Consider the following 102,616-nt stretch of genomic DNA (forward strand, 5'->3'; position numbering starts at 1 on the left):
TAGCTGCTATAATTTTCAGGTGCTTGTGACCACTTTAGTCACAAACTCAAAGGAATAAAAATCATAGAAATGCAGGCAAAAGTGGGGAGGAGAGAGGCCGGGGGCCCATATGTGCAGGGGTGGGGTGTGGGGAAAGGAGAGGGAGGGAGCAGCAGAAAAATGATGGACACTCCAAAAACGGATCTTAAATGAAAACAAGGGTCCCCGACCACCCGCTGACCGAAACAGAGTGATTGAGGGTTTGGCTGATGAGACATGATGCAGCCACCCACCCCCCTCTAGGAGAGGAACTGATTTCTCGTTCGAGATGTCGTTGATTAAATGGGACACATGGGCCAGGGCCAGGGCCAGGAAGATGGGGTTTTGTTTTGCAAATAGGAGGAAAGAGAAAGGACATATTTCCTAGTTTACTAGGTGTCTGTTCCTCTTAACCCAGGGGTAGGCAACCTAAGGTCTGTGGGCCGGATGCGGCCCAATGGCCTTCTCAATCCGGCCCGCGGATGGTCCGGGAATCAGCGTGTTTTTACACGAGTAGAATGTGTCCTTTTATTTAAAATGCATCCGTTCATCCCCCCCCAAAAAAAATAGTCCAGCCCACCACATGCTCTGAGGGATGGTGGACCGGCCACGGCTGAAAAGGGTTGCTGACTCTTGCTCTAACCTAAAAGGTTGCTACTTTAGGAAAGGGCTTATGAAGAACTGTGAGAACAAACTCCCCCCGATTAAGGGGAGCTATAGCTACGAAGAACTGGCTGGAGGGTGGGTTTTCTCTCACTAGCACAGAAAAGTTGGCCCTGTGTTTTAATGTAGCAGCAGGAGAAACGCAAGCACTCCATCCCTAGCAAAACTACCCATCATTTGCTGCGTGTAGGTAGGGATTTTTTTTATCATGAGATAAGCACTGCACTCACCTGTGGGGTTCTTGGGGGTGATGGCTGGGCATCCAACGTCAGGGGTGGACGGCAGACTTTGCTTCCTCTGAAGGGCATCCGCACAACGGAGAAACAAGTGTGTTTCTAACTGCATAGCACTGGTTCTGTTTTCTGCCTAGGTAAAACATGGCCTCTCTTGGGCTCACAGTACATGCAGGCCTAGCCATCGTGTTTCTGGGCACCAACTCACACCCCTAGTCTGTTCAGGGCGCTGAGAGTTGCTAGATATTCCCTTCACTGAGGTACGGTTCCCAGAGCGGTAGAACCATAAATACCTCTTCCCCAGGGAGCTCTGGGAATTGTAGCTTTGTGAGGGGAATGAGGATCACCCCACGGCTCTCAGCACCCATGAACTACAGCTCACAAGGCTCTTTGGGGGAAGCCATGCCTAGGGAAAGTTGTATTGTAGTGCTTTAAATGTCTGGTGGGGATGTGGCCATGGTAAACGTGGAGAGAGAAGTACAGTGGTGCCTCGCTGGACGAATTTAATTCGTTCCACGGGTCTTTTCTTATAACGAAAAATTCGTCTAGCGAATCCCATAGGAATGCATTGAATTTTTTTAAAAAAATTGCCCATAGGAACGCATTAATTAAATTTCAATGCATTCCTATGGGAAACCGCGTTTCGCTAGACGAATTTTTCATAAAATGAATTCATCTAGCGAGGCAACCTCCGCTCAAAAAAAACTTTCGTTAAGCAGGGCATTCGTTAAGCGAGGCACCACTGTATCTTAATTTGGTTCATCAATTAGCTTGTGGGTAGGGATTGAACAATTTAAGGTGTTTATATCATCATCACCATCATCATTAAATTCAGATCCCGCCCTTCCTCACAAAGGAGCCCAGAGTAGCAAACCAGAAGAAGAAGAAGAAGAAGAAGAAGAAGAAGAAGAAGAAGAAGAAGAAGAAGAAGAAGAAGAAGAAGAAGAATAGTAGTAGTAGTTTGGATTTTATATCCCGCTTTATCACTACCCTAAGGAGTCTCAAAGTGGCTAACATTCTCCTTTCCCGTCCTCCCCCACAACAAACACTCTGTGAGGTGAGTGGGGCTGAGAGTGTGTGACTAGCCCAAGGTCACCCAGCAGCTGCATGTGGAGGAGCGGAGACGTGAACCCGGTTCCCCAGATTAGAGTCTACCACTCTTAACCACTACACCACACTGGCTCTCACACTCACACTGGGGATAAAACAATCAAAGCATCTAAAAAACAATTGCAGGGAAAAAAAGCAGACTGGGAGAGCTATCTCCTTCAAATATGGTTCACACATATTGTAGGTGTGAGTTGCTTTTAAGTGTATGAGCCAGCCACAAGCTAAAAGGTTTAGGGACCTGTGAAATCTTGCAAACTTTCTTCTTACAGTACAACTGCCAAGTTCTGCTGCCACCTAGTGGAGACACTCTGGTAAAACCACCAATAATATTGCCAAACCAATTGCAGGGATGGGCAAAAAAGGTACTGTAGATTGGGATCTACCGCGGGGGATTGCAGTAGATCTGCAGGAGTTTCTGACTCCCAGATACCTACCACCGAAAGCCACCACATCCTAAATTAGGCTTCGGAAACAAGGAATGCGGGGGGGGGGTGTCCAGGAGTGGAGCTGTTTCCAGGGCTGAGCATATGCTCAGAGGCACCCTGTCCTTAATTCTTAGTATGATGCCCTCTCTTCAAAGCCACTTGTGATAGGGAAGAAATAGGCCAACTTGCAGCAGGGAGTAGGCGGGGTCAGTTAAAGCCCAGGAGGTTAAAGGGCTGTTTATTGGAGGCAACCAAGGAACAATATATATATATATATTCACTTGGTGGCAGCAGTGAAGCTAAAATGATGGAGGGCTTGATTTGGCTGGATGTCCATCTTGACTAATTTCTCTCTCACGACAGCAAAGTCATATTCACCTCATTTAGTCAAGTGTTTTTCTACCTCACAGGGTTATTGTGGGGTCAGGTCAGTACAGGATAAGCTGCCCTAAGCCCTTGAACTATGGCAAGCAGAGCTTGCTTCTAAGATACAGTAGAACCTCGGTTTATGTTACCCTCGGGTAACGTAAGCTTCGGGTTGCGAAAGCGGCAAACACAGAAGTATTTTTTCCAGGTTTCGCTGCTTGCACATGTGCAGAAGTGCTCTATCGTGCCGCGGGCATTCGCAGAAGAGGCACCTCCGGTTGCGGAAACCTCGGGATCCGACTGCAGCTCCAGAACGGATCCCGTCCATAACCGGAGGTACCACTGTACTGCGAAAAACTGCATTCACATTAGAAAATAGTTTTACTGTGTGTCAAATAAACCACTGTGCACAATAACAAGGTACAATGAAAGGACTTTTATTTGCACATTTCAATTACATTTGGATGTGTTTTAACCGCAGGACAGCTGAAATCCGGAATCCAATCTTTTCTATTTTTTTTACACTGATCATTTCTGAAAAGTCATGCATTTTTACATTCATATCAATTTACAACCTCCAGAGAAATCTTCCAAGGCATGAAGGAATTTTGAAGCAAAAATGCACACAAGATCACATGTAACAAAATGAGCTTCAAAATAACTTGGGTTGTTCATTCTGTAGAGAACATGAGGAGGCGAGAAGCAGCCCTCCACCCCATCCCTTGAAGTCACTATCATGTCAGAGCTGTCTCTTGCATTTATCCTAATAAACACAGTCCATATCAGAGAAATACAAGTCTGAACGGCATTGCTTCTTGTGTTCAAGCTGTATACAGTATTTCACGAAGTTACAGGATAGGATCACACCACAGCAACCATAATAAATGGCTCAAAAGGTTAACACTATTACTACGTGAGAAATGTTATAGAGCTACTCCTACCACTGAATTCAGAGAGAATTAGGAGAGCCTGCAAAAAGGAAGAAGGGGAGTAAAAGGTTAATAACTCTTCGTTCTCCCAGGCCTGCCAAAGATACCACTCTCCTGTACGGGTAAGGAAGGCATATAAGTGGAATGGTTAAATCATATATCCCCCCGTTTTCTGCAATGAACATTGTTCCTAAAAAGAAGGAAACCTGTAAAGAAAAAGATTAGTTGCACCTCGGAAGCAGCTAAAGCACCTGCAAACATGAAAATGATATTTTAATATCAGTAGTGGCCCCTGCCCTGTAGAACGCCCTCCCATCAGATGTCAGGGAAATAAACAACTATCTGACTTTTAGAAGACATCTGAAGGCAGCCCTGTTTAGGGAAGTTTTTAATGTTTGATGTTTTATCGTGTTTTTAATATTCTGTTGGGAGCCGCCCAGAGTTGCTGGGGAAACCCAGCCAGATGGGTGGGGTATAAATAATAAATATAATAATAATAATTATTATTATTATTCAAAGGGATGTGGAAACGCCTCTTTTCCATCTATTGCTACAAAGTGCCTTGTTAGTGAATTGGCCAAATGGATTCAAAAATAGTGGCTCAGCAATGGCTGGAGGGGCCTGAGAATCTTGTGCTTGGGGTTCCTGAAGCCAAGAGGACTCTTGGGGTTCAATGAAGTTCACTTCCATGGCAGAGGAAGGCCCAAAGATGGGGATCCTCCAGAGCGGAGAACCTGTGGGCCCTGCAGATGTTGTTGCACTACAGCTCCAATCAACCCTGACCAGAATCCATGTTTGTTGGGGCTGATGGGAGCTGGACTCCAAGAACTGGGGCCAATAGTTCCCCAGCAGTGCCCTAAGCAGAGAGCAGAACACCGCTGGCCCTTCTCCAATTTAAGCTTTTGATTTAGGTGGAGTTCTATTTGTTCCGTATGTTGCAAGCTGGGTGTGGAATGCCTCTCCTGTTCTCCTTGCAAAAGGCAATGTGCAAGGCTGCCATGTTGGAAACAGGAATACCAACCAACAGGCACAATACTTCAACATGAGGCGTAGGAGAACCTTTGTCTTGAGCTGAATGGTATGGCTATAGGATAGTCATAGCAACTGGCAGGGGTCTGTGTGTGTGTGTGTCAGGAGAATTACACTGACACCTTCCCGAATCACTCCACACCCTGTGCTCTCACACAAGCAGGTGTTCCAAGAACTTAAATAAGTTTCTTGGATCTGCAATGGTCCAGGAGGAGGAAAACTAATTGTGTTCAACTTATTGGCCACCTAACGAGGAAGAAGAGCCGTGGAACTAGACGACAGCAAAGAGGGATGTAGTTATCTTCTTAAGTAGCTATATGGGAACGTAGTAAATCAGCGTTGGACAGTGGAATGTCATGGCCCAAAAGGATGACACCCTCCTTTTAAAATTTTTCTGTAGTTTAACATATTTTTTATTAAAGAGTTCTTGGTTTACAAAAGTATGTGCAATGTCTCTTTTTTCAAGTTACATTTTCTACATTTGAGATGACACCCCCTTATGAGATTTAGCTAACTGGATGGCCTTGGGCACATGTCTAATATTTCCAAATGTTATATTTAAGGTGCTACAAGCCTCTTTGTTACTTTCTACAGCAGATTAACACTACTACCTCTGTGGAAATAGCCTCACAAAGGCCGCTTTATTGCTTGGGGTATTATTATTGAGGGTCAATGAGTTAAGAACTATAAAGCATTTTGTGAATTGGAATTGAAAAGTGCTACAGTATAAAAAGTCAACCCAGGCATGGACCAAAATCTAAACTATTATAATGTTTTTTAAAAAGCTTAAGACAGCATAAGATACATTAGCCCAAAGGTTTGCTGTGAATGAAAAGTGTTTAATGCATCAGTTGTATCTGTAAAAAGAAATATATTTATTTCCAGGTCAAGCTCGGGGGTGGGGGGCAGGAATCAACTCCCCAGTGCCCTATCCCTGTGAAGAAAGTAATCTGGTTATTTAAAACAAAAGTTGTATTTATTTGTAGTTACGCAGAAATCAGAGAAAGAAAAATTGCTACGCCAGAGTTAAGAGGCACAAATAATCAGATAAATCTGATACAATTTAAGAGTTAACAGATAAATATGATACAATTTGAGAGTTAACAGTGATCCTCACCGAATGAACAGATAACATTCCTACTTTAACTCATTATTAAAAAAAACCCTGCTAGATGCTCCATTTAATTGGGTTTTATGGATTTAGCTTCCCAGTTTGTCAGTATGTGCTAATAACCTCTAACAATGACCTTCTGAAAAACCAGCAAGTGTTCACAGGTTGCCTTCTTTTTATCGGATCTACATCCAACCCACTGAGGAAGAGAGGCAATTCATTATTATTGTTATTTCTTTAAAAAGTTGACCTTCTACACAAAACTTTCGTGTAACATGAAAAGTGACACTTCTCCCAAAGGTGAGCATGGAATAAACCCGCTGAATATCCCCCACCCCAAGGAAAATTCTCCCCAAACAGAAGTATAAATACCAGAAGCTGGTATACATGAGATTCAATGTGAATCAGTGGTATGTAAATAAGCCCTCCAGGCTTATACAGGTAGCTAAACGAGCTCGTTTTTTTTTAAAAAAAGATTAAATAGGTTATTAAAAAAACCTTACGTAAAATCCTTAGGATTTAATACTACTGCAATAATCCTCTTACAGTATTGGGATTATAAATCCATCCTGATATATAAAGAGCGACGCTAACGTGACATTCCACAGGTAAGCCCTCAACAAGTCAGGAGTCTAGAGGTACCCTATGGCTTAAAAACCTAATTGTAACCCTCGGTTGTCTCTTAAAGCAATCTTCATTTTGTCCAAAATTGCTGCTGCAAAATAAAGCTAAGAAGACAGTAAGACAGGTTATATAAGCAAGTGATCAAAGAAAGACACAAGAAAGGGTTGCCCATCAGTGAGGTACGAGAGGCCAGTAACTTAAAAGACTTTGCGTAAGAGCTCATGTAATGGAAGGCCAATGGAACAGGGCAATACGGGCGTCTCCCCACTTATGCTCATCGGACTCACGTGCGACTGGGTATATGCGCAACACTGGGAAATAAGAAACTAAACTGATTTAAACTGGAAAAAAGGCGCAGAAGCTGCCCCCAAAGACAGTGGAAACTGCAAAAATGGCGCACAAAGAGTGGGGAAAACAGCTAGCTATTCCAGGAGCCTTTGCGCTGACCTTTGAGGCCTGTGGGGAGTTGGAATTTGAGAAAGGACGGAGCGACTGTGGTAGGGTTTGCAGGTCTTTGGCAGAGTTTTCGCTATGTGCTGCTGGTTTTCTAAAGGGGTTTCCAGAGGTTTAGAGGATGTTTACAGGCTTTATAGGTGGTGTTCCCCCCCCCCCAACCATACACGATTTCACATATACACACAGTACCTGGGGACGTAACCCCTGCATTAAGTGGGGAGACGCCTGTATAACATCCATGGGACTATGAACCTACCCAGGAAAGACGAGGGTTAAGGAAGCACATCTCATTCCCTTTCCACATGCTAGCGAAAAGATTCTTGGGAAGTGCTGGCAAGTTACAAGGTTCTCCAGATGAAGAATATAATGGTGGAATTTGGAAAGGAAGCGTAGCAAAAAAATAATGACGCTAAAGTATTTAGTACTGAGCTAGTATCTAAAGTGTACCCCATGGGTCTACTGACTGCCATCTGATGCCAGCTAAAAATGTCAGGCTAGATCTTTGGGAAACTGGCTGTCAATGCTGTTTAAGTTGCAGCTAAAAGCCACAAGTAAAATGTGGTGAAACTAGAAAGAGCAAGTTTTCAGTATCAATTCTTACCGGGAAAATTATCACCACAAGGTGACATTAATTCTTCATTTCTTTAGCGTTGGCCGCTTTGGGTACATGTTCCCATGGTAATGACACATAGTACCATGAAAGATCAGCTGCAAACAATGTGCTCCCTCCTGATTTCCCCATGTGGGGCTCATGATAGGAACAACCAACCAACAAAGAATGAAGGGGAAATGTCATCTCATGCCAACATTTCTCCATATAAATGATCATATAAACTCACCCTAATTCTCTTCATTAGTGATTGAGACTTGCCATATCTTTTGTGGTATTATACCACCAAGGGCAAGGATTGGGACCCTGGGGCCTGCCAGATGTTGTTTGACTCCAACTCCCATTGGCCTCAGCCAGCATGGCTAATGGTGAGGGATGATGGGAGTTGTAGTCCAGCAACATATGGAGAAACAAAGATTCCTCATCTCTGACCAAGGGAATGGAAGTCAGAGGCAAGTTATTCCTCCTCCTTCTTTTTGGTCCGTGGGACATTAGAACTATTCAAAAAATCTATTGTGATGTGGGTTGTAGATCGCAGAAACATATATTTTATATATTGTTCCCTAGCTAATGAAACTTTGTTTAGCCTCTATAGTTCAAGGTCCTAGCACTAGGGGGGGGGGGGGCGCTATTTATAAACTCACTTAAGTTGAGCACCTCTCCTTTATGCTCAACATTATAACAAAAACTCTTTTGATAGTTTGAAGGCGTGTTAAACCACAATACTGATACAGGGAGGATTGGTGCGAGTTCCCATGACTCGTCTGCATCATGAGAATGAAGTAAACAACCTCCATTTCACAGTCTTGATAGAAACACTATTATCCAGCAGGTAAATATATTTCATAAATTAAGGTTACCAAACCTAAAAAGCTCCCTTGCCCAAATTAAAAACACACAAACCCCTATAAAAATGACAGATACTCTATTTCCCATTTAGCTTATTTGCCGTATTGTTCATTGCTATAAAACCATAATTTCTATTCCTGTATTACATGTAAGTTGGCTGCACCTTTTTGCTAAAAAGGACATGAGTTGAAGTATACAAGGAAATGTTGCAAACTTAAGTGAAAAGAAAAAAAACGAGGGGGAAAAAATATTCCACTGATCGTATTCACTGGCTAAATATCCATTCCAGGTTTCTGAAAGTTTATGGACAAATAATACACAGGTCAGGATATATGTATTGACTTACTAGCATCTTTATAAAAAAAAGTTGAAGAGTTACACCAAAAAAAGAACATTTATGGAACTTCTTCCACTCAACTTCAATAAGACAACAACACTCCCGGCCCACCAAATAAGCTTTGATGTGGCTGAATTTGCAAGCGCAGGAAGAGCTTCATTTACAATTTGTTTAAAAGTCCCTTATTTACATAATACATTAAATGCAATTGTTGCATTTCACATCTTATTTCAAATGCATGATACAGAAAGAACAAGATAATGGTTGCAACAGATCTTCTACAAAAAAAAACTGGGGAAACTTTGTACAAAGGGCAGGGCCTCCTGTTCTTAACTGTGATTTTGCTTTTGTGGATAGCACGTCAAAAAACAGAAAAGGAAAGGGGGAAAAAAGAAAAGAAAAGCCACACTGTGATCCTGCCAATACATCTGGTTCCAAGTGAGCATTAACCAATCTAGATATATTATTATACAGTACTATCTTAATGATAATTCAACCCAGAGGCTGGGTGCCTGCCACCCAGATCACAGGTTTTCCGCTGCTAGGGGAAAGAATTGCACGCGTCTCCCTCTTTCTAAAACCAAACAGGAACATTCCTGTGTTGAAATGCTGTGTGCGCGTACGTACACACACACACACACACACACACACACACACACACAGCATACACAGCCTGTAACAGATGAGGTCAGACAAATGTGTCTACACTTTACTCAGACAAAAGCACAAACCACATTAAATGCCATACCACAGTCTATTTCCCATGGACAGAGAGGTCTGAAACCTGTAAACAGTCGAAGAACAACAAAACCTCAGAATTCCCTTAAGCGCAAGTCCCACTGACACCAGCAGATCTGAACTGTAAGCTTGCTCCTTAGGCACCATGAAATCCGCACATATACAAAGCCAAACCAACGAAGTCTTGCTCACTACAGAGCTCGGCTCATTAAAGTTGCCCACATTCCATGCAGTTCAACCATCACCTTGACTATTATTCGTTACTGAGAAGCTGTAGCTGCACAGTGCAATGAAGATCCAAGCTTTGTGAATAGTTTTTAAATCATCCCTAAAAGGCAGGCTTAGCATCTGCACAAGGACCAGCGCTGACTTGGGAGGTAAGTACAGACCGTTCAGTTATGAACAATGCTTGATACTTGTAAACCTTTGAAGGGCTCTTGAGCAGAGGGGAACTAAGCCATCCATCATGAACTAAGACTAAGAAGCAAAAATGAAAAGCATAAGACAGGAAAGGACAACAAAACTCACCCCCACAGCATGGCTCTATGGAGCAGGAGGGTGCTTACTAGCTAGTCATTAAAAACACAATTAAAATGATCAAACTTTTACTACTACAGCACCCTAATTAAGCTACTCCTGCAATATTTCCAGAGGGGAAAGAAAGCAATTTTGCCTTTAAACGACATGACAATATTTATAGCTTAATTGCTTCATCTTAATTCGGAATTCAGTTTTTATAACCCTACCTGTATATATAGAGTTTGGTTTTTTTAAAAACAAACCATTCATAATTTCACATAAAATGCAAGCCTTAAATAATATTTTTAAATGGTAATTCTTTCTCCTGCTCTAACGTTTTTATTCTAGCCAACACGCACGCACGCACGCACGCACACACACACACAAAATGCTTGTAGTTGCTTTCTAATTACAGATTATTATCTGTAATTTTGCCATTCCGGCAGTTGCCTAATATATTAGCACTGAAAAATATTTCTAAAATTAAGGAAGCTCTCTCTCTCTCCCCAAACGATATCTGGGTACAAAGGAGCTTTCGGTAACAAAAAGATCCCTTCCTTTGGAAGAAACAAGCAGGATACAATGCAAAGCTTTACTTCCTACATAAAACACAGTTTCCTTGAAGTCTGCACATAATTTTTAGACCATCCTGGCATCCCATGGAATAAAAAGTCTTTGTAAGTTCAGCTTGTACAATTTGACAGCCTCTGCCATTATGCAGTCTTTGCTGAAAATTATTATACCAAGAAAATCTCAAGGAAAGATGCTAATCAAAATAATGGTACTATTCGTAACAACCTGCCAGGAATTAATCTTGTTTCATTGAATACTACTACTAGTGTTACTGTATATTGAATGTAAACATGTACAGGTTCCCACCCCCACCCTGACATCCTGCAATCGCCTTTGAAGGCAATCTAAGATATAATAAAAGAATGCTAATAGCCCTGCCTTTCAGATACTCTGGGAAGGAGAGACTTGTTAAGCCAGGAGAAGAAAAGAGGAAGGTTATTCCTACAAGGTGATGTTGGGAAAGGGAAAAGGTTGAGAGCATGCACAGTACTTCATATTGTTGGCTTCACCTCACTGGGAATAAGAACTTTCAAGAATGAACTCTTGGAAAAATACCAACAAATTACACAGCCCCTGTTTTATTCTATCTACTTAGCTAAAAAAAAATTCAGATAGGTATGGACACCATCTCATTCCAACACCCCACATTGGAAGATAAGAGCAACCATTATCAAATATTCTTTGCTATGAAGAAGCATAAATTTTTTCAAAGTTAGTGTTCTTTCAATCTGAGTCACTGTGATCACATAGTACATTTCTTGAAAAAAACACCCGTGTACACACATTTGTGCACAAGGACACGAGACCTATAGCTCCATGTGTCGACACGGTAAAAGAAAGCCAATACAAAACTCTCCATTTCTGGATCCTTGTTAACTCTAGCTTCCACTGCAGTAAAGCTGCTGCTGTCTGTAGTGTCATAGAGTAGTCTGAAGTTTCAGGGGGGCACTGCAAAGCTGGCATGGGAGATCACGAGGAGATCCTGCCTTGCGACTTCCTTCAAAGGAAGCTACACGTAGAAGAACAGACCTGTTGCGTTCAGCAGGTCACTCCACTATCAGTGCCACGTTGATGTGCGACAAATCTATCATATGCCTAAGAAGAAGGTCAACAGACAATGGTCAAGGAACACGTTTTCTACAAAGAGCACAATAGCTTATACCATTAAGTGAAACTAAGGAACCTTACTTTCTGCACATTTTTATCACAAGTCCAAGACATGTTTCAAACATAACCATGTCAGTCTAATAATGCATGGTTTACTGAATGACATGCAAGCCAGGTCCTCCCTCCTTGCCCCCCATTTAGGCGCCTGACTTCAGGGCTTGTTAATCAAGTTTCCTGTGACATCCAAATAGGGAAAGTGTGGTTTAAGTGCTGCTTGCACTATAGGTTTCCAGGCCAGACATCATGGGAAACTGGTTTAGCTGTGTGGAAGGCCCACAAAGAGGAGAAGAAACAGGGGATTAAATATTTGTGTATGATCATAAATGTAACATTAGAACAGCCCTACTGGATCAGACTAAAGACTTACCTAATTCAGTATCTTGCGTCTCTCAATGGCCTGTTGGAAGTCCCAAAGGAGGACATGGCTTAAGAGAAACAATTCTCATCTCTTTAAGAAGACAAAAGGCTCTTGTATAGTGACAGGTAGGTAGCCGTGTTGGTCTGACGTAGTCGAAACAAAATAAAAAAATTCCTTCCAGCAGCACCTTAAAGACCAACTAAGTTTTTATTTTGGTATGAGCTTTCGTGTGCATGCACACTTCTTCAGATACCTTATCTTCAGATACTTATTCTTCAGATACTTATCTGAAGAAGTGTGCATGCACACGAAAGCTCATACCAAAATAAAAACTTAGTTGGTCTTTAAGGTGCTGCTGGAAGGAATTTTTTTATATCTTGTATAGTGGTTTGAGTAGAATGCGTCTAGGATATTTTAGATATGACAAAATTAGAATTAGAATTAATATTTACCTGTGAAACTTCTGTTGAAATTTCAAAGCATCAGAGGGCTCTTTAAATTTTGCTATGGCCTTCCGCTGTTGAGGAAGCATCTGTAAACTCTATGGAAGACAAGAAGAGAACCACCTTATATTGCTTGCCTTTTAAAAGAACATCAGAGCTTTGAGTTATTTCTCTTCTCTACAAGGTGGAATCAGGCTGCTGCAGAGAATCAGAACATCATGGCTGGAATCTCACCACCATTGCCTCCAGCCTCTGCAACTTGTAAGCCAACAAGCTCACCAGCCATGCACTCTCGGGCTTGCTGGTTGATTGAGAAATCCCATCCCTTATTCCTCTGGCCTGCCCCCAGCAGTACTAACATGCAGCAAAAATAGGCAATTTATTGAGGCCTTTTGGCCTGAATGATCATATAAAGCAGGGGTAGATATGTCAAAGGCACTGGTAGTCTCTAAAAATCTGATGCTGGAACTTAAGACCAGAGTCCCAACAAGAGCATGTTTGCACATACCCAGATTTCTTGCACATACATACGCAACAGCTTCTCATGCTAAGTTTAAAGGGTGTTCCTGAAGTTGTCCTGAATTTTGGTGACCTGTTGTGTTGCACAGGGCACTTGCAAAGAGGCAACTTTGGAAACCTTTGGATGCGGGTCTAAGGAATTGTACATTTTATGAGCTTTGCCCAGACTTGGATTCTAATCATTTGAAATACTTATGCAGTCTCTATATAAAGCCACCCTCAATCAAGCTTCTGGGATGGGGAGGGGACAGCTGTTTCAGAGAGAATCAGGGTAGATTCACACTATCCTACCCCAAACTTGCAGAACCAGTTTAAATATATTATATAAAAACAATAAAATCAATGAATATAAAACAAACAAGGCCCAACAGTAACATTTTATCTTCTGTTCTTGAAATGAATAAACATACAGTTCTCCCCAAAGATGGACAGTTGGTGGCTTCCTTCAATGAACCTAAACTCTGTGGGTTTATTTAGGTGTTATGAGAATAGCCCTGATTCTGTGGTACCAAATCAAAAAGTGGCTGGAAATTTTTGTGGTGTGACAGATACAGTAATCCAAGTGCATCCCAAATCTGTGAATGGCTGTATTTAGAGTAGGCTGGATCTAAATACAGGTACTAACCCCTCTCCTTTACAATAGAGTAAACAGGCTTAAGAAACCTCACATTTTCCCAAACTGGAGAAACACAGATACACCATAGCGGAGGTTCAATTTTGGTTGAACCCCTACACCAGAGGTTTCCAAACTGTGTGTTGCGACACTTTAATGCAGGCATCCCCAAACTGCGGCCCTCCAGATGTTTTGGCCTACAACTCCCATGATCCCTAGCTAACAGGACCAGTGGCCGGGGAAGATGGGATTTGTAGTCCAAAACATCTGGAGGGCCGAAGTTTGGGGATGCCTGCTTTAATGTGTCACCTGCAGTGTGTAGGTGTGTCGTGCAAACGCTCCCCGTGCTCCTCCCAGGACTGGAAAGGGGTTAGTTTAACCTCCAGTTTTGCTAGTAAAACTGAATTACCGTGTCGCGAAATGATGCAGGTCTAAAAAATGTGTCACCAACATGAAAAGTTTGGAAAGCTCCGCCCTACACCACAGAATAATTAGCCTTATAATTAATCCTCCGCTACTCAAATCATTCTAGACACCAGCTCTCCATCTTTCTGTGGAAAGTCGAAAGAGAGCTACTGCAGAATTCTGCTAGTTTTGAAATCTGAACTATCCATCTTGTAAGAATAGTCCTGTTTTCAGAAGGCTACTTGTAGGTCCTCCTAATTATTATTATATTGTAAGTAGCAGACACAATACTGCTTGCATTAGTCCTATGTCTTTGGAGGATGCACAATGCCACTGTTTCAACCTTTTCCTTTGCTAATTTCAAGTTCTCAGAGGACACTGACAACCCATCAAAGTGAGGTAACCAATGGCTGCTTAGTTAACATGTTTAGAAGCAGGCTAGTTGAACCCAAGACCAATTACTATAAGTACAGTTTCTTTGCTATGGACTTAAAACAGAGAGTGTACACCCTGGCTTTAATACACAATGGCCAAAGCTGGACTACAAAAGGGGGGGGGGAGGCAGAAATCTTTAACATCTCTAACACCCATCTTGAATACCAGTCTGGAAAGCAGCTATTTATTAACAGGACTACCAGCCATCAGTTGATTACAAGTTTATTACAAGAACCAAACTATGACTCATAAAGTATCAGCAAAAAACTTACTTAAGTATTTGCATTTAAAAATAACTACCCTTTTTTTTTAAAAAAAATCAGGGCTTACAGAAATTATTACAGAAATATTCTGTACAGAAACACATTTGTTCCTTCAAATGGTGTGATTAATCATTGAGCATAATTTCTCTTTGCTACTCAGAAATAATGAGGAATACTGGGCTAATGAAATTCCACTTTCAATTAACTTTCTTTGAAGTGGGCTTACACCCATCAAAATCAAGTAAGCAATTATTTGTCAGGCCCCAAGACTAGTTGCAAATGTTCTACACATCCATGTAAAAGTAGATTTACAGGATTACTTTATGAAATAGCACACTGCAACTTGGTGTTTGAATGATCAGCTGGCCACTTGAATATTTGAAAACCACCACCACATTTCTAATATCATGTGAAATAATCTTGCATGTCCATTTATTGTTAAATAATGGTAGACAAACAGGGATGAAAACAATGGCTTTAGACATTCTAGTATTCAAACGACAATTCAGGAAAACAGTGCAGCATACAACCAGTTAGACATATTAAATAAAAACAATTGAATTTGCTTCTGTTCTTTTGTACAGAAAAGTGTCAAGAAAACTAGCTGAAGGCAATTGTTTTGGTAATGTGTGAATTTTGCACTGCTATCTTTAAACAAGTTCTGAACAATGACTATGTTCAGGTGTAACAATAAACCATAACATAACATGACATACATTGACTGCTTCCCTCATCCCTCTTTCATTTGCAACTAACCAAGGTTTGTGCTATGTCCAAATTGGGAACTGTGATTAGTTTTAAATGCAGCTTATCTGAACAAGCCAGGATTTTGAACCACAGTTTGGAAGTTGAATTGTTTCGTAAAACCATGGTTAAACAAACCACAGTTCTGTTCTGAACATAACAATAAACTGCAGGTACTGGAAAATGGAAGGAAATGCTTCCAATCTCCTCACAGCCACCTTGCTGAAGGAGAAGGGATTGCATGAGAACCGTTCATGTGGCAATAAACCATAGTTTAGTGTTATGTCAAAACACATCCATTCTTTCAAAATATGCATTTCTGCTGAGTTCAGAGAGCAAGTGACAGCATTATGGAGTGAAAGGAAACCAGTCAATTAGTTGTTCATTTTGCAACACCGTTATCTGAAATATCTGCTCCCAATGGGCAAAATTCCTACAGGATAAACTGATGTTCCAGAAGGTGAATGACATGTAAAGATATTTCAGTTCACACTGCAGCTATATCAACTTCTAAAGCTCCTCCGAAACGGTTCTAACAGCTCTTCCTGGTGCTGGCTACGGAGTGCTTGTTTTAACTCTTAACATGATACAGAAATGTTTATTTCCCCCATTGCAAGTAACCTGTAAATTGGTCCTGAGAGACAAGGTGTGTTTTTGTTATTTTACACAACCAACACTCATTTCTACCTGAACACTTCTGGAATGAATACAAGTTTCTTTATGAACCCATTCATAAACAAATGACCACACATTTTCATGGGAATCAAAAACATGGAAATCACTATCCAGAATGAGTGTCTGAAAAGAACATGTAATCTGTGAGCTAAATACATATCATAAGAAAAATTAAAAAATTAAACACCAATACCAGCAGTATCCATTGGTCTTCATAGATAAATGAAAAATGCCTTTCATCTTATTGTGATTTTTTAAAAGCTCTTAAGTAATAAATTTAACAAAGGCCAACAAAGCTTCAACTTTATATCTGAATAAGGCTTCTGAAGCTTGCCATGAAACCTCACAGTTTAATGAACACAAAACAAACTGAAACCTACTTTTTAAAAAACTCTTAAACACCCACTTTAGCTTAGCAACTCTGGTAGAGGGGTTCTCTTAACATCCTTATAAAATGTATTGATGATCCTTGTTTTACTTTATGTAACAAAAAATAGACTGCAGCTTAAACACTGCAACAAAGGGCATTAGCTTATTCTTATTTAAATGAATACTTTTATAGCAAACACTGTTTAATCTTAAAGTTTTACAACAGGAACCTGAGTAAACAAAGTTGTGGTGTTCGGCATCGTGACTTAAGCTGGGCAGGAAATCTCAGCAATAACTTGTGGAAAACAGATCGTGGGGGGCAAAAGATCTTTCCTCAAGTCTGCGCTCTCTCATCCCCTTACCCTTTCCCCCCCAGGTACGTGCCCCATATTTACCAGCAGGAACACTATTCAGTCTGCTAGGTCATTTCCCCATCGCCAACATATAACTAGATGAATGAAATTCTTTGTAAAGTCAATGCTCGCCACTGGACACTGAGTTAAAGAACATGCTTACAAAAACAGAAACCATTTGCATTTAGTCAAAGTATCTAGGTTAGGATTTTGTCTCCCACAGAACAGTCACTTATGGTGGATAATTCCTTCTTCTCCCTGAAGGGAATGGCATGCTTAAAGGTCCACATAAGTCAACAGGAGGGACAAGTAACCATAGGAGGTCATTTCCCCGTCAACGACATGCAGCAATTCCTCCTGTGTCAACTGGTGCTCTCCTGAAACTTCTTCGGCCCTGCTGCTAATAACTGATTCTCACAACCAAGTTAGGTGTCTCTCTCTCAACTACCGCAGGACATCCTCCCAATGCTTTAGCCTCCAGCCTCCTGTGACAGCCAATTGAGGGGGGAAAGAAGAAGCTATATTTAGCTGTTGCGCCATTTTTCAAGTCAACATTCTATATAAAACTCTCTGTGCAGACAGAGCTGGTAATATTATGGATTAAACCAGGGGTGAAGAATCTCCAATTGGGGCAGGCCAAATGCGGTGGTCAAACCTATCTGGCCACTGGGGCTGTCCTCCAATGCACTGCATTAATTCATAGTCAACCCAGGGCCACTTTGCACAAAACCACCCCAAAATGAGAGAGCCAAGCTGAGTGTACAGTGGCACATGTTTTGAGTGCCTGGGTTCTCAGGAGAGGGAAAGATAAGTCCTAGCCTTGGGGCTGCTGGAGGGCATGGGGAGCCAAGTATGTAAGCTGGCCATCCCACTCAACTCTGGATCTGTTTTGTTCAACTATGGTATCCAAACACTTTCAGGGGAGCTGCCAGTAAATTTTCACTTTGGGCTCCGTGCCTGTTCCAACTCATGATCCTTGCACCATACTGCCCATTGTGTTAATTATTTGGCGTTTTTAATTAACTTTGCCAAGTTTCTCAATGACATTAGCTAACAAGACTTAGAATGGTTTCCAAGTCACAGGCTGAAGTGTTTAGTGTAAAGCTCATTCACTGTTAAGTGAACATTTGATTCCTTCCACAGATTCTCTCTCATTTACCTCTTGCTGCCTGAAGAAACATTCTCTTTCCTAGGCATTTTGAGCTTTGTTTTAAACAGTGCAACTTGCACAAACAATGTTTATTTTCTTTATTTTAACTCAAGTCTCCTTGTGATTTAAAACAGGGGTCAGCAAACTACGGTCCGCAAGCCTGATCTGGCCCAATTGCCCTCAGGATCCTGCCCACGGACGTTCTGTGGATCAGCATTTGTTTTATTTTTTTCCGTTAATTTTTCCCCAGCGCCATTTCCCTCCCACCCCCTCACACACCACGGCGCCTCCTCCCTCCCTCCTCCTGGCTTCTCCCCATCCTTCTCCCTGCCCTGTGTAGTGGAGGAAGGGGGCTGGGCTCAGCACCATTTTGGGCAGTGCCTCTCCAGAGCCAGCCAGCCCTTTTGGGCTGCTCGTCCCTCTGCCACTGACAGCCTCTACTGCTCGCAAGGGCAGGCACAGGAGCCGCAGTTGGCAGAGCGCAGCGCAGCGCAGCGCAGCGCAGCACAGCACCTTCCAACTGCAGCTCCTGTGCCTGCCCTTGCGAGTGGCAGAGGCCGGTGGCAGCAGCGAGATGAGCAACCCAAAAGCAGCCCTCGCAGGGGCAGGCACAGGAGCCGCGGTTGGGAAAGCATAGCGCCGATGTCAGCAGCATAGGTAGGCAGGGGAAGGGGAGGGGCTGGGGAAGAGAGAGAAGCCCCCCTCCGCCATGTGTGCTCACATGCCCGGTCTGGCCCACCACAAGGTCTGGGAGACAGTGAACGGGCCCCCTCCAAAAAAGCTTGCTGACCTCTGACTTAAAGGAAGAGTATACCATATCAATTTCTTTTTAACACTCATTTATTACTTTCTTTTCCAGGAGACTCTGCTGTGAGTTCCTGTGGTCATAAGCCTGACAAATTCAAAAAGGAAAATTAGCAATGTTTTGAGAAAAATGCTTTGTTTTGGATGATGAAGAAATTAAGATAAAGTTCTTTTCCCAAGTAACTTGACCCAACTATTAGCTAATAACTTACTGTACCAGCGTCTGCTTTGGGGCTTCCAAATACAGGTGCTAGGAAAACATATAAAATGGAGTTAAGTCTGCATAGCTTGGTTACATTATTATAGACTGTTCAAATTCCACTTGTGGAATACTGTACAAGAAGCATCATTTTAACCTTCAAACACTAACCAAAATAGTTGTTCTTCTAACATTCCACAGAATACAGAGATGTATATGTATGTATGGTATATGTATGTATTATATATATATATATATATATATATATATATATATATATATATATATATATGGACAGCACTGTGTTTCAAAATGACTTCACAAGAGTTACAGGTGTTGGTTTCAACCACCTGTAAATTGCACACTTCCCTTCAAAGTGTTCTTTCCTAAAGTTTCTTTTCAGCTTTAAGTATTTGTGTGCACCTTTTTAGCAGAAACCTCAATCTATAAAGCCAGTTTCAAACATTCATTCACAAACTAGCACGGCCAACCAACTTTGGCTATCAGCTGCTTGGGGTCATCACGGGCATGGAGCTGGTCAGCCCTATTCTGTTGGCAACCGTCTGCCTCAGGAGACTTTAGGCATAAAGTCAACTAGCTGGAGAGTTGCAGTGCCTGCTGTGGCTATAGAGACCAATGCAGGAGAGACATGTTTTATTGCAGGTGGCACAAATGATATAGGATTGCCTGACCCTGACTGAGAAGGATCCTGCAATGGGCCTGTGAGCAGACCCAGAAATTTCTGCATTGTAAAGTCTTATATCCACAGAATAATGAAGAATATCCTACTGCAGTGTGACAGAATGGAAGGGCAGAGCAATGCAGATAGGAGCTGGCTTGAGTCTCAAAGCAGGCAACACCCATGGTTTCTATGGTTTCCCCTACACCAGCCACACTTGAAGAAGGTTGGTTGTTGGCAGCATGTCTAGTGGGGGGCTGCACTCCAGAAACTATAGTAGGCATCCAGAAAAGGCTGGAGTGGATATCTGGGGAAAGATGCCCCCTGTTAAGCCAAGAAAATTGGTGGCCATATTCTCTCCCCAGTCCTCTGACTGTTAGTCCTGCCCACACCTGCTGTCGCTTTCCACCTTGGTAGATCTACCATTCTTCCAAAGCCCCACTCTGTCCTTTTTTTTAAATAATGATAATAATAATAACAATTTATTAATTTTCAAAAAGCAAAATTTTAAAAAACCACAATATAAAAACAGTATAAAACAAATCAATTATAGCAATCCAGATCATAAATCTTAACTCAGTTGACTACCCTCCACTCCTCCTCTTAGTTCCATTGTATTAGCTTATTCATGCACGTTCCTGGAGCCTTATATTCTTAATAATCCAATCTTGAAACCTTAAAAGCCCCACTCTGTCCTGCTCTTCTGCTGAAGACCAAGAACAAGCTATCGCTTCTCCTCACCCCCAAAAAAGCTTCTGTACAAGAATACAAAACAAAAGTTCCACACACCAAATTATCCCCTGTCATTCTATCATATTCAGGAGCTGATTTCAAAGAAAGGCAGAGGGAGAGTTCTTGTAAGGACTGGAATGGACTTCTGTGGAAGGTTGGATTTTGCTTACTGGTCTTTTGTTCAGGTACTGAATATTTCTGCTGGGCTGAGCACAAACCTTGTGTAGGAGTGGGGCAAAAATACAGAGTCCACCAACACATGGGAATTGTGTTTTTATCTTGTATTTTCATACCATGAACCACCCAGAGATCTGCAGATGAAGGGTGGTATACAAATTTAATTAATTAATTAATTAATTAATTAACTAACTAACAATGCTTTTTTGGGGGGGGGGAGATGAGGCAATCTGTGTTTTAAGTTGGTTCCAGGCAACCTACAAGGGAGCTGGGAACAGTTTTCCCATTTCTAAAAAGTAAGGTGTAAAGAATCAGGTTTGTAGGGATGCCAGGCCACTTGTTGTGTAGCCCCTTTTTCACTTGGGTAGGAGGTGTCAGGCTACACTTCCTCAATGGAGGACAAAAGCACTCTGCATGTAGTCAGAAGCACTTTTTGTATATTCCACTTGGACAGGACCAGCTGGGTCATTTGTGGATTGCACTCTCAACTGCAACCAGTTTACTCCTAGCTCAATGCATTCTGGAAACCAAATGATAAAATGCAGGGCATGCCAAGGCACTCGGCATCATCAGAATTCACCACCCCAAACTTCTGGCCCATCTTAATTCCTGCAATAGACTTATTTATCTGAAGCATTTTTACTAAGCACTTGCACCAAGAAAAGGCTTTCAGGGCGGATATGATACTCCCCACCGTTGAGTTTAGAATCTAGAAGCCACTACCCAAAAGGAAAAAGGATTTGGAGGGAGTAGGGTAAAAAAGTCAAGTACTAGTTTTTAGTTACAAAGTTCGTTAACGACCAACTGGAATGGGAACAGTTAGGAACAGAGGTTGAGAGGCTAACACAGGCATCCCCAAACTTCGGCCCTTCAGATGTTTTGGACTACAATTCCCATCATCCCTGACCACTGGTCCTGTTAGCTAGGGATCATGGGAGTTGTAGGCCAAAACATCTGGAGGGCCGCAGTTTGGGGATGCCTGGGCTAACATAAAGCTGATGTGGAAAGCAGCTATAAAAACATGGCTACACCAACTCAGGATGAAAATCTGTCTCTTTGGCAAAATAGGAAAGGCAGAAACACACAAGAATTTTGTGTGTGTGTGTGTGTGTGTGCAAGTAAAACATGCAGGGACTCTTCACTGTTGCACAGAATACAAAGAAATGGAGACGTCTCCAAAGTAAGGTTATTCATCAGTTCATATGCAATCTTACTCTCATGCCAACCTAAGGTTCCCTACAACATGTGATGATACATCAATTTTGATTCAAAACCATTTTTAATTTACAAGCTGCTCACTATAAAACAAACAATCCTCACATTACCCTATGTGAGCACTAGGTTGTGCCATCACTCTAAGAATGCCAAGTGGGACACACTGAGAAAGGCACAGTCACTTTTTCTCCCCTTTCTCAAGCCACAAGGAGTCACCTTTAATTACATTCTTAAAGCATACCTGTCATGTTAAAAACATCTTTCTCTTTAAACACACTTCAACACAAAGTTTGCAAAAATAACTAAGCCACTTACAAAGAATCAATGATTAACACATCAATCTATGATGGTGCCGTGTATTCTCTACTCTAGCATGTCATATTAAGCAGTACATTATTATTTTTAGGGAGTGAAAGGTGGAATATTTAACATGAAACTGGATCTCCACCTTTACAAAGCTAGTTTTATAACTGTATTATTATTATTCGGGGGGGGGGGGAGAGATATTGTTTCCAAATAATGGAGGAGTGGTTTTCACAAGCATGACACTGCGATAATAATCTGATAATATTCCCTGGCAGTGCGGCTGTAAAGAGCTGTCGGTCTTGAATTCCAGAGATTCATTTGAACGTATAAATGGCCAACAGGTAACTAATGTTTCAGGTCAGAGGAACCTTCCCCAGCCTGGTCACTCCCGGGTATTTGGGCTCCAATTACCATCAGACTCAGCTGATGCTAGTTGGGCTGGTGGGAGGGAGTTGCAGTTCAAAAGGCTTGAAAGTAACCAGTTGGGGAAGACTGGGGTGGAGTTTACTGAGTAAGCCCAACACTGCAACAACAGGCTGCTATGTCAGTACTCATCTTTCAGATTAAGGTGGAGAGGCTCAAGAAATCTTTAAATGGATGGTCCATGAGAACCTACCAATTCACACTAGTAGAAGGGGAACAGTCATATTACCTCAACATTATAAGGAGTTTAGTACACAGCAGAGGATTCTGAGAGTAGTAGCAGATTATTTCCCCTAGGGCAAAACCATGTGATTTGAAAAAAATCTATCCAGACACTTTGCATTATAAACTGCATTGCACTGCATTGATACAGTGCTAAACGAGCAGACACTATGAACCGGTGAACGCATTCATTGGTGTGGGGAACATGTGGCCCCCTAGGTGTTTCTGGACTATAACTTCCATCATTACTGACCGCTGGTGTATGGGAAATCCATCCGGAAGACAAAAATGTATATCGAGGAGTTAGTGATTCTAACATGGTTACCCTTCCTGCCTCTATTCCTTCCCCCTCCCTTACAGCTGTTAAGTTTTTGAAGGTGTGAGAACCTTCTCTGAGGTCCTATTAAGTTGGGAGGAAGTGAAGCCCCCCTCACAGCTGCCTTAATCAGTCTGGGAGGATAGTACTGGGAACCTTCTTTGATGTTGGAAATTATTATTGGAAAGTGAGGCATTGTTTGGGCAGAGTTTTTTTTTGGGGGGGGGAACCTTGTGAAGGACTTATCGGCTGCAGGGCTGTGCAAACTGAGGCTACCTGGCGGAGTCACTTCACTACTTCTTGAGGACTTCCAGATAGAAGTGCATGCCTGGTATGTATATATTGCTTGCTGTTTGGGAATAATATCATCTTCTCACTCACTTGTGTTTTGTATTGCTTCCGAATCTCTTTTAAAAGAACCACATTGCATTTGGCAAGACAGCTGGTCATGTTTGCTGTGCCTGATGGGAGTGGAGTCCAAACAATACCTGGAGGGCCAGAGCTCCCCCATTCTGGTTTTTTTGTCCATACTTTCCTCCATCACAATGCAAACGTGAAAGTCTACTCTCCTAAATACACTTACCTGGGAATAGAACCATTTAATTCACTGAAAAGTGTTTCTGAGTAGACATGCATAGGATCACACTGTAAATTGTGCAAAGTTGTGCAAAGGGCCATAACAAAGCTTATCACAAAAAGAAATAGCTCTATGGATTGATCGTGCTCCCAATGGGTTTCAAAAATATTTTTAAAGGGGAAGCTGTTTGTATTTTGAAATGCATTGTTGGAATCTGTAACTGTGCTGGAGTAAAAGTTATTTTATTATCCCTCCACCAACAACCTTGATGAGGTTTGGGAGAATTTTTCATCTGGCAGCAAAGGAACCTCTATAGGGTTGAGGCAGAAAGTACAAACCATAGCAACTATTAGGGGTGTGAATCTGCCCTATGTACTTCCTGAGGTGTGTACAAGGTGAACAAAGATTATTTGGGTGATGCTTTCACAATCCTGAGGCAGAATGCCATTAACAAGGTATCGGGAGTGGGTGATCACAACTGCAAATTGAAGCATTTTCCATTGCAACAAAATGTGAAGTGTAACGCCTCAGAACTACAGAGCCGGTCCTTTCTATGCAACTATCTTCTGTAAGGAACACTCCTAATCTCCTGGTATCAACTAGGGCTGTTACCTGGGTTTGGCGATTGAGGAAGATGAAGAGAATTTCTCCCCACCCCTCCTGATTTTGGAGGGGTGAAAGCAAAAAACAAAACAAAAACTGTGCTGCTTTTCTTCCCTCCCCCCAAAAATCTGATGATATACCGTATTTTTTGCTCCACAAGATGCACTTTTTTTCCTCCTAAAAAGTAAGAGGAAATCTCTGTGCATTTTTGTTTAGAATGAGCTAAAGGCTAACAAGAGGGAAAGAGAGTGTTGAAAGGACCCACTCAGCAGCTGATTGCAAGAGATCGGGGAGGAAGATAAGGAAGATAGCTCCCTTCCCGCCCCGCCCAGGCCCCTTGCCCAGGCCTCAATTGTTGTCTGCAGAGGGAGGCTGCTTGTTTCCCCAGCGACATGTGACTGGCTGATTAGATTATCTGTCTGGAAACTGTAGAAATGGGTCCCTTTCCTTTCCTTGAGAAGCTGCAGAACTGTGAGTTGAACCCCATAAAAACAGGATTTTCCCCCTTTGGAAGGTAAGCTCAGCACCTTTGAGCTGATCCTCAAAAATGGAGATTTCCCCCTTTGCAAAAAAGCTGCACAACTGTGAGCTGCCCCACCCCCCAAAACGGGCCTTTTTCCATTTGCAAAAAAAGCTGCACAACTTTGAGCTGATCCTCAAAAAAATGGAGCTTTCCCCCTTTGCAAAAGAAGCTTCCGCAAATATTTAATGGGGGGCAAAGGCACCTAGGCCTCTAGGAGTTGGCTGCTATGCCTAGGACAATTCAAGAAAGCAAAATATTTTTTTTTGTTTTTGTTTTTCTCCTCTAAAAACTAGGTGTGTCCTATGGTCAGGTGTGTCCTATGGAGCGAAAAATACGGTAGTGCAACAAAGCAGCTCCTCCTTAAATCCCTTGCTTCCTTGGATGGCCAAGTGGGTAGCTAGCTAGCACATCTTGCTCAGTCCACACACAAAGACAAGGAAGAGGAGAATAAGAAATTGCTGCTCTCCTACACTATACCATAAGGTTGGAAAAACCCTCCTCCTCTATGAAACAGTTCTGAACATACACACCACCACCACCACCACCACCACCACCACCAAATACTGGCCAAATGCTCTGCTCCCAATTCCACTTGCAATTGTGGAAGGCACAACCAAATTCTCCATTCCCCAATCTGACCGGGGGAAGAATTCCTTTCCAGGTAGAGAGTGGGGGGGGATGGAGGGGGAGGGGGGACATTTTTTTCAGTAAAGTGAATTCTGACTTTACTGAAAGCAGGACCCAACTTTCCTGCTCCCCTCATGGCATGTAGGTGAACATCTGATCTTGAAGATCCCTTGCAGGATCATCTTCAGCCCTGCCTGATAAAACTACTTTCTTTAGCAATTTCACTGCTTAGAGGATATACTGCAAATCAAACAACAGGATTTGCCTGGTTTCGGTGTCTACTTCAAGTGGTGGGGAAGTGGTAAAACCTAGGTACCACTTATGATAATGCCACATGTGGGAGTGAGGGAAGAAGTCATATCCAAAAACTTTCTTGTTAATGGTAAATCTTGCTCATGATAAATACAGTCATACCTCGGTTTAAGTACGCTTCGGTTTGAGTACTTTCAGTTTAAGTACTCCGCGGACCCGTCTGGAATGGATTAATCCACTTCCCATTACTTTCAATGGGAAAGTTCGCTTCAGGTTAAGTTCGCCAGGGCCGGCTTACCCATTGGCTCTAGTGGTGTGGGGTACCACGGCGCCTGGGCGCTAAGGGGGCACTGAGGGGCGCCCCAGCAAGTGGGGGAGCTCGGGGAGAGCAGGGAGGTAAGCAAGCGGCGCAGGGGCTCTAGGACCCTGTTCCGCTCTGCAGCGCCAAGGTAATCCCTCACCCCGGCGCTGCGTTTCATTGGTAGAGGTGACGCCACATGGCAGCAGCTCTACCAATGAAATGCAGCACCAGGATCATCCCTGTTGGCGGGAAGGCAGTCAAACTTCCGAGGCCAGGAGCCGCGTGGCCACTGAGGCACCTTGGCTGCTCCTTCCCTCAGCGCCGCCTCATCCTGCAAAGAAGGCCACTCCCTCGCTCCGGGCCTGACGGCGGCGGGGCAACCCTTCCTCCTTGGGTCCTACCCCGCGCTCCTCAAGCGAGGCCCCTGTCGGCTTCGGGATGCGGCGCAGCAGAGATGCAGCAGGGCCAGTTGTCGCGGGTGTCCTGAGCGGGAGGGCCTCTGGCTTTGGCAGCGGCGGCCCTGCTGGTAGCAGCGCTGGGGGCACTGGGCTGGCTGTTCCTCGGGCAACGGGGTCTGCCGGCCTCGGAGCTCGACAAGGCCGGCAGAGTCGCGCTCCCCTCGCAGCAGCCTCCTGAGCTCGCCCGGCGGCTCCTCCGCAGGCGACAAGCCTCCACTGGGTAGGGAAGCAGAGCTGGGCCGGCCCACGCGCCTAGAGCTGAATGCCGCCAAGCAGCGGCACCAGGAGGAGAGCATCCGGAGCCACCAGATCAACATCTACCTCACTGGCACCTTTTCCCTTCCGGAGGTAAGTTCCCGTCCCTGAGAGCTGTGCAGGCCGGAGGGAAGGGGGGGGCAGCGTTTGTTTTTTTTGCGCCAGGGCACTGGATACCCTTAAGACGGCCCTGAAGTTCGCTTCAGGTTAAGTACAGGCTTCCGGAACCAACTGTATACTTAAACCAAGGCACCACTGTACTGGAGTTAGTAAAGCAGCAGAGCCCACCATCAGCCCAAAGATGTGTTATGTAACTCAACACCCTCTTTTCTCTCTTAAAAGACTATTCTCTCTGTACTTTTTGAGGACACAGCATTTTCCTGCTAGCACACTGGACCCTTAGCAAGAGCACCTCTGGAAAAACCATGAAAGGCATTTGTGTGACACTGCATTGAGATGAACGGCACTCTGTGCTTGCTGCATCACAGTTGAGATCATTCTTTTATCTAGAAGCCTTTTCCTTTCAGACACACTGGGTGTGGGGTGTGTGTGGGGGGAAAGGCATCTTTAAATATATGTAATCGACTGCTAAAAGCCTCCTCCTCCTCCCTCCTCCTATCAAAGACATTGAGCTTTGTAAGATGAAAGATTTCTGGCACAAGTAACACAAGCCCAGGGTGATTTACCTGAATAGGTCCTACCGACATCAGCAGGTTTTTCAGTTGGACATCCGTGGTTGATGAAGAAAGCCCTTCAACTGACACAATGCAGGGCTGTGGTTTGCACTCTACCACTCGCAGATTCTGTTTATTTGGCATCAAGCGTCCTCGGCCCATCTGGCCCGCAATGCCTCTGCCTCTCCCGTGCGTAATGACCTGCCAAGAACAAAAGTAAGCTGCATTTTTTGATTTACTTGCTTTCGCCTAACTGAATCTGACAGGTAACGCGCAAGTTAGTAATTCACTTAGAAGGAGATGATGAAAGCGGAGACCGATTAAAAGGTGTCATGTTGCTGTTGGCAAATTTTACACACACAAGCTTGTTCACTGGACTGACAGCCAAACGGTTCAGACTCCCTGCGTGCTATAAATGTGCAAATATGGAGACATGTCAATGTAACAAGGATTTCCTCTCTTGGGGGGAAGCAACAGCACCAGAAAGGTTATGCCACTTTTTCCCTTAAGAGCTTTCATAACTGCCAAACCATCCTGGAAACTGGGGTTTGCCATTGCAGTTTTCATTCACCTCCCTGGCTTTCTGATTTTCAGGGGTGCCGTCAGCCCTCTAAATTCAGAGCTTGCAAAGCTTAGCTAGTCTGCAAGACAAGTCCAATGCTAAGAGAGTAACACCCTGATGCACAAAATGGCAACAAAGTTCTATAGGTTTGCATAGCGGAGGAGCTGAGCTCTCTATTAACATGATGGATGCTCATTGTGGCAAAGATCATGTTAAGTTCACCTTAGAACCACCATACAGATGAAGACAGTTTCAGGTGATAAGAGTCTTTAACACTAAAATGACAATACAAAAAGTTGCAAATACTTGACACGCCAACTCTCTCTTCACTACTTCTCTAGCAGCTGGCATGTTTTAACTGGTTCAGCATCTGAATAACCGTGGGAATTCATTCCTGGCTATTCTTTCAAATAAATTGCAAAGGTGATTTTAATACAAATTGTGAATCCATACCTTCTTTGCCTGATGTATCCCCGGGATGTTTTTCAGCCCCTGGGGAAGTGAGTGGATCTGTGCCAGCTGGTGCTGATGCGGTTGCTGTATTGCTCCTTTTGACAACGTGACCTTCCGCACAGGCTGATGTCTTTGATCCAGGGGCGGCTGGAGCCGGTGATGTGGCACTTCTGAGTGAGAAAAGCCAACGTTCTCACCACCCTGTGGGAAACAACACCACACTGGTTCAGGATCCACAAAATGCAGCACACATTTTCTGCAAAGCTACTACAGCGTTGAGTGTGATTAGTCTGCACAGGCACCATATTCTGCTAAAAACAGAAACTGGCTCAAAATTTTGGGTTATGCTGAGTGGAAACAGAATTATGAAATGGGGAGTAGGCAAAAAGCCGCCGCCGCCGCCACCACCCCGCCCGCCCCCGCATGACGACAGGTTGCTAGCTACAATGGAGAGAGTCTATGCAAATGTTCTTCTATGTGTTTAAATGAATCAAAGCCTAATATATGAGTAGTTGCAGGTAGGTAGTAGCCATGTTGGTCTGCCATAGTCAAAACAAAATAAAGAAATTCTTTCCAGTAGCACCTTAGAGACCAACTAAGTTTGTCATTGGTATGAGCTTTCATGTGCATGGACACTTCTTCAGATACCCTACTGGAAAGAATTTTTTTATTTTGTTCCTAATATATGAGAACATCTAAGCTGTGGCTTGCATGGGTAAAACAGAATCACATCCATATGCCAGATTAGTTTGATGACAGTGGGGGCTGTCTACTGCATGCTCCTTAGGCTATATCCTCTATCTAGGCTTATAGTTGCTTTCTCTGGGTAACACTCAACAATTTTAGGTTCCCAAATGCAGAAAGGGACATTTAAAATTTAAAAGGTAGTTATGATTAAAGGTGCAATGCTGAGGAAAGAAATCATGTTGGCATGTATTTATGGTTCATATAATTCACTTGGGAAATTTAGTAAAAAAATTTGCTGCCAAGTAGACTTGAAATTTAACTCTGCCAAGTAGACTTGAAACTTTTGCTTAGCCTTTCACTTACTTGAGCCTTTGCCAGTATATTAACATGTTTTGTGTAACCTCTGGCAACGACAGTGCCAAGGCTGCATTTGCACAGAACCAGATAGTTCTCATCCTCAACAATTATCTGCTAACAGAGCAAGCCTCAGAACTGAGCCAATAACCAAGTAATACATTAGCACTATTTTGGTAGATTTGCTGATCTTCAAACCTTCAAAGCCAACTTTCATTTTGAATCAAGACCAGTACTTTCAGATGACCTTTAATATATTCTTATTCTTCATATGCAAAGTGATAAACCAAGAACAGGATTAAAGGTAAAGGCAAAGGGACCCCTGACCATTATGTCCAGTCGTGACCCACTCTGGGGGTGCGGCGCTCATCTCGTGTTATTGGCCAAGGGAGCCGGCGTACAGCTTCCAGGTCATGTGGCCATGGAAACGCCATTTACCTTCCAGCTTGGAGCGTTACCTATTTATCTACATGCACTTTGACGTGCTTTTGAACTGCTAGGTTGGCAGGAACTGGGACCGAGCAACGGGAGCTCACCCCATCGCGGGGATTTGAACCACCGACCTTCTGATCAGCAAGCCCTAGGCTCTGTGGTTTAACTCACAGCGCCACCTGCGTCCCACAGCGCCACAGGATTAGGTACAGCTAAAAGGACAAGCGCTCTAGTCACAGTCAATTCTTAAATGGTTGATCTGCAAAATACAGTGGTACCTCGACAACCGAACACTTCGACTTCTGAAGGTTTGACTTCCGAAGTCGACAACCCCGGAAGTCTTTTTGCCGCGCATGCACACAAGCGGCACTTCAACAGCCGAAGACTTCGACTTACGAAGATGGCCGCGGAACGGATCGTCTTTGTAAGTCGAAGTACCACTGTACCAGATCCTACAGATTTAAAATGTGAACAATGGGAAGTCAAGAAACATATTTTCATCCCATTATTATATCAAACAGTATTGTATCACAAGTAATTTGTTACAAAAAGAACATACACACAATCCTTGCCAATTTTCAGTGACGGGTATATGACATTCCTAAACTAAAACTGTTACACTTGCTTAATATTGCACTTATGTGATACAGTGGTACCTTGGTTTACAACCATAGGTCCATTTGTAAACCAAAACAGGTTGTAACCCAAGGCACACTTTCGCCAGTGGGGCCTCCGAAATCTTTTTATTTGTAATCCCCAAAAAAGGTTGCAAACTGGGACACGCACTTCCGGGTTTGACATGTTTGTAATTCAAAACGTGTGCAAACCAAGGTACCACTGCATTAACTTTCTATTGTCATTTGCGACTTGGAAGTCACCTTGAAAGTCCAGCTGGATTGTACAAGAAAGAATATAAAAGAATGAGGTCCAACCACCTCTAGATCAATGGTTTATTTGCAGAAATCTAAACTAATTACCTCCAGAAACTTAAGAGACCATGCATTATTGTAAATACCATGCATTCTTTAATAAGTAAGACCTATGAAGGAGTGCCAGAATTTTGTATGCTGTGCACTCTATCACGGATACCCTGACAGTTTCACAATGAAGATGAGGTTTGTTTGCCACCAATATTACCCAGACAAATTTATTTATAACAAATGCTTCGAGGATGTCCTGATAAAAAACTGCCCCATTGATACTGTCAGAGCTTCTTGCAATTTGACAGATCAAATCTTATTTTAATTCTTAAAACCCCACGAATGAGTGATATCACCAGCAAGCATTCTGTAGTGAGCAAATTGATTAATCCCCTTCTATAGAAATCTCAACTCTTGATTACACCTATCAGGCGTTAAGCAGCATTATTCCAGAGTGACAACACTTGACAAATTCCCCAACCATCTCTCTCAGCCTTTGTGGCCCTTCTAGCTTGTATTAACCCTGATGAAAAATTAATTTTCCTTATCTTTGACTAAAACCCAAAATCCAAATCCGCCAAACTGGCAACTCTTTCTGTAAAGGTATTATGAAAACCTCCAAAAGATTAATTGCATGTCTTCAGGTGACATTAAATTAATTTCTATACTCATGACAGACATTTGATACTCCGTACTGAGAGGACAGATAACATTGTAAGGATACACAGAAGGACAGTAGTGGAGTGTCCCAGGGCAGCCTCTTATGAATTCTCCTTTCGATAAGGCCATACTTCACTGTCATTGGCACTGTTACCGATCTTGCAGCCCATAGACCTCACTGCACAGGTTTCTATTAACGACGACAATGCTGTGTTTATCCATGTAATCTTTTCTAAAGCTAATTCAAAAATCACCCAACAGCGAGGGGGATGTTTGCGCCGGATAAAGCATTTAAAGGAAATAAACTTGGGTCGATTTGTGAAGTGTCACATTGTAGGGACACAGGCAGCAAAAAACTGCTCTGCAGACGTATTTTGTGAAGATGAGTGAAACAGGAAACCTCACACCACAGGACCCTCAAATGCCTGCGTTGAGAGAAAAAGTCCTTTTTCAACAAGAGCCTGTTTAGAAACATTTAAAAACGTCCGTTTTTCAGCCTTTGCACTCTCTCTCTCTCTCTCTCTTTTTACCGAGGGGTAAAATACTCTAAAACCAACTTGTTGAGCAAGTTCATTAGCAACTATATTTACCAATTGGCAGCTCTATAATCAATGGCAACACTGGCATGAGATGGGGCAGTATGCTCAAGTGGATTTGTCTTGTTTAGACATTCAGTTAAATGGGGTACGGAAGATGGAATTTAAAACCGAACGGAAGTTCTGGGTAGAAGTGAAGTTGTACGTCCGCCCTCAATAACTTTGCATATAGCACTGAATTTTGGTCTCCTGTTTGACTGCTTAATTTGCAAAAGGAACTAATCATACAGTGAGTGAAACACTAGGGATTGTTTCCAATTGTGTCCTTCCACTGACAGGAAGTGCTTTTGTCCAGTGAAGGTTTCCATCAGAGGAACAGAGAGGTAAACCATTTCCTTTTATTCCCCCTCTCCCATGCCACTGTGTGCATGCTGTTTCAAAGCTCCCCCATACCCCACAAAAGTCTCTTGAGCAGATTGTTTGGGGGGGGGCATCAGCAAGTATAATCTCCCTTCACAAAGAATTAAAAAGTTTAGAGAGACCGAAGTCTTAGAAACAGACAACACATACTACTTTTACTGCCGGGGCAGGGGGAGGGATTGCAACCTTTTTGTAAACCACTTTGAGAGGGTGAGGTTGCAATCAGTGTATGAATTTTATGAAATAAATAATAAGCAAAGCAAGTTTATATGGGGACATGGTCATGATATCCAATTCCTAAGAGGTCTAAATGCAGAGGGAGACAGCAGCTGTGGCTCAATTCCAGCTTTTTTCTTCTGCCTGCAGCTCTCTGTGCCTCTCTCCTCTCTCCTGCAGCTTTCTTCTTCCTCTGTCCACTTGCCTATGTTGCTTCCCTGCCTGTTTTGGAGCCATCTCCTCTGCTGCAACCATCGCCGGGAAGGCCACCACCACCACCACCAGAGCCAAGCACATATGATTGAACTCGCACAAGTAAAATGCATGTGTGCTGTGGTCGTACTGTATACATAATGGTGGGTAACAACATTCAATTATTTGAATCATAATGACTTTCTGGTTTATTTCTCATGGCGATACCCCTAGAACACCTATGGGGAATTCACTAGCAAGACTCGTGTATTCCATACATTACCTGGGCTCACATACACTCACAATTCTTATTTCCTACAGGATGGCAGAAGCAGGAGGAGATAGAAGCAGGAAAAGATAGTGACTTGTTTTTCTTTTCTATTTTCTGGTAATGTTCACAATAGCACTCAATTTAAGTGTACTACTGGAAATTAATGCTTTGTTGTTGATGTACTTGCGTGCTGTGAGCAACACCATGCACATAAAGCCCAGTGTAGCTCAGGGCACCCACATGAATGCACAAAGGTGCTATACAGAGTGTTTTACACGTGTTCCTGGTATTTCCAGCATAATCATCCATATTTTTTCCTTTCTGAAGAGAATTCATGTATGTGAAAAACATGTCCTTCAAAGGTTACAGATATAAGGTTACACTGATGAGCTGTGAAAACCACAAAGATGGTCCTTGCTACAATATGTTATCTTGCTTTAGGAGAACTTTAAATGTTTAGCAACACAAAACACAATAATTTATAAAACGCAAACATGCATGCGTTGGTGACAAGTGAAATGTTAAGTTAAAACTGACCAAAATTCACTGGTTTCTAGCTAGCAACATAATGGGCAGAAGAATGATGACCCAAACCCCTGCAATACCTTGATTGCACAAAGAATGGGTGATAAGAATTGCCCCGTATTTTGCCTGCAATATTTGTCATGCACCCCAATAATCTGTATATAAAGGAATGGGGAGAGCTAATGAAGTGATGATTTCTTAATACATAACTCAGTATCTTATTTTTATAACTGAAACAACTCATAATTTGATGAACACTGAGAACTATCACTGAGAAATATTCATCCTTCAGAGTCTCAACAACAGTTTACATTTGCTTTGGGAAACAATTATGTATGGTTGTATGGTAAAAAATAATAAAACTCCAACTGGAATAGTGGTGGTGGGGACACACACACACACACACACACACACACCTAACTCCAGTGAGGGCAAAATGAAATGGCTAAGTGCCGGTAGTTCAGAAGATATGACAGACACTTCCTCTTAACTAAAAAAGTTAGCAAATTATACTATGCAGGAAGCAAAAAAGAAGTACGATTCTAGAATCTAACCGTTTCTAACCAACTTTGCCGAGATGTAAATGTTTAGCAAAGGCTAGGAAGTCAGCAGTTATATTTGTACGCATAATTTAAAGCCGAGGTTGGATACGAGGTTGGTTTTTTTCATAAAACATGACAAATCATGATTTAAATGCTTGGCATGCAATCAACAAATGCATTTCTAAAAAGGATACTAAAAGTGTAGCCAGCCTTTCCCATCCCTGCCCTGCCATATTTCCCAACTTCTTTTGGTATCCTCTGTGATAGAACTGTTTCTTGGATCTTCATACCAGGCAAGTCTCCTAAGTATTCTGAGGTGTTTTTCCAGCTGGGACCAGGATAGACTCTGCTCTCCTTTTCCTGTGACGATGGAATGGCTGCTATGCCTTGGAGTTGCATGAAATTTCTAGGCAGGAGCTCTCCTCACCTGGCCACTGAGGTAACTACTTATAGCAAGAAAGACAATTTGGCAGAGACCCTACTGTAGGCTATGCAGCATGGTGGTTAATCCAGCCCAGACAAAAGATGCCAATAATCTCTAGCCCTCTAAGCCCACAATGCATTTCCCAACACTGAAGTGCCCGCCCACTTGATATTTTATTTTATTCCATACACTCTCTCTCTCAAGTTTTAAGTAAAGTTTATGGAGATGAAAATACAGTATTTTTCAATGGCCTATCCTAATAATGGGCCACTGTACTTTAAAGAAGCCATCTCTCTACTTTTTTCAAGTGTAGCATTACTACAGTGGTACCTTGGTTTGCATACGTTTTGGATTACAAACACATCAAACCTGGAAGTGCGTGTTCTGGTATGCAACCTTTTTTTGGATTATGGATTATGGACAAAAAAAATTGGAGGCCCCATTGGTGAAAGCACACCTTGGGTTACAACCTGTTTTGGTTTACAAACGGAACTCCGGAACGGATTATGGTTGTAAATCAAGGTACCACTGTACTTTCTCTAAGAAGTTGGTCCATTTTATGGAACAAAATTAGTTCTCCTTGCAATTTCTGTTAATTGATCTATACCAGGGGTCCCCAAAATAAGGCCCGGGGGCCGGATGTGGCCCAATCGCCTTCTAAATCCGGCCCGCGGACGGTCCGGGAATCACCATGTTTTTACATGAGTAGAATGTGTCCTTTTATTTGAAATGCATCTCTGGATTATTTGTGGGGCCTGCCTGGTGTTTTTACCTGAGTAGAATGTGTCCTTTTATTTAAAATGCATCTCTGGGTTATTTGTGGGGCATAGGAATTCATTCTCCCCCCCCCCATATAGTCCGGCCCCCCACAAGGTCTGAGGGACAGTGGACCGGCCCCCTGCTGAAAAAGTTTGCTGACCCCTGATCTATACAGTAGTACTAATCAATCACCCATTTCCACCACCCCTCTGAGTGATACCCCCTCCCCACCCTTTCTCTACATATAAGCGTCTGGGGACTTCAGTGTATCTGAAGAAGTGTGCATGAACACGAAAGCTCATAACAAAATAAAAAACTTAGTTGATCTTTAAGGTGCTGTTGGAAGGAATTTTTTAGTAGTACTATAGGGTGCCATAATGCTTTACGGACTACAAAAGGTCAGTTCCCTGCCAAAGGAGGCTACCTTTTAAAATTTGACTCAGGAAACAGAGTGGGGGCAGGGAGGGGAGGAAGGGTAATTAGGGAAGCAATGAACACTTTTAGCTACAGGCGGAGTTACAGAGAGGCATGGGAATTAAGGGGCTGTGCCAAATGATTCATAGGGCAAGTGGATTTTGAAGAGGGGTTTGGGGGCAGGAAACTGCAGGCATTCTGGGAGGTAATACCAAGCATGCAGGGCAGCAAGGGACAAAAGGGAAGTCTTTTGAGGGAAGAGACCTTTGGATGGCACAGCTGGAGGAGCAAAGTTCTGGCAGGAATGTATGAGAGGAGAGGTATGAGTGGGCAAGACCATGGAAGCCCTCTGAAGTAAACAGCACAGGGCTTGGGTAGGATTGTGTATTCTAGACTTACAGTAGTAGGAGCTGAAAAATACCTTGAAACTCTAAAGTAGCATAGTTTCAATTAATGGAAGTAAGGTAGGTCCTGAGTACAATTGCAAAATACAGAGTCTGAATGAAATCACAGCTAAGCTGTAGTCCTGCCCTCACTAACAGAAATGTGAGTTGTCTCCAATATTGTCAATTTCCATATAATAGAACTGATGTTATGATCTATGAGATCACAATAAAAGGGCTATAAAAGTCACATTATTTAAACATTTTTATTGCATGAGATGAGCAATACAGATGCAAAAAAACAAAAGTATACAATAATTGAACTTTTTTTGAACAGTTCTCATTTTTAGAGAGCAATGCTTGCTACCCAACTGAAGCAAATTCCCCCCCACCCTACCCCACCTCTTCCATTCTTTTCACTCCTAATATAAATGCCAATAGCTCATGTAGAGTGGAATGAACAGTTGTGCTGTTTCAGCCTTTGGCTACCAACAGTTGCAACAATTACATAAAACAAAGCAGAGTTTCCATATATGAAAGACCCACTAGTGCAGTTCTCCACAGAGACTAAGGTGTGTTTCTTGGTCCAGTATAAGACTCAGCATTTTCAGACGACAGAGGACTAGACATATCACTCTGAGCAAGGGAGGTCAGTCTTTGGCTAAGGAGAAATCACCCAACAACAACATAAGATGGTTGAACAGCAGTTAATGTTAAGCATTATGTAATTCCACAGTAGTCAATGGGTATTATCCAACATGTACACATTAAATTCCATCACCAAAAAGGAACATAGGGACAATAACCACAAACCTGCTTCATAAGACCGTCATCGCTACTCCGCCATACTAGTTTATACTGTCACAATTAGTACTATAACCTCAAATCTTAGTGCTTGCTATTCCACAGGCTAATGAATTTATTTAAGTGAAGGAAATACCAGAAGAACTGCCCATAAGTCAGCCATCACTAGCCCATGATGTAAAAATATGCCCCTCAAACCCCTTAACTGCCATCACGTCTAGGCACTCTGATGACACAAGCTTCCTCTTCCATACATGATCCTTTAAGAAGCAGAGGAAGAAATAATTATTAATAGCGTCAGTCCACCTAATTCAAGGAATGGGCAAATAACTTCATAATGGCTAGAGTAATTCCCTGGGATCAGCTCTCACCCCCCAAACATCAAAGCTTCTGCCAGTTAGTCTTTCTCTCTTGCAGTGACCTATTTCTACAGGATCCCCCATTTGCCCATGTGGGGTTCAATTCTGTAGCACAAGCTTGTCACAAGTGCTTCCTTTTGCATGTGTTGTGTTTTAGTATCACTGAAAAAAATGTTAAGCGGCTACTAGATCTACCATTTTCATGATTTATGAGGATGCAGGGGAGAAGCCAGGCAGAGAATAAAGGTCATCTGCATGTACAAAGGGGATTTCAGTGGCAAGGTGATCAAAGGGTTAGTGTGATGTAGAGGTTGGAGTGTTCGACTAGGACCAGAGACATGCAAGTTCAAATTCCTACTATGCCATGAAGCTCACCTATGGCCAGTCACTTTCTCTCTCCACAAGGATGCTGCAAGGATAAAACTGGGGATTGCGGGAAAAAGGAAGACCAGGCACTCAGAGTCCCTTGGAAGAAAGGTATAATAAAATTTGCTAATATATAATTGTGTTGTGCTGTCACTTGTGTCCAAATCTTGTGAACCCTTTTCCTGTCAAGCGGTGCTCAAAGGAAGATGCCAGCAGTACACATGACAACTACTCTTAAGTTTAAAGGAAAGGCCAGTATGGCTGAGAGGGAAAAATACAGAGTCTAAGGACAGAAGAACTGCACAATGAAAGGAGAAGGAAAGGGGCAAGCGGATACTGCGCCTAAGGGTGTTTAGTCAGAGGGTCTGGAAAGTAGGCAGGGCTGAGAGACAGAGGCAAAGGTTTGACAAGACTAGGCTCTGTTAAATACAACTCAATACAACTCTGTTAAATACAGCTCAAATGAATAGTATTTAACTTCTTTCATGGGTTTTAATGGGACTTGGGCCCAACCTAGACAGGCAGTAGAATGAGATGGCAAAAGTAGTTGACAAGAATTCAGACTGCAGGTGGGGGATATCTATTGTTGAATGTTCCCTCCTATTGAAACCCAAATATAAATATAAATAATATAAATATAAATAATATAAATATAAATTTGACAGGGAGAAATTTGACAGGGAGAAAGTTACTAGCATAGCCCATGTTGTTGTGCTGGTTTTTTACTTGCATAGTGTTTTATGTACGGGCACATTCATGATTCTACACTTGCAGTCTGAAGTGGTTCCGTACATTCTACTAAATTAGGCCTCTTTCACCTTAATTCCATTGCATGTGCCGGTCAGGCTTCAGTTACAACTAAATTTATTTAGAAGGGGGGACAGAGTAGTTGGTAGAAAAATAGGCAGGCATTGTAACAGGCTGAGTTAAGCACGAAAAGAGTTGGGGAACAACCCAGGGATGGGAGGTTGTTTCTTGTTTAAAGGAAGCAGTGTGTGCATTGTCTATTTCACCTATTTTAATACCCACCTAAACATTCAGATGCAAAATCATTTAGTACAAGGGGGGGGGGCGGGCGATGCAACAGCACAACCCAGCTCTGAAAATATATCCACTGCAGACCAGGTACAGAATGCGATTAAAACTGACGCAGACCAAACAATGGTAACTCCCGAGTGATGAGGCTGGGCATTTACCCTAGCCCTGAATACTTGCAAAGGGTTCACCGGTCCAAAAATACTTCCACTCTCACTTTGCACCCAAGAAGTTCAGAGGTCATGAGAGAATTCCTGGGTTGCATACTCTACATTTCTAGATTAAGGGGGGGGGTCCCTACTGAGAAGACCTTACCAAAGAGCCCCAAGACCAAAAACAGTCCTTAGCAGACAATGCAACAAGCCTGAAAAGGAAGCAGCAAAAGCAGTGAGTCATAGCAGCCATTCAGCCAAATAGTAGCCCAATTCTGAATGACCATTATCTCAAATCTTCCTCCTTGGCAAAGACTTCCTACTAAAAACTTGTTGCCAGCCCAAAAGGCAAATGACATGATATGAACACTCCTCTGAAGAATGAGTCACAGCAACTGAAGAGCATAGTTTCTTATTTACCAAATCAACAAGTAGTAGTATGAATGCAAATTTAACACCACAATTTCTAAAATTCTCTTAAATTTATGGTTACTCTGGAAACTTCAATGTATGCCAGACAAAGAGGATGAGACACACAAAGATATTTCTGAGAGAGCTACAAGATTGATATATGCACCCAAGAAGCAGAGGCAAAGCAGAAGCATTGTTCTGAGCAACCAACAGTGAGTTAGGAGGTTGACTTCCTAGCGTAAACTTAACCCAGTGTTATCCCACCATATTCTTAGCAAGTGTTGGCAAATATTGTGTGTCAAAAGTCAATCTGAAAGTGCCCGTGTTGTGTCACTGATGTCACGATGTATTAAAAAAAATTCCACTGTGAATGACAGCATGAGTTTGCTAAGATTAATTATGCTTTTAAATTTACTTGTGCTCTGCTAAGTTAATATCTATATTATGTATGTTTTATGTATACTGACAGCTATGTCCAACCCTATACAAAAAAACCTACACAAGGTGGCTTACAGCAATTTAGAATTCTTATTATTCTATATGGCAGCTTATATATTTGAGTATTCGTTACCTAGGCAAAACAAAGAAGTTTGTTAGTGATCATACAAGTTTTCATCAAGTTTGTATAAATCTGCAGATGCACAGAACCAACAATTCTGAGGAAGAGAACATGATGCTTTCTGGAACAATCTATCCAGAAGTAAAATTTACTGATTTCAGTGGAGCTCACTCCACAGCAAATCTGCAGAACTGGAGCCTTACAACCTGTCTAGAAGTGTCCAGTGACTTGGTGGTGTGGGAGGTGGGGGTAGAATAGTCATCCCTTTTCCTTGCCACACCAACTCCCTCCAGAGACAAATGTGCTGGCAGCCCAAGGATCTGCAAGTCTCCATTAACATCTCTCCATCTGATGTCCACAAGGACAGGGAATAGATAAGAGGGAAGCAAAATGGCAGGCACCAGTTTAGGAGGAGAGAGGAAAAAGGGCTCTCTCTTCTAAAATGGCACCTAATTAATCAGGGGCACTTTTTTAATGGTCTGGGAGGTTAATAGATGAACCTATTTGATTAAACACTGCAGCCCTCTTTAAAAAAACTTCTAATACACAGTGTAAAAATGTAAATGTAATTGTATATTTTGTGCTCAACTTCCACGGTAGTCTTCTTTGGGCCAAAAATGCAGTAAGGAAAGAGGTTCTCCATTTCAATATTTCTGTTTGAAATGTTCAAAGCATCCTGCAGATCAATGTCTAAGTGATCAGCAGGATTCCTGCCATGTGTGCTATTTGCATAACAGTTCTTTCCTTAAGCCAGAAAACTGACTTTTGACTTGCAGGGAACAAGTATCCCTAACGACAGTGTAAAGGCAGCTTGAAATAAGAAAACTCCTACATAGAGAATATGGTTATAGGAAACAGCAAGTGGGATTGTGTGCACTTGTGCTTTGCCTCATTCTCATTTGCTTCAACAGGGGTAGGGAACTGGAATTACGCAGCAGGCCAGATCCTTATCTTCCCTACCCTGCACAGGCCAAATTTGACAGGTGAGTGGGAACACCACCTGTTAATCACCTAATGTCACAATGGTGACAGATGATGGAGTGCTTTGTACCACTGATCAGCTGATCATTGGCAATTCAAAGTGCTGAGCAGGGCTCTTTGCAAGCTAGTTATCCAATGGGAACTCAGTAGTGCAGCCAACCCCAACTGGCTTGCTCTAACTGCCAATCAGTAGCATCTCCACCCGTCCCTCACCTGAAATCACATATGTCAAGTGTGCGACTGGGGCAAGTGGTTTGGAGAAAAGAGCCTTATGGGCTAAATTGGGATCTGTTCCCAGCTTAACTAAACCCATAACTCGAGGATCCCCCACCCCTGTGCTACACAATAGGAAGCTTTGGTGAGCTGAATATCTCTGCGCCCAAACTGTCCCACCTGACAGTTTATATGTTGCATGCCAGTCTTCGACCTTATACATAGGTTTTCTATGTGAAAAAATAGGGAAGCTGATATAAATAGTATGTTTCATGATGAAACGTGAGAAGCGTAGTGCTTTCATAATACACTTCTAAAGGAGAAGATAGCTGAATAAGTATGACTTTTCTTCAAACTTCTGAAAACAATGGATTAAAGATCACAATGTCCAGCAAATGCTGCAGTTGCCTTTGCAATAACATGCAATAGCACAGCTGTGCTGAAAGCACCAACATCAATATTCTTATCAATGAGTTTGAACAAAAGCAAAAATGGAAACACGTCTTCAACAGGCTAGTAGTTCTGAACACTCTCAGAAAGAGTTGCAATACCAGAAGATCAATTTACTGTTCAGCCAGAACATGATATAGCTGAACTAGAGATGAGTTCAGATTTTGATGGAACACTTACATTCAAAACCTTGACCCAAAGGAAGAATACATGTATGCCTCAAAGGGGTATTACCAGAACATGCTCTAGGCAGGACTCAGAACTAGACATTCAGCAGGATTTGGGATGTCTACCTTACAGAGGGCTCTGACAGACTTAATCTTTGTGTAAGCTTAGACTAGCAAAACTGTCCAGACTGTCTCCCTTGCTGCCAATAACTCCCCTTTTCTCTGTGCAGCATGTGGAACAAAGTAACATGGTTGTAACTTTCTGACAAACTATTGAAAATTTAATCAAGCATCTTGATCTGAGTTTTCATGCTTAGTATCAATTTTCTGTACAAAGGAATGTAGCAATACACCTACCTGCACTGGAAAATTGGCTAACCCCTATTTAGAAGTTTAGAGGAAGATACAGCAAGTCCCTTAGGAACTCTGCAGCGTGAAATATGTCTGTGTATTGCAACAAGAGGAAATATATCACCCAAATATCTGTGTAGCTAGATACCTAGCTTGATAAATTAGTCCCAGCAACAACCTTTACTCACCAGAGTAGCTATTGGAGAATAAGCAAAGCACTCCATTCTTCCTTTCCCAGCCTCTCTTGTGACTAAAAAACAGACTAGCAAAACACTGTACTAACTAGAAATGAGCACTCTCTTCCCACTCCATCAACTCACTTGGTTTCTATGCTGAGTGCTCCGTGAAGTCATGGTAAATGGTCAGATCACTCTGCCCAATAGTCTATGGTGTTTCTATGTTTGTTATGCAGGAAGCAAAGCCTGTCCTGCATGTCAAGGCTCCACCATCAACCTGCTGTGTTTCTGTGCCGGACAGCATAAGAGGGAGCTTCACTTCCTGTGGTGATCCTTCCTATGGATCCAAGAGGTTGTCAGCAGTGACATCAATCGTTCTAGATCTACCCCCAGCATCCCATATGCCCATGCAAGAAATGTAGGAATTTCACCTGCTGAAATCATAGCAGTTGGAAACCTCCAGCCCATGAGCCTAATTAGGCCCACCTCTGAATTTGGCCCAGGAAGCAATTTTGGGCAAACCACGCCCACCTGGGCTTTCCCAACCTCTTATTTCTTATTTCTGATCTCTTATCTCTTATTTCTCATCTTAGTGTTGTAGTCCCACAGTATTTAAGATCAGAGATAAGTGTGGCACTGTGGTGCTTAACATTAAGATTAAAGATAAGCACCTGCTTCTAACTTTTACCCTCAAAGGGCATGCAGAGGCCTATCTCCAATCTTAGAACTGTGGGACAGCACTAAGATAAGAGATATGTCTGTGCTGATCCACTGGCATTAAATTTGCCGTCCTATGAGGTTGGGTGATTGGCAGGTTGGTGGTCCTGACCACCCTTCAAAACTGCCTGCAGGTCGTGGGCTTTGCCATCCCTGGTCTACCATAAAAACCCAGAAGGCAGAGAGGAGGAGCACTCTACTCTGCCGCCACCTCTCTCAGTTGCAATGATGGATGCATAAGAGGGAGCTTCACTTCCTGTGCACCCAGTATAGAAACCCAGCAGGCTCCTGGAGAAGGAATGAAGCACTCCATGCCTCTGCCAGCAGCCTGCTTGCTTTCTATGTCAAGTGGGGAATGGAGTGCTTCCTACCCTACAACCCTATAATGGGTTGTCAGCAGAAGGGCCAAACACTGGGTTGTTACCCACGCTGGAAAGAGAGAAAGTGACCAACCCCCTCCTGTCCAGCAAATAAATGCAGAAGATTGCTAAAAGAGGGGCTGAACACTCAGTTTCCTTTCTGCAACCTCATGCACCTATGTGAGATTTCTAGTTGCCTGTGGCAACCAGGCAAGTGGTTGAAAAAAGATTGTATATATCTGCTACACCGAATAACTGCAACAATTTGTTATGGAGACTTCTTGCACTGGTATTTATGATTTCAACAATCCTTTAGTTTTTACCATTTGTAATTAAGATTGCCTAGCTATTACTATTGATAAAGAAAATAAGCCTGTCAAAATCTTGTAAACGAAAGTGATTCCTCAAAGGATCACTATAATCTGAGCTGGAAGAGATTCCCATCTGATACTTTAAGGCAGGATACATTGGCCTCAATCCAAAACAGCTCTATGCACGTGAAGGCTAGGACCATGCACACTCAGCTGGAGCTCTCTTTGAAGTTCTTGCCACAGCATCTCACACTGCCAAGGAGGCATGCCAATCTGCAATTTAAAAAGCAACTTGCCTCTTTAGCAGTGGGAGATGTTGCAGCAAAACATTTCGAAGAAAGCACTGCTTTCAGGCAGATGCCTCTCCTGTGCACAAAGCTTCTTTGTATTTCAACCTCCATACATAAACCGTCCTCAAATGCCTGTCCAGCCTTTACAGGACAATCTCCAAGGAAATTCTACAGCCTCTCTGGGCTTCTTACTCCCCTGCTGAACTGATCTTACAACTAAGCTGTACTTAATAAGGAACGTCTTAAAACAACTTCTCTGCACTCTGAACTATTTCAGTCTGAATCCTAACAATTTAACCATATTGGTTAAAAAAAGGTGGAAAATAGAGCTAATTATTTTTCTGGAAGAAAAACAACACCACTGCATGAAACAAACTACCGTAAACTAATTTCAGCTCACTCCTTAAGTTATTTCCAATGCTGTCCAACTCCACGAAACTGGATGAACCTTTACTAAAGGCTCAGCACTAAATAATGCCTCAAATATATCCCAAAGAATATTTCTGCAACAGGAGCGGATAACTTGTTTTAACCAGTAGGCTGTTTGGCATATCCTGCCTGCGATTGGACTAGAAGTCATGTTTGGTATGAAAAGGACTGCACTACAGAGTCTCATTTTTTTCTGTTCAGCATGTTATACACACATGAACGAAATAAACCCTAAGCTCAGTTCTACTTAGTCTTTATGAAGTCCTTTCTGCCCACTTCTCTCCACCATTTATATTCACCCTGTGCTGAGGTTGTTTGCTGACGCACAAAACAGGACAGTACAACCTACTTGGGGAGTGGTGGAGAACTCCAAAATGAAAGCTTTTCTGGCTACTATCCTGTGTATTGCAATACCAGCAAATCAGGGCAGAAGCCTGAATGTAATTTTATTGTGAACTAGCTCTCTGCTACTTGAAAAACAATGCACACAAACTTTGCTATTCTTGTCATTAAGAGACAGGAAGGATGAGGGGAGAGAATATGGTTAAACATACACATAACTTCCCTTCAACTTAAATCCATTTCCTCATTTCTCACATTTCAATGTCCTTCAACAAAGTTTCTTATTTTCTTTCTAGAAGAGATATACACAACTCTTATGCTTTATTCCTAAAAAATGCTGCATAAACTGCAGTTTATAACTCCCTATTTCCTGGCCTAAAGGAGGACTTTACATATTTGCTACTTTCCCAAATGGAAATTATTCCTCAATTTATTGTCACTTTCCCTAAGATCTGGCATCTTGTTACCTAGTAATCAAGTAGTGACCTAAGCACAACTAAGTAGAGAGCAACAGCTCATACATAGGCTTCTGTTAAAGGAACAAAGGAGGGAAGATCTTCTGGCCATATCCACAAATTGTAGTGTTCTGTTCATCATCCACTGCCCTTTTTTGGCTGTGGTTAGTTACCAAATGTTTTTGATTTGGATCAAAACCAAATGAGAACATTCTATTAAGTCACCAGCATGTGGTCTGCCTCCTTTGATCATTTGGCGATCAGTTCAGCAAGACCATTCAAGATTACGATATGGGGAAACGTACATGTATGATATTGGGGAAAATGATTTAAAATAGCTATACACAGCTGTGACGATTCAAAATTAACAGGAATATTTGAAAGGTGGGTTGTTGTCGTCGTCGTCCCCAAGCCTCTGCTTATCAATCTCCATTTTCTTTGGGCCTTTGCAAATAACACCAACAGGACAGACAGAGACCACAAAAAACACAAGAAAACAAAAGACAGACAAGCCTGGTAACTTACCCCTCCTGACAATTTAATCACCCTGACTTTGGTGCCGACATGGGGCCCATCTCCACTACCACTGTTTGCCCGCTGCATGACAGTTCTTTTCACCCCAGGCTTCAGTTCCTGAGGCTGGCCTTGTACTGATGCCACACGAGCAATCTGGGATGGGTTCAAGTGGGCTGCAGGAGGCTTTGTTTGCAACCCTTTATATGGCAGCTGGAGCTCATTTTCGGGCACTGTCCTAGTCTGTCTTAGCTGCTTTACTGTTTTTATTTGCTGTCCTTGAAATTGTGCATTATCTCCAGCCTGCAGAATATTTGGGGGCTTAGGCTGAAAAGCAGGGGGGGTTGGAGCTACTTGGTCTTGCTTTTTAACCATCAGCCTGCATTTCACATTTTGGCGAGGCTGTGCACCAGGAAGGGGAAGCAATGGATTTCCATTGGTGGGCAACTGTGAAGTTTCTTCCTCCTGTTGTTGTGTTGAAGACTGCTGCGCAAGCCTTTCAAGCAACTCTCTTTTTCTAGCTCCAGCCTGAAGTTGCCGCCTGAGCTCTTTTTGTTTCAAGATCTCTTCTCTTAGGCGTTTCTGTTCTTCTATCTTTAAACGGTAGAGTCTGGTTTCTTCATCTTCATCAGGAAACTACAGAACATCAAAGGAAACAAGTTATAGGGATAGTAACTCCTATCCAGCTTTGTCAAATTTGGTTTTGCTTTTAAAAAAGAGTGTGCATTGATGGCATACATTCCCAGGAGAATTTTAAATCAACTGAAATATGGTGCTAATGCTTTTAAATGACATAGCTACCAATGAAAGTTTATTACTAGGCAACCTATGAAGAGTCAAAAAATACATGACTCTAGTTTGGACTTTACTTAATGGGGAAAAAATCAGAATGCTGAAACTGAAGCCTTCTAAATCGGAACTCATTTAGAAGTTGCTGAAACCAATTAAACTATTAATATAATTCAAGATCTCAAAATATTGTTTCAAATGGAAGCTGTAACAATACAGAGGCAGCCCACTGTCACATGGGTTTTATCTTGCTCTTTTCTGACAAACTAACAAAAGGTAGGGTGGTAAATGACCTGAAAGGCCCTGATTAGAACTATTGATTTTTCTTACAGAATTTTCAGCCTGATCTGAAACTCATTTGTCACACAATAATTGGTTATAATGAACAGCACAAGTCAATCTCTCTGACCTTGAACTCATGCACTCTCTTCAGAATTAAAATGTTGCCAAATGCAGTGTTGGAATATTAATGGTATATCAGGAATGCCTTTAATATTCTAGCCTTAAGCTTTTCTGAAAGTATTATACCCTTTGTGCATCAAATAAGCTTTCTAAAGGGCCTAAAATTCTGGAAGAAAACACATTCTTATAGGAAGCTACAGGGAAATCAAGAACATCAAAAGAAAAGCTGCTTCCAAGTGAGTTTGCAAGTTTCAACAGGACAAACGTTAAAGGATAATATAATAGGCTAAGAACTGTTCCTTATTAAACACTACAATAGTTTAACCCCCTAAAGCACCAACCGGATATGCTTTATTTAGTATACATCTTGAAGAAACCTCATTCGACACACAGCAGCTTAGATCACCAGCACTTGGAAGCAGTGAAAAAGTGGAAGATCCTGCACCAATGAATCAATGTAACATTACTTGAACTAGTTTCACTCACATATTACTTTCACAAAGATTCTCTTATGCAATGTCCATGTTTAATTGGCAGGTAAGATGTTTAAAAAGTCATCACCTGAAAGTGTATGCAGGAGAAACTGGAACCTATCAGTTACCATTGCATACTATTTTGAATTTGCTAGGCTCGTCTTAATATCTGAGTTCCCCTAACAATCTGAGCAAATAGGTCCCCATTCCCATTTACCATATTTCTAACTCAGATTAAGAAACTACATGACACCATGGGAGAGTTGACACTGAACCCAAGGGTGCCAGATCTAACTCTCTGCCCACTGGATGACACTGACTTTGAACATCTGAAACAAAAAACTGAGAACACTGAAGATAGCCATCCATCCAAAATGCAATTAGCAAGCTTCCCATCTCGCAGGGTAAAGTACTTTAGTCTAAGTTTTACGGGCCAATTCAACCTAAAGTGATCTATATCACTGAGTACAGTTACTCTATATTCTGTAACTACTGATCAGAAAAAACATCAGCATTCAGTAGTTAGCATTTACAGTGACAAACCATTGATATTCATCATTCAAGCCTATTGGTAAGGGATAATAACAGGAATTAGCAGCTATATAGTTCTTTAGAATATTCAAAGCATTGTCTCAGTAATTTTTACAACAATCCCACAAGAGATTCTTCTTCATATGACTTGCTAAGCCAAAGCATGACTTAGTCTGGTCCAGCACAGCAGAACCAGCAGATGAGCAAAGCAGTCACCATCTCCTCTCAGGGAGCCTGCTAAATTGCTCTGTGCTAAACTATGGTTTGGCTTAGTTACATGCAACTGAGTTCCTAGCAAGCTCATTGCGGATGCCACCCAGGGACTTTTAATAGTACTTTCATAGTAACTTGGTTCTCCAAAATCACTCAAGTTAATGGTATTCAAGAGATAAATAAAAAATAGGCAAATGACTGCAGATTCTTGTTTCTACAATAACAGAATTTCATTATTTAATATTATCACTGCATCTTGCCAACAGACAGGATAACATTGAGGATGGCTGACCCATGACCTGTGGACCACATCTGGGTGGCTGAGGGGAAGAGCTTCCCATATACCCCATTCCGAATGGACTTCTCCTTTAGGCTCTGTCTTCTCATTCCAGTAAAGTGCACACTTGGCTCTCAAGACTGGTGACAGTGAGCTCCAATCCCTGATCATGGCTTACAATAAGAGACTTTGCTGTAACAGATGTAAGTGTAAGTAACAGATGTGCCGTATGTTTTCAGCAGATGAGGGAACCACCAAAATATAAGTGGATTGTGTGTGCTGGTAGAGGCATTTCTTCTATCTGTATGCCTGCAGTATACAGGCATACCTCGGGTTACAGATGCTTCGGGTTGCGTGTTTGCAGGTAACCCGGAAGTACAGGAACGGGTTACTTTTGGGTTTCAGCGCACGTGCAAAAGCGCCAAATCGCGACCCGCATGTGCACAGACATGGCACTGCGGGTTGCAAACGCTGCAGGTTCCAAACGTGCCTCCCGCACGGATCACATTCGCAACCCGAGCATCCACTGTACTCATCTGTGCCTGCCTGGAAACTAGTACAGATGCAGAAAACTATGTTACATAGTTACATAGATAGACAGAGGAGAGGCCTTACCTCTGGCTCAGATTTGATCTCCACTTTAGGCTGTGCCACTGGAATAACTGCTCTAGGTTTTGTCTCAGTCCTTCCCTGTTGGTTCTTCACACCAGCCACAGGCCTTGCAGTAGGCATGGTACTGGCAATGGGTTTTACTTGAGCAGCAGGTGCTGAGGTCCTTCGGTTGTTAGCAGCCTCCATTGCATGCAAAGGTGCTATTGGCAATTCCCGCAAGTTACTGTTCCTTGGAGCAGGTGACTGGAGTTGCTGATTTGGACGCTTCACAATGTTTTGTGTTGGTGTGTTCTGGGGGAAAAAATCAACATTAAAAAACCTGATAGCATTGAGTTCTTAAGCATGCAGATTTTGCTGAAGCTTAAGTGATAACATATAGAGATTCTGAATCACCTTTCTTTGTACAGTCATTTCTATAGCAAATGCAAGTCTATAGTCCCCTTTGCCACGCTAATGGTACTAACAGCCTTGGATAAGCTTTGAGGAATGGAATCTTCCAAAGGAAGAGCAGACAAAGCAACAGAACTAACAACTAGCCAGGTGTCCTATGAAATTATCTGAATTTTCTGTGGCAGTGAAGGTATCAACCCCGCTGAGGGCCTCAAGAAACACAGGTGAACACAAACAGAGGGACAAAGCACTGCTTAAATGGTTTGAAAATTCTTTAGCACAGCAAAGGAAAAAGTCAACCATGGATTGACAAAACTGCAGGGTTTGTGACTAGAAGTGAACAAATGTGGGGTTTGCATTCCAGATTATCACACACATCAGTGGAGTGCACAAAAGCCCGCCCCACCCCCTTCTGGGTCTGAAAACAGCCTGCACGTGCAGTTGTGTGTTCTTTGAACATGGGCCAAGAGGGAGTTGTCTGCACTGTATTTACATGTCACTTACATGCCTGGCCTTTACCAGACCTTGTCGTTGCTGACACTGCATCCGATTGCTGCTTGACTGCTGCTGCTGTGCCTGCATGTGAGGTCTAAACTGGGATGGGGCAACAGAAATCAGAGGCTGGGGGGGCACTGCAAGGAGGTGGTGCTGCTGCTGGTGCGGTTGATGCTGCTGGTGCGGTTGATGCTGCTGGTGGTGCTGCTGGGCTGTTTGTGGATGCTGCTGATGTGACTGTGGATGCTGATGATGCGACTGTTGATGCTGCTGTGGATGGTGTTGTTGCGGCGGCTGTGGATGCTGCTGATGCTGTGGCTGCAAAGGAGGGTGCAAGGGACCCTGCACATTTTAAAGGAAAGCACACATGAGCTGCAAACTCAAAAAAGGCCTGCTCCTTAACATTCAAGCTCTAAGTAGCTAATAGGACTTAACCAGCACTCTGTATATCACAATTACTATAACCAGCAAAGTAAAGGCGTTTATTAATAAGCACACCACCACCCAATTCGAGTCTAAAGTTAAGTAAGGCTAAATTAAAGTGCTGTACTGCACATAAGCATTATGTTTCAGCTGTTCCTTTTAAAAATAAATAAATGAAGAAGTCTAACTGGAGTCTGAACATTTTCTGCAATTACTAAAGTACAATAGTTAAACTTTAAAGAAAGCTTAATAAGTGAAAGGAATGTACAATACCAGCCATTGTGTATTTATTAGTATCTTCAAATGAAAAACAATTGTACCAGCAGAGGGTGCTCTAACCTTTGTGGTGAGCTAATATGGCTGTTTTCTAGATGCATGCTTAATCTATTCACTGTACAGGAATTTGTTTTTAAACAATAGATTATTTTCATATTTCTTCTGGAATAAATCAATTAAGGAAACCATAGAATATTGAACAAAATGTTGCATTACAAACTTTTCTAATCTCATTAGCTGTGAACAGCCTTGCAAAAATCAAAGCAGTTTAATATCTTCACTTTGAAGCACTATGCCAATACAAAGTTGCCACTAAACCTTGTAATTCAATTAGCACTGGGCACAGGGGGATAAATATGTTTTCATGCTTGGCACAGCAATAAAAAGGCACATTTAAATTTCATCTATATTTTGTACTATCAATTCAAACATTAAACATTCAACTCTGTGCACAGGAGAACTTCTCGAAGGTTTCCACACTTTCCAGCATAAGCAACAAATGGTTTGAGGCTCTTAAGGAATAGCTAAGATGAAAAAAGTAAACACCTGCAGAAACTCACTTTATTCTTAGGCCCACAGCTAAAAAGATCAAGAGGGAGGAGGGAGTCAACTAAATGTGTTTGTTACATGCTTTAAAAGTCTCTAAAAAGGGGGGAAAGGGGTACTGCAAAAAACTGGCCATTGATTTCCAAGCACTCATCAATAGTTACCATACTTTTTGCAGCACTTAGGGAACAGCAGGTCTAGGTTCTGTCCTGCTGATCAAAGTGGCGTGAAAAGGGTGCTAGAGTAACAACTTCTGGGCAGCTTTGGAGGCATTGCACTTTTGGGAACTTAGGTTAAAGCTGTCACAATATTTCTAAATGCAGATTCCTAGGAACTCTTGCTTTCATTTCATACCTGCATGTTCGGCTGTGTGAGAGATGTCAAAAACGGCTGCCCTGGCACCTGCATGAATGACTGCCTGGGAGGGAGGAATGGTCGTGTATTTGCTGCTCCAGGCTGGTTGAAGTGAAGGACTCCCACGGGGCCCTGGGGCTGCATGTTTGGCCTCATCATCCTCTCTCTGGGAAACATGTGCTGCTGCCCCTGCTGGTTAAAACCTGGTCCAGGCTGACTGAAAGGGTGCGGGTTTTGGTTGGGAATGGGGTGGGCACTGTTGAGGAGTGGGGGCGGTAGTGGAGGAGGAGGGCTCCGCTGCTCAAACATGTGATGGCTGGGAAATCTTGGCTCTGTCAGAAACAAACATAGTCATAAAATCAATCTATCGATGGAGCAAACTGAACAGCCTTCCTAGTCCTCACACCCCTGCTTTAGATAACGCTCACATAGGAAGCTGCAATATTAGTTTAAACCCGTGTTCCCCAACCTAGTGCCCTCCAGATGTTTTACAGTACAACTCCTACCAGCCCCAGCCAGCACAAGATGATACAGCAGAATGGTGGGAACTTGAACCCAAAACATACGGAAGGCACCAGGTTGGGAGAAGCCAGGTTAGATTATTGGGTTCATCTAACCCAATTAAGGGACACGGGTGGCGCTGTGGATTAAACCACTGAGCCTAGGGCTTGCCAATCAGAAGGTCGGCGGTTTGAATCCCCGCAACGGGGTGAGCTCCCATTGTTCAGTCCCAGCTCCTGCCAACCTAGCAATTCGAAAGCACGTCAAAGTGCAAGTAGATAAATAGGTACTGCTACAGCGGGAAGGTAAACAGTGTTTCCGTGTGCTGCTCTGGTTCGCCAGAAGTGGCTTTGTCATGCTGGCCACATGACCTGGAAGCTCCCTTGGCCAATAACGCGAGATGAGCGCCGCAACCCCTGAGTCGGTCACGACTGGATCTAATGGTCAGGGGTTCCTTTACCTTTACCTTTAACCCAATATTGTCTGCACGGACTGGGATTGGCTCCTCAGGATTACATGAAGAGGTTCCTTTAACATTATCTCTTCCTTTTCGTTGGAACTGTGCCACCTTCCGCATTCAAAGCATGTGATTTGCCACTAAACTAAGATCCTTTCCTCACAAAACAGTTTAGACTGCACAGATGTTACAAAGGGGGTGGGGAGAGATACATACTTTTGGTTCTTTTATCACTCTCTAAGAGCCTTATCTGCCTGGAGTGGATACCTGGGTTAGAGAGGACCACTAAGTCCCTGTAGTTCAAAACCCTTCTCCAAAACAGGAGGAACGCTCTCGCCCCAATCAACCCACAGAATCCAGGTAGTCCTGCAAGCAGAACTATTTATGTCTTCATGGAAAATCAATAGGGGAAGTCCTGTTGTTTAACTGAAAGCAGCCCTCAGCAACAACTAACACAATTAAGGGTTGCACAACGAGTTACAATGGAAGAGAAAGCCAAGTTGCGTGTGTGAAAGCTTTCACCACTTTTTCAGTTGACATCTTAGAAGTTTTCTTCTTACATATATGTTACAATAATGTATAAGCCAGTAAACATGACTATGTTAAGATTTTACAGGAGAGAATCGGATAAGTGATATTGCGGTACCTAATTGCTAAATCCCAAGCTCCAGATATAGGAGGATTTGCCAGCTTCAACAATGGCCTAGAAGTGACAGATGGGAAAGTGACCGCGTATAAGTGTGACAACGGGAAATAATTAAATAATTCAAATCAAATCCAGAAATGGCAGGAGAGTCCTTATGGTTTCCAAGGACACTCTTCCTGGAGCATGAAGAGGGCATTAGTGAGGGCAGAGGACACCCCAAAGAGATCGGATAAGCAGCGGGAATTTGTTTATGCTGCTCAGCCTCCCCGCCTAACAGCTGATGTGTGGGGCAGCGCAGCAGTAGCAGCCACTTTCCTGTGTGTCTTCCAGCCTCTTGCCAGCGCCAGAGCTTCAATTCTAGTTGTGGATATTTTTGGAATACAGTATTTTTGATATGGACTGAAGAGAGCAGCAAAGAGGTGCTTAGAGGGTGCTCCCCACTTTATCCAATTTCACTTTTACACACGGGGGCCCAGAACATAACCCCCATGTATGTGGGGTGTGTGTGTGCCCATAGTTAAGACAAGAAGCTGCCGCTTCTTATGCTAGACAGGACACTACCTCCCATGAAGAAAGGCTCTCTATCCTGTGGAGGCGGTGGTGGCAGAGGCGGTGGTGGTCCTCTCCATTGATCCTGGAGGGAGAGTCTTGGGGCTTGATTGAAGTTGGTAGGAACAGGTCCGGGGGGATTCTGCTGAAACTCTGGAGGACCCTGAATAATACAAGGGGACACACGGAACACAAATGGAGGTTAAAATAATCCCGAAGCATTTCTTCTATGGCTCATTTATTTGATTAATTTTATTCCTTTATCACCCTTCCTCTCAACTGGGAGCCCAAAGCAATGTACAACCTCTCTAAAATAGAGTATCACGTGAAAAATATTACATGAAACCCTATAAAAACTTCTTACATAGCCTAACTATTGAGAATATTTATTTATTTATTTTATAGGAAAAGATTAAAATACCTTTCTGTAATTTGTATAAATTGGCAACCCTACTGAGCCATATCTTTCACTGTGGCAGTGAACATGGAACCTAAGCACAATCCCTTTACAATGAATTCAAAATGTTTTAATAATCACAGCAGCACCACAGGAATGCCATCTCTTTTCAAGCTTAGTGAAATCCATGCAATTATTGACCTTCTATCCCATTAATCCAAAAGTCTGAATGTCTACTTTAGAAAATGCTCCTGACATTTATCTCTTTAAACCATGCTATTCTTTGCTATCTATTTAGTACAACCTAAGCAACCAAAATGAAGCTACTTTAATTTTCTGGATGTCATAAATTGATTCCCCCCCCCATTTCTGAAGTAAAGAAATCATATTTCAAGAATAACAGGGAATCAACATTTCGCAAAGCACATAACCCTAAATACTTAAGCATCTGAAGCATTCATTACAGACAGGATACAGAAAAATTAACATAGATTTGTCACCCTTCGTTTCAAATAAATGCTTCAGACTGATATTCAGCTATTTCACAATCAGCAAAGGAGGGAGCCATTTAAAATTTAAGCTCAGTAATTGATTTTCCCCGTTTTGATTCTATGAATGAACATGCCATATCATCTACTAAAAAGACAAGGACCATTTATGACACAAACACCCATTAACTAAATTAGTGGGAAGTAATATTATGTTGTCACATCTCTTCTTACAGAAACATTAAACAGAAATATTCTCAACTCAGCAGTGTTTTCAGGTAAGCATCTAAAAATCACTATTACCCACAATCAGTATGTTTCCTTACTATTACCGTACAGGCTTAAAAACAACAACAAAGATTCCTGGACAAATTTAAGGGCTGCAAGGAATACAGTACAATTAAATCCCACTTCAACATGCACAAAGTAATGGGGGGAATTGTTCTGCATATGAGTAAGAACTGGACTATTAAAATTATAGTGCTTAATTTGTGTGCCAGCTTTTACTCTGGTTCCCCTACATTTCAAGGAGCCACGTTCTAAACCAGATGCTGCTCCAGCACACAGGATGGTGACAGTTCCCATTACAGAGCTCAAAGGTGGTGGCATCCCCTGCTCTGAAATCTACACTTCTGTTCCCGTGCTTAGCTGCCCTTTATAAATGTATGCATACAATTGTCCATAAATTAGTCCTGTTAGCCCAACTACAATTTTTCATTTTATGGTTTGGGGGGGGGGAGCTACATTTTTTAATCGACTAAACACAGAGCTGAGTTACAGAAAAACAGGCTTCTACTACCTACACACGTACACACAACCTATCTCTCATGCGCTAATCATTTATTTACTTGTCCCATTAAATCTTCTCCTATCTCTTTCTGAAAACCTGAAGCGCAGTATACACCACTAGGAACTCTGCAGCAGACATTAGCTACAGATGTGTTGCATTAATAGGGGGGAAATGCAAGTACAGTACAATTCTGTGGACTGTGGAACATTTAAGTAGCATTGGGTCCATGGATATACCATGCACAATTCTACAGTCACAGTTAAGGACACCGACAAATATAATATCAAAATAGCCTACTTCTTTCAGAATCTGAACCAAGGTTCTTTGATAGATATTTAACTGCTAACATTTTACACTCCTGTTAAATTTAGAAGTCAGAATGCTGTTTTTTGTGCTCAGCAACATATGTACCGCAAATCAAAAGAAAACAAGCATACGGGAAACATAATAAATTCTGATATGCACAGTTTCTCCTTTTCGTGGCCTCACATAGGCAGTTTCAAAGAGCCACAAGATGCTAAAAGTAACATTCATTTGTAAGCAGATAAAATTGATCTTGATTTTTTATATGGCCTAAATCGTAACACTGCAAGAATGTGCTTTGAGATAATGCATTTGGGACATTTGCTGCCGTTTGTGTGTGTCTTTTTTTTCTTTCAAACCCACCAAGTAAACTGAAGAGGGTCACGGCTTTGCAGAATACATATAGTTGTGATCTTAACCAGGGAGAAAGGCAGGTACTCCCCGCACTGCTGCTACCCCACCCCACTCCCATCAAAAGCACATTCCAGCTGCACAATCCCACAGGTCTGGCTTTCTGGACTAAGAGTTCAAAACATTACATTCAACAGTGTTTGTAACAGGATATTCACTTAGGAAACTTTAGAGCTTGAAGGCTGCAAGCACCTTATGCTCATTTAAACAGTGGCTCATTTCAGAGCATCTGACAGTACATAGTAAATGCATCTATAGATTACCACACATTAGTATTTAAAAGGTCTCACTTTACTGCCATGGGTTCCATAATGGAAAATAGCCAGGATATAAATGTAATGAAATAAGTAAAAGCATATACTGTACAGTCTCAATCATCCTTAAACCAGCCCTGCAAAATAGATTAGTATGTCCCCATACTGTAGATGGGTCGGCAACAACAAGACATGGTAGATTGCCCAAGGGTATGTAGTAAGTTTATGACAGAGCCAAAGTCAGCCAGACAAATCAGACCTAGAGCTCAATCTCATAGCCACAAACTGTACATAACAGCTTTCAAACATTGAAGTTGTGAAAATAGGGCTGTCACTTTATTAGTTGGTTGGTTGAGGCTTTTTAAACTGATTTAAAATTGTTTATGAATGAATCAATAATTTCTTGCGGGAGGGAAGAACATATTTTAGTTGATACATGCAGTGATCAGAGGAGGCATCATCCTAGAAGAGGCACAAAGAAGATGTGCGCTACCTAAGGTTTTTGTATAAACGTGTATTCTTAATAATCCGTGTGTATTGCCCAACTGATCAGGGAAAACATTTCAGTCAATCAAAGAGTTTATTGTTGCTTAAGAACTGACTAGAATCTGCAGCCTTGCGTGACATTTAATAATGCCAGCCTTTGCCTATCACTAATTAGGTGTTGCAAGTTATAGCTAACCAATGCCTATAAAAACAATTCATCAAGCATTGTTCAGCCATTCTTCTTTGCATATGTACTTACATTATGCATCATAAGGTTTAACCAGAATGTTATTGATTACTTTTGCAAAACCTCAACCCAACTAACTTCTGTCTACAGTTTGTTATAGAGATCTGAATGGCTCATTGAGCATGACTTCCACATACGCAGGCAATCCTACTTTCTGAAAGAACATGAGATAAGGTTACCCTAATCCTGTCAAAGAATTACACTATTTTGCTTTCCTTTTTATCCTCTCAAATATCCCCCCTAGTTAAGAAATTAACATTCTCTCTCATACAATTCTTACAGAAATTGTACTTTTACTTTTCGGCATCTCTTGTTAATTACATGATGTTATCTGTTATAATCTATTCATGAACCACAGATAACTTTGGCTACCAATAAAAGAGAAAACTTAGCATAAATTGCTTAGCACAAAGTTAATCTTATAAAGCAAGGCATAAAGAGGATCTAACAGCTATTATATGACTTATCAGCTTTCCTAAAAGGGTCACTCTATACTTTTTTTCAAAGAGACTAATTAAATACCTTAACAATGTCATTGAAACTTCATGAATCTTTCAATAAATTACACCCTGTCTCTACAACATGTTTTCATTTATTAATCTCACTTAACATGCAAAGAGGCTAGAAGAATGCCACTGACACCAAAGTAGGGATACTCTGTTAATTCTTATCAAAAATTGTATAAATGCAAAGAACCAGTGACTATAACCTATGACATGATTAAAACTATAGCCATCTGTCACAAAATGTTAATCCTCTTACTTTAGCATCCACTGGACTTTGGCTTTTCTTGGGTAAATGACCTTAGTTCAATTCAATCACCACGGGGTAAGATGCATGCAGAAATGTAACATGCAGATCCCTTCAATGTGAATTTGGTTCCACAGCCATCATGTTCTCAGCAAACCACCATGCCCAAATGCATGGTGGCTTTGGGCTTCATCATAAACTTATTATTATTATTTTTCATTTGACTGAGTTCTGCACCAATTAGATGCATGTTGACAAGAAAAAGGTCCAGTTTCTGGTTCTTATACCAGAGATTGACTTACTGTATGTGGAGAAAGAAGTATTATAAAGTAGGTGAAATTCTAGATTCTAAAATTCTAGAAATTCTAGAAATGCTAGATTGCTTTTTGGAATGACAAGCATTCCCAATTTTGTTTTGGAGGGGAAATGACTAAAACTAATTACCTTCAGAGATGCCTTTTGAAGATTTGGAGCATGGAGTCACTAATATTTAGATGAATTTGAGCTCTGTCTCTACACACAAAGTGAATCAGGGAAGGTTGTACAAGTGCTGGAATCTGGAGGCAGTGATGCAGTGGATAAAGCCGAATAAACTGAGGCTGAATCCTGACGAGACTGTGGGTAAGATGGCTTTGGGATCTTGGAATTAAATAGCAGCCAGTTTTGGATGGAGTAGCCCCCCATAAAATGACATGTGTGCAGTCTGTGGGTATTCCTAGATCCTAAGTTGTTACTGAAGACACAGGGTTGCCTCAGTGGCAAGGAGTGGCAATGCCCAGCTCTGGCTGGTTAGCCAGCTCAGGTCATTCTTTAGCCAGGACAATCTAGGTACTGTACAGTAGTTCCCCGCTGGAGCATTGCAATGGGCTCTATGTGAGGTTTTCCTGTTCAGAAGCTGCAGCTGATGCAGAATGCTGCTGCCCATTTGTTACCTGGAGCAGTAAGATGGGATCACATTACACTAATCCTGAGTGCAGTGCAGTGTTGGTACTATTACACAAATCTTAGGTACTAATACACAAAGCTTAGGCCTTCTCTAGTACTAGTCAGCTTGGATCTTGAGATCTGCTCAGGTGGCCCAGCTTACGGTACCCTTCATGAGTATGGCCCAGGGGGACACTACATGAAGCTAGGCTTTCCACAATGGCAAGTTGTCCCCATATTATTTTACTTCTGTGACAGCTTAAGACTTGTTTTTGCAAGCCTTTGTAGTATGAGAAGCCCTACTGTATAACTATATTACTGTTATACGGTACTGTACATTGTATTTTATTTTAGAGTTGTGGTTTTAACCTGGAGGAGGTGAGTATAAGGAGGTTAAAAAACTGGAACTGGCTATAACTTTTAAAATTATTACAATGCAATAAAAATGAAGAATTAACAGCTCAGCTATCAATTTTTTAGAAATGTTTCTGAAGTTGGGTACTTTTTGGTGTTGCGTTTCAGGAATACTGTTAGCCATTCTGGGCTTGTGCAATAGAAAGAAATAAAATATTAATATCAGCACACATTTTTGCTGCAACTATGAATCGGGGGAAATGGAAAGATTGTATATTAGACCTCAATAGAATTTGAAACCAGGGGTTTGTTGGATGGTGGAAGGGAACAAGAGAACAGAAAATATACTTCTATCGAGGATTCACCAAGCACAATGATGCGTCTCTTCTTTTGTTGCCAGCACTTCTTACTCATTCTTTTTTAAAGGCATCTTATAGTAATAATAGTGGTAGTAGTAGTGGTGGTAATGCTTCCTATTTCACTGTACAAGAAATTTGTACATGAATCATTACCCTTAGCAGTTTAGGGTCCTGCACTGTTCCTGCTTAAATTCTATTTAAAACACACACACAAATCCACAAGCTAAACATGCCTGTTCACAACATCCTATTTCATACTGAACTACATTTTCCCTCAGATCATTAGCAAACATTCCTGCATACTGAAAGCAAAGATTCCCCATCCCCCTGCAAAAAAATGCATGGTATATTACGGGATCTTGATCATCAGGGACCCCTATTATATTCCTGGGGAGGTTTATAATCCACCCACCAGCTCCTGACTATTTTAGACACACTGTAGATTGAAGGGCAAAAGTGAGGTCACATTTATTTCAACACTTCTGTAGCATAGTGCTTTTGTGAATTTTGATGTTCTGGGATTTGTTTTTGTGTGTGTTTGTAATGGTTGCATCTGTCACGTGAAAGAGTGGACAACTGTTAATTCAGCTTCATTTTACCGTTTGTAAGATCAATAAACTGTGGGAAAAACACAACAAGGGAAAGGGTTGCTTCATTTTAGAAGTCTTCTTTGCCGCTCTTGTTTAATAGCTGTTACCATCATATTTAGCTTCTGCTGCTCCTCCTGCAGATGGGAATTCACTGATATGATTAAATTTGATGGTATGATAATGTATGGTAATAGTGATTAATCAGAAGCCCACTAGCAAATGGAGGGTGTTTGTTATTATGTCACCTGCATTTTAAATTGCATTTTCCCTCTGCCAGCCTGACACTGTTTGACAGCATATAGGGGGAGGGGTTGGAAATCTTGCACTACATCTGCTTGCTACTACTTATAGATTTGATAAGAGAAAACACTCATCACTCTGTCACTATTGTAAGTGTTGCAATTATAGGGCTCCGCAGACGAGTTGTGAAAATGGCAAGTCCTCATAAGGAAAGCTTGCCAGTAGATGCTGAGGAAGCTCAGTTGCACATCTGTAGGGGCTATAATAGGAGAGAAATGTAATTTGATTCAGCAGTCTCATTCAAACATGATTTGCATGAAATGCTGTATAAAGCTCTATCCAAGAAATGTCAATCACGACCACCTGATACCTTGTATCATGTTAAAAAGAAAACAAAATGCTTTCCAGACTATGTGGGATTCGCCACCGCTGCTGCACAGTAATAGAGTGAAAATTTCATTTACTGCTGCTCTTCTAGCAGCACCGCCATAGCAAAAGCACAATCATTGCTGCAGCAGCGCAGAAGGGTGTTCTCCCCCCACTCCCCTGCCATTTGATATCTAACATCTAAACAAATATTATTGCTACAATCACGTAAATCAGTAATCTCTGAAATGCTCAAAATAATGCCGGTCACAAGACAGTCTTGAAAACTTGCATATTATAAAGGCCTATTCGCAAATTATATTTTATCGGAACATCTGTATGTGTAAAACAGCATTCCCCAATCCTGTACTCTCCAGGTGTTTTATACTACAACTCTCATCCACCCAAGTCAACTGAGTTGCGTACTGAACCAAATACAGGCTTGGCTCTTGGCTTCCATAGTGTGTGAAAAAGGTTCTTAGAGAACTGAAAAAGCAAGCCCCTCAACTACTAGAATGAATGATTTATTAATTCTGTGGTGTTTCCCAAGAGGAATTTATCTTGATCAACCATTTCTAAAGGGGCTAGGGAGGAACATACTGCTAGTCATTTTGGATAAGGTCAAGAACTTCTTGTTTTATTATACTACAAGAATTAAAGGTGACATAGAAGAAAAAACCCTAATTTAAACAACTATGTAAACGTATGGTATGATGTAATGAAGAGACACGTATGTGGCACTGGGAATGCAAACGTGTAAAAAACAAAACAATATTGAAATATGAACAATTTACATAATTTCTGTGAGTTGCAGTAACTTGGGCTTTCTAAAATTTTCTAAATGTACTGAAAGCGGTTAGTGTCAGAACTGTGCTCATGAAGTTTGAAAGAAAGTTCTACCAGTCTGAAGGCAAACACACTTCCTATTGGCTGGTCACTATGACATGTTATCCAAAATTAACAGATCATTGCTATGGACCCAGTTTAGGAGATCATCTAAACTGCAGAAGAAATCCTCTAAGGCTAAGCTACATCCTGCGGCTTCCTTTCTGTGGAATGAAGAAGGAAAGCTTCTACTCTCATTTTTGAAGAAAAACTGCAATTCTGCATTATGTATGAATTCAGGGTGCTGTTATTCATTCTAACGAAAGTCGGTCCACAAACCGGGGGGAGGGGGGGCGCGACTACAATTTCATGAGAGAAACATGGAATCCTGACTTCCAAACTAGTAAGCTATTTGCTATTAGAATTCAATCCATAATTGACAGGCTACAGAAAGGCAGGACTTTTTTTCTACTTTTCTTCAGTTCAGGCTCAGGAATGATGCCACTTTACTCCTCCCTCTCCCCTCAACTTCTGGCAGCAGTGCATGGCAGGAATAGCAAAATGGCAGCCCACAGATTAAGGCTGGCCTCTTAAGCACCTTCTGGCCTCCAAAGGACCTACCAAATGTATTCAACGTGTGATTAAACAACACATTCTACTAGTTTTACAATGTCACCTGCAATCTGGAAAAACAAAAATCACCATACCACCAGCCTGACGTTTCAGGGGATCTTTTGGGAACTACATTCGTTCCGCAGCACTTGTTCCCTCCCAATAAGATCATATCAGCAAAGCTCATGCACTCGGCATCTGAATACCCTACAAGGCAATGCCACCTCAATTATAGAACTGGATCGTCCATGGGTCACTGTTTGCACCTCTGAACAAAATACGAGCAGCAACCGAGAATATGGACTAGTCATCCTTGGTCCCCCACAATAATTTATTCTATAGGCATTATGCAGTTCATCTAATAATGGATACACATATATTATATTCTTTTTTTAAAAAAACTTTCAAGTTTTGTTGACTGGCATTATCTACAACTTGAGTGTTTTTCAGAATGAAATGTGACTGATGTGTAACAGCTATCAAGTTCCTATTTCAAATGAGCAGTTGCTCTATGAAAACCTTGCCTTAGTTTAGAAAAGGTCTCATTCCTCATATGCATCCATTTTCTGTAAAATTAGATAAATGAAAAAATTTCAACCACAGGATTCAAAGCATTTTTGGAATGCAGTATTGCAATGACTATTAGTAATCCTTCACAGAAAAAACAGACACAGTAATTGATTATGTAAGGAAAAATAATCATCCCATTAAAAGACCATGGATGGTACAAATCCACTCTCACATTTTGAGGTGCACATTTTCTACTTGCATCTATTTTTTTGTCTTAGAATCTACGGTCAAGTAGACAGGCTGTGCGTATATTAACAATTATTTATAGCTAGTTTTCCTAAAGCTTCTTTAAGTATTAAAAGGGAACTCGAAACACGTGGTCCTTCCACAGTCTGGTAATAATACCAATTTGGGAATTTAAGAGCATGGCATCAACAATACACAAGTGACACTCTCCATACCATCCTAACCAGGAAAGATTGTGCAAATGCAGTACAGGAGGCAGGGATGGACTGGGTCACTCAATAAACTGACTTCCTGGCATTATGTGAATAACTGGTTCTTGGATCCATTAATTAGTAGCCAGTCAGTTCAGCATGGAGTATGAGTCCCCATGAAAGAACAGGTATGCAGTCTAGGGATACTCTAAGATACCAAGCCATCTCTGGAGGCCCAAGTGGTCACAGTGCTGAGGAGTGCCTATGCCCAGCTTCAGCTATTGCAATACCTTCAACCATTCTTGGATCAGGACAACCTTGATACTATAAGCCACATTATTCATTAATCTAAACTGGTTGGATTATCAATGTGCTCTACATGGGGATATCCCTGAAGATGACAAGGACTGGCAAGGTGGGATTATATGACATTGATCCTGGAGAGTAAGAAGAAGAACTAATGTCAGGGAAGTAAATCAATCAAGGAGAAAGAGAAAGTGTATTTTAGAAGCCAAAAATAAGAAAAGGGGGTAGAAGTAGCCTGTGTCAACTCAACATCTGCTATTAAATACTTAAAATAAGTACAAAACTAGTACAGATATTTATATTTTCCAAGCACAACACATTTTAAGTATGACCTTTTTATTAAATTAGCATTCCTCCTATTTGTATTGAAAAGACTGTAATGAATAGGAAAGCCATTTTTTAAAAAAATCATTGCACTTTTCTATTTTAACGCTCCCCATTGGAGAGAGTGGCTCGACAATTTTACAATTAAACAAAATTAATTCTGCTCTCAGAAATTCATTGATCTTAAGCTTCTAACAAACATTTTCTACTGCACAGATCACTGTCAATATTTACAAAACCTTAAAATTATATTTTACTGGCACCACTTTTATTTGCCATATTAATATTTCTTTGCAAATGTATGCTTATCCATATCAGAGAAGAAAAAACAGCTGCTACTCACAGGAAATCTCTGGGGTCCTACAGCAGGTCTTGGCTGGTTTGGGACTGGCAGCAAGGGCACTAAAAACAAGGAGCACACCTTTTAAATCAATTTGTTTTAGCCAAGACTCTAGGCCATTTTTATAAGCAGTCATATTCATAGGCAGCTGCTTCCCCGTTCTTCCAAATAGCTGCAGGCAGGAAAAATTTACTAAGAGCATTCAACAGGGCAATTGGGATTCAGCTAGCATAGGCAACACAAGAATTTTGTACAATTAAACAATATATGTGTGAATGAATGATCAATTATAAAAGTAACTTTTCATGTTGGTTCTGAAGTAGGTGTTACCCAACAACTGGACTCAAAAGATCACAAATAAAACAAATTGGTACCACTTCCAAGAATCAGTTATTCAAAGAATCTAGATGATTTTGTAGTTCAAATACTGGAATGAATGGAAGGAACGAAGCATGTTGACATTTTAAAGTCAGCATTCAATACACACACACTTGCTGGACTTGCCTGAATTAAAAATGGTTTGATTTAATGGAAATGTTCTCTATACGCTGGCAGTAAACACCAAAGTAGCACAGTTGTACCCTGGATCTCGAACGCCTTGGCAATTTTTGAACGTTCTTTTGGAAGCTGAACATCCTTCCTACAGCCAATCAGAAGCCACGCTTTGGTTTTTGAAGGTCAAACTTCAAGAACGGATTTCATTTGACTTTCAAGGTACGACTGTGTATATATGACTGTGTGTGTGTGTGTGTGTGTGTGTGTGTGTGTGTGTGTGTATATATATATATATATATATATATATATATATATATATATATATATATATATGACACCTTTCCCCTACTTCAGCAATGCCCTGTCCCTTTCATACAAGCACACCTCTGCATAAATGAAAGCAGTAAAACAGCAGTACATGCAGAATAATCACAGAATTTTATTCTGTGAACCACCCTGAGACCCCCTGGGTACAGGGCAGTATATAAATCATCATCATCATCATCACATGTGAATTGTACCTATAGAACTGTAGGGGGCTGTTCCAGGACAAAATTAAGTTAAGCAGCTGTTTATAGTGTTGCTTTCTGATAAAATCTCACCTTGTACAGGCGTTACTACAGTTCCTTTGAAGTGTGGGTTTATATGTATGTTTTTTGGCTGCTGAGATGTCACTGGAGGAGGAGTCATCAGCATTCTTGGTGTTTCTAGCTGGGGTGGCATATGCATCCCTTGAGGCGGAGGTGGTGTATGAAGCTGAGGGGGAATGGGTAAAAGCCCCTGCATCTGTTGCTGCTGTTGCTGCTGTTGCTGTTGCTGCTGGAAGAGATTCCTAATGGGCTGTTGATGACGAAATATCCTTTCTGAATGTGTCTAAAAAGAAAACACAGAAAATCACGTTTGCTCGAAATTGTATCGCCTTAAAAATTTAAAGGAAACAGGAAGCATCCCCTGAGAATACTGACTACACAAACTCCTGGAAGTTTGATATTCACAGGCTTATGAGCGATGGTAGCTTAATGGAAACTCCATTTTTCACGAAGCCCATCTTCATATTTCAATGTGTGGGGAGGGAGAGGCACCAGCAGGAGACAAGGCACTGCCATCAAGCTGTACTTAGCAGCTTCTCAGAAAGTGGTGGCTTTCAGCATCATGATTATAGTAGCTACCAGTTCCTTTATATTCTCCCACCAGAAAGTTCTCCCACTTAAAATGCTACTGCTGCAAACATACCCAGCCTCGTATCAACTCTTGATATAAAAGCTACAGCAGCTTTCTGCACTACATGGGAGTCTCACTGGCAACACAGCAAAGTTAAAAGCAGTTTCTGACATTGGTCCTTGGCTACTCCTAAAATAGCTTCCCCCCCCTGAGGATTTGGGGCACAGGATCTCTCAGAAACCTCAGGATGAGGCAGTTGAGGAACCATTGCTCATGTATATGCTCTGCCGACATTGGCTTGGACTTGTGTAGGAGTGGGCACAAACGAAAGTGCTTGCATTCCCATCAATAAATGAACTATTGAAATCAACCTTAAGCAGCTTAATGCAGTCAGTGTTTTCAATAATTTTGCTTAAATAACTAAAATTCACCAACCCTGACCACCATAATCATTGTGTTTGGATACCGTAACAGATGTCTGGGTTGGCAGCAACGCAGGCCTGTGATCCTTCATTCTTCCCCTTTCATTGTTGTCTCTTCTTTGTTCTCCCATCCCACGACACATTAAAGGCCCTCCTCTCCTTCCTCCTCTTCTTGAGCCATAACGCCCCTGCTTCATTTGCCTTTCCCTCTCTTCAAATTCAAATAACGCTGCTTTGGCTTCTGCAGAAAGTTCTGTCAGATGAAAGAAGGGGGCGCTTTTAGATATTTACCAGGAGGATTAAAAGGACTAATGAAGTAATAATTTTTTTTCCCTGCAGCCACAACAAAATTGCATAGCCACCCACCACCCCGATTATAGGGCACATACATTACTTTCACCAGATCTTTTTAATTTGCAAATAAAAATGCATCCTTGCATTTTAGCAAGAAAAATTTTATTCTTGCAAGAGTGGCTTACAGCTATTGAATTTCTTAAAGCAGATTTCCACCAACAACTCAAATCAGATTGCAACTAAATTTGTTTTTTGGAATACAGTATAAGCACTTGCATGTCAGTTTGTTGCTCTTTCAAGATCCATCTGTGAAACTATTATTTTTCCTGTCTCTCACAATAACCTTAATGTGATATACTATAGATAGCAGAGGTTGTACAGCTATTTTCTGATCAGATTTCATTAAACATATCAATAAAAGGTGTATCTGAAGAAGTGTGCATGCACACGAAAGCTTATACCAAAATAAAAACTTAGTTGGTCTTTAAGGTGCTACTGAAGGAATTTTTTTATTTTACTTCGACCCAGACCAACACGGCTACCTACCTGTAAATAAAAGGTGTGCTTTAAATAATATGGAAACAATAGATTTCCAGAACAGGTTGGGAAATGTGTATAAATAAAATGCATCAGGATGTATGGTTGAAATGGATCTTATAATTGATCCCACTGCAACTTCCTGGATCAACATCAGTAACCACCACCTCTATTTCTTTAGATTTAGATATCACTACAAGGTTTCCCTTCCAGTTGAAGCAAATCTCAAGAAATTCAATCAGAATTGCCTTAGCAGAAAGTCAAGCATTTGCTTTTCTTCATTTTCCCAGGCAAAAGGGTTGTGGGGTGACCAAATGCATAGCTTTAAGATGCAAATCTCTGCAAGCAGTTTTAAATAACACACAAAATGTGTGTTACACACACAGCATAACTGTAGTATGCTTCCATTTTAGTTCCCAGATGTTGAAAGTAGCCCTATACATGGTCTGCAGGACATCTCCAGCAGAAAGGAGCTCCACAACTGTATAGAGAAACAATTTCTCTGGTTCCTCGGTAGAAGCTAGGAGAAAGGTCAGACATCTAATCCACAATAGATGGTAGTGGACAAACCTGAGCCTCAAGCTGTGGACATGATTTGATAGAACAGAGCTCCCTTGCCTGTCTGCGATTTCTTGTTGCCTATGGCTGCCTGGCAAGTGTTTGTATGGCCCGAAGGAAAGTGAAGCCACCGCCTTGCTGAAGGTCTGGGTCTGGCCAGTGTCTGGATAGGGCAACTACCTGGGAACTACACATATAGCTCTATGGATTCCATTACAGACAAAAGGCAGGATATAAATGTAAAAAAAAATGAATTAAATGCAAGGCTTTGCTAGTGCTATTTGAGAAAGTAAAATGAAGGAAAATACTTTTCCCTTCATTCGAGGAAAAAATAATTCAACTTACTTCAAGCATGCCTTTTTCTATAATCACAATAAAGGTTCCATTACATAGCAGACTGCAATGGAGCTCACGGCTTAATTTTTAATTTCATTTTGAAGTTGTTACTTAAGGCAACAGATTCAGAAATATATTTTGGGCTGTTAAATAAAGCAAAGCCTGGGCAATACTAATGCTCAGTTTCTAAACTCTCACTGCTCATTCCAACACACACACACACACACACACACACACACACACACACACACACACACACACAAATGTTTAGAGGTTTTCTATTGAGTAAAGGTAAAGGGACCCCTGACCATTAGGTCCAATCGTGACCGACTCTGGGGTCGTGGCGCTCATCTCGTGTTATTGGCCGAGGGAGCCGGCGTACATGCTTCCAGCATGACAAAGCTGCTTCTGGCGAACCAGAGCAGCACACGGAAATGCCATTTACCTTCCCGCTGTAGCGGTACCTATTTATCTACTTGCACTTTGACGTGCTTTCGAACTGCTAGGTTGGCAGGAGCTGGGACCGATCAACGGGAGCTCATCCCGTCGCAGGGATTCAAACCGCCGACCTGATCAGCAAGCCCTAGGCTCTGTGGTTTAGACCACAGCAGTATATTAATTTTGTTAAATACATATACTGTAAATAAAAATGGAGTTTGGCTATGGAACTCACAACTCAGTACTTCTCATACCTGAAAGCTTTTCCCTTTCGTTTTTTTGTAGGAGGAAGGGGGCTTGACACCACAATCAATTGCTTCGTGAAAGCTTGCTTTATGCAACCAAACTGGAGGAATCTGGTATTTACAACTGTGCTGTACAAGCACACTGACAACACCTTGTTATGCAGTTCTATTACTTTTGTCTTTTGTATTTTACAGCTTGACAAAGGAGCACAAAATGCTCCAAATGACACTCTCAACTCTGATCTGATCCCGTCCCACAGAATCAGAAAAGTAGGCTTTCCCATTTTAAGAGCAAGAAGGGTGTGCAGTTGAGTGCATAGCTCCCATGCACTTGCTACATAGCATACCTCCTCATCAAGCACTTCTCTCCCAATCAAGCTCACTTCCAACATCAGAGCACAGCTTAGAAAAGTGCCTGGGGAGACAGACTGCAGGGAGCCAGGCCACAAACAGAGAAGGGGATGACACCCCCTGCAAACTAAAATTGGAAATGTGTGCAATTGCAGTAGCTTCACAGCCCTCAGATCCATACAGTTGGATTTAGTATGTCCTTCCCAATCCCAAGAAACGCAGGCATACTACAATACTGTTAGAGATTCATTCCCCGAGTTTGCATTCATGGGATTGTTGTCTATCACATAATGGTATATGTTTTCATTCCACAGAGTGGGAAGTGACGAAGGCAGGATGTTTCTGTTACTGTGTTTCCTGAAGTGGAACTATTGTTCTTTGTTCTTTCTCTTTGCTGTCTGAAGCTAGAGAGAGAAGGAGCCATGTTGCAGTGCTCCGAGTGTGTTTATATGTAAATAAACATAGATTAGCCAAATGCTGTGCTACTGAGTTCTGTTACGCAACTGCACAAACTCTGTGGATCCGTAAGTGTGCTGATGTCAGTTGGCATCAGTCGCTGTGATGTTAGGGCAGGAGGGAGAGAACATGCCAGTCAGGCATGTGTCTCTGCCAGGGTCCTACTTGCAAGTAGGACCCTGTACTATTTCCAAATAGTATGTGGGGGTGTGGACAATAAGGATGCCCCAACTGGTAGGGGCACAGAACAGAAAACCTGCTCTAATGTGAGATCTTTATATCTCAGAAGGACTGCCCATTGCTTCCCAACTCCCCCAAAATGATTCTGATTAAATGTCTCCCTCAGAAGGTTGTGGACTCTCCTTTCTTGGGTTTTTTTTAACAGAGGTTAGATGGCCAGCTAAGATTCTTGCATTGCAGAGGGTTGGACTAGATGATCCTCCTGCTCCCTCTATGATTCTATGAGGAATGCTCAGGAGCAGTCCACATGTGCTAACACATCTCAGCACGGGCAAGGAAGCAATTGCTTCAGGGATGTAGTGAAACCCAGCTCCCCCCCCACACACACACCCAAAAAAAGAACCATCCGGGGAGGAGGGAGAATATGGGCTCTTCCTCCCCTCCTGCCAGTTTTGTTTTGTTCTGTGTGGGTTTTTTTTACACAAGATGGAATAACTCCTTATTCCTACTAGTGCCATTCTCAACTGATATATACAAGTTTGTCCATGGGTATTCATTCATTAGAAGCCTTTATATTCAGCTTCGCCTGCACTTGGGGTATTTCACACCTTTGAAAGCAGGTACCTATAAAACCGAGGAAACATCCATCAATAGCAGGCATAGGCAAACTCAGACCTCCAGATGTTTTGGGATTAAAACTCCCATCACCCCTAGCTAACAGGACCAGTGGTCAGGGATGATGGGAGTTGTAGTCCCAAAACATCTGGAGGGCCGAGTTTGCCTATGCCTGATCAACAGCGTATCAGACATCCCTGTCCCAAGGTTCTGCTCCATGTTTTGCTTCCTGGTGCAAGATGGAGCTTGAAGAAGAGTACCGGATGAAGACCTTAACTGGATTGGATCACATATGAGAAGTGGTATAAGACAAAGCTCTGTACCTAACATGAAATAAATTGTTGAATTACTGAGAAATCGTACACCTTCACATGAGCAACGAGAAGGGATCCAGAGGCCTTTAAGTGATCTACTGCATGAGGACTTTTCAGCTGCCATTCCCACTTCAGAGCCCATACGCTCTCATACATAAGAACCTAAGAGGAGCCTGTTGGATCAAGCATCCTGTTCTCACAGTGACCAACCAGATGCCTATGGGAAGCCTGAAAGCAGGACCCGAGTTCAAGAGTTCATTCAGAGTCACGCTGCCTCCAAAAGTGGAGGTGAAACACAGTCGTCATAGCTGGTATCGTCCATGAATCAGTCTAATCCTCCTTTAAAGCTATCCAAGTTTATGGCCACCACTACTTCTTGGGGGGGGGGATGAATTCCAGAGCTATGTGCTGTGTGAAGTACTTTTTAAAAAATCCGAGGATCAGGGAACACTCCATAGCAGTGTTGCAAGTAGCTACTACTAGTAGGGGGCAGGATCAGTAACACCCCCCTCCCCCTCATGCACTCTTTGGACCATAGTTCCCAAATCACTATTTTATATGCAATACAATATGATCTACCCTCCTGAAAACTCTTTCAAGCCAAGAGATTTCCCTTTTCATTTGCAAAAACAACACTTAGGAGATGCCTCTGCTCCATTCATGAGGGAAAATGTTTAACATATTTTTGCCAGCAGACACCCAATCTTGACTGTAGAATTCTTTCACATACACCTAATGCAGTGAATCAGCAATTATTTTTCTAGTGCCTCCAAATGTCAAGATTAATTTTGCTATCCTTGGTAATAAAATGGTTTCAAACGACATCTTTAATCAGCAAGTAAGAATGCTTCCCTCCAATAGAGACAAGCTGTCACGAAAGGTCACCAAAAAGTGACAGGATGGAAATTACGTTTGTAATTTCCACTGAAATATTAATTTCTCTTTTAAGTGTTTTTTCAACTTATGTCTAGATTTTAAAGTAAAGAAATGTAGCTATACAACCAAGTTTCATTTCTATACCCGTAATTCCTATTAAGAGCAATCAGTACTGAAAGGAAAGTAATATTTATTACGCCAGTTCTACTACATTTTTTAGTCCTATTAGGTTGATCCCTAATAGACATCAATTATTGCAGATCTTTTAACGGCTCCAGCTGACAATGGCTTTTCAAAGAAAAACTTGGGTGTAAGATACAAAATTAACTGAAAGACTTGTATAAAATACGTCATTTAGAACTCTTTGCAAACTGCTAATCAGTTTGTTTCGTTTTTCATTCAACTTTTCATTTTTATTAGCTGTAACATTTTTATGCTATAGTTTACTGGACCATGTGAATATACATCAATTAAATGACATATATATATATATATATATATATATATATATATATATATATATATATATCTATGTATACTAAATAATCCTTCTAAACAGGCCCCACACAGGTAAGAAGCAATTTACTAATCTCTCAACTACTTTTCAGATTAGAGGACAGAAAGTGAAAGGGCTTCTGCAATTGTGGATGTTTCTAGGCACAACTGATGTCTGCTAGTAAATATCGCAATAACATCCTTTTCCAGCTGAATTCTGCCTAGATAGCAGCACGATAACACATACACACACATATCCATTTCCACAATCAGAAAAATGATATTTTTATCTACATTATCCACCTACCTATTTCTGAGATTAACTAAAGGTGCTGGTTTTAGACAGACACCAAATGAGTCAGACTTCTATTAGGAACAAGACCTTTTCAGCTGTGGTACAAACCTCAGAAAGGCCAACCATGTTCAAACACTCCACAAGTTTCAGGTTTCAGTCTATATCCTGGTTCTTTCAGTTCAACTCAAACTCTGCCTTTTGACAGGCTGTATGCATTTTCATCTTTTATTTTCATCTTTTATTGGGAGGAAGTGCTTATGTCATCTTGGGTTTCAGGATACAAAGGCAAGAGGAAACTGAGTGTAGTCAGACATCCACTCTGGACTTTAAGAAGGTTGATTTCAAAAAGCTTAAGGGACTACTAGGTGAGATCCCATGGTCAGAAATACTCAAAGAGAAGGGAGTCAAATATGGATGGAAGTTGCTTAAAGGTAAAATATGGAAGGCACAAATGCAGACAACAATTCCAACAAGAAAGAAAAGTGGGAGGCATCTGAAAAAACAGCTGTACCTGGCATACCAGTAGTACATGTGAAAAGCATTTAAGGTTCTGAGTGGACCATAAACTTAAAATAAATCAACAGTGTGATGCAGCAGCAAAAAAAGCTAATACTATTCTAGACTGCTTCAACAGAAATAGTGTCAATTCCACTCTGTTCTCCCTTGGTCAGACCACACCTGAGGTACTGAGTCCAGTTCTGGGTGCCACATTTTAAATCTAGGGTGTGCGCAGAGGAGGGGCAACCAAGATGATCAATGGTTTGGAAACCAAGCCTGATGAGGAATGGTTGAGGAAGTTGGGCATGTTTAGCCTGGTCAAGAGGAGAAATCAAATTTATCAAACTATTTGATAAATCAGGACCAGATATGGTAATCCCATATAGTTCATAACCTAGAAACCTGAAGCTATTCAGCCCAATGGAACACTGGTCTCTAAATCTGTATTGTAACACCTATGAATCTGAAACTTCAAGCCCTGGCTACCATATCTGCAATGATCCCTGATTCACGTACCAAACTCCTCTAATTGAGACCTGGTGAGTGCACATTTCCTTTCCTCAAAAGCAAACCACTTTATCCCACCTTAAATATTTTTATTTAAATGGAAGCAGAGTATTGGTTTTGTTTGTTATTATGGTATTTTTTTGTGCGTTTTTATATTGTAAATCACCCTATGGTCTTTGGGTGAAAGACGGTATAAAAAATAAATATAGTAAGTAAAAATACAAAAATACAGGGGGCAGTACTAATGCATACAACTGTTGACATGAATATGTGAACTATAGAGCTCCTTCCTAGCGGCTGCCATTTGCATGCCTCCCTCCAATCAATTACTGTCTTTAAATGCCTATGTTACTTTCGTAAGAGACCCAAGACAGTGATGCACCTTAAAAGGGTACATCAATTATTAAATTTGTATCCTGCTCTTCACCTGAAGATCACAGGGCAGTTCACAACATAAAAACATAAATACATAATCAAACAAAAACAAGCCAATAACCCCCCCTCCAACAAACACATTTAAAAGGCCACAAAACAGTTTATCAGCCAAAGGCCTGATTGTAAAGAAACATTTTTTTCCTGGCGCCTAAAAATATGTAATGATGGCGCCAGGTAAGCCTCCCCAGTGACAACATTCCACAAATGGGAAGGAAAGGCCCACGCTTGTGTTGCCAATCTCCAGAACTCTTGTAGAGAGGGCACACAAGGACGGCCTCAGAAGATGATCACAGGGTCTGGGTTGGTTCTTATGGGGAGAAGCAGTCCTTGAGATATGCAACAGAAAACACACTCCTGAGGTTGTCGCATCATGGGATAAACCAGCATGTTCTGTTCTCAAACTACACAAGGCCTTTGTATTGATTCTGAAGCTGAGAACATTTCAAAAGCAGACTTGTTTGCATGTACTTTTGCAAGATGGCACACTGAGACTGTAAATAATTCAGTAGCAATCCTGCCGGTTCCACCTCACTATGATGACAGCATAAATGTGAGAGATCTTTCAGGAACCATCTTTAATCAGCCAAACCTTCTAGAAAAGTGTGTGTTGGTGGAAAGACCTGCTCCCATGCTGAGCAGACATTGTGTGTCACCCTAGAGCTAACACTTTTGTCCCCAAATTAAGAATGAGAGACACATCTAGACATAACCAAAAGTATATTCTTTTACTTATGTAAAACTGGCGTGAGACCTATGGCTTTATCAGACAGATATTCGCTTTTCCTGGACATTTAAACAGGACATTTTAACAACTTTGTTTCTTGGACACAGTAACAGTCTCAGTCACCATTATGAGAGTCATCCAATCAATACCAAGGAATGAACAGCATATTTCCAAAAAAAATTACACTGCTTGCAGTATTGTTTCCTATTAAGAGTTTTATTTTTATAATTTAGGCCTTCCTACCTTGTGCCTACTGCAGCAACCAGATAAAAACAATTATCAACCAAATAAAATATGGTAACACTTAATGTTAATCATAAGCATGACTGTCATGCAGATAATGGGAGCCTTTGGTGCAAAGGGTCAGTGCATCTGGCTGTTAAACAGAAGGTTGGTGGTTAGAGCCCACCCAGAAACTGCTCTTCATTGCAGGCGGTGGGACTAGATGACCCTTGGGGTCCCTTCCAACTCCATGATGCTTTGAACATATCACTTTTATAATCTATGATAATAGAAGGGCTTTTGAAATTGGAAATATCAGTTATTTGCTCCAGAAGAATCTGAATTTTAAAAAATAGCTTCTGAATTAATGCAGCATTTTCCAACCTTTATGAAATCACAACCTCCTCCTAAAAGTAAAATAGTTTAAAGTGGGGAGGGAATAGAGGAAATAAGAAGAAAGCTTCAACTGCTCTGCTATCAAACTCTGGGGCAGAGTTACATGGCCAATAAACAGAATAAATTAATCCTGAAAGATTAGTAATGGATTTACGATAGCTGACATGTGCTTTCACCTAATATCCAAACTTGAATTTCAGAGTTTCATACGCAGAATTGAGTCTTAATGTGCAGCTATAGGCTACTGTTACATGAACAAGACTACATGAATATCACTTTTAAACTGACTATAGTTACCCTTTGTGACTAAACTTGGGAGGAACTGCAGTTCATTTAGCCATAAGTTTGGGCATAATAGGGAGCCATGGCTACTCAAAAACTACAAGCATTACCTTCTGATATCCTCATGGTTCAAGGTTCATGCAGGTTCATTCATACAAGTCTAAATTGGCATTAGAATTAAACAGGCCCATTGTGCATTTTTTTAAAAGGCAACACAAAACTGAAATGGTCAGGAAAATATTTTTTGTTACTTGCCACTAAAACTCTATTGCAGACCAACTTACCACCCACTTTGGTCTGTGTTTCTCTTTGGTCACTTTAGAGTAATGCTTTACAGATTTATACTAAACTGTACAAATAATGTGTTAGTTTGTTTAATTAAAAGCACCTAAATTCTACTGCCATGACCACTAACCAAAAATCTTACCCAAAGTTTCTGGAATGTTTCTTCGCTCTCTCGTTACATCCGAAAGTCTAATGATTGTTCCTTCTTTCCGTTCAGTTTTGAAACGTAATCGACCAGATTCTTCGTCATCTTCCTCTTCTTCATCAGACTCTTCTTTGGTTTCTTCTTGAAGCTCTAGGTTTTCAATAACTGCCTATTAGCACAGGAGGATAAGTGTATATTATTGGTCGGGTAGGTTTTCAATATGCTAGAGTGAAGTTACTTTACAGTGGCTATCTTTGCACATAGCACTAAATCATGATTTAGTGTGAAGTGTTTGACATTAACCCGAGCAAAGTCTGAGATTGACATGCTTCCTCCTCCCACATGTTCCAATTTCCCTTTCACATAAACTTCACTTGTTCTGTCATATGAGCCCACAGATTGCTGCTTAAAAACCCAACTCTGGTCATTTCAAAAGCAAGCCAACTTATGAATACAGTGTGTATAACTAACTAGTTTGCTTTAAGCTACCATCTCTGGTTCGTACAACACATGCTGATATTTGCTGATCCTGATCCTACTTCTTGGTGTGCTGCAAGAAAGCTTAGTACCCTATAAAAAAGAAGATTCGGCTAACACCATGAATTGAATCCTAGCTGCCTGGTGTTTCTAAGCCCTTTGTGAACACCCACCACTATTATTTGATTAGAGTACTTCAAGACCCACAAATGAACAGCCACTTTCACACACTAATATAGTCTCATCAGGAAGCATGACAAATGAGGATGGGGAGCAAGGTGGCTATGCTTACCACAAGGTACCTAAAGCCATCAGTACAATGTACCGTAGCCACAAGGAAAGCAACTGTAGGTTATGAAAAATACAACTTCATGTGTACAGTTAGGAAATTCAAGCTAATATCCAATGTCTTATTGGACATTTTTTGCCACATGCTCAAAAACCAATCAATCAATATACTTTATTCGACCGATAGTCAGAAACAACAACAACAAAAAAAAAACATTTCTCAATACAAAAATAAACATATAAAACTGAAGGCAAACACATGCTCAAAAATGATAAAGGAAAAATAATATTACAGGCGAAAAAACTTTTAGATCTTGGGACTCGTAAATTCAGAAAGGTTGGGGCTCTGGAGCTATTTAGCCCACTGAAAGAAATGGAGGGAGGGATATAAATGCACTGTATACAAACTTGGGGTGCCCAACAGAACAAGAAACATGCAGGAAGAGAGGGGGTGCTTATTACATATGCAGTACATTCATTCACCATATGAAGTTGAAATGATTTTAAAATGATAAAAAATAGTGGCATATTTAAATGCTGTATTATTCTATTATTTGGACTCATCCAGATGCCTCAGCACCTTAAGTTCAGTCACTTTACTTTCTAGGCAGTTTTCAAGCCCTTGCTATTCTATTTTCTACCATTGTAACACAAGTAGAGCATGCTGCATTTTGTAATACAGGAAATGCTTTAAACACACTTAAGAAAATACAACTCACCATGGGCTTTAAATGCCAAGTGAGCCAGTGGGTTCTGAGGAAAACACTAACTTGGGTGATGAGCCTTTATTTAAGATCATGAAGAAAAAAGCTAACTGCCTGTCAAACCATCTAGCTAAAGCTCTAACTTCCTAGTTTAAAAGAAACTGAGAACTAGGATGAAGAACCTTAAATCCAAAAGGATAATATAATCCCCTGCCTCAAATACTGGCAGAGAAAGCTAAGAGTGGCAGCTAGTCTCTTGCAGAAGAGAGGGGGAAATAAAATGCGTCAAACAAAAATGAACTTATTGCTCAGGTAATAATTGGTCTTCTCATGGACGGCTGCCCTAAGTCACTCTGAATTTCTTGTCTCCATCTGCTGGCAAGATGTCTGTTCATCCAAAGTTCTTGAAGTGTCAAGTGTCAGAATTCTTGTGGCATATAGTATATGGCATTTTTATTAAAGGTTTGGCCTTGCTTAAGGCTTCAAAACCCATTGCCTCCATGGCCCCTCCAACTCTGAAGTGGAAAAGATAGGTCAGGAAAAGAGAACTTTCTAATGACAACTCTTTAGAAGACTGGCTAACTACAATCTTGCTTTGTCAATATTTCAACTGAAATAGGAACCACTAGTTTAAATTTAAACCTCTTTACAAGCAGATGGTCAGTGATGTCTGTTCAATGCAGATAATTCTCTCCAATGTTTTGAGAGCCTGAAGAAAATTAAATTACAATTGTACATAAGTGGCTCTAGAGAGATGAGTCAGTTCCACCGAAAGAGGAAAAAGTAAACACAAATCAAGAGTTGTTATCACCATGTACAACTTATCAGTTGTGCAGCCCTACTTGTAATTAGGCTTATTTAACTACAAAATAATGCCAAACAGGTTTATTTTGGGCCAAAAGCATACTATTTCATGTTTGAAAGTCGCTTCAGGTGTTAATAAGAGAATAATGAAGAGAAAAAGCATAAACTACTCAAATCTCCAGGTTTTGTCTGCAGGGGAGAAGTGTGTGTTCCATCCTTTCCCTCCTCTACCCTAGCCTGCTGCCACAAACCCATACCAAGCCAACACCCCTAAAGATAATGTTAACATACAAGCTAAGGAAACTCATGTATGAGAAGAAAAAGTGGGGCTGGCCAGTGAGTGGTCACGTGCAGAACTACAAGTAGCTGTGAGATCTGCCAGAAGAGGAGAAACACATAACAGTGGGAGTAGCGGATGAGGAGGAGCTGAGCATTCCAGGCGCACTGTGTACATGTCCTGAGGCCCTCAATGATAATGGCAACTGCTGTCTGTAGCTTAGAAATGTTGGCTATCCTGACAAACAGAGCTGCTCATAGCTTGGACAAAAGAACATGTTTCAAAAAGCAAGGCTAACAAAGAGTCATTGTGAACAGCTTCTCCTCCTATCTTTTCCAAAAAAGATTCATGAGGACTGCCAAGAACATACGCAAACCAGACAAAACCACTGACAATTCCTGAAATACTTTTAAATCCCATGTGCTAGCTAAACAGTATTTTGCCTTTAGGATTTCACTTCTTCAAAAGTACCTCTTCCGACTCGTTTGGAGGTGTCTGAGTGTCAGCAACCTCCTCCAATTCTTCTTCAGCTACATATTCTTGCTGTTCAATTGCTTGCTGCTCACTGTAGGACTGCATATAATCTTCATCCTGAAATAATTGTATGATGAAAAAGTTTTAATCTTAAAATGCTTCTGCTTGTGGGAGGAAACAAATTCCATCTGAAGCTGCCTGGGTCTCTTGGTCACAACTGTCTGTTCTGTCAGAGCAGTCTTAACCAGGGTTCCTTCTTAACCAGAATTTAAAGCTGGTTACAAGGAAAACTGACTAATGTTAACCATGATTTCAATGTAGCACTTAGATGTGATTAAGGTTGAATAAGAAGTGACGAGGGTGTTAGTTAAAGGGCAGGGTGAGGGAAGAGATTGGGAACATTTATGTTTGGTACTGGCTCCAAGTGGCATGCTCCAAGTTCTAATCCATGTTGTAGGTACTAACATCTCTTGCACAAACAACTAGTTTAGGAGAGTATACGCTATGAGTGGGAAACCTGTGACTCTCCAGATTGGACTAGAAACTCCATCATCCCTTATCATTGGCCATTCTGGCTGGGCTGAGTCTAACAACATCTGAAGGGCCATAGGTGCCACCAGCCCTCATTATTTCAACACAAACTGATGGTTTCAACACAGTAAGTTAGGGTTACTACTATAGCTATGAAACATTATGAACTAAATTAACAGTAAATAGCGCTAATTCCTTAAGATGTTTTTCTTTTCCAATTTTAGAGAAGACTCTACTCCATTCGTAAGCACCACTATAATCCAACAGTTTTGCCAAGAAGTATACTTCTTTCTCTTTAATATCATAACATATGCCTACAGAGTAATTTCTAGTAACTCCCAACTAACTAGATGCTTTACCACCTTGCACAACACTTTACTACATGCTTTACAAGAAATAAATGAAGCAAGTTTAAAATATCAATGAATCTGTTGCTTCTTTATAATTTTTTTGTACACAATATTTTGAACAAACAGATACTGTAGTTATATTATTTTCAACTCAAGTTGGGCAACCGCTTCAGCAACTTAAACTGAAACAATTATGCATATGACATTTGGTGAAGTAACCTCCAACCTCTTTATTCAGCTTTAGACAGTTCTCAGTTACAAAAAAAAGAGGAGGGGTGGAAAGGAGCAAGCAGGGCATCAATCACTTTGGAATATTAGCACCTTAAAGATGTCTTTAGCAGGTCAATAATCTTTTCACCTTCGAAGGACTTTATCAGATCGTGTCTAAAGCCTGGATAAAAGCTTTTGCATTAAGTACTTCTAACAATTGGCACTGTCTCCCCACCACACAAAGCTGTTTTTTTCCTTAAGGATACAATCCTCAAGGTCATGATTCTCAACTGCCTTCCAGAATGACAAAGGAGCATTACCTACAGCCAAACAAGCTGTCAACACAAACTTTGTCACAGCCTAGATAAAGAAACTGGCAGACAGTGATAATAGGTCTAATTTTCCCCACATCCCTAGGGAGGTAAACAGATTTCAAATCAGTCTAAAAACCTAGGCATGTGGAGCAATGTTATCTCAGATAATACAATAGAAAGAAACTCACTGTAAAATCATCTAGAGGTTCATTGATTTCGAGATCTAGCACTCCATCATTATAAATCTCTTCTTCTCCCTGATCTTCCCCATATTCTATTTGGTCTTCTGTCAGCTCAGCCTCTTGGCCTTCATACTGCCCTTCTTCTGTGTATTCCCCAGAATACTCTTCAGGCACTTCTGATTTGCCATAGCCCAGTTCATCCTCCCCTTGTTCATATTCTGAATCTTGCTCAACAGACTGATCATTAGCATGCTTCGAGAGTTCAAAAGATGTAGCTACTTCAGATGTAGCATTAAGACTAACTGTGACACCTTGAGTGCTATGATAAGAGTAAAAAAAAAATAGGAAAGATGAAAAATCAATATATTAACCACAGTATGACAGCAGGATGTGTGCATGTGCATTCTGTACAGGATGCACCTAGATCATACAGTGTCTGCATTCAATAGCAAAGTGCATAGCTCACACATTGACTTGACTCTATGCCACAAACTCATAATATGCATACTTATACCACAGCTTATCATCAGCTGCAGGCTATTTGACCAGAGGGATCAAACCAACCAGATGGTCTAACAGGTTAGGCTGACAAGTAGTACAAGGTAGCCAAGCAAGCTGCAATTCATGTTAATTCCCAGACTACCGTACACTATCACAGCACTCACTACTCATCAGCCTGAGCTACATTAATGCTGCCAGACATCAATTTGGACTTTCATTCAATTTTATTTCTTACAATGAAATAATGCTTTTAAAGGGGTAGGGCTGTTTGAATAGACATTGAATTGGAATTTGCATCGTCTGTAAAAGTTCTATTTTAAATGTGTCCTCAAAGTGTCTTATCTAGAATTTGAGGATTCAGAAGAAGTTAACCAACAAATTCTGCAGTAAAAGCCTATGACTTAATTTAGCCAACTATAGGATCTCCCCCACCTTAAAATGCCGTTAACTGTCCGGAAGTAACAATCCTCTAGTTTTCTTGCCTACCTTTCAAAAAACTATGATACGTTAAAGACATAGAGATGAACAAATTAATGCAGAAGAGTATGGGACTGAATGTTGAAGTTATGCACCAATGCAATTATTAGGATTTCCATCAAATTAAAAGAAAACCTAGTTTACCAGTTAACTCTACAGATTAACTGTAATCCAGTCAAATTGTTAGGTTTGTGTATGAATAAAAACAACCTTTCTTAGGCAACAATCATATAATGTGCAATATCCAATGTTAGCCAGACTCAGAATAGACCCAATAAAATCAATGGACTTAAGTTCATTATTTTCAATGAGTCTACACTGACTTCACTGGGTATCTCTCTAGGTGTTTAAAATTATGCACGTTACCACAGGTATCACCTAAGGAGAGGACTTGCTATCTACACAAGGAAATATGGGGCTTGCCATCTGAGGTTTTCACTGCTATAGAACATTGCAGTTTACTCTGTTATTATAATTCATATAAGAAAATACAAAATTTTCAGACAAATCCACACAACTGCTTTTTAGCTGATAAAATATTTTCATTTTTAAATATTTTTAGACAATTATATATTGCAGGCCTAAAAGTTAACCAATTATTCAATTGGAATGTCTTGTTAAAAATAAACTCCTGTTGGCTTCCAAGATGGAAACCAACTTTTTTAATCAGCATAATAGCACTGCTGAATGCATCTGAGAAAACAGACTCTATATAGCAGCTGTATTTTCTTCAACTTTTAAAACTCAGTCTCAAATGTGAATTTCTTGTCATACTCTTCCAATGTAAAAAGTAACATATCTTCTCTTCCCAGTGTGAAACACGTGCACACCCCTATTCTGGTAAGACTCATTCAAGGGACTGATCTAGAAACCCAATTACATTACTGGGCTGAAGTAGTAAGAGACAAACCTGAAATGTTGGTCCTCTTCATTGTCACTCTGTAGAAGATCATCATTCAATTCTTCATCTGACATATCTGACTGCGTCTAAATTTTAAATTTAAAGAATTGCCCTTGAGATAACCCAGTATGTAACATTTAAGAACACAGCAAAGAAGGCTGCTCTCTTAGCAGTGAACTTTTTACAAGGAATTATCAGTAAGCAGCATTCTTTCATGATTAACACTGTTCTATGGCTTTACTCTGAACAGCCCATGAACCAATTGATTAGATATCTTCAGTATTTTCAGACTCAGAGCCCACTTTTAACCCAAACATCTTTTACCATATATATATGCATGGTGGTAGCGATCCACCTTCAATCAGGCTGCTACCCACAAGTGGATCCCAACCCACCAGTTGAAGACCATTAGGTTAGAAGGAAATAGTATAAAATTTTGTATTTAAATTTGGGCTACATAAAAAACTGATGAAAATTCGTATTTAAAAAATCAACATTCACAAGCAATTTCAAAACTCATAGCAACAGCCTGACTCTGAAGAAGGAAAGCATATTTTCCAATACTAGGGCTAGACAATGTAATAAAAAATCAGTGTGGTGCAGTGGCAAGAGTGTTTGATTTAAACCAGGGAATCCAAAGTTTAAATCTCAGCTCAGTCACAATACAGTAAGTCAAAAACTTACGTGGGATTACGTTCCAGGGATCGCACCTAAAGCCAAAATTGTGTATAATCCAAACACATCAGGTGTGATGGTGGGTGGGATTGTCAGAGCAGTTTTTCCTCTATGTCCACCCCATTTCCACCCCCCTTTTCCATTATTATTATTTTTACCAGGCACATAAGTTAGATCCGCACAAGGTAGATGTGTGTAAGTTGTGGGCTTACTGAACTCAAAAGGCATCTTTGGGCCAATCACTATCTCTAAGCTTTACAACAATTTGTTAAGGAAAGTTAAGACAGAAGGGAGAGACTTGTGAACGCCACTCTAAACTCCTTGAAAGAAGGCTGGTATAAATAATAAAGTAGTTTGAAAGTGGTAGCCATGAGATCTTACAATACTCCTCAGAATCAGAGCTTTCATTTGAAGAATGCCTACTGCCTATGAAAAACATGCCAGTGTCTCTGTTATATGCCACTCCGAGTATAAATATTTATAGAGTAGTGGAATGGAAATGAACAAGAGGCCACACAAAAGGAAGATAAAAGAATCTGGGTTTTGCACAATCACATATCAGGGTTTCTAACTTGAGATCTTGACCAGTAGGAGTTTGTAGTACCAAAGCTTGTGGCAACACTGCTGGCTAGAAGGTTCAGTTGGCAAGACAACAGGCCAGAAACTGTGCCATGAAAACTAAACACCAAACAAAACTGGGGGAAAAGCCAACAATTACTGCTGAACTTGCAGAAAAACTCCTCTCACAGCAGCATGCTACATGACAGAATATTTAAAAGCTGTAACCTTGGGACAATAAAGTGGGTTTTATTGGGGGGAGTGAAGCACTTAGGATTTAACAAATGTTATGTATGTTCAGCTCTCTCTTACTCAACATCTAAAGGCCGCTATTCTAAAGGTTATTTTGTTATTTTATGTGCTTATTTATAAAATTTGTATACAGTACTGCCCTTAATTCAAAGCTCTCAGGGCAGTTCACAGCGTATAAATGCAAAATAAAACCATAAAACGCATAATAAAAACATGAAAAACACACACACACCTGCAACACACTTAAAAGGATATAGGATATAAATCAGCCAAAGGTCTGGTTGAAAGGCTAACTGGGAAAGATCTAGAGACAGAAAGTGCGTGGAAATTGGAAGGAGTTCAGAGAACAGCAGCAAAATTGCTAAAGGTTGGATAAGCTGTTATGCTGCTCTGAACACCTTCCAATTTGTTAATTGTGTTGTCAACATTTGTTTCCATCCAACAGAAAGCAGGTCAAGTAACCAAAAAAGAGGCATATTAGTACAACTTGTTTTAAAGGACAACATATACAATTTTATATTAACCCAAAAAAGACAATTTTAAAAGCAGGCTAAAAAAAATATTTGATCATTAAGTAGAAGATTAACAAAAATGCAACAGGGATGAAGAAAGTGAGACAACAGATCTACTACTGTTTGCTTTGTTTAATAATGCTGCAAGGAAAATCATAGGGAAACCACCACGATAGGTTTAAGATGCAGTATGAACAAACCGCATCACAAGCAACGAGAGGCTAGATCAGGCATAGGCAGACTCGTCCCTCCAGATGTTTTGGGACAACTCCCATCATCCCTAGCCAACAGGACCAGGGTCAGGGATGATGGGAATTGTAGTCTCAAAACATCTGGAGGGCCGAGTTTGCCTATGCCTTGCACTGCAGCTCTGCATGAGATCAAACACAACCCCCTACTCCACTCTAAGCCTTCGGTTTGGAGCTAGAAAGAGATAACTTGCTAGTTTGTGTGCCTGGACAACTCCAAAGCTGGGAAGGTGGCTAAAATGCATTACAGGCTAGTGTCCACTTGCCACAGCAACCACAGTACCTTGTTTATAAGGGATATTCCCTCCTCATTTGATTTACATATACATACCTTGTCTCAAAGAAAAGCATCCATGTTTAACATCAAACAGGACTAATAGCTACATCAAGTATAGCAATGCATACTTTGGAGAACACTGGTATTTTTCAGTGCAAATAAAACACAAATTGCTGAATTCACGACTCTGCGTAAAATAATGTCAATATGCTCATTTTACTTTTGCCAGCCCACAGAAATGGGGAAACAGCTGTTAAATGGAGCTTAACAAGCTTTCCACCTCAGGAAAATTTTCTCAGCCCTCCTCTGATTTCCATAATTTCACAAAGCACTAGTAACATTTTGGCATCCATCTGTCTCAGGAGACAATGAAGACTTTACCCCTTCAGGGGTAAAGTAAAACCCTTGGAAAGACACGCTTTATTGCAAGTGGGGCAGATGAAGGTGTCCAGTTTTGCTGCTACAGGTGCACCATGGAGTTTATTCTCTCTGTGCTCCACCCAGCGGTCATTTCTCCTCTGGTCACTTCTGTTGATACATGAACTGATTGTCTGTTTCCAGACACTGCTATAAGAGCCAGAAAAGCTGAAGCTGCAAATCTGATGGTTTTTAATCCTGTAATAAAGTATCTACTTTTTTGCACTTGCCTGGCAAGATCGTTGATACTTGGTATACAAGCTCCTGCTAAATATTCAGGTGACAGTTTAAAAAGAGCTATCTGTCATTATTAAACAAGAATACTGCATACTTCAAGTTTCCCCTTAATGCAACCGCTCTATATAACCAACCTTTGGCCTTATAACAGGTCCTTCTAGCAGTATCTTCTGTGTACATTTATGTTCATAACTGCCCTCACACCACTTTGTGAAGCAAGCAGGAAAAACTGCCAATCATTCCATACATGAAAGAAATAGCACTGGCTTGGAAACCTGGTTTTGTTGAACTCTTTTCAGGCTGCCATATACAAGAACATGCTTGAAGAAAAACACAATCAGGTTACTGTCAGAGGTGCTCCAATACACTCTACAAAAACAGAAAACCAGCGGAACCAAAGAAGTTAATGTCTTTTTTATATATTTATGCATACAGCTTACTTATTTACCTTTTTGCCAGCCAGCAAATCTTCTCCTAGCAAGTCATCGTCTAATTCACTGGAAGAAAAGATCATTCACAGACTTACAATGAGCTTTCTGAAGCAAGGATTCTAAAAGCTGTTATAGTAATTCATAAACTAGCCAGAGTTATAGAAATGAGGAAGCAATTTCAGGGTTGCCATATTTCAAAAAGAGGTTTTTTTTTAGGAAACCACCTAAATCAAAACTCTGCTGTTATGGGAGCCTTTCATCTGAAGAGTAGGGTAAAAATGCTTTAAATAAACAAACAATTCAATATATTATTATTTAGGTGACTTAAAAGCTAGAGATAAATAGTTACATAGTGCTTCACAATTATTCTAAAACAGGCGTCGGCAACCTTTTATTCCCGTAGGCCGGAGGATTCCCATGGACTATCATCCGTGGGCCGGACATGGGCCGCACAGGCGCAGAAGCCATTTCTGGTGGCGCTGCAGACATTTTGGAAATGGGCAGCCAGCACCAGAAATCACTTCTGCGCAGCCACGGACATGCACAGAAGAGATTTCTGGCGCTGCAGACATTTTGGAAATGGGCAGCGCAGCACCAGAAATCGCTTCTGCGCATGTCCGCGGCTGAATCCTCCAGATCATTTTTGCCCACTGACTCTTAACAGTACTGAAGTACAGCAAATTAAATAGAACAAATGCAAAACACACTTTTATGTTCATCTAATTTTAAAGAAAGATTAGCAGTCTCAAAACCATAGTTAGTGCTTGATTTAACTCCTTTGAAGAAAAGCTACCGGTACTTACCACAGTACAAACTTCTTATGGCAAGAGGCAGGGAACTTACTGAGCATAAGGAGTGTCACAAAGGAAGACTGCCAATCTTCATATAAAGCAATTCCAACACATTTTCCACATTATCAACATTGCTAGGGGTTCTTCAGGCTCACGTTTGTGGTCACCAAGATATTATCACTCCTTCTCCCCGATAACTCAGTCTGGTTATAGCCATATGGGAGCAACATTCAAGCCTGTCTTGTCTTAGTTATCTAGACTCTGTTTGGAGCTCTCCAGGGTGCTACTTGCTGTGACTGCTGTTTTAGGACTGCAACCTCTGCTTTCTTTGCCTCATCTTACTTGATCATGCTCACTGGCATCCAACCTCAAGATTACTAAACCTTGCCCAACTGGAATCCAGTCTCTCATTGACCTGGCTTTGTTGACTAGAACCTGAACTGGCACTAGCAGTGCATGACCTTACATCCCTGGACTAGCACACACTCAGGCTAGAACCCTTACCACTGACAGAACACCAGTCTCCTAATGTTTTCTTCCTGAAATTAAACATGCATGGGGGAAAATGCTCGTTGCTGTTCAGGACAATAGGTCAGGAGACCATTCATCAAAACCACCATAAAGAGATATAAGAGAACACTTATATCTAAGTGAAATCAACTATTCGAGCTGAAAAAGCAACAGTTTGAGTAACCTACAATTCCTATTCCTTCCTCTTATCAAAGATTATCAGCAACTCTCTTTCTCCACATCTCCTCTGTTCCCACCCCACAAAAGCATTTGCTCTTTTGAAAAGCAGGTGCTAACTGGGAAGGGGACACCAATATCCTTTCCAAGTGGCAAGAAAGAATTCAGCTATGAAGTTGTAGTAACAAGATATAAAAGCAAACTCCCATTCTAATGGTGTTCACAGTGCAAAACATTTGAAAGAAAAAAGAACCATGTTCAAATGGGTGCCTGATCATATGCTGTACTGCAAAGAAATAATGCCCTGCTGCACCCATGTCCTGGCTGCTGACTAAAGCAACAAAATCGAAAGCAGCACGGTGGCCAGAAACAATTACAGCACAGTATAGAAAACTTTAAGGAATAATGCAAAACATCAAAACTATCAAACTCATAATCGCATGAGCACTGTTCCAGAGTATTTTTCATTCTCATGTATATTTTATCAATTTGAAAAAAAGATTGGCTAATGAAGAAATTACACATCTTTCTGCTTATGAGTGTTTGTTGAACTAAATGGCTGATGAAGAACTGAACGGTTATCTCCGGCTTGGATTACTGCAATGCACTCTACGTGGGGCTACCTTTGAAGGTGACCCAGAAACTGCAACTAATCCAGAATGCGGCAGCTAGACTGATGACTGGAAGCAGCCGCCGGGACCACATAACACCAGTCCTGAGAGATCTACACTGGCTCCCAGTACGTTTCCGAGAACAATTCAAAGTGTTGGTGTTGACCTTTAAAGCCCTAAACGGCCTCAGTCCTGTATAACTGAAGGAGCGTCTCCACCCCCACCATTCAGCCCGGGCACAGAGATCCAGCGCCGAGGGCCTTCTGGCAGTTCCCTCATTGCGAGAAGTGAGGTTACAGGGAACCAGACAGAGGGCCTTCTCGGTAGCAGCACCCGCCCTGTGGAATGCCCTTCCATCAGATGTCAAGGAAATAAGCAGCTATCTTAATTTTAAAAGACATCTGAAGGCAGCCCTGTTTAGGGAAGCTTTTATTATTTAATGCTGTATTGTTTTAATACTCAATTGGGAGCCGCCCAGAGTAGCTGGGGAGGGGGTATAAATAATATATTATTATTATTATTATTATTATTATTATTATTATTATTATTATTATAACAAAACAGTAGTTGCTACCTGGAAACACTGTTCAGCAGAGTTCAGAGTTGGACATCAGAACTGGACATTTGCCGATTATACAAAGCTTTACAAGCTTGATCTCCGCCGGGTAAAGTCTGGCACCGTGACTTATTCAAGGACTTTCAGAGACTTCAGTTTGATAGTTTTGATGTTTCTGGCCATCGTGTTGCTTTCAATTTTGCTGAGCCATATTTTGCAACACAGGGGTTTGTTTGTTTGTTCGTTTACTCATTGCTGACTAAAGCAGGAGTCACCATTGCCGGCACTCTGTAACTATCTCAAAACCCCTACAGAGTACCAGAAGAGGGTGGGGCACAACTATTACAGGCCACTTGAACCAACCTGTACACAATGATAGCATTTCCAGAGGCTCTTCCCTAGCTATGGCCACCACCTGCAGCCTTACCCCTCTTCCTATACTATATAGATCTGAAATAGTGCCAGAGTGGCAGCACTAGTTGCAGTTGCTGCTTTGGTGAACAGGGTCTTGTTTCTTAGCTGAATACTGGGGACAGGGCTTTCACTGTGACGGTTCTCTGCTTGTGGAACATTCTTCCCTGGCAGATTTGCTTGGTACCGATCCTGGTGTCTTTTCAGCGTCAGCAAAGACTTTTTTTTATTTTCCCACAAGTTTTATTTAACTCTTACTCCTTATTTTAATGCTGTTGTTTAATGCTGTTACCTGTTTTTAGTACTGTGTTTTACTGTTCTGTTATTTATTTGAATTGTACTTTGATAAGTTTGTAAATGTTTATATTTAAGGGCACCACAAAAAATGTTAACAAAAAATAAATATGTAACCTGTTTTGAGATCTACAGGACTGATAATGTGTTAGCCACTCGATACTGCTAGGAGCTGTTGCATTCGGTTTGCCTTAAGATCTAGCAGCACCAACAGTGCAGGTCTGTACAACTTGCCTTGTATAAGATGCTGCTGTAAGCCAATGCAGCACAACCCTTTGCTTGCATCACAACAGCAGGTAGTCCTGGGTTTGAGGTCTCTAATATTTGCCACTAGCATTAACAGGAAAAATAGCAAAAGTCAATTTAGATATTTAAAAATGTTTAAGAGAATTCTTAGGAACCTGTTTGTATCCAAAATAAAACATGTTATCCTTTAAAGCAAAAATATGTTCCCCCATGGAATTCTCTCTTCTTAACTAAACTACACTTAGTTATGAAGCCAACTGCAAGAGCAAGTCTTACCCTGCCATCGTTTTATGCAACGTTCTTCATTATACTAGACTTGTTCATGTCTCCAGACTAAGCTCTTCACGACAGGTGTACATTTATCCACAACTGAGCATTTGACATGAACACAGCAGGCAGCTAACTTCATTAGTGTATGAATTTGCACTTTAAAAAAGCAGGATACAAAATACAAACTCAAAACAAAATGGAATTCCATATAATGAACAACATTTTTAAAAGGGCTTACCTGTCCCAGTCTTCATCTCCAGTTCTCCTCCTCCAAGATCTTTCTGCACCAGGCTTATCAAACTGATCAAAGTCATCATCTGTAAACAGAAGACATTTAGTGATTTGCACAATACAGAAAGAAAATCACAGATCATAAAACAGCAGTGCTGACACTTTTTCTCCTTAGAACTTGCCAATTGCTCTTCCAATTGTTCTTCTATGAGAAGAACTGAAAAATATACTAGATTTATTAAACTGAAAGGGATCCTACTAGTTTGCCAGTAGTCCTACCGGTAAGTACCATTAATCTTCTCAATTCCATTATGTTATTGATGTTGTTCACTGCCACTGCTTTCTGCTTTCTTTGGTCTTTTGATTGCTTGTTATTTTGTTGCTTTTTATCAATTGGGACTTGGGTGCTCCACTGAGAATCATCTTAAATAAATTTAAGCTCTTTTACATTACAATGATAAAAACCACAACACCCTATGACAGCAAGTTTCATTAATAATAATAATAATAATAATAATTTATTATTATTTATACCCCACCCATCTGGCTGAGTCTCCCCAGCCACTCTGGGCGGCTTCCAACAGAACAGAACATTAAAATGCAATAATCCATTAAACATTAAAAGCTTCCCTAAACAGGGCTGCCTTCAGATGCCTTCTAAAGGTCTGGTAGTTGTTTTTCTCTTTGACATCTGGTGGGAGGGTGTTCCACAGGACGGGTAACACTACCGAGAAGGCCCTCTGCCTGGTTCTCTGTAACTTGGCTTCTCATAGTAAGGGAACCACCAGAAGGCCCTCAGCACTGGACCTCAGTGTCATAGGTTAACATGCACAATAGAAAACCAAATTAAGTTTGCCACTTATTAAGAAGAAGACTAAAAGGCATATTGTAAAGCTAGGGAAGTACCACTTCAGACAAGCATAGAAAATAGTCATTCTGTTCCCTATTTTCTATGCTTGTCTGAAGTGGTACATGTCTCAGCTGATTTTTGCATTTAAGATTTCTATTAAGCTGCTGTGGACATTAAGTTAACAGAAAAACCTGATATTTTTAAAATAGAGGTTTAACATTAAAACTCTACAAATTCCTAGTTTTCAGTAACTCCTTCCTGCTGTGAAAGACATTCCATGCATATGCAGGAAATGGACAGAAAGCCTATTCTTTTTCTTCAGCAAGCAAGAATATGGATTTCAGAAGGCTTTCCTGCCCTGAAATGTTACCTCTGTACAAAAAGTCATGTGACATCCTCTTCAATATGCAAAATCCATCACTACTACTCAGGTACTGACACTCAGGAAGTTACACTGTGAGAGCTGTTACTCCTCCTCGTGACTGTTCCACTGAAAAACCTTCTCAATAACAGCACACCATTTGTAGAACACACACCCTCTGAAAGTTCAACTGGTGCCAATGTTGCTTAGTTTTAGACACCAGCTGAAAACTTGCCTCTTTCATCAGACGTATTAATGCAGAATGAAGACTGCAAAAAAACCCATTAAATCAATGGTCCCCAAACTAAGGCCCGGGGGCTGGATGCGGCCCAATATTCTTCTCAATCCGGCCCCGGACGGTCCGGGAATCAGCACGTTTTTACATGAGTAGAATGTGTCCTTTTATTTAAAATGCATCTATGGGTTATTTGTGGGGCCTGCCTGCTGTTTTTACATGACTAGAATGTGTCCTTTTATTTAAAATGCATCTCGGGTTATTTGTGGGGCATAGGAATTAGTTCACATTTCCCCCCAAAAAAATATAGTCCGGCCCCCCACAAGGTCTGAGGGACAGTGGACCGGCCCCCTGCTGAAAAAGTTTGCTGACCCCTGCATTAAATGTTCTGTTATATTGCTAATCTTAATGTCTTTTATTCCAGGTGGTTTACTGTATTTATTGTTGTAACCCACCCCAGGGTCCTATTATCAAGGACAGGATCTAAGTTTATACTGTAAAACAAACAAATGTACCTTTTGTCAAGCTAAATATGCATACTGTAAGTATGGATCTTGTTAATACTCACAAATTCATTTGACATGACACTTAGGAGTACAATTCCCCCATGTGTTTCAACATCTACATGAAACTGTTCGAAGAAGCCACTTCAAGATTAGGTTTATGAGTCATCAATATGAAGATGACATTCAACTATGACTCATTTTTCTGTCTGCTCATTTCAAGGAGGCTGTTGAACTCTGAACATCTGTCTGGAAACTTTACTGGGTTGGTTGAAGGTGAGCAAGCTTAAACTTAATCCAGGTAAAGTGAAGGTGCTGTAGATGACTGTGAATAGATACTGTATTTCAAGTTGTTCAGGACTTTATACTTTATACAGCAACAACCATTTGATTAGAGCTCAGAAGCAAACTGGTAACCAGTGCAGTTCTTTTAGGAGTGGCACAATATGCACCTGGCCACTAAGCACCCTGAATGCCACTTTCTGCAGAAGTGTCAACTAACAAACAGGGTTTAAGGTCAGCCAAACACAGAGCACATTACAGCAATCCAATACAGAGGTCTACAAGACCATGCACTACTGTATCTAGGTATTCTCCATCAAGGATGAGACATGGCTGGCAAACCTAGGTACTCTTCACTACCTAGGTTTCTAATGACCACACTGAATCTAGCAGTATCCCCCCCCTCCCACTTTCAGCGCAAGTGCAACCCAACCCACAGCTGGCAGATCTTTCATTTTCTAAACTCAAGAACCTGGAACGTACAACACCTCCATCTTGTCTGGATTCAATTTCGGTGTGCTGGGACACATTCAGCCCAATGCCACCTTCAGGCAACTGCTTCTCCCAATTCAGAGGCAAGAGACAGACAGACAGAGCTGGATGTCATCAACATACTAATGACACTTCATTCAAAATCCCCTGATGACAGCTTGCAACAGCTTCATTTAGATGTTGAACGGCATCAGAGAACAAACTAAACCTGCAGGACACTGCAGGTCATATCTCATGGTGCTGAATGGTAGTTCCCCAATGCTACTTTCTGGGAATAACCTCTGGAACAGAACCATTGCAAAACAGTGCCTCCCAATCTCAATCCATGAAGCCCCCCTAGAATGATAGATACTATGATCAACGGTATCAAGAGTCACCAAACTGAAAAATGTGTATTTCTCTCCCAAATAAAAGTAATCAATTACTACAACCTCAGTAGCCTTAAACCAGATTAAGGTGGATCTAAATAATCCACTTCATTCAAGGCATGCTTGTAGTTGGGTCACTACCACTTTCTCAAGCACCTTGCCCCCTCCCCTTGCCGAAAGAGGATATTGTTGAATGGAAGATCTGTTAGGAACTTCAGTGTCTAGGGAAGTCCTCATTGAGCACAGATGGCACTTCCCTCTCCTACAATGAGTATTTGCCGCACACTGCACCTTCCAATTCAACCCGCCTGGACCCAGCCAGGTTTAATAAGCCACTGAGGCAAGAGTTGAAAAGACAAGTGGTAGGTCACCCTGCAAGTTTACATTCAGACTTTCTTATATCAGCTGAAGATCTCATTAATTTCAAGATTAAACAAATAAAAGAAAAAGAAAGGCTACCCAACAATCTATATATATATATGAATGTTCCGACTGTGCGTGCGGATGTAACAACCTTCCTCTGTAACCGCTGAACCAAATTGCATCAAATTAGGACAAAGCGTACCTTGCCCACCAGGGAGGGCTCTGGCATAATTTTTTTCCAAAAAAGCACACCTTTCATACCTAAAATAATGATTAAACGCAAAAAGTGGCGCCCAAATTACACATCACCAGCAGAAGTTTTGAAGACTCCAGCAGCATCCAACAGAAAGGCAGATCGCGCGCTGTCACCAGCAAAAGCTCTGAAGGGCGGCACCAAATAATGATGTCATCAACTGAGCAACTGAAACCAAGGCGGCCATTACCAGAAAACCCACAGTCAGGCCAAGGAATGGAGATACAGGGCGGAGGCCTCGGCTCACATTTAAATACTAGCCCAAGCCAAGGCTGACAGACTAGGCCTCGCCTCTACTTTAAAGCCTACAAACTAGGGCTCTGCTCTACTTTACAAACTAGGCCTCAGCTCTACTTTACAGCCTCGCCTCTACTTCACAGACTAGGCCTTGCCTCTACTTTACAGCCCAAAGACTAGGCCTCGGCTCCACTTTACAGACTAGGCCTCAGCTCTACAGCCCTTTAAATACTATCCTGAATGGAGCCCTGGGTGGGGGGGTGGGGGCCCCAAATAGATCATGGGCTTACAGGGGGGGAAACGCAATACCTCATGGGTCGCTACAGGATGGGAGCAAACACAGGGATGAGACACAACCATGGGGGGGGGAACACATAGTCCAGGGGGCAACGGACACATCCTCCCCTTTTCCTGGGAAACATTGACCCTGAGCATAGCTGTCAAGTTTTCCCTTTTCTCGCGAGGAAGCCTATTCAGCTCATAAGGGATTTTCCCTTTAAAAAGGGAGAACTTGACAGCTATGACCCTGAGTCAGGCACAGCAATGGTCGCGTCATGGATCATCATAGGGTGGGGCTTAGGTAATGAGTGTCTGGCAAACAATTAGTTCTGTTAAGAGCATTGGTTTTCAAAGGGTATGGTGTATCACACTGGTGTGGCAGGAGAGGATGACAAGTGTGATGGGAAGATTCAAGGAAAATCAAAGAAACCTTTAAACATTTCAGTGTAGTATATAGTATCAAAGTATTTTTTTATTTGCAGAGCATGGGGCATCTTTTCAAAATAGCAAGAGCATCAAGAGATGCTGAGGACAATCCTAACTGTGATCCAAAATCGCCAATTGAACAGAGTTCTGAGAATAGTATTGGCTATTTCTTCTACAGTTCTCCACAACATATTATTATGAACAGATATTTTCAGCTCTCATAAATGTGAAAGATCAGAAAAGAGAAAGGTTTGTGTTGATGAGGAGATGAGTTTGTTTGTCTCAAATTAGACCTAACATAAATGAGATTACCTGGTTTATAATCACATTTTGGGAATGATTCATTTTCTTATGTAGCTGAATTGTTTCATACTTTCTGAGTGTCCCATGTTCATATTATAAATTAGTTGTGTTCTATTTTATAAACCAAGAACTGCTAGGAGTTGCTTCCTTTTGTTATCAATTTTAAAAATGGTGCAGTGCAGGCAAATTTTTATTCTGAAAGTGTGGCCCCGAGAAAAAGAGGTTAAGAAAAACTGGTTTAGAGAGTGAAAAGTCTCTAGGCATGCTAACAATGAACAGTGGGGGTTGGAGTATAAAACAATTTTCCAATCCAAGGAAGATTATGTAACACAAGAATGTTAGAAGTTTCACAGTAAATGTTTCAGTTGTGTGCTTACTTGCTAAAGCTTAGTAAGTGTTAAGGTGGCATTCAGAACCATCAGTTAGAATTGCAGCATAGTTTTTGTGGAAATGAGTAATGTACACAATATATCTGACAACAGCATTCAGGCAGTACTCTGACAAATCTTAAGTTTCCAGACAAGTAATGATATTAAACTGCAATCACAATTCATACTTTAAATCCAAACAAAATTTTTCAAAAAGAAGATTTGAGCTTCCAAATAAAAGCTAAATACAGTGGAACCTCGGTTTACGCCTACCTCCGTTTACGAAAACCTTCGTTTACGAATGCCGCGGACCCGGAAGTGTTTACATCCGGGTTCCGTGGTGTCGGTTGCGCAGACGCGGATGCGCAGAAGTGATCTGTGCAGCATGCACGTGCTCTATCGGTGCTTCGTGACCGCGCAGAAGCGGGCCTTCAGCGAGCGAATGCCTCGGTGAGCGAACGCCTCCGCGGAACGGATTGCGTTTGCAAACTGAGGTACCACTGTACACTCAACTGGAATTCAATATTTCCTCAGGTCAGTTTGTCACTATCTCTTCTCTGATGCTACTTCATGACCCTTTAACTATCATTGCTTCAGTTGCTCTCAAGCAAGATGTAAAAACTCTTGAGGGACTCTAGGATGGTTTCATATAAAGTATCTATACATTCTTATGATGGGAACAAAAAACAAAACTGATTAAAACGTTCAAATAAAGTTTCTAACCTACAGATGGAAAAATCATTTCAACCCCAAACAAAATTAAATTCACCTAGCAAAGAACAGAGAACGTAGTACTGTACTAAAAGACATTTTTTCCTACGGAACCATGCTACCACAGCAGTATTGAAAAAATTACTGATAGCACTAACATTTTAATATTGTTACAAGTTGTGGGGGTAGGCTACACATGACTGAGCCTCCCTTCTAATTCCTGGATCCAGCACAAATTCAATTGCTGGAATAGTCAGGCCAGAGTGGAGAGCTGAGTGGTGTGAGTTAGAACCAATGCAGCAAGCTGGAAAAAGAGTCAGAGAGATGTTTGATTTCTCTATGAATCCATAGTTGCGGCTATGGGAGAAACAAGGCCCTCCATTGGTGACTCAGGCTGTATATATGTGTAAATAAACCATATATCCTAAAGACAACAGTCTCTGCTGTTCCTCATTCAGAGGAAAACAAGCCCTGGGTAAGTGTCTGGAAGCCCTCGAATCTCACACCACACAGATTGGGGTGGATTGCAACAATATGTAAAAAGGTGTTAGAGAAGCAACCCAATCAGAATAATATTAGATCATTTAGTCCTTACTCCCCAGTTGTCCAAATACTCTGTTTCCAGAGTTGGTATTAAATCCAGTGCAGTCCACACTTGTGACGTGAGACTCTCCCCTATTTCAAGGAAAGGCTTAGAAATCAATTAGTCTCTCCTGCTTTCCTAGCTATAGAAACACACCCATAATTCATCCTCAGACCCACTTAAGTGTCTTTCAGCATTGACTTCTGGTGGCCCACTCTTCATCAGAAGTGAGCAGCCTGTGGTTACTGGACTACAACTCCCATCAATCACAGCTGGCTGCTGGCCACGCTGCCTGGGGCTGATGGGAGCTGGGAGTCCAACGAACATCTGAAGGCTCACCTCCTTGATGAAGGCAGTTGGCAACTCCCCGGGCAGCTCCAGCATCAAGCGTCCCTTTCATAAGAGCATCGTACCGCTTGTCCCTCCCCCCCCATAACTACTCCCCCGTCTGCCAGTTCCCCGATACCCCAAAACAAACCCTGTGAACCTCTGACCAATCTCTCTCGACGTAATCTGTAGATTAAGCAACCCCACCAGCAAAGGCGAAACTCGCAGGGCCCTCTAGCTATTTCCTGTCAATGTCTCAATAGAGGATCATCCCACGACCGCCACTTTAGAACCCACGATCCGCTTCTGCTTCCTACAGGCTTTACTAAATAACACCCGCCCTCCACGCGCGGGCACACAAAACATTGAGGGGGCGGGGTTAAACCCTATGGAAAACAGTAGGACTTCCTTCCGAGCAAACGACGGGGCTGACAGGGCCACCTGTGCCACCCACCCTTCGAGATCAGAAGGCCCCTCCCCACTCGCACGCTCTCCCCAATCGCCTCCCCGTCCCGCAACTGGGTCCCGCCGTTTGTATCCCGAGCCAGCCGCGCCCCCTCGGCCTTCGCGGACGGAGAATTTCCCCCCCGTACCTGCTCCTCCGTCCCCTCCTCCTCCCAGGGCTGCTGCCATGGCGTCGGGCCCCTGCGAGAACGCGGTGCGAGGACCCCCGCGTCACTCCTACTTCTCACGACCCCGCCGCGCTGTGAGGGAGGCGGGTGGTTGGTTGGTTGAGCGCCCGCCGCCGAGGAGCTCGAAGCAAGCTAGCACAACATGGCGGCCGGCGGCTGAGGGAAAGACGACGGGAGCGGGTTGTGGCGGGGGGAGCGAACGACGCCACTGACGCCGCGTTGCACTCTGGGATACTGGAGGACCAGCTCCCTCCTTGAGGCTGCGCTCCGCTCGTTGGTTAACCCGCCGCAAACAGGCCTCGGGGAAAAAAAACACTTCTCGCGAGCCTGCGCAGTTTCGGATGTAGGGCGGAAAAGGCCGCTGGTGGGCGTTGGGCAGTGACGCAAAGGGATTTGTGGTGCGCGCGCAAGGAAATGGCGATCCCGCCCCCGCCGGTTTCGCTGACAAAAAAGCTGTACAGCAATACGCATGCGCGCAAAGGAAGCCTGGCAGTTTGAAATCTCGACGCAGCAGCGGCGTGGCGCATGCGCAGAATTTATTAATTGAGTTGGCGCTGTAGGTGGGCTTTTTCCAGGGCAGCTGAGAAATAATCCGAATTAATCTTTCTTGCCGCTGCCGAGTTCCCTAGGGCCGATACAAGGAATATATGCTTGGCATATGAAACCCATAATTCTTCCCATTCCGTCTTTCGCCCCAGCAGATCCGTGTCCTGATTCTAATACAGTAGTAACAGCACCGGTGATGAGGATCTCGCTAACACTCATAAACATCCCCAAAGGGAGCTGGTCGTGGGAATGAGCTCAGCTGCGAGTTGACGCCCTCTGTCCCGCAGGTGAGCTTTCCCTATTGATCTCGCAGCAGTAACGCGGGAGTCGCCTTCCCGCATCCCGCTTCAACTGACCCATTTTCGCCTCCTATTCCTGTTTTATGAGTGGGCTCTGGTTCGTTTCGGCGGAATTTAGGCTTCAAGCCTCTGAACTGCTGGCTGACCTCGGGGGGAAAGTGGCCGCCGACACATTCACATGGGCAGGAACCTAAACCACCGACGGCCGCGCCGGGTGGCTTGAATTCTGCCCTCCTTCGCCTGAACTCCTGAACCTGCCTCGCTCCGAGTCCGCTCCTGGTCAGCCCAGCTGTGACTCGCTGGCCGTGGATCTCTAGGGCTCCCCAGCTCTGCTATCCTCTAAAGACCCTTTTTTTATAAAAAAAATGGGACTTTATGTAGGCAGGCAGCTGCCGTTCTTTCCCTGGGGAAAAGGAGGCTTCGTCATCTTGCGATCTGTTTGTTTGTTCCTTTCCCGACTGCTTTTTAAATAAGTGTTCCAAGAAACTTGGAATCCTTCCTTCAACTCTGTTAATGACTTCTATCAAGACCTTTTTTTATACCAGCCACTCAGTCTTCTCATTGTGTAAAGTCAGTGGATAGAATAAACACCATTAGGTGTACCATGCTGGATTGGTGTTTAATGGTTCTTGGTTTTGTATTTGTTTATTAAAATGGTAATAATAATATAATAAATAATAATAATAATAATAATAATAATAATAATAATAATAATAATAAATGGGAGGAATAATATTATCCCAGGTAAGTAATGATGATGATGTCAAGGCTTTCAATGGCTACTAGCTAGAATGGCAATGCTCTGCCCCCAAGGTTTGAATACAAGGTGCTGGAGGGTCTGCTTGGCTGCTGTGAGAACACATAGGCCAGGCCTAATCCTGCTTTTCTTAGGTTGACCCCTGTTTTTATTCATTGTGCTGGAATGGCTGGCTGGAATGAAATAAAGTTAAATTGACATGAACTGCATTGTTCGTTGTTGTGTATTCACAATTGTATACAGTATAGTTTTTTTAAAAAAAAATCAGGCAGTGTGTAGCGCCTTTACTTATTTTATTTTTTATTTATTACATTTGTATACCGCCCCTATATACCCGCAGGCCTCAAAGCATTCTGGGAAATGATATATACTGGATTGGAAAGAATGTTTAAAATAACATTTGTGGGGAGAAACCAGAGGCTTTTTTGTTAGGCATTTTAGGTACAGAGATTCCGAAAGAGCTGAAAAGACTATTTATGTATGTGACGACAGGAGCAAGAATACTACTGGCCCAGAGATGGAAAAAAGACGAAGTTCAAACCAGAGAAGAATGGCTGATCAAGATGATGGACTGAGAGCTTTCCATCAGTCCTTCAGTCCTTCAATATCACCTACTGAACTGTTATGTAGATCTCTCAACTCATATCTGCTTAGCCCCTACCTGAAAATGGAATTCAGGCATGGAAATGTATTGTTCTGAAGCCCCTGCTAGCTTAACCAGAGGTATAATACATATGAAGTAACAGATGAAGTCACCTTATGTGGAGTCAGCAAGCAGACTACTGCTCCATCCAAGGCCCTACTACCTGAGATGCTTTTAACATTTATTATTTATCATTTATTTCTTGTGTTTATATCCCACCTCCAAGGTGGCATACCACAGTTAATCCCCACAACCACCCTGTGAGGTATGTGAGGCTGAGAGACAGTGACTGGCCCAAGGTCATCTGGTGAGCTTTATGGCTGAACCTTGGTCTCCCAGGTCCTAGTCCGACACTCTGATGGTGGGGACTGAAACAGAGATCTACTTGCAAGTGTGCTGAAGGAGCACCTAAGGGCATCACTTATAAAATGCACCAAAGGAGGGACCCAAGACCCTGGATATATCAGTGCTATGTCTTGGGCAACCCAACCAGGTGGACAGAGTATAAATGATAAAATTAATATTGTTATCCTTCCAGGTCATGTAAAATGGAACTACCGGTACCTAAAAGCACCTGGCTTCTAACGGGGATCCAAATCAGTTTTTTTCTGCTGCAACATTGTACAGTCGTACCTCCAAAGTAAAACAGAATCCATTCTGGAAGTCCGTTCAACTTCCAATACGTTCGACTTCCAAAGTGCGGCTTCTGATTGGCTACAGGAATCGGAAGCTGCAGAAGCCCCATTGGACATTTGGCTTTCAAAAGAATGTTCGAAAACCGGAACACTCCTTTCCAGTTTTCAATCGTTCAGGAGCCGGAATGTTTGACACCCAAGGTGTTTGGGTACGACTGTACTTTTTACATCCCACTACCTGTTTTTAAGTTGCTCGGTCCCAGCTCCTGCCAACCTAGCAGTTTGAAAGCACGTCGAAGTGCAAGTAGATAAATAGGTACCGCTACAGCGGGAAGGTAAACGGGGTTTCCGTGTGCTGCTCTGGTTCGCCAGAAGCGGCTTTGTCATGCTGGCCACATGACCTGGGAGCTGTACGCCGGCTCCCTCAGCCAATAATGCGAGATGAGCGCCGCAACCCCAGAGTCGGTCACGACTGGACCTAATGGTCAGGGGTCCCTTTACCTTTTACCTGTTTTTAAAGTGATTTTTGGTGTAGCTTTGGAACCAGGAGTAGGCATTGTTGGGACCTTATGGGAGCCACTGCCAATCGCTGGTGGGGAAGCTTTTTCAGCCCAAAGGCTGCATTCCCTTCTAGGCAACCTCCTGAGAGTCACAAGGCAGTGGTGCGTAGGGCCAGAGGCACAAGTGGATAGAACAATGGAAGGAGATGTTGCCTTTTTACAGTACTGTAGACTGATTTCTGCACACACATCCATCGGTGTCATCCATCTAGGCAAGCAAAGGGCATTATCTGAGTTCAAGGACACTTTCCAGTCAGGGAGAAACATTCAGGGTGCGAAGCAGGACCAGTGAGGGATGTGGTCTAGGGAGAGCTCTGAGGGCCAGACAGACAGGCTAGGAGAGCTCCAATCAGGCCCTGAGCCTGAGGTTCCCCACCTCTGCCCCGGAGTCTCCTGGCCCTGCTGCTGTCACTGCCTGTACATCAACGCTCTCCATGCGTGTGAGCGAGACCAAGAGTGAGGAGAAGGAGCAGCCTCCTCCATTTTCCTTCTGCTTTCTTTTTGAGTGGTTGTGTGGATTGGGTCCAGAGGGCAAATGAGGACAGAAGAAAGGATGTGGACCCGCTCAGGTTGCTGCCCCAAAGCCTGGAGTCAGCATTGTGACCTGTTCCTGGAAGTAACTGCTGAGTCTATGGTAGCGGTTATGAGAGAGACCTAGCCTCATTGGACCTGTGCTAAATTCAAGACATAAGGTTCTCTGCTTATCTTGCCAAACCATCAGATTCACTTATCACTCGCTCTCCACATTAAGCTTCACACCTTGTTTTTAATTAATTTGTTCCTTTCCGCCAACAAGTGAGGTAACCCATCCCCTTTCATCTCACGCTACAGTGCAAGAGAGCCCAATAGAGATGCCTCCTCCAATATAGACGCAATTTTTGAAGAGCTATCTTGAATAACCAATTATTGACTTCATTGTACATTGTACTAGGATTTAATTAAGCGATAAGGCCCATCATAGTAGGGTCCTTTATCTTCCCGATAAGGATTTGTCAGGCTTACCCCAGGAGGTCTTTATCTGAAAGATAAAGTGAAGGTACATAGGTGCCTCCTTGTTAGTTTAAATCCTTTAATTAAAAGGACCTTTTTGTAAAAGTTATAGGTTATTGTCTTTGCCTCTACTCCTGAGAAATGCAAAATAAGATGACACATTGAACTGGACAAACATTTTCGGTGAAAACTTTCAGAGGAGTTCTGTACAGCTCCCAGGCTTGGCCCAATAGGTTATATCAATTCCTTACCTAATTAATTAATTATCTAATGACCTAATTCTCAATCATTTTCAAGGACCAAAGTTCAAAAGCACTCTCTCTCTCTCTCTCTCTATATATATATATATGTTTATCAACTTGATGGTTGGATAATGAAAATTGTGAAGAATGTCGGTGACCTTCATTGGTCAAAACTGGTGGAACTGAAAGCTGACTCAGCAAGGGAACCCCTAAAATGCATTGACTTCCCAACAGTGCCCTATGTAGGAAGATCTTTTAAGTATATCAAAGGTAGAATCCTACTGGTTTCAACAGAATGATTTACCAGTTCCTCCCAGTGAATATCTTTCATCCTCTGTGATGGAGTCCTCTAATCATGGAATGGACCAGGAAACTGGTGAATCCTATCCCTGACCTAAGACCAGATCCCCCACATAATTGCCACATAAAGGTGAAGGGACCCCTGACCGTTAAGTCCAGTCACAGACAACTCTGGAGTTGCAGCGTTCATCTCACTTTATTGGCCGAGGGAGCCGATGTTTATCCGCAGGCAGCTTACGGATCATGTGGCCAGCATGACAAAGCTGCTTCTGGTGAACCAGAGCAGCGCATGGAAATGCCCTTTCCCTTCCCTCTGGAGCAGTGCCTATTTATCTACTTGCACGTTCACGTCCTTTCAAACTGCTGGGTTGGCAGGAGCAAGGACCAAGCAATGGGAGCTCACCCCGTCGCAGGGATTTGAACTGCCAACCTTCTGATTGGGAAGCCCTAG

At 41.8% G+C, this 102,616-nt stretch overlaps 1 protein-coding gene across 2 annotated transcripts; it reads right to left on the reverse strand.

Moving 5' to 3' along the window:
* Positions 1-3,231: 3,231 nt before the first annotated feature.
* RBM33 (RNA binding motif protein 33) lies at positions 3,232-97,490 on the reverse strand. Of its 2 annotated transcripts, XM_035130072.2 has the most exons (19): positions 97,155-97,490; positions 89,628-89,706; positions 85,541-85,589; positions 81,926-82,002; positions 80,044-80,356; positions 78,448-78,567; positions 75,424-75,595; positions 65,987-66,195; positions 64,962-65,232; positions 63,868-63,926; positions 53,564-53,714; positions 51,399-51,730; positions 49,809-50,141; positions 48,918-49,205; positions 45,630-46,253; positions 28,443-28,643; positions 27,440-27,628; positions 12,568-12,656; positions 3,232-11,685 (listed from the first exon to the last, which is right to left on the reverse strand). In XM_035130072.2, exons 1-19 carry the CDS (start codon positions 97,192-97,194, stop codon positions 11,637-11,639), a joined length of 3,645 nt encoding a protein of 1,214 aa, XP_034985963.1. In that variant the 5' UTR covers positions 97,195-97,490; the 3' UTR covers positions 3,232-11,636. The 2 variants fall into 2 exon arrangements, with proteins under 2 accessions (XP_034985963.1, XP_034985964.1); XM_035130073.2 differs by lacking the exons at positions 3,232-11,685; positions 12,568-12,656; positions 27,440-27,628; positions 28,443-28,643 and adding an exon at positions 35,575-36,838 and having other exon boundaries at positions 97,155-97,488.
* Positions 97,491-102,616: the final 5,126 nt, after the last annotated feature.

The sequence above is a fragment of the Zootoca vivipara genome, chromosome 12 (genome assembly GCF_963506605.1).
Source record: "Zootoca vivipara chromosome 12, rZooViv1.1, whole genome shotgun sequence".
NCBI lineage: Eukaryota > Metazoa > Chordata > Lepidosauria > Squamata > Lacertidae > Zootoca > Zootoca vivipara.

Coding starts and splice junctions, on each gene's coding strand:
- RBM33 (XM_035130072.2), bottom strand. CDS start 97,194: ATGGCAGCAGCCCTGGGAGGAGGAGGGGACGGAGGAGCAG. Junction 89,707..97,154: donor AGGAGGGGACGGAGGAGCAG/GTACGGGGGGGA, acceptor TTCTGTTTACAG/ATGATGACTTTGATCAGTTT. Junction 85,590..89,627: donor GGAGATGAAGACTGGGACAG/GTAAGCCCTTTT, acceptor CTTTTCTTCCAG/TGAATTAGACGATGACTTGC.